General features: G+C 47.4%; 1 protein-coding gene across 1 annotated transcript; it reads left to right on the top strand.

Moving 5' to 3' along the window:
• The first annotated feature begins 54845 nt into the window (after positions 1 to 54845).
• On the top strand, positions 54846 to 117038 carry PLAAT1 (phospholipase A and acyltransferase 1). The gene is made up of 4 exons (XM_075340492.1): positions 54846 to 55217; positions 96178 to 96316; positions 101612 to 101880; positions 110785 to 117038. Exons 2-4 carry the CDS (start codon positions 96178 to 96180, stop codon positions 110884 to 110886), a joined length of 510 nt encoding a protein of 169 aa, XP_075196607.1. The 5' UTR covers positions 54846 to 55217; the 3' UTR covers positions 110887 to 117038.
• The last annotated feature ends 4858 nt before the right edge of the window (positions 117039 to 121896 follow it).

A 121896-nucleotide genomic window follows, 5' to 3' on the forward strand; every position in this document is an offset into this window, starting at 1 on the left:
CTGTAAATTTTCATTCCCAAAACTAACATCTGCTTCAAATTAGATCTGCTCATTAGTCTGTATCTAAAAAGGAGTGATCACATCTTGGAGAGCTCTTGCACCAAGAGAACTAACTTGAATTATGGCTCCAACATGAGAGATGTCAATTGAAACAGAGGAGAGGATTATCAAACTCTTAAAAGAGGGTAAATCATAACGCAATGTTGCAAAAGATGTTGGTTGGTTGTTCACAGTCAGCTGTGTCTAAAATCTGGACCAAATACAAACAAAATGGGAAGATTGTTAAAGCCAAACACACTGGTAGACAAAGGAAGACATCAAAGCATCAAGACAGGAAACTTAAAGCAATATGTCTCCAAAACAGGAAATGCACAACAAAACAAATGTTGAACGAATGGAAGGAAACTGGAGTCAATGTCTGTGACCGAACTGTAAGAAACTACCTAAAGGAAATGTGATTTAAATACAGAAAAGCTAAAAAATAAAAATATGACTGCCTGAAGAGAACATGTAAATTTCCACAGTCATTGATGATATGGGTCTGCATGTCAGGTAAAGGCACTAGGGAGATGGCAGACACTACATCTTCAATAAATGCCCAAGTTTACATTGAATTTTTGTACACTTTTTTACTTCATCAATTGAAAGGATGTTTGGGGATGATGAAATCATTTATCAAGATGATAATGCATCCTGCCATAGAGCAAAAACTGTGAACACATTTCTTGAAAGACAAATAAGGGCAATAATATGGCCTGCAAATAGTCTGGATCTCAATCCAATTGAAAATCTTTTGGTGGAAGTTGAAGAAAATGGTCCACGACAAAGCTCCAACCAATCAAAAAAAGTTGGAGCCAGATTGATGAAGAGTACTGTTTGTCACTCGTTAAGTCCATGCCTAAGAGACTGTTATTGAAGCCAGATGTGGTGCAACAAAATACTATTGATGAATTAGAGTGTTCTTTTGTTTGTTTGTTTTTCATCATTTATTGAATATGTAATGACAGTGATGCAGACCTGTGTGTGAGAGAAGCCCTTTAAATTGCCAATTGTACATGTCTGAGGTCTAGTAAGTGCTATTCTCCTGGGGCGCGTCTGCCTTCATTTGGGGGCAATTTTAGCACTGCATAGGGGATAAACTTAGCAGTACATAAGGAATAGCCATGTTTCCACCAAAAAGAAGACTTACCCCAAAAATAAGTCCTAGCGCATTTTTTTAGAGCAAAAAAGAAATTAAGACCCTGTCTGTTATGGAGGTGCTGTCTGATATAATATAGATGTTAAATATTCAGACAGCCAGGGTCCACCGTGCGGTGATATTAGACCGCTGCCAACAATAAACAGAATTAAAGTAATCTCCGTAAGTTCACAGAGATACGTAAATTAGAATATATGCTAAATAAGGTAGAACGCTATTAAATTTATAGCGACTACCAGACACGTGGGTATAAGAGGAGTGAACCTCTGTTACGTCACAGAGGATACCTATGTGTAATAGGAGAAGGACTCCGTTAAAAGTCACGAAGGTCCTATCAGTACCGCCTCTGTTTCCTTACAGAGGTAAACAGTGTAAGGGGTACTTTGCACACTACGACATCGCAGGTGCGATGTCAGTGGGGTCAAATTGAAAGTGACGCACATCTGGCATCGCAGGCGACATCATAGTGTGTAAAGTCTAGATGATACGAATAACGAGCGCAAAAGCATCGTAATCGTATCATCGGTGTAGTGTCAGCATAATCCATAATTACGCTGACGCGATGGTCCGATGTTGTTCCTCGTTCCTGCGGCAGCACACATCGCTGTGTGTGAAGCCACAGGAGCGAGGAACATCCCCTTACCTGCATCACCGCGGCTCCCGTAGTATATGCGGAAGGGAGAAGGTGGACGGGATGTTTACATCCTGCTCATCTCCGCCCTTCTGCTCCTATTGGCCGCCTGCCGTGTGACATCGCAGTGACGCCGTACGACCCGACCCCTTAATAAGGAGGCGGATCGCCGGCCAGAGCGACGTCCCAGGACAGGTGAGTCCATGTGAAGCTGCCGTAGCGATAATGTTCGCTACGGCAGCTATCACAAGGATATTGCAGCTGCTACGGGGTGGGGACTATCGCGCTCGGCATCGCAGCATGGGCTTGCGATGTCGCAGCGTGCAAAGTACCCCTAAGTATAAAGTACTGTATGTTGTAAAGACACACACAGTACAATGATGAATAACAGCAGCACTAACCGTACTAGCTGTTATCCTGGCTCAGTGATAACCACACTGACCTGCATGTGCCAGGTGCTAACGACTGAGCGCTGAGCAGTGTGCTCCAGGGTCTTTTATTAACTAAGAACCACCCACAAGATGGTGACATCCAGGGCAAGACCGAACCTGGACCAATAAGATGAGAGAGCGTCATCACTGACGTCACCGCAACCAATCAGACGCCAGCGCGTCATCGGTGACGTTACCCGCGGCAATTAGGTAATGCCCCGTCAGACGCTGAGGACCATGTGATTCCCGCATCATCTGTGACGTCACTCGCAGCCAATGGACAACTGCCACGTGGCAGACATGCTCAGAATGGATTAAACCACACTTAGTTCAAAACTGCGTTACTTTACTTAACGCATGCACAGTTGGTTGCCCTGTTCTCTGGACTTAGTCCAAAAACAACACAGAATTCGACCCAAAGACTGAGAAACAGACCGACGAGTGGAACACCGTGAGAGGGAAGCAGATGGAGAGGAATCCGGCCGAGGCAAGGCAGGATTTTGGCCCGTAACACTGTCTTATTTTCAGGGAAACACAGTTTGTGTTTAACCCCTGCTAGACCTGGCGTATAGCTCTTTCCTTACCACTAGGGTTGTAATCATAACAGATACACTTGTGTCGTATTTTGTGCTTTGTTGCCTTTGGTATCATCCTTTTTTTGTTCACTACACTATTCAACAGCCTTAAATTCTTAAATTCATTTTTTATCCATATTAAAATAAACCTATATATATATATATATTGCTCTTATCTCATCTCTTGTGACTGTGTAATGAGCTTTGGGCAGGGATTGCCATGTCAACCCATGACAGAAGAGGAAGAACATATGACATTCTTACAGAGTTCCCAGCAAGACTGGGTGGGGGACACTGTGCCACAGTTAGGCGAGAATTACAGGTCACCCTGCTTGCGCAAACGGACCCAAAAGGGTGTTACACATAACTTCTTATTGTTGTAATTTTATGTTTGGCCCCAGGGTATATAAGCAATTACTGTTTTATTAAATGAATGATGTCCTGTCAAGCTCCATGGCCTTTGTGAGGGACAAGACAAGACATCCCTAGGGTATTTTTTCTAACAATAAATAACTGAGATTTGCTGCTTCTTCAAATCTACTTATCTTTGTGTAAATTATGTTTTACTCTCCTATACTGCCTAGGTCATACATCTAGGAACCAACTTTGCACTTCAGAAGTGTTTATATCAATGTAAATACTTATGCCCCAAAAATGACGAAAATATTCTAAGGGTGATACCTTTAATGGCTAACCAGAAAACTAATATTTGCAAGTGTTTAAACAAATAGTTGGCTTATGATAAGTATTACAAAGTAATTTACTGCATGATTGTTACAGGGACTGTAATTTAGGGGTGCTTCACACATAGCGAGATCGCTGCCGAGATCGCTGCTGAGTCACGTTTTTTGTGACGCAGCAGTGACCTCATTAGCGATCTCGCTGTGTGTGACACTGAGCAGCGATCTGGCCCCTGCTGCGAGATCGCTGCTCGTTACACACAGCCCTGGTTCGTTTTCTTCAAAGGCGCTCTCCCGCTGTGACACACAGACCGCTGTGTGTGACAGCGAGAGAGCGGCGAAATGAAGTGAGCAGGGAGCAGGAGCCGGCATCTGGCAGCTGCGGTAAGCTGTAACCAGGGTAAACATCGGGTAACCAAGGTGGTTACCCGATATTTACCTTAGTTACTAGCCTCCGCAGCTCTCACGCTGCCTGTGCTGCCGGCTCCGGCTCTCTGCACATGTAGCTGCATTACACATCGGGTTAATTAACCCGATGTGTACTGTAGCTAGGAGAGCAAGGAGCCAGCGCTAAGCAGTGTGCGCGGCTCCCTGCTCTCTGCACATGTAGCTGCATGACACATCGGGTTAATTAACCCGATGTGTACTGTAGCTAGGAGAGCAAAGCTAAGCGGTGTGCGCTGGTAACTAATGTAAACATCGGGTAACCATACCCGATGTTTACCTTAGTTACCAGTGTCCGCAGCTTCCAGACGCCGGCTCCGTGCAAGCGCAGCGTCGCTTGCACGTCGCTGCTGGCTGGGGGCTGGTCACTGGTCGCTGGTGAGATTTGCCTGTTTGACAGCTCCCCAGCGACCATGTAGCGATGCAGCAGCGATCCTGACCAGGTCAGATCGCTGGTCGGATCGCTGCTGCATCGCTAAAGTGTGAAGGTACCCTTACTCTGCTTAGCAAATCCGAGTGGCTGTTTTGTTTTTCACCCTTTATCCCATGCAATTAGATCTGGTCTTCACTACAAAGGCCCCTGGGTTTCATTCATAGAGCAGCTGCTAGCCAGTGGAGGGAGTTGGCAGGGAAAGTAAAAAAAAGCTTTAAAATACTGTAAATCCAGAGAAACTAATTCAATAACAAAATCAAGAAGGGACATAGACAATAGAATATTTGTGGTCAAAACCAAAGTCGCTAGAACCCAAGACAGAATTGCTAGGTGCAGAAGGTGTTAAAGCAGTCAAAGATCAATTTCAAATATTTCTCCAAGGATCAAGCGCAGCAGAACAGTGGTTATAGGGAACCTAACCGCTAGCAAAATTCTTCCCTATCCACGGCACCAGGTATCAGACATTGGCTGTATGATTTCAGCCAAGTATGTTTGACTCTGAGACACTAGGCATTTGAGAGAAAAACAAATCTTACGATCCTTCAGTGATCAAGCTGCACTGGAGAAAGTCAGACAAGTGGGTCCCCAGCAGCTCCTCTCTGTCCACTATATACTGTATGCAGGTAGAGATCTGTCACTCTAGGGGAGTGGGCAGGAGGAAGTTGCTAAGAACCTGCCTCACCTGACTAGTCTTGTATGCGGATTAGACCAAGGCGGCTTTTAAAGAATGTGTTTCTCTGAAATGCCCAGTGCTTCAGAGTCAAACATACCTGGCTGAAATGATACAGCCAGTGCCTCATACATTCTGTACCAGGCAGAATGTATAAGCAGCTGGGCAGCAAAGTCACCACTCAGCTTTGCTATCATGTCTCCTCCTTGTTCTCACAAAGTTAGAGACAGTCAGTGCTTGATGGATCATGGAAAAAGTTTTTCAATATTTGTTTGCTGGATCTTCATCCATTTTTCCTTTGAAAAGTCTTCCAGTTCTGTGGAATTCCTGGGTCATCTTGCATACATTGCTCTTTTGAGGTCTAGCCACAGATTTTCAATGATGTTCAGATCAGGGGACTGTGAGAGCCATTGTAAAACCTTCAGCTTGCTCCTTTTGAGGTAGTCAATTGTGGATTTTGATGTGTGTTTAGGATCATTATCCATTTGTAGAAGCCAGATGGTGTTATGTTTGCATCAAGAATTTGTTGAAACTTCATTGAATCTATTCTTCTCTCTACCCATGAAATGTTCTCCATGCCATTGGCTGCAACACAACCCCAAAGCATAACTGATCTACCCCCATGCTTAATGGTTGGCAATATGTTATTTTTATGAAATTGTGTGCCCTTTTTCCTCTACACATTTCCTCTACCTTTTAATTATTACGGCCAAAAAGGTCTATTTTAACTTCATCGGTATACATGCCTTGTTTCTAAAATCAGGCTTGTTTAGAAGTACTTTTGCACACTTCTTAGGCTGAATATTATAGTGAGGACACAGGAGAGGTTTTCTTCTGACGACTCTTCCATGAAAGACATCTTCGTGCAGGTTTCTCTGAACAGTAGAACATTGCACCACAACACCAGAGTCTGCTAAATCTTCCTAAAGGTCTTTTAATAACAATAATGTCACGCTGTACAAAGGGCTTGTAAGACGTAGTACAGCGTATTCCCCACTAGGAGTAGTGAAGGAGAGACTAAGTCACACTGTAACAGAAAGGCAGCTGAAGTACAGCAGAGAAACTTCAGCATGCAGTTAACAGGCGAACCACAAGGGGGCAATAGAGTAGTCAAACAGTCAGGGTCTTGGCAGTAGAGTCAAGTCATTGCAAGCGGAGTATCAGAAGTTAGAAAACAGGACTGAGTCAGAAGCCGGGAGATCAGGTATGCAGAGGGAAACACAAACAACAGACAGAAACGGGAAGTCAGGGACCAGGACAGGCAGACAAAAGGGGGAGGGTACAAGTCAGAACACAGTAGCAGGGAGGCAGGACAGATCGGGAACACTCACCAGAGCCAGTATACATGCTGCAAGGCAAAAATATCACTGGCACTGAACCATAGGTAGAGAGGCAAGATATAGTGTCCTGGGATCCAGAGCGAGGCAAGGGAAGTTATCCCCATGAAATGACCAGGCCAGAGCTGGGAGTAACCACAGCAGGGAAATGCCAGCCTGGATCATGAAAAATAATAATAATATTTTTGATTTATATAGCGCCAACATATTCCGCAGTGCTTTACAATTCAGAGGGGATCTGTTCAGACAATATCAGAGATTAAAGAATAACAAAACTCAACACAGATAAAGAGAAGTGAGGGTCCTGCTCACAAACTTACAGTCTATGAGGAAATAGGGAAGGCACAAAAGGTAAATTTGGGGTTGGGCTTGTCATATATGGTTCAGCCATCAAAATAATAGTGGATTCAAATCCAGCTACATGAACCAGTCACCAGCCAGAATTTATACAAGTACAGATACAAAGTGTAAAAAAGTACATGAAAAGGTATGCAACCAGAAGATACAGGGGACAATAATTGGAAGGAAATTTCGTGAAGGGCAGATTGGAATACTTAGATGAGTGAGGTGAGGGGACAGGTTAGTCTAGAGAAATGTGTTTTTAGGGCCTGCTTAAAAGTGTAGAAGTTGGGAATTAATCAAATTCTAGAACTGTGGAGAGCTTTGTGGGTGAGAGTGATACGTTTATATTGAACTCTGTAGCAGATGGGCAACCAGTGCAATGACTGGTACAAAGTAGAGGTGTAACGCCCCCACGCCTATAGCAGCTGAGCTGCTCGGATCTGGACCCACTGTGTGGCTTGAGGGATCCTCCAGACCCGGGGGTCACGCGGACATGCCAAATGAAAAGGGGGACGTAGTTGTATGGGCTTGGTCGTATTCAGTTCGTGACGCCACCCATGGTGTGTAGTGAAGTGGGACACCACCACTGCTGGTGCGGGATACCCGGGAAAGGTGTGATGGCAGCTGGATGTTAACCCCTCTATGGGTAGGGATTGTTGCCCCGGGACCCGATGGCTTGGTGCAAGGGATGGCGATGGCAGGGGCCTGTGCGTCCGGACGTACCAGGGGATGTTTGGTTATTCACAGTTGAATAAATCACACGAGTCTTTTGGTAAACCAAGGTGCTGGTGGCCAGCCGCCGTGGCCGGTTGTACTCTGGTCCCCCACCCGGGCTGGTGGTCACCGTCTTTTCCCTCTGCACTGTTTTTGCTTGTGTTGGACTTCCCGGTATGGAACACGGGAGTCCGCTCCCGGCTTGTTGTATACCTGAGGAGCCGTGCCCGCTGACGCTGACCCGTGGGATCTACCGGGCCCTGGCGGTTGCCCTATCCCTCTCTGTGGGTGGTTTTCTGCTTTTGGGACTTTGGTTGGGACAGGACCTAAAATCCTGCCCTCAATTGGTTAATTAGCTAGGTCGTTAGTTCCGGTCCTGGCTTCAGGGTCCAAGTACCCCTTCTGTGCATGGTTTCTGGGTCGGTTCTCCGGTGTCGGTACCGGCGGGCTCCAGTCCTGTCCCGGTCCACCTTGGATCTCCGGCTGCCATCTTCCCGTCGCCTGTTGCGGGGACCACCGTCTGCTACCTAGCCAAGGCACCAGGACTCCAGCCCTGGCGCCGTTTAGCTGGGGCTACACCTAGCCTCAGCCTCTACTCCTCTCAACTTGAACTCTAGACTTTGTCTGCTCAACTACAACTACTGTTTTTCCCGCCCCGGGCTGTCTAGACCCCCTAGGTGGGCGTTTCCTAATGGCCTGGTCTCGCCCACTGGTGTGCCTGTCTTGCCCTGGGGGGTGGCTGGGGTTTCAGGTCGGCTGTATGTAACCTTGGTGAGGGAAGGTGTTATGCGGGGGCCTATGTGTGACTACCTGTGCGATGCCAGGGCGTCACATTCCCCCTTAGTTTAATACAGACCGTACGCGGGCTGTCCGACCACCAACATTTATTTTTAACTGCAACTGAAAAGAAAAAACAGGGATAACAAGGATAATAACATTTGTACAATTGTCTTTTTCTTCCCTTACGGGAGGCACTTTTCTTAAACATTACACAACTAAACCGGGATGGGACAGACCAGGCCACTTCTCACCGCACCTCCACCCAAAACAACCTGCCCCCTGGTACCATCGCTAAGCACTGGTGCGCACCCCTTTGCCCAAGTCCAGGACAGGTCTGGGTGATGCCCTCACGGGCTGGGTAAAAAGTTCATTACCCGGCAGTCTTTTGTCATGGGCCTCAAGTCCGGGGACCCCTTGCCTGGAGGGTAGTCACCAGTCTCAATGGTGATTAGGCCTTGGCCTACTCTACCGCAGGCCCTTTCTCCAATCAGCCTCTCCAGAGACTACAGCGGGATGAGAAGGGTGGTCAGGGATTATTTACAAGGCCAAATAGTTTTTGGGTTGGCCTGCCAGTTCACGGCCTTGGTCCATTTTTAAAACTGTAAAAACTTGCATTAAAACATCTGGAACTTTACGGTGAACGGTCCTAACGGGGACTTGCACAACTGGGGTAGCTGGGGTTCCGCTACCTATTTATCTTCTTCTTGGGATGGTGGAGAGGGGTGGATGTGCAGCTGGGCACCCATCTTCACCCACTTCCTCACGTTGAGGGCGAACCACCCCCTCTCTCTGCAGTGCCGGGTGTACGAGACCATTTCTCCGGGTTCCAGGTCTCGATCTGGGTGGCCAACAGGCAGATGAGGGCCCACATCTCTCCAGGAGACAAAGATTTCGGCCTCCAGGCCCGGCTCGTATATAAAGCCCCAACCTCTTTGGGCATTGAAGTGCCGGACCTGGCCTTGGTATGTTGGGCCCCGCACCCGGAAGGTGACGTTCCAGAGGTGGTCTTTCTCGGTGTATGTCCAGGATAACACTTCCGCCTTCCTCTTCTCCCAAGCAGCAATCTCTTTCTTTAACTGGTGCCACTGCCGCTCCCAATACGGGGTACCGGTTTCGTACTCCACTTCTCCTTTCGCAGGGGCGGGGCCCAGCCGGATACCCTCTGTGCCAGCTATGACCGGCGTCACTTGCGATGGAGGGCTCCGCTGTGTCACGGCCCACTCTGCTGCCCCGTAAGTGCATCCCAGCTGCGCCTCAGCTGGGACCGGGAACTGGGGAGCGGTCAGCGTCTCTGCCGATGCTGACTTCCGGTCGGGTGCCGCCTCTGCTGCGGCCGGGCGGATTGCCGGGGTCGTCGTCGTTGAGTGCACTGCCTTCTCTGTGACCGGGGGCGACATCATCAGGGCTGCGGCCTGGCTCGGGACCGGAGGGGGCTTCTTCCGGACTTTAGTCTGGTGTGGAGCTGATGTGGGTGCCGGGGCGACGGCGTGCTTGCGAACTGAGGATTCTGCTGGCGGGTCCTCACAGGCGGATGGAACGGGGACCGCTGCCGTTGCTTGTAGCAGCGGACCAAACGAGGTGTCGGCTACAGATACGGGCAGCAAGGGAGGCGGCGTGGCGGATGGGGCAGACCGAGCTCCTCAGCCTTGTGGGCCGGTCCCGGTGGGACATAGGGGCGTGGGTTGCTTACCCGTTCCTCTGAGGTCGCCTCCACTTCACGGGCCCGGACGGCTGCAGCCAGCTCCCTCATCTCAGCCGTCGGTCTCTTTAGCAGGAAATTGGCCTGGGCCTGGATTCTGCGGCACATGCGGTCTGTCGCGGCTTCCAACCAGTCGGCTGTTCCGGCACGGGTTCCTCCACAATTGGATTGCCAGATTGATCAGCCATCCTTCTCCGTTGGTATCCAGGAACAAAAGAGTAGCAGAATCCTGGTGTCTCTGCGCTTTATCTTCTCGGATCACATGCTGCAGACTCTTTGCCCGCCCCCCCCTTGGTCTTTTGCAAGCACTCCCTCGTGCGGCTGGTTAGTTTCGTTTTCGGCCTCAGGGTGCTTCAGTTTCGCGCCCTTTTTCGGGGGAGAAGACGCTGGGCTGTTGTTTTTCGCATCTAAAAATGGTGGCAAAATGGCGACTTGTCAAAATTTTGCAACGGATCACCGCTGACTGTCCAAATCAAGGCGCACTTCCACCAGGTAGGTGGATGGGTTACAATCCTGTTCGTGATGCCAGTTTTGTGGGTGTGGTGCCGCCCCCACGCCTGTAGCAGCCGCTGCTCGGATCCGGACCCGCTGTGTGGCTCGAAGGATCCTCCGGACCCGGGGGTCACATGGACACACCAAATGAAAAGGGGGGTTTAGTTGTACGGGCTTGGTCGTATTCAGTTCGTGACGCCACCCGCGGTGTGTAGTGAAGTGGGACACCACCGCTGCTGGTGCGGGATACCCGTGGAAGGTGTGATGGCAGCTGGATGTTAACCCCTTCGTGGGTAGGGATGGTTGCCCCGGGACACGATGGCTTGGTGCAAGGGATGGCGATGGCAGGGGCCTGTGCGCCCGGACGTACCAGGGGATGTTTGGTTATTCACAGTTGAATAAATCACACAAGTCTTTTGGTAAACCAAGATGCTGGTGGCAAGCCGCCGCGGCCGGTTGTACTCTGGTCCCCCACCCGGGCTGGTGGTCACCGTCTTTTCCCTCTTCACTGTTTTTGCTTGTGTTGGACTTCCCGGTATGGAACACGGGAGTCCGCTCCCGGCTTGTTGTATACCTGAGGAGCCGTGCCCGCTGACGCTGACCCGTGGGATCTACCGGGCCCTGGCGGTTGCCCTATCCCTCTCTGTGGGTGGTTGTCTGCTTTTGGGACTTTGGTTGGGACAGGACCTAAAATCCTGCCCTCAATTGATTAATTAGCTAGGCCGTTGGTTCCGGTCCTGGCTTCAGGGTCCAAGTACCCCCTTTGTGCAAGGTTTCTGGGTCGGTTATCCGATGTCGGTACCGGCGGGCTCCAATCCTGTCCCGGTCCACCTCGGATCTCCGGCTGCCATCTTCCCATCGCCTGCTGATGGGGACCACCGTCTGCCACCTAGCCAAGGCACCAGAGCTCCGACCCTGGTGCCGTTCAAGTTGAGCACACCTACACCTAGCCCCAGCCTTCACTCCTCTCAACTTGAGCTCTAGACTTCATCTGCTCAACTACAACAACTTTTTTTCCCGCCATAGGCTGTCTAGACCCCTAGGTGGGCGTTTCCTAACCGCCTGGTCCCGCCCACTGGTGGGCCTATCTTGCCTCGAGGGAGGTGGCTAGGGTTTCAGGTCGGCTGTATGTAACCTAGGTGAGGGAAGGTGTTATGCGGGGGCCTATGTGTGACTACCTGCAATGGCAGGACGTCACAGAGGCATCAGTGAAGCTGTTGGAGAGGAAAATGATCCTGGCTGCAGCATTAAGAATGCATTGGAGAGTGGAGAGCTTAGTAAGAAGGAGAAAGATTAGTAGAGAATTACAGTAATCCAGGCGAGAATGAATAAGAGCGACAGTAAAGGGGGCTTTACACGGTAGCGATATCGCTAGCAATTTGTAGCTATAGCGAGCGTGTAAGTACCCGCCCCCGTCGCGCATGCGATTGTTTGTGATTGCTGCCGTAGCAAACATTATCGCTACGGCAGCGTCACACATACTTACCTGGTCGGCGGCGGCGCTGTCATTAAGGAATAACGTTTGGAACTCCATTCTATGTCTGAACTGGGTGCAAAAAACCTAAAAAACATCACTATGGGGAGATAAGGTATGCACACCAGTGACTATGGAAGGGGAATACATGGAATAGCAGAAACTGCTGTGTGAATACTGACATGAAAAATTCAATAGCTATTTGTAAGAATGAAATGTGAAAAATGGAACCTGCATTACTGCCATGAATATATGAATAAAGAGAAATTTAGCTACTGAATTGATCAATGCAGAAGAGCCCCAACACTACGCCAAAGTATTTCTCTACGTTGGGGTCCCTAGCTTGTGTGTGTCCTCTCATGCAGTTAAAAAACTTACCGTGTATGGGACGCTGAGACCCAGGCTATATATGCGTATAATGTGGATTGGCAAAAGGTGTGTATGGGGAGGGTTCACAAACGAAAAACTACTAACATTAAGGAATAACGTTTGGAACTCCATTCTATGTCTGAACTGGGTGCAAAAAACCTAAAAAACATCACTATGGGGAGATAAGGTATGCACACCAGTGACTATGGAAGGGGAATACATGGAATAGCAGAAACTGCTGTGTGAATACTGACATGAAAAATTCAATAGCTATTTGTAAGAATGAAATGTGAAAAATGGAACCTGCATTACTGCCATGAATATATGAATAAAGAGAAATTTAGCTACTGAATTGATCAATGCAGAAGAGCCCCAACACTACGCCAAAGTATTTCTCTACGTTGGGGTCCCTAGCTTGTGTGTGTCCTCTCATGCAGTTAAAAAACTTACCGTGTATGGGACGCTGAGACCCAGGCTATATATGCGTATAATGTGGATTGGCAATAGGTGTGTATGGGGAGGGTTCACAAACGAAAAACTACTAACATTAAGGAATAACGTTTGGAACTCCATTCTATGTCTGAACTGGGTGCAAAAAACCTAAAAAACATCACTATGGGGAGATAAGGTATGCACACCAGTGACTATGGAAGGGGAATACATGGAATAGCAGAAACTGCTGTGTGAATACTGACATGAAAAATTCAATAGCTATTTGTAAGAATGAAATGTGAAAAATGGAACCTGCATTACTGCCATGAATATATGAATAAAGAGAAATTTAGCTACTGAATTGATCAATGCAGAAGAGCCCCAACACTACGCCAAAGTATTTCTCTACGTTGGGGTCCCTAGCTTGTGTGTGTCCTCTCATGCAGTTAAAAAACTTACCGTGTATGGGACGCTGAGACCCAGGCTATATATGCGTATAATGTGGATTGGCAATAGGTGTGTATGGGGAGGGTTCACAAACGAAAAACTACTAACATTAAGGAATAACGTTTGGAACTCCATTCTATGTCTGAACTGGGTGCAAAAAACCTAAAAAACATCACTATGGGGAGATAAGGTATGCACACCAGTGACTATGGAAGGGGAATACATGGAATAGCAGAAACTGCTGTGTGAATACTGACATGAAAAATTCAATAGCTATTTGTAAGAATGAAATGTGAAAAATGGAACCTGCATTACTGCCATGAATATATGAATAAAGAGAAATTTAGCTACTGAATTGATCAATGCAGAAGAGCCCCAACACTACGCCAAAGTATTTCTCTACGTTGGGGTCCCTAGCTTGTGTGTGTCCTCTCATGCAGTTAAAAAACTTACCGTGTATGGGACGCTGAGACCCAGGCTATATATGCGTATAATGTGGATTGGCAATAGGTGTGTATGGGGAGGGTTCACAAACGAAAAACTACTAACATTAAGGAATAACGTTTGGAACTCCATTCTATGTCTGAACTGGGTGCAAAAAACCTAAAAAACATCACTATGGGGAGATAAGGTATGCACACCAGTGACTATGGAAGGGGAATACATGGAATAGCAGAAACTGCTGTGTGAATACTGACATGAAAAATTCAATAGCTATTTGTAAGAATGAAATGTGAAAAATGGAACCTGCATTACTGCCATGAATATATGAATAAAGAGAAATTTAGCTACTGAATTGATCAATGCAGAAGAGCCCCAACACTACGCCAAAGTATTTCTCTACGTTGGGGTCCCTAGCTTGTGTGTGTCCTCTCATGCAGTTAAAAAACTTACCGTGTATGGGACGCTGAGACCCAGGCTATATATGCGTATAATGTGGATTGGCAATAGGTGTGTATGGGGAGGGTTCACAAACGAAAAACTACTAACATTAAGGAATAACGTTTGGAACTCCATTCTATGTCTGAACTGGGTGCAAAAAACCTAAAAAACATCACTATGGGGAGATAAGGTATGCACACCAGTGACTATGGAAGGGGAATACATGGAATAGCAGAAACTGCTGTGTGAATACTGACATGAAAAATTCAATAGCTATTTGTAAGAATGAAATGTGAAAAATGGAACCTGCATTACTGCCATGAATATATGAATAAAGAGAAATTTAGCTACTGAATTGATCAATGCAGAAGAGCCCCAACACTACGCCAAAGTATTACTCTACGGCGGCGCTGTGACTGCCGAACAATCCCTCCTTCAAGGGGGAGGGACGTTCGGCATCACAGCGACGTCACTGCAACGTCACTAAGCGGCCGGCCAATCAAAGCGGAGGGGCGGAGATAAGCAGGATGTAACATCCCGCCCACCTCCTTCCTTCCTCATTGTGGCCGGCGGCAGGTAAGTAGACGTTCCTCGCTCCTGCGGTGTCACACTTAGCGATGTGTGCTGCCGCATGAGCGATGAACCACTTGGATAAAAAACCCTTACCGATTTTTGAGTTTGGAACGACCTCTCCATGGTGAACGATTTTCACCATTTTTGAGGTCGCTTAAGGTAGCTGGTCAGTGTCACACGCTGCGATATCGTTAATGACACCTGATGTGTGTCACTAACAGCTTGACCCCGACAACAAAACATTAACGATATCGTAGCGTGTAAAGCCCCCTTAAGAGTTTTGCAGAGTCAGCGGCAAGAAAAGGTTAAATCCTAGAAAGGTTTTTGAGGTGAAGGTGACATGTGCAAGCGAGTGAATGAATGTAGGGAGTGAAGGAGAGATCGGAATCAAATATAACCCTAAAGGCCCTGTCACACACAGAGATAAATCTTTGGCAGATCTGTGGTTGCAGTGAAATCATGGACACAGATCTGCCACAGATCTGCCACAGATCTGCCACAGATCTGCCACAGATCTGCCACAGATCTGCCACAGATTTATCTCTGTGTGTGACAGGGACTTAAGACAGCGGGCGTGCTGCTGGGGAGTAATGGTAGAACCAGTCTTTTGCATTTACATGGGGGTCCTGATTGTCCTCTCTAGCAATCCTATGAGCTGACCTCACAGAAATTTTGCTTGGTCTTCCAGACCTTATCTTGACCTCCTCTGTTCCAGTTAGCTGCCATTTCTTAATTACATTTCGAACTGAGGAAAGGGAAACTTCAATATGTGACCCCCTGGACTAGCCAGGTAGTCACATACATACCAACACACACACCCCCACCCTAGGCAGTTACACCAGCCAGACAAAAACCATTGTTGCCTCCCTCCAGGGTCTGATGTCCACACCAGGTGGGGCGGAGCCAGATGGTTGGCCCCACCCACCGAGAAGTTCACAGTCCTGGAGGCGGGAAAAAGTGCCAGTTTAGTTTTGGAGGTGAAAGTGAGAGGTCACGAACTGCAAGTGTCTGGGTTGGAGCCCGAACACTGACAGCAAGGTTGGCAGATGGTGGTGGCCATCTGCAGGAGTGGGTGGAACTCCGCAGAGCCGTAAGGACCGGAGTCGGGCGTCGGCCCGCCGGTTCTGGACCGGGGAACTGAGTGAAGCTAAGCACACAGGCAGGGCCATCAGACCCCGACCAGGCTTGGAGCCACCGTCAATAGTCAAATCCGAGTGTGACAGGAACCCCAGGGGTTTCCTAAAAACCAAGTCCCGATTGAAGGGAACCGTCCACCCAGAGAGGATATACAGCCACCGCCACCGGCTAGAGATCCAAGGGCCAGCGCCTGCGGGCAAAATGGGCACCTATACGCCGGGGAGCGGACTACCGGTGGGCAACCACAGGAGTCAAGAACATTCTCAAAGGTGCAGGGAAAGACAGCCACCATCAGCCGTCAGGGGAGAGCACAACAACAGCACTGCAGCCGGCTGCGGGACCTGTCCATCCGGCCGTTTTGGTTTACTTACAACTCTGTCAGTGATTGTTTGAGTGAGTACACCAGTGCCATCCGACACCGCGCCGCACAGTCCCTGCACCCCAGCCATCCGGCCTCCCCGTTACACCATCGGGCCCCGGGATCAGCAACCCCCCTAACCACGGAGGGGACAACATCTCAGCTGCACCCTACCATCTCTCCCGGGATCCCCGTTACCAGCAGCGGTGGTGCCATTATCACCATCACCCGTGGGTGGCGTCATGAACAATCTCCCTAAACACACCATCCCCATTTCACTCATGGGTGAGGAGCGCTGCTCGAGTGCCCGGGTCCGGCCCACCGCTCGAGCCACCGAGCAGCAGCAGCAGAAGCCCCGGACCCGAGCGTGGCGAGCACGTCCCCTCCGCCCGCGACAACTTGGCGTCACGAACAGGATCGAGCCGATCTACTTACCAGTAGAAGTGCGCCCTGCAGTCTCCGCTGGCGGCGTCCGGCCGAAAAATTGAAAGCGCCGCCATCTTTGGCGCAAAGATTTCCCGCTCGAGCGTCTTCCCCGAGCAGGGTAGGCGCGAAAGTGAAGCCCCGCTCCCAACAAGCGGAAGTGCTAGAAAGAACCAAGGGGGGACGGGAAAAAGATGTCTGCGCCCGACGGAGCCGTTGCTGGTGGCGATCGCAGCCGCAGCAGCACCCGTAGATGGAAACGGGGTCGCCCGTGCTCCGGCCGTACGAGCGGGGGAAGCAGCGGGCCTAGCGGTCGCCCAGGTAATGCCGTTCTCCCTGCACTGGTGCCCGGTGCTACATGGCTGCCGCAGTACGATGGGAAGCCTGATGCTTTGCAGGTGTTCCGGAAAAAGATTAGTCCGGTCCTCGATTTATATCCCTTGACTGACAGGCAGCGGGCAGCGGTAGTGCTAGGGCAGCTAACCGGCGCGGCTGGGCAGGAGACGGAGACCTGGACCGACGCGGACCGGGCCTCAGTGACTACCATTTTTGAGAAACGCCAAATCGCTTTTGAGACCCGCACGGAAGCGGAATTGTGGATGCAGTTCTATCAGTGTCAACAGCGGCCTCTGGATAATATAAAAGACCATGCCCTGCGTTTGCAAACAGCCCTCCGTACGCTGAAGCGGCTGGACACTATTAATGATGCGGACAGCAATAGGATGCTAGTGGAACAATTCCTGCAAGGGCTGGGGCCTGCGGAAGACCGCAAGCAGCAACGGCTATGGGCCCTAGAACACCCCAATCTGGACTTTGCATTGTTGAATGAGCGGGCAATCAAGGCCCTGCAGGCCCCAACGCCAGACGCTCCTGAGGTGGCCCCATGGCTGGCTGAAACCACTCCCATTACGGTGGCACCTCCTCTCCCGGCTCTACCGGCCCCTGCAGCGCCTGTCGGGATGATGGAGGAGCTAGCTGCCCAGGTCCACCGTATGGATGGAGACTTAGCCAAGATCCTCGCCGCACTCCAGCTTCCGACGAGAGTCAAGCCCCCAGGGAGGATCCAGCTCGCCGACAGCCCGGAGGACGTCCCCTGGATGCAGCGGAGAAGGACCAATGACTCACGGTATGGGCCTCCTATTTGTTACAGGTGCAGCAAGCCTGGCCACTACTCTAGGCAGTGCCCGTTAAACGAGCAACCCCTGGGGCCAAGGGCCAATCCTCAGGAGTAGACACCAACGGCCCCCCAATTGGCAAGACCGGTACGTCGGAGCTCGCCTCATCATCCCCCTGGCAGTGGATGGCATCCCACTCATGGCCCTCTTGGACACAGGATCACAGGTAACCACTATCCCATATACACTGTACCAGCAGTATTGGGGTACTGACGAACTTGCCCCCTCTGATGATAGCCTGACCCTTGTCACAGCCAATGGACTCCCGCTAACCCAGGTGGGATACAAGCAAGTGACCCTGACTGTGGGACATGCGGAGTTAAAGAATCAAGGGATGATTGTGGTAATGAATGAACCCAGTGATCATACCCCAAAAGTAATCTTAGGGACCAATGTGATGGAGCATTGTATGAGTGAGGTGCTGAATCTGTTGCAGCAGTTGGTCGCCACAGCAGGAGGAGGACGACAGAGGGCTGTGCAGCGTGAGATCCGGGCCCTTATGTATCGGCAGCAAGTGAACTCAACTGGTGGAGAGATTGGTGGAGTAAGGGTGATGGATTTGGCCCCCTTGCTAGTGCCACCCCGAAGTGAGATGATGATTTGGTGCAGGGCAGAAGTAGGCCCCCAGGGGCGTGACTACCCGGCGATGGTGGAGCCCACGCCTTCCGAACACTGGCCCACGGTGATGGCGGCCAGAGGGGTCGTTGACGTCAAAAAGGGGAGAGTGCCTGTGAGAGTGCTAAATTGTGGGGAGGAAGAAGTTAGGCTCCCCTGTTACGCTACCCTTGCCAAGCTGCTCACCCTAGACCCTCACACCATTCACGAAGCCGTTCCTCCTACCTCAGCATCCCCTTCCAGTAATCATACACCCCCTGAACAGTTAGAGGAGTGGTGCCAGGAATTACATGTAGGCACTGACGCCACACCCACGCATCACAAAGAGGGGGTATACAGGGTGGTGCAAGAGTATGAACAGGTTTTCAGCAAGCACCCATTAGATTTCGGGAGGATTAAGGGGGTTCAACACCATATACCTACAGGTGTACATCCACCCATTAAAGAAAGATGTAGGCCCATCCCGCCGGCACATTATCAATGCGCCAAAGACATGTTAAGGAACATGAAGGAGGCAGGGGTCATTCGGGATAGTTGTAGTCCCTGGGCAGCCCCACTGGTGCTGGTAAAGAAGAAGGATGGCACCATGCGAATGTGTGTGGATTACCGGAAGATCAACCAGATCACGCATAAAGATGCCTATCCTCTCCCTTGTATCGAAGAGTCGCTAGCTGCGCTGAGAACTGCTACCTTCTTCTCTACCCTTGACCTTACCAGCGGGTACTGGCAGGTGGCGGTCACACCAGAGGACCGCGAGAAGACTGCATTTGCCACTCCCATGGGACTCTGCGAGTTCAACAGCATGTTGTTTGGGCTGTGCAATGCCCCTGGAACCTTCCAACGGCTCATGGAGTGTTGCCTGGGACATCTCAATTTCGAAACTGTCCTGCTGTATCTAGACGATGTGATCATATACTCAAAGACGAACGAGGCACACCTGGAGCACCTGGCTGAAGTGTTTGCGTCCCTAGCCAAGTATGGGATGAAGATGAAGCCCTCCAAGTGCCACCCACTGAGGGTACAGTACCTCGGACACGTGGTGAGCGCAGAAGGTGTCGCCCCAGATCCCGAGAAGGTCATCAGATCCCGAGAAGATTATTGCTATCCAGGACTGGCCTAGACCAACCACAGTGAGAGAGGTGAGACAGTTCCTGGGCCTGGTGGGCTATTATTGCCGCTTCATCAAGGGGTATGCGAAGATGGCTGCACCTATGCAGGACATTTTCGTCGGACAGACCAAGGGTGGCAGGGTTCCTGGGCCCCCGTTTGTGTGGGAGGAGAAGCATGAAGAGTCCTTTCACCAGCTAAAGACGGCCTTGACAGGAGAAGTCCTGGCGTACCTCGACTACAGCCTCCCGTTCGTCCTCTACACCTACGCCAGCAATGTGGGCTTGGGAGCAGTTCTGTCCCAGGTCCAGGACGGGAAGGAAAAGGTGATCGCCTATGCCAGCAGAAAACTCCGGCCCACAGAAAGGAACCCCGAAAATTACAGCTCCTTCAAGCTTGAGTTTCTGGCCCTGGTGTGGGCAATCACCGAGAGGTTCCGACATTACCTCGCAGCGGCAAAATTCACAGCCTACACGGACAATAATCCGTTAACTCACCTGGATACGGCCAAACTGGGCGCTCTGGAACAGCGGTGGGTGGCCGGGCTATCTAATTATGACTTCACTATCAAATACAGAGTCGGCCGCAAGAACACCATCGCGGATGCGTTGTCTCGGATGCCCCACCTGCCGGATGGGGGGTCAGAAGACGATGACCTCGAAGAAATTGAGTTACCCGCGTTCCATCGGCCACCGGTCGAAAAATTCCATGTCAAACAACAACAGGCGAATCTGGACCCGCTACCCAGCCAGGGGTGGCGAGAAGCCCAAGACCAAGTGCCTGCCGTCCAGTTGGTCAAGACCATGATTGAGCAAGGCTCCTTCGGAATGGATCCGGCAGCGCCTCCTGAGGCCCAGCGGCTGTGGAAGGAAAGAGCACGCTTGTACCTGCACGAGGGGAAGCTGTATCGAGGGCTGATCAACCCGAAGACTCATGAAAAGGTTCGTCAGCTGGTGGTCCCCCAGGCCAGCATGCCCAAAGTTCTCCGGGCATATCATGACGGCGCTGGGCATTTTGGCGGGAAGAAGCTGGAGATGTTGTTGAGGGAGCGGTTCTATTAGAGTGGGATGCGAGAATCTGTGGAGGCTTGGTGCCGAGAGTGCAGCCCCTGTGTGCTGAGAAGAAAGGATGAAGTCAGCCAAAGAGCCCCTCTACAGCCGATCATCACCCACCAACCGCTGGAGTTGGTTGCCTTGGACCACATCAAGCTTACACCCAGCCGGAATGGGTATACCTATGCCTTGACCATCGTGGACCACTACTCCAGGTTCATGGTGGTTGTCCCAGTCAAGGATTTGACCGGCCGTACCGCAGTCAGGGCATTCCAGGCCTACTTCTGTCGACCGCACGGATACCCAGAGAGGGTGCTCACGGACAAGGGTTCAGCCTTTGAAGCGGAGGTGTGTCAAGAGTTCTGCCAATTGTACGGTTGTAAGAAGATCAGGACCACGCTATACCATGCCCAAACTAATGGGATGTGTGAAAAGATGAACCATCTGGTCCTAGACCTCCTCAAAGTGATACCGTTGGAAGAACGGAACCTGTGGCCAGACAAGCTGCCCGACCTGGTCGACATGTACAACAACATCCCCAGTAGTTCTACCAAATGCACCCCGGCGTATCTGATGAGAGCCCGACCGGGCCGGCTGCCGGTGGACCTAGAAATGGTCTTGGAAGCTCCTGAGGCCCTTCCTTTGACTGCTGGCTGGGATACTCGGTGGCAAATCTAATACCGACAAGTCCAGAAGTATGTGGAGAAGAATCCTGGTCAGAGCCGAGAGAAACAAGCGCAATGCTTCAATAAGCAAGCGTCAGCCGTCCCCTTTGGGCCGGGAGATGTCGTGCTGAAATGGAATAGAAGGACCCATAAGCTGGATGACCAATGGGAAAGGACCCCATATGTCATACAGCCCACTGAGTGGGAGAACGAGAAGGCTTATGTGATCAGTCGCGACCAGGGGAAGACTGCCACTACGGTTTCCCGGGACCATCTAAAAAAGTGTCCTCACCCCTTGAGCGTGACAAACAAAGTTCCGGTTCTTACGCCGAGCGGAAAAGAGGAGAAGAAGGTGATCCACACAGTGATGGGTGATTTTCCAGCAGACTGGCCTATGCAAAACGGTGCGGTGATTGTTCCGGTGATAATGTTCCCACAACACGTGGAAGAAATGGAGACGGAAACGCCCGCCAGTGAACCGCTCGAACAAGCGCCCAGGGATGCCCCTATATCCTCTCCCCTTGGGTCTCCACTTGCTATACCTGCCGTAAGGGAAGAGGAACTGACTGTTTCCTCTGTCCCCTTGCCCTCCACTGATGACATTGGGCCCAGAAGGTCCACACGCCCCAACCTAGGTCGACCCCCACTTAGGTACAGGGAAACTACCATTTAGGGGTACCGTATGTTAAACGTGTAAATAGCTGAATGAATGAATCCGAATCAACCAAAGTTTTCACCTGATTGTCGACAGTGATTACCCGGACAAGTTGTCCCCGGAGGGACCCTATGTGTTTACCGCCCACATGAGAAACTGCTCATGGACATGGCCGAGAACTTGCAGGCCTCCCACGAACTTGTGGGTTTGTAAATAGTTTGGTGGGCTGGTTTCTCTCCGTGCCGCCTCCGGAGAGGCAGATTGGAGGAAGGGCCTGCAGCAGAGGAGGCTGGGGCCCGGCCACCACCAGGACCGGTGGCCATCCTCCGGGGGTCAGGGGTCCCCCTGGACGTGGGGTCCCCTGAAGTGACAGCCGGGTGCAAGACACTGTACCCGTTCCCGCTCGGGTAACCTGGACCAGGACTGGGGGTAAAGGGGTGCTGCCTGTTTCTTAGGGGCAGCATCAAGAATCAGGTTATTTGGGTGGGAGAGTGGATGACCGTGAACCCGTCCGTTTAATAAAAATGTTTGAAACGTTAAAAGTAATGCACCTCCCGTAAGGGAAGACTTGAAAATATGCGTATGTTGAATGTTTTAATATGTTAATTTATCTTTTTACAGTTTTGAAAAATAAAACCGGTGATGGACGGGCAGCCCGCGGACGGTCTGCATTTTACCAAGGGGGAGTGTGACGCCCTGGACTAGCCAGGTAGTCACATACATACCAACACACACACACCCACCCTAGGCAGTTACACCAGCCTGACAAAAACCCTTGTTGCCTCCCTCCAGGGTCTGATGTCCACACCAGGTGGGACGGAGCCAGGCGGTTTGCCCCACCCACAGAGGAGTTCACAGGCCTGGAGGTGGGAAAAAGTGTCAGTTTAGTTTTGGAGGTGAAAGTGAGAGGTCACGAACTGCAAGTGTCTGGGTTGGAGCCCGGACACTGACAGCAAGGTTGGCAGACGGTGGTGGCCGTCTGCAGGAGTTGGTGGAACTCCGCAGAGCCGTAAGGATCGGGGTCGGGCGTCGGCCCGCCGGTACCGGACCGGGGAACGGAGTGAAGCTAAGCACACAGGCAGGGCCATCGGACCCCGACCAGGCTTGGAGCCGCTGTCAATAGTCAAATCCGAGTGTGACAGGAACCCCAGGGGTTTCCTAACAACCAAGTCCCGATTGAAGGAAACCGTCCACCCAGAGAGGATATACAGCCACCGCCATAGGCTAGAGATCCAAGGGCCAGTGCCTGCGGGCAAAACGGGCTCAGGAACCACAGGAGTCAAGAACATTCTCAAAGGTGCAGGGAAAGACAGCCACCATCAGCCGTCCGGGGAGAGCACAACAACAGCACTGCAGCCGGCTATGGGACCCGTCCATCCGGCCGTTTTGGTTTACCTACGAATCTGTCAGTGATTGTCTGAGTGAGTACACCAGTGCCGTCCGGCACCGCGCCGCGCAGTCCCTGCACCCCAGCCATCCGGCCTCCCCGTTACACCATCGGGCCCCGGGATCAGCAACCCCCCTACCCATGGAGGGGACAACATCTCAGCTGCACCCTACCATCTCTCCCGGGATCCCCGTTACCAGCAGCGGTGGTGCCATTATCACCACGACCCGTGGGTGGCGTCATGAACAGTCTCCCTAAACACACCATCCCCATTTCACTCACGGGTGAGGAGCGCTGCTTGAGTCCCCGGGTCCGGTCCACCGCTCGAGCCACCGAGCAGCAGAAGCCCCGGACCCGAGCTTGGCAAGCGCGTCCCCTCCGCCCGCGACAAATACGCGTTGCTATCTTCTTATAGTCTTCTCCTGTTTTGTGAGCCGCCACCATGTCTGTTCTTTTTTGGTACAAGGCTACAGGAGGCTGGGTTTGTACAAAGTTGTGAAATTTACATTACGTGGCCTTTCTTAACCATGATTGTGAACAAGCCATAACCCTAATAGGCTAATTAAAGTCTGAATCCTTGGTCAAAGTCTGATTACTCTAATGCTTAGTGTTATGAGATTTTATGCAACCTTATGTATTGTTGCTGTTTGGTGGGGTTGTAGATGGATAGGTAAGGGGCTTATATAAGACCCAGGCTCTTAGTATAACCAGTCTTCATACAGGAACCATGACATGAGCTCCTTTGTATTTAAAGGGGTTGTCCAGCCTTAGACTACAAGTCTGAAGTCACTCTATGTGTTTTTTTTTTGCGACTGCGCACCTCTAAATTCTCCCATCATGCTCACTCTACAATGTGAGGATTCTTTGGTGCTGGGGGCGGCGATCATTTGACTGCAAGTGTGCTATATGTATCCTCCTGACCAGAATCCGATCAGATAGGCGCAGCCTCATTCAATGCAATTGTGTTGAGGAAAGGCTAAATACAGTCTAGAAGGATTTTGGTTTGGAGTATATGTGCCGCCCCCGCGACAGCCGACGGGCTGCTCGGACCCGGATCCGCAGTGGCTCGAGGGGTCTCCAGATCCGAGGTGGCGTCGCGCGGCACATCTCTTTTGGTAACAAACACCCCGTCGACCAGGCCAGCTTCTGACAAGAAACCCCATTCCTTTTCAGGATCATAACTGTGTGCCATGCCTCTCCTTACTGGGCCTCGGGTACGGAACGTAAATTTCCTGAGGTAATCTCTCGCTGTGTGCGGGCCATTATCTCTTGCTGCCATTGCTCGGCCTGGGTCATTGTCGGTTTCAAAGGGTGTCGTGGTCGTTCCCAGCAGGAGGCGTCGGCGTCCGGCCTCAGCTCCCTGACTGGCTCTGGCTTTGAAGGCGCTGCTGCGGCCCCAACAGCCGTTGGGATGCCGCGCGGTAGTGGAACCGGTGAATCAGAAGTCTCCACTCCCGCCGATGGAAGTAGTGGACCCGGATTGCAGGGCCCGGGTGCTCCGCCTCTAAGGACGGACCCGGTGATGCGGCCAAGTCTGGTCTGTCCGGGCTCCGGACGACCGCTGCCGTGACCGGGATGGAAACGGACCTTGGAACTGCTGCTGGAGCTTCACAAAAACAAACTGCAGGTTCCACTGCCGGGATGGATAGTGGCAGCTCAGCGTCCGCCGAAGATGGGGCAGGTGACTGGGGAGTGGTTGCTACAAGCGGGGGTGGACCGGATCTCTTGGCCGCCATGGCCGGATTAATGTAATCAATAGGGATTGGGTAACTGCTTACCCTTTCTTCACGTGGGATTTCGATCTCATGGGCTCGCACCGCCACTGCCAGACATCTCTTCCCTCCAGTGGTTTAGTATGAACGGGAACTGCGTCCGCATTCTCCTGCACATCTGCTCGGTCTCTTCTTTGATCCAGGTCGCGGTCCTGGGAACAGCACATTCCGCTTTGCCATCTTACCTCTGCTTTGTCCAGGAACAGTATTGCAGAGTCCTGGCATCCCTGCTTCTCTTCCGTTTTTTCTACATTCGGGCACGCCCCCTCGGTTTTCTTCCAGCACTCTTTCGTGCGCTGTGGCCCTCTGGGAACTTCCAGTTCCTGTTTTAGGCTGAAGACAAAGGGTGGGGCTTTGGCTTCGCGCCCTTTTCCAAAAAGATGGCGTTTTTGGCGCGAAAACAGCGGAAAAATGGCGGGCATCACGGAAAAAGGGATTTTGGATCGCGACTTTCACTTTTCAAGGCTCACGTCACCCTGGTTAGTGGGTCCTGGTCGCATCCTGTTTGTGACGCAAAGTTTTCCTATAAGGTGTGCCACCCCCGCTACAGTCGACGGGCTGCTCGGACCCGGATCCGCAGTGGTTTGAGGGGTCTCCAGATCCGAGGCGGCGTCACGCGGCACCCTCGGAAATAAAAGGGGGGATTTGTTGGTGGTTTTGGGATAATGTTTGTGATGCCACCCACAATGTGTGGTAACGTGAGGGACCACCGCTGCCGGTTTGGGGAAGTCCAGGGACGCTGGTGTGTGGCAGCTTAAGTTGTTAACCCCTCCATGGGCAGGGGAGTGGTGTCCCGGGGTCCGGTGATGAATGGCATGGGGAATCCGTCGGGTGCAAGGGGGTAACGTGTACTCACATAGTCCAAAGTCACTGATGCTGACACCAGGTAAACCAAACTCTTGAGCACTCTGTGGTCCTTGGACGGGCATGCTGGGTCCGTGTCCTCTTGGTGTTGCCTGTTGACCTGAAGCCTTGTCCCTTGGCACTGTGTGTCCTACGTGTGGATCCCTTACACTTGAAGCGTTTTGGGTCCCGCTCACCTGCATGGCTAGCAGGGTGAGCTTGCTCTCAGGGTTCACGCTTGGGATTTTCTGGATGATTGTGGGAAGTCCTATTCTCCTCGTTGCGCTAGTACCCCGATTCTGGAGTGGGTGGGGAATGGTTCCCGAAGATTCCGTTCCCGTCGGGTTAATTACTGGGCTGCGCGAAGCTACTTCCCAGCCTAGGGTCCGCGTACCCTGGTCCCTGCCCGGTTGTAGCACAAGGCAGCCTGCCTGCTCTCTGTAGCAGCACCGTGCTCCCTGCCACTACCCCCTGTGACCGGGGTTCCAGCTCCTTCTGGCCAAGCCAACGTCTGGCACCTGGGATGGGTACAAGTGCCCAGCTCCACAGCATGACCTGGACTGTCACCGCTATCTCTCCTTCAACCTCCACTCTCCAACTCTACAACTCCACGACTGCACTGACACTTCTGCCCTCCTTCTCCCAGCCCTCCATCTGGGTGGCCCTATTCCCCTCAGGCTGCCCAATGGGTGTTTGGTGGGTGTGGTACAGAGTGTTCCTCAGGATTTGTGTACACCGGTTGGTAGCAACACCAAAGTGACAGGACCCATAACCAAGGAGGAACGGGTACCATGCAGAACGGCATATTGCACGGCACCCTTGTGACGACCTGATAGGCCAGGGCGTCATATATACATATCACATACTTGCGCTTACATGACCACTGCTCCTGGAAACAGAGAATCTTCTCAGCGCACAGTGCATGTGATGTGAGGATTCACAAGTCCCTAGTCACATAGAGTGACTGCAGACTGCATTTTAAGATCAGACACCCCTTTAATAATTTCATAAGAAGCTTATTATTTGTATAACATTATTAAAGGGGTTTTCTTGGCTTGTAATAAAAGTCTGCAGTCACTCTTTGTGTCACTGTATGTAACTGCTGACTGTCGAATCATGACAGGGTATGATGCACCTGCTGTCATGAGACCCCAATGTCATCGCATGCATGCTCTTTTCAGGTATATAATTTGGCTTCTCTCAATAGAATAGAAATGAGAAAAGCCGAAGGAGTCTAATTGACACATGACCACAACTGTCATACCTGTGGACACATGACTACACTGTAACTTTACTGTAATCTGTTATGTGTTCTTCTACAATATGGTCTACTATACGGTCACCACATGGTGGCAATACTAGTATTAATGGTTGCATAAACATTTTAAGCATAATCATCATGGTTCTTCTATACCTATTAGGCCCATTTCACACATCCGTTTTTTGACATCACATTTTGAAAAAAATGGATTCAGTGCTGGATCCGTTTTTTTCTCATTAACTTGTATTAGCGACGGATTGCGACGGATGGCCTCACGTTTCATCCGTTGTTCAACGGATCCGTTGAAAAATGGTTGTCCGTCGGACGGAGACAAAGTCCACAATAACGCTTTTTTTGTACATCGCAAAAACGGGCAGCGATGGATCCGTCGCTGTCCGTCGTTTGGTAGAATGGAAGCCTATGGGCGCAGGATCCATCGTAAACTGTCAAATGACGGATTTCGGCGACGGATCCATTTTTTTTGTAACTGAGCATGCACAGATGTGTAAATTCACTGCTGGTCAGAAAAAGTCTCTCTCTCGCTCTGTCTCTCTCTCTTCTCTCCTCTCTTCTATCTTCTCTCTTCTCTCGTCCAAGATGGGGTGATATTGGTTTTCAATAGCAAATAACCTTTGGCATGAAAACAGTGTTACGACGGATTTGTTTTTATACAGTGATCCGTCGCATCAGTTTTACCACAATCTGCGATGGATCCATCGCATCAGTCACAAAATGGATTGTGACTGACTGGAAAAAACTGATGTGTGAAAGGGGCCTTAAGCGGACTTTACACGCTACGATTTTGCTACAGCGATCTCGTTGGGGATCACGGATTTTGTGACGCACATCCGGCCACTGTAGCGATCTCGTAGTGTGCGATCTCGTAGTTGCAAAAACGTACAAAATCGCTCCTCGTTGACATGGGGGTCTGCTCCCAATTATCGATACTTTCGCTTTCCCGTTGTTGTTCCTCGTTCCTGCGGCAGTGCACATCGCTGTGTGTGACCCCCGTAGGAACGAGGAACATCTCCTACCTGCCGCCGGCCATAATGCGGAAGGAAGGAGGTGGGCGGGATGTTCGTCCCGCTCATCTCCGCCCCTCCGCTTTCATTGGGCGGCTGCTCAGTGAAGTCGCTGTGACGCCGAGCGGAGCGCCCCCTTAGAAAGGAGGCGGTACACCGGTCACAGCGACGTCGCTATGCAGGTAAGTATATGTGACGCGGGTGCGCGATTTTGTGCGCGATGGGCAGAGATATGCCCGTTTCGCACAAACAATGGGGGCAGGTCACATGCCAGCGATATCGGGACAAATATCGAAGCGTGTAAAGCCGCCCTTAGGCTGCCTCACTATAGTTCTTACCACGATTACATGGTTAGGGGCAATGTTAGCTACGCCTCTGTAGTGAATAAATCTTACCATACCTTTATAGAACAAAACATACCTTTCAAAAAACTATTTGGATCTGCTATCTTATTTTTTGTTTGACATTTTTAGATACAGGGAGGGGACGATGATTGAAAGCACCAGTCTAACTTTGAAAGAAAAATAATGGAGTGGTGCTTTAAAGAGGACCAACCACCAGGATTTTGATATATGAACTAAAGGCAGTGCTATACTGGCACTAGGATGCCAAGAGATGAAGATTTGGTGCAAACATTTCTGCAACCAAATCTACAAGATGGGCACATACCCTAAAGGGGGCTTCACACGCAGTGATATCGCTAGCGATATCGCTGGTGAAAGCACCCGCCCCCGTCGTTTGTGCATCACAGGCAAATCGCTGCCCGTGGTGCACAAAATCGTTAGGAGCCGTCACACGGACTTACCTGCCTAGCGACATCGCTGTTGCTGGTGAACCGCCTCCTTTCTAAGGGGGACGGTTTGTGCGGCGTCATAGCGGCGTCACTAAGCGGCCGCCCAATAGAAGCAGAGGGGCGGAGATGAGTGGCCGTAACATCCCACCCACCTCCTTCCTTACTCATTGCCAGCGGCCGCAGATAAGCTGCAGTTCGTCATTCCCGAGGTGTCACACATAGGGATGTGTGCTGCCTCGGGAACGACGAACAACCTGCGTCCTCAACAATCAACGATTTTTTGAAAACGAACGACGTGTCAACGATGGACAATTTGGTGAGTATTTTCCATCATTAACGGGCATTCGCTGGTGTCAAACACAACGATGTCGCTAACGATGCCGGATGTGCATCACGGAATCCGTGACCCCGGCGATATATCGTTAGATACGTCGTTGCGTGTAACGGGGCCTTAAGGCTACTTTCACACTTGCATTAGTTGCAATCTGCCACTTTGGAAAACAGTGCAATCTGTTAACGGCTTGTGCTGTTTCCCATAGACTTGTATGGATGACGGATGGCAACTAATGTGTCTGCATTGCATCCGTCGCATGACGGATCAGTCTTGGAATGACTGACTGTCGGGTGGCAGGAACGCAGCATGTAGCATTTTTTGAGCAGCAGAATCCCTTTTTCACTGTGCATGCTCAGCTCTTATGTTTAATAATTTAAATCAATGTTTCTCTCTCTCTCGGCGGCCGAATGATCAGCTGATCGCCCGGCGGCCGGCTTTTGAGTGCGATCAGCTGATCGCTCAGCTTTTGAGAGCGATCAACTGATTGCCCGGCAGCCGGCTTTTGAGTGCGATCAGCTGATCGCCCGGCTTTTGTGAACGATTAGCTGATCACCCGGCGGCCGGCTTTTGAGCGCCATCAGCTGATCACCCGGCGGCTGGCCGCCGGGTGATCAGCTGATCGTTCACAATAGCCTGCCGCTGGTAAAACAGTAAAAAAGAAAAAACAACAGATTTTGATTCTGTTTTGCAGCATCTGTCACATCAGTTGTGCCACTATCTGCAATGCATCCATTGAATCAGTCACGCAACTGATTGTGATGGATGCCTCACAATGCAAGTGTGAAAGTAGCCTTATAAAGTAACCTACGGTCAGATCTGAAGAGATCCTGAAAGTGTTCATTGTGGAGGGCTATCAGTTCAATGTTAGAGGGGACAGGCTTAAAGTATTAGGGCTGCTTCTCACTTGCGAGTTTCTCCAAATCGGACTGAGAAAAAAATTCGCAGCATGCTGCTTTTTTGCAAGTTTCTACTGCGAGTCTCTCCAATGCAAGTCTCTGGGAGCGTGTAAAAAATCGGATGTCACGGGACGGCACTCACACCATCCTAGTGACATCCGATTTTCTAAATACATTTCTCGCATGTTTCCTAAAACACTGGAAACTAGTGATGTCTCACAATGTCTGTCAATCACTATTCTCTGTCAGTCGGTCTCTCCCTCTCGGTCTCTATTCTTTCTCTGTCGGTCGGTCTGTCGGTCGGTCACTATCTCTGTCCCTCACTCTCTGTCCATGTTGGTCTATCCCTCTCCCCCCTCTCTCATACTCACCGATCCCCGATCACCAGCGCGGCGCGGCACGGCATTCAAACTGCTCCGGCGGCTTCTCCTCTTTTGAAAAAGCCGGCCGCTCATTATTCAATCTCGTATTCCCTGCTTTACCCACCCACCGGCACCTATGATTGGTTGCAGTCAGACACGCCCCCACGCTGAGTGACAGCTGTCTCACTGCAACCAATCACAGCCGCCGGTGGGCGTGTCTATGCTGTGCAGTAAAATAAATAAATAATTATAAAAACCGGCGTGCGGTCCCCCCAATTTTAATACCAGCCAGATAAAGCCATATGGCTGAAGGCTGGAATACTCAGGATGGGGAGCTCCATTTTATGGGGAGCCCCCCAGCCTAACAATATCAGCCAGCAGCCGCCCAGAATTGCCGCATACATTATATGCGACAGTTCTGGGACTGTACCCGGCTCTTCCCGATTTGCCCTGGTGCGTTGGCAATCGGGGTAATAAGGAGTTAATGGCAGCCCATAGCTGCCACTAAATCCTAGATTAATCATTGCAGGCGTCTATGAGACACCCCCAATGATTAACCTGTAAATTAAATTTAATAAACACACACAGTGAAAAAATCCTTTATTTGAAATAATAAACAATAACAAAGACCCTCGTTCACCACTTTATTAAGTACGCAAAAAACCCATCCTTGTCCGACGTAATCCACGGAGGTCCCGCGTCGCTTCCAGCTCTGCTACATGAAGGTGACAGGAGCTGCAGAAGACACTGCCGCTCCTGTCAGCTCCACGCAGCAACTGAGGTGAGTATCGCGATCAGCTGATGATGTCAGTCAGGTTACTCGTGTCCACCGCTGGATCCTCCAACAGTGACAGCAAGTCGCCCGAGTGACAGCGATGAAGTCACAGGTGAGTTGCGGTCACGGGGGGTGGACTCCAGCAGGCCGCGGGTCACCTGAGTGACAGCAGCGCTAATCGCGCTGCTCAATTCAGTCACTCAGGGGATTAGCGGTCACCGGTGAGTCCTGCACGGGTGACCGCCAATCAGTACGCGACACACAGACAGAGCCGCGGGATGACAATGAAGTCGGGTCAAGTTCACCCGAGTTCATTCTGATCGTGCAGCTTTGTCTGTGTCTGCTGTCATCTGCAATTCAGCTCTGCTTCATGGCTGTCTGTGGCTGCTGTCAGCGGCCATGTAGCAGAGCTGAATGGCAGATGACAGCTGCTGAGAAAAAAAAGGATCACACACGGATCACACACACATTGCACATGCACTGCAATCATGAGAAAAATCTCAGGATCGCAGTGCAGTTGCATTGCATTCTGACCTAACGTGAACTAAAATCAGCTGAGTTTTTTTTAGCCAACTCGGACCGATTTTACTCGCATAGATGTGTTTCCAGCCTTAAAGTACATTGATGAGGGTGAGGTAATAATTTAATTGAAATTTTATATACTGTATATAAAAAGAAAAAAAGGATTACTTTTTGTTAAAAAGTACATAGAGCAATAGCTTCAAGTGAGATTACTGTCAGGTTGGAATATGTGAATGCTTAATGCATAATCACATGGACTGAGGACGGAAAGAAAATTATTTTAATCATTGGAGAATAGAGTGCTGAGTGAAAAAAAATAAAAAAAAAGTGATAGTGGCACTTTTGTATTTCCCTAGGGGTCATAGCTCATAACAAGAAAGCAATGTTTTAAAGGGAACCTGTCAGATGCAATATGCACCCAGAACCACGAGCAGTTCTGGGTGCATATTGCTAATCCCTGCCTAACCGTCTCTGTATATGTGACGCCCTGGCCTATCAGGTCGTCACAGGGTATTGTGCAATCTACCCTTCTGCACAGTATCCACTCCTCCTTGGTTATGGATCCTGGTCCTTTGGTGTTGCTAACAGCTTAGCCAGTCAAAATCCTAGGAACACTTTACACCAAACCCACCAGATACACCATTGAGGGGCCTGAAAGGAATAGGGCCGCCCATATGGGGGGGTTGGTAGGGAAAAGTGAAAAAGTGACCAAAGAAGTGAAACAGGAGTGAAAGGAGTAGGAGGTGGAAAGTGACTGTCTGGGGGAGAGAGGTCACTGGTCCGGAGCAGGGCTCCTGGAGTTTACTAGGTGGCAGACAAACCCTGGGCCTGGTAGGAGCTGAAACCCCAGTCGCAGGGGATCGCGTCAAGGGGCACGGTCTGTCGAGGAGGGCAGCCGGCGGCCTTGAGCCATCACCGGGCAGGGGCCAGTTCACGACGGGGTCAAGCACACTGAGCCGAAATCCACTATCGGATGCGATGGCGGCGAAAAGGTGAGTGAGATCATCCTGTGACGCTGCGTATACATTAGCATGTTAGCACACCCACAGGGACGTACTAACATGCTAATGGGGGCGACTGGGGGGGGATACTAATGCCCAGGGGACTAGTCCCCGCGCTCATTAGCATATGGTAAAAGATCTTTGGATATACTTTTTCTAAAGATCTGTTTATCTATGCTTGTGACTGCTAGCCACTGCTCGTCGTGCTGGGTGCATATTGGACCTAACAGGTTCCCTTTAAGTCTATGCGGTATGATAGAAAACTATGATGACTATGTGACGGACAGTCAGGGAACACCCCCCATGACTGACCTACTTTCACACCTGAGGTCACAAACTGAACCAGCCAACCGAATTTGCATGGGTTTGCTAATCTCTACACATGACGTCATAAATTAACATGACACCATTCTCTACGGCTTCCCTTCTCGCTCTACTAAATCATAATTTATAGAATCTTCTGTCCTCAGCACAGCTCAGCCCGTTTAACCCCTTATGTTTAAAAAACAAAACACTGCACACAAACTTCCCTTTTTTCTCTACCTAGCATGGAAAAGGAATAATAAATAAATAATAAATTAAAACTTTTCACTTATCACCTCATCATTTCACATTTCATTATGCCACATATATCCCCTTCTCATAGCTCACTGTATTCAACCTACGTACCTGAGCCTCCTCACCGTCCATTCTTTTCACATAAATCACCAGTTGTGATCCCCAAAAATATTTTTTTCATTTTTTCTTTATCTACTTTTTCTATTTTTTTTTTTTACCTTTTTCATTCTATCTGTTTGAACACATCTCCGTACACAACAGTAATTTTGAATAAATGTTCTTTTTTCTGTATGTTATACTTGGGCGTATTGCAGATAGGAGGCATCATGCAGAAATAGCAATTCTTAGTGTGATCCATTGGCAAAAGGCATAGATTGCCTCTTTCCGTGCAACCATTGGCTAACAGGTAATACACATCTATTGCAGCATACTGTATGTGTGGAGCCCAACTCTTGTCCTAACAGCAGAATCACACTGACATTTGACTCGCATAAGCTCAATGTGAGAAAATCTCACATTGCATTCGCCCCATGTAAGACAATGCTGCAGCTCACATCTGCGAGATTTTCAGTAGCCCTATTTGGACTGAGGGGAAAAATCGAAGTATGCCGTGATATTCTGCAAAAGCCGTGTCACACGCATCCATACAAGTCTATGGGTGCAAGGGAAACATCAGACGGCACTCATCCGAGTTCAGTGCGGTATACGCACAGGATGACAATGAAGCAGACTCCTTACTAACCTCCCAGAAACAACTCCCTACTACCATACTGCGGTTAAAGCTAAATCGAAGTTTTATCCTACAGCAAGCCAGGGTCACTTTATAAAAACCTTCTGTGATCTAGTACTGGCAGGCCTGAAAATAGCGGTCAATCGAAAAAAATCTTTTAAGCACAATTTGTCACACACAGAAAAGAAAGCCCAAAATAATCTTAAAACTAATAGCGATATAGTAATACGAGCAGCAGATAAGGGTGGTGGAATAGTTATCCAAAACAGGACGGACTACATCAAAGAAGCCCTTAGAATTCTATCGGACCCTTTATACTATGAAGTTGTCAGCAAAGATAAATATGATCAAGCTTTTGTAACTTATAAAACTCTAATTCAAGGTGCAGTTGATGCTAATATGCTGAGCTCAGCTGAAAAAAGGTTCCTCCAAGTGAATAACTCACCATTACCCTTCTTTTACCATCTCCCGAAAATTCATAAAAATTTGCGTAACCCCCCTGGGAGGCCTATCATATCCGGCATTAACTCCCTTTCAGCGAACCTAGCCCACTATGTGGACTTATTAATGCAACCACATGTTATGAATCTCAAAAGCCATCTTAGAGACTCAGCCCATCTGATACAATTTCTAAATAAAATCGCATGGAACAAGTCCTATATCTTTGTGACAATTGATATAGCATCTTTATACTCAAATATTCGCCATCATTTGGGCCTGCTAGCTTTTTCGTTCTTCCTAGAGGACGATAACAGGTTTCCTCTCCCCCAGAAAAACTTTCTTCTAGAAAGTATGCATTTCATTCTTCATAATAATTTTTTTACCTTCTCTGAAAAATTGTATCATCAGCGTATCGGTACAGCTATGGGCTCTAAAGCCGCATGCTCCTACGCTAATTTGTTTATGGGGCTATTTGAAATGCTATTTATTGATAACGGCTTGCATGAGGGTGGTATCATTTTATACAAAAGGTTTATTGATGACCTGTTTATAATTTGGGATAGTGACCGCTCAGACATCAGAACTTTCCTAGATGAACTGAATGAGAATGACTGGGGTCTGGTCTTCACGGCGACTATATGTGATAAAGAGATTAATTTCTTGGACGTAACCATTTTTCATGATAACAATAAAGTTCTCACCAAAACTTTCTTCAAGAAAGTAGATGCTAACGGTTATATACACTTTGTAAGCGAGCCTTATGTTAAATGGCTATATAACATCCCTCTTAATCAGTACAAAAGAATCAGGAGAAATTGTTCATGTGACACTGACTTTAGAGATCAAGTAGGTATTTTGAGGGGATCTTTTTCAGAGAAAAAATACCCTGAGTCTTTAGTCCGGAAAGCCTACTAGGAGACGGTCAAACTCAAACAGTCTGATCTTATCAAAGGGAGGAAAGATCCTCCGGATCCAACACAGACAGTCAAGGGTAAGACGCCAAATGACACTAAGGATGAGTTTGCATTAAATTTTATTACTACTTTCAGCAGGGATAATATAACCATAAGAGATACCCTTTCTAAGCATTGGGTTATTTTGCAAAAGGATCCCATACTCAGTTCGATCTTGCCTTCGGCTCTTCGGCTCCTGGTGTCACCTTCAGACGAGCACCTACCATTAAAACCATTGTGGCCCCGAGTAGACTCAGAACAGCAACACTGAGCCAAAATAAGAAAACTCCAGCTATGGGGGGAGCATACAGATGTGGGTCAAAAAAATGCTTGTGTTGTAAAAGCATTCATCACGGGAGGACCATTTTTAGTTCTCCAGGTTCTTCTAAAAATTTCCAAAAAAGGGATCATTTGACGTGTCAGTCCGATCATGTGGTTTATCTGGTGGACTGCATATGCGGGAAGCAGTATGTGGGTAGGACCAGTGAGGAGCTTCATAATAGATTGAACTCCCATCGTTATAACATCAAAACTGGCTTCCTACAACATGGGCTGTCCAAACATTGTATGTTAGCACATAATAAAAATCCAGATTTTAAAATTACGCCCATAAAGCAAGTTCCCCCCAATACCAACAATAGGGCAGAAACCCTCAGTAGAAAGGAAACCTATTGGATCCATAGACTGAACACCCTAAAACCTTTTGGCCTTAATGAGATTACTGATTTATTTTATTAATTTCCGAAAATGTGGTTTTTATGGTATTTTCAAGAATCCTAATAATTGCTCCTCAGGTTTTTATTAATAATTACTCCTCAGGTTTTTTAGTATATTATCTTGACTTTTAGAACCTTAATTATATTATTATTATGTTATATTTATTCACTGTTTTTATTTTTTTCCGCAAATTCAGATTTAAATGTTGCTATAAATGCCTTTTTTGATAATCCTATTTTTCGTGCATACCGGTAGCATACCGGAAAAATGTATTCTGTTTTAATCTTTATGCATACCATATTTATTTTCTGGTGTTGCATCCTTGGTTCTATCCAATTGTATTATTGTGGTTTTATGGTTATGTTTTATTGCTTATATCACTATGTGTTCCAAGCAATATACTGGTCTTCAGTTTTAAACCACCCCCCTTTCCCCTGTTTCAGTGCAAAGATCAGCCTACTGTCTGCTTATCTTATCTTTTTTCGGCACACCAGCCTTCAGGAAAGATTTTGTTCCAGCATCATGTTAGAGCATAAATCTAAATGAACCAATTTTTGTCCTTCAAAGCACGGTCAGGCATGTTCCCGCTTCACTTTTCCCGGAATGACTTATTCGTGGTTGTTTATTATGTTGTACACCTTTTTCCACGGCATGATTGCATACAAACCCCCCCCTTTTTTTGTGTTAAAGTTGGTTGCTGACAGCTTAACGCACGCCCGCGCATTACAGTAGGTTCCCACGCTTTTGAACCCTCTTGACCCCATGTGAGGAGCTTGCTACCTTCCATATGAAGCGCACCTGCACTTTGCACTTTTTTCCCACGGCTTTGAACTTACTTCACCTCTCTCAGTAAGGGAATCTGTCTCTATCCTCACGCATGCGCACAGCACTTTCCCCCTGTTTCTCTTTGTTTGAGCTTAAAGATCCGTTTCTAATAGTGTTTTTAGTGCTATACTCCCACCACTTTTCTTGTTCAAATGCACTTTTCACATATGCATCCAATTTGAATTGTTTAACCACTAAAGTCTAACAATCAATAATTAATAGTAATGATAATATATATTTTCTTCTGCTTGAAAAAATATAATATATGCTCTGTTTTTCTATATCATTACACGCTGTGAATCTTCTGGTGTTTGTCAGTTACACTAGGGTGCTAATGATCCTATTGCAGCTGACCATGAGGCACTATTAAATCCTTCTGATAGTGTAATGGTTGTGAGATAGCCTGTCAACCTCACGGCCCCCCAACTTCGGGTTTGTGGCAAACATATGTATCAGAAGTATATATCTTTATATACTGATTTTTCTTTTTCTTTTTGTATCCCAAATTGATTTTTCTAATTTTATGTTTTCACTTATGATGAACGTTTTTTTTCAAACCAATTGTATAAATATGTACTATATGTAATATTGTCAAATGGGTACTATGACGCGGCTTTATTCCACGTGGCTATGAGTCACTGCTCTGTAGCACATGTTGAGCTGATGTCGTTGTGACGGGGTGTATAGCAGAGCAAGGAGAGACAACAGGCCGAGGATGATCCAACAGGTTTACTAACAGGAATACAGGAGCAGCACACGACAAGTCCAAATAAAACAGATTCGGGGGCACCTCCCGATAATCTAAAGTGCCAGATCACGACGTAATAGTCCTTTTCAGAGTCCCAGAAATCCCACACAATCCACTGGACGGCGAAATCTGTCAGCAGAATCAGATCTTGCTCCCTTCCTCTTCAAAGCTCAGCTCCCAACTGCACTTAGAAACAGGAGTGTATTGTCTGAGCTCGTGGGCCCGCCCCTCAAGGGTAGGGGTCTATGCAATGGTTGGGCCCACTAGAAGATTCTAGAAGATTGGCTCCGAGATGTCTACAGGTTTGTGTAGTTGGCGTTATCCACTGCTTACGAAACAATGGGAAGTTCCCCTGGCTGTGTGGACAAGAGATAATTGCATTATGGGCCCAGAGACACAGGAGATGGGGGGAAGGTATGGTTACTTACATCCCAAGACATTTCAAAGTGTTCAGTAAGTACAACCAAAGGAAAGTTACATCACATCCTGACATATTATTACAGCAAATACAGTGAGAAGGTAAAATACATCACATGGCATCTTATACAAAAAATATGGGATGGAGAAAAGCACATATATCATGACAGTCATAGCCAGGGATTTCCTCTCTCTCTCTCTCTCTCTCTTTTTGTCTGTACACCTCTTTATAAAAGGCTCTTCCTTTGTTTCTGTAAAGTTCCCATCCCTGAAGAAGGAGACAGTTGGGGTCTCCGAAACGCGTAGGAATGAAATAAAAGAAATTGTTTGTTCAACATTGATGTTCGTGGTCTTCAAGCGTGGCGAAAAAAACCTGTTTTTCCTCCAGTTCCCTTTTAATGAAGCAGATAGGGAGATTATTCCCTCCCTCTCCTACGCAGCTGTGATCTGATCTCATGACACTCAGCTAGCGCTCGCAGAAGAGCCTGAGCCGAGGGTCATTAGCAAATCGCATCTGATGCTCTTGCATCAGAAGCGATATTTAAGTATGACTCTGCCCTAATATTCTATTCTGCAGCCAAAATACAGGTCGTAGGCTTCCCTTATCATGGTAGACCAGTTTCGCACCTGTGATGCAAAAGTGAATTATCTGCATATGTAGCAAAACTTATTCAGTTTGTTAATGTAAGAACGAGGCATATGTAATAAACCATATAGAAACATGTGAATATACTAAGAAACTAAGCTAGTAAATCCTAAAACTGTATACCTTACACCGAGAGAATTAATAAAAGTTGGTAATGCAACTGTAATTAGGATTATGTCATTGAAGCTGAGTTGGCATTTTTTGATTGGTCAACCTAAGATGATAGAATGCTTAAGGCTCAATAGACTAAATGCATGATGTAATAGACTAGCTCCTAATAATATAATAACATGTCAATTAGAGTAAAATGGTGCTCAAACCCAATTAATTAAAACTGAATTTTATTTAGAATATATAATAACAATATTAAAATTATTAAAAAAAGCAATAAGTCCATATATCAGGATGGTTTCACCACAGAACAATTATGATGACATTTCCCTTATGAAGAGGTGAAACGCGTGTTGGGACTTGGAAGGTTTCACATTGCAGCTTTGATGGTGTTACAGAGAGACTGGCAGATTAGGATAAAGGTGGTGAATATCCCAATCACCAGTCGGGGTCCACCGTGCTCCAAGATGGGCTGATGACCAATGATGGGGTGCCAGGTCACAGAAGTGGGCCTCCGCGAGCCAGACCGGAGTGGCCACATCATCAGAACACCTGACACTATCCAGCCTATCAGGGCCTGCCACCTCAAGGACATGCCCAGTGAAGTCCTTACCGGACTTAGTGTCTGATGTACTAAGTGCCTGAGCATGCTCAGTAGCCTGAATGACCGACTTAGTCTCAGAAATAAGACTAACAGGCTGAGCATGCTCAGTAGGCACAACACAGGACACCGCATGGAGTCCAAGCACCTGAGCAAAAAGACTTTTCGCATTAAGTTTGTGAGCATGCTCAGTAGCCTGGACTGAGGGCTTAGCAACAGGAATGGAACTTACGGTCTGAGCATGCTCACTAGCCAAAACCCTGGAAACAGGCTCTGGCTGGGGCAAATCGACACGCGCATGCGCCCTAGTCGCTTCTCCACACTTACACTGTGTGCAGAATTATTAGGCAAATTAGTATTTTGATCTAATGATAATTTGTATACATGTTGTCTTACTCCAAGCTGTATAGGCTTGAGAGCCAACTACCAATTAAGTAATCAGGTGATGTTCATCTCTGTAATGAGGAGGGGTGTGGTGTAATGACATCAATACCCTATATAAGGGGTGCATACTTATTAGGCAACTTCCTTTCCTTTGGTAAAATGGGTCAGACGAGAGATTTGACGGGCTCTGAAAAGTCCAAAATTGTGAAATGTCTTGCAGAGGGATGAAGCAGTCTTGAAATTGCCAAACTTTTGAAGCATGATCACCGAACAATCAAGCGTTTCATGGCAAATAGCCAACAGGGTCGCAAGAAGCGTGTTGGGCAAAAAAGGCGCAAAATAACTGCCCATGAATTGAGGAAAATCTAGCGTGAAGCTGACAAAATGCCTTTTGCCACCAGTTTGGCCATATTTCAGAGCTGCAACGTTAATGGAGTATCAAAAAGCACAAGATGTCCCATACTCAGGGACATGGCCAAGGTAAAGAAGCCTGAAAAACGACCACCTTTGAACAAGAAACATAAGATAAAATGTCAAGACTGGGCCAAGAAATATCTTAAGACTGATTTTTCAAAGGTTTTATGGACTGATGAAATGAGAGTGACTCTTGATAGGCCAGATGGATGGGTTAGAGGCTGGATCAGTAAAGGGCATAGAGCTCCACTCCGACTCAGACGCCATCAAGGTAGAAGTGGGGTACTGGTATGGGTTGGTATCATCAAAAATGAACTTGTGGAAACTTTTCGTGTTGAGGATGGAGTGAAGCTCAACTCCCAGACCTACTGCCAGTTTCTGGAAGACAACTTCTTCAAGCAGTGGTACAGGAAGAAGTCGATATCATTCAAGAAAAACATGATTTTCATGCAGGACAATGCTCCATCACATGCATCCAACTACTCCACAGTGTGGCTGGCCAGTAAAGGTCTAAAAGATGAAAAAATAATGACATGGCCCCCTTGTTCACCTGATCCTGATCTGAACCCCATAGAGAACCTGTGGTCCCTCATAAAATGTGAGATCTACAGGGAAGGAAAACAGTACACTTCTCGGAACAGTGTCTGGGAGGCTGTGGTGGCTGCTGCACGCAATGTTGATTGTAAACAGATCAAGCAACTGACAGAATCTATGGATGGTAGGCTGTTGAGTGTCATCATAAAGAAAGGTGGCTATATTGGTCACTAATTTTTGGGGGTTTTGTTTTTGCATATCAGAAATATTTATTTTTAAATTTTGTGCAGTTATATTGGTTTACCTGGTGAAAATAAACAAGTGAGATGGGAATATATTTGGTTTTTATTAAGTTGCCTAATAATTCTGCACAGTAATAGTTACCTGCTGTAACGTCCGGGTGGTGGAACCACTGGACCGTACACCGGTTTCTCTTGAGGAGGCATCCAGGCAGGTCACCCCGCCAGAGGGTCTGGGTGCATGGCAGCCGTAGCACTAATGGAAGCCGGACAGTTCGTAGGGGAGCAGGAAATGTGGACGGCGTTCTGGACGGTGGTCCGGGTGACGAGGCTCAGAGTCCGAGGCCAGGTGGTAAGGTCAGGTGGGATCCGGAACTTGCAGAGCAATGGAACGGGTCACCAAACGGAGCCAGGGACTGGAGACTGGCGGAGCTGCAGAGATGGTGGAACATCCGCCGAAGTCACCGTCAGGTTACGGGAATGAGCGTGGTTCGGAGCGGCTGGCGTGGCAGGACAGGCTCTACGAGACAGGACAGGGTTAATGCAGGCAAAAGCACAAGGCAAAGCAATAGGGGACCTGAACACTAGCTTGCTAAACACGTAGAACAGGCCCCGCCCACCTGGAATAAGAATCCTCTTATACCCTGTACCTGCAAGCCAATATCCTGTTTCTGGGTGCTGGCCCTTTAAGAAAGGGTGAATGACCGCGCGCGCCCTAACGCGCATGCGCGAGGCCTGAGTGCCGGATACCAGGGAAGGAAGCGGCGCTGAGGAAGCAGGAGTGCCGGGCAGGGTGTCCAGTGAAGCCGAGGGACGCCTGGAGCGGGACCGCCTGGAGGATCCTGGTGAGGAAGAGGGAGCAGGAGAACCGGGAGCGGGAGTGGTGAGCGGAGCGTGCCGTCGGGAACCGGGGAGAGCAGCACTGGGACCGGGGAGCAGTGCACGGGGACCGGGGAGCAGTGCACGGGGACCGAGGAGCGCAGCACGGGGACCGGGGAGCGTGACAGTACCCCCTCCCCCACGCCCCCCTCCCCGCAACCGGGACAGGAAGGCACGAATCAGAGGAGTGCCAACATTCTCCCGGGGCTCCCAGGACCTATCCTCGGGACCATACCCCGCCCAGTCCACCAGGAAATACTGTCGACCTCGTACGGTCTTCATGGCCACGATATCCCTTACCGCATAGATGTCATCGTCAGCGATGGGAGGAGGAGCAGTACCGGTATCAGCGGAGAAGGGACCAAGGACAACAGGCTTGAGCAGGGAGACGTGGAAGGAGTTGGGTATCCGCATCGTGGCCGGGAGCTGCAGCTTGTAGGAGACTGCATTGATCTTGCTGATGACTTTAAACGGCCCGATGTAACGAGGACCCAACTTGTACGATGGCAACTTCAATCGGACATACTTGGATGCAAGCCAGACCAGATCACCAGGGGAGAAACACGGGGGATCCAGGCGCCTCTTGTCCGCATGTCTCTTCATCCGCAAAGAAGCATGCTCAAGGGAAGTCTTGACAGAGCTCCATATGGCTGAGAAGTCCTGGACCAGAGCATCTGCTGCGGGGACATCAGAAGCCGAGGATACTGGCAATGGAACAGAAGGTTGAAGTCCGTAAACGACTCGGAATGGAGAGCTGGAGGTGGACTCGCTGATGTGATGGTTGTGGGAGAACTCAGCCCAAGGAAGAAGCGTGGACCAGTCATCGTGATGGGCATTAACGTAGTGGCGCAGGAAGGAGGTCAGGATTTGATTGACCCGCTCCACTTGCCCATTCGACTGAGGATGGTAGGCCGATGAAAAGTCCAGAGATACTCCCAGATGTTTGCAGAGGGCCCTCCAGAAGCGCGAGGTAAACTGAGTTCCTCTGTCGGACACAATGTGTGTGGGAAAGCCATGCAATCGGAATATATGTTGGATGAAGGAGTCAGCTAGCTCCTGGGCAGAAGGCAGCCCGGCCATGGGAATGAAGTGAGCCATTTTTGAGAAACGGTCCACCACAACCCATATGACAGTGTGTCCGGAGGATAAGGGTAAGTCCGTAATGAAGTCCATTGCGATATGTTGCCACGGAACAGAAGGAATGGGCAGAGGCAGGAGACGTCCATATGGTAGGTGCTTTGGTGTCTTGTTCCGGGCACAGGACGGACAGGCTGAAACGAAGGATGTGACGTCTGTACGGAGGGACGGCCACCAGTAGTGACGGACAATCGTACTCCAAGTCTTCTTCTGACCAGCATGGCCGGCGATCTTCGAGGCATGGCCCCAGTGCAGGACTCTCTGTCTGTCAGTATCTGAGACAGGTTTTCCCAGGGGGTATCTGAGTTAAAGCGACAGGATTCACCGGAATGATTTTGCTGGGGTTGATGATGGGCTGGAACATCTCCTCCTCCAACTCCACGGGCACGAAGGACCTGGACAAAGCGTCTGCCCGCACGTTCTTGTCCGCAGGCCAAAAATGGAGTTGGAAATCAAATCGAGCAAAAAACAAGGACCAGCGGGCTTGTCGCGGGTTCAGTCTTTGGGCTGACCGCAGGTACTCCAGATTCTTGTGGTCCGTGTATATGATTACAGGGTATACTGCTCCCTCCAAGAGGTAGCGCCATTCCTCCAAGGCAAGCTTCACGGCCAGTAGCTCCCGATCCCCGATGGTGTAGTTGCGTTCGGGTGCCGAGAAGCTCTTGGAGAAGAATCCACAAGTGACCATCTTGCCGGAGGGGGAGTTCTGCATCAACACAGCCCCGGCTCCTGAGGAAGAGGCATCCACCTCCAAGGTGAACTGTCGGTTCAATTCAGGGCGATGGAGAACCGGGGAAGAAGCAAACGCCTGTTTCAAGGAGCAGAACGCGGCATCGGCCGCCGGGGACCAGTCCTTAGGATTAGCTCCTTTCTTAGTCAAGGCAGAGAGAGGTGCAGTCAAGGCAGAGAAATGCGGGATGAATTGCCGATAATAGTTCGCAAAGCCGACAAAGCGTTGGATAGCCTTCAGTCCGGAGGGAGGAGGCCAGTTGATGATGGCAGACACTTTCTCAGGATCCATCTGCAGGCCAGTGTCCGAGATAACATAACCCAGGAAGGGAAGGGACGACTTCTCAAAAATGCATTTCTCGTACTTTGCGTATAGACGGTTTTCTCTAAGCCTCTGGAGAACTAGCTGCACGTTTTCTCTGTGGGTCTGTAGATCCGGAGAGAAGACCAGGATGTCATCAAGATATACCACGACACAGACATAGAGGAGGTCCCTGAACACGTCGTTCACCAGTTCTTGGAAGACTGCCGGAGCATTACACAGACCAAAGGGCATGACACAATACTCGTAGTGCCCATCCCGAGTGTTGAATGCGGTTTTCCATTCGTCTCCAGAGCGAATGCGAACTAGGTTATAAGCCCCGCGGAGGTCCAACTTGGTGAATACACGGGCTCCTCGGAGCCGATCGAATAGTTCGGGGATAAGCGGCAGAGGGTATTTGTTCTTTACGGTGATCTGGTTTAAACCCCGGTAGTCGATGCAAGGGCGCAGATCACTTTCCTTCTTCTTGACGAAGAAAAACCCCGCTCCGGCAGGGGATGAGGACCTCTGAATGAACCCCTTTGCCAGGCTCTCGGTGATATAGGCAGACATGGCCCGTGTTTCAGCAGGGGACAAGGGGTATATTCTTCCTCTAGGAGGCGTGGTTCCTGGCAGTAAATCGATGGCGCAGTCGTAGGGACGATGAGGCGGTAGCACCTCTGACTCCTTTTTATCGAAAACGTCCGAGAAGGACCAGTAGGCAGAAGGCAGTCCTGGTAGAGACTCTGGAACCGGAGAGCGTCGAACGGGCTGGATGGTTTTCAGACATCTCTCGTGGCACGAGGAGCCCCATCGGGTGATTTCACCTGTACTCCAGCTGACCGACGGTTCGTGTGTCCGTAACCATGGGAGTCCCAGCAGGATCTGATGAGACATACGCGGGAGGACGTAGAAGGTGATCTTCTCGGTGTGCAAAGCACCAATCCGTACTTCCACAGGCTTGGTGATCAGTGAGACGGTGTCAGAGAGGGGTCTCCCATCTACAGAGGCGATCACCAGTGGTTTCTCTAGTGGGAGGACCGGCACCTGGTACTTATCCACCGTGGCCTGCTGGATGAAGTTGCCTGCTGCTCCGGAATCAAGATACGCCTCTGCCGTGAACCGGGTCTCTTCTGTAGTGACTTGAATAGTCCAGGTAACGGAGTCTGAGAGTGTCCCAGCACCTAGGGTAGCCTCTCCTACCAAGCCTAGGCTTTGGAGTTTCCCGGCTTCTCGGGACAAGAGCGTAGCAGGTGGGAACCATCACCGCAGTAGAAGCAGAGACCCTTTGCTAGTCGTTCTGCTCTACGTTGCTCAGACTGCCTCAGGCGGTCAATCTCCATGGGTTCGTAGGTAGACGCGTCAGGAGACGCCGACTGAGGAGCGGTGGACTTCTGTGGTGGGGAGGAGTGCCGTATTGGACGCCTCTCGCGGGACACCTCTTTGGATCGTTCCTGAAAGCGAAGATCCACACGAGTCGCCAGAGCAATCAGGGCATCCAGGGTAGAAGGCACGTCACGACCAGCCAGCTCATCCTTAATGCGAGCCGAGAGTCTTTCCCAGAAGGCGGCAGTTAGGGCCTCGTTGTTCCACCCGAGTTCCGAGGCCAAGGTGCGGAAACGAATAGCATATTGGCCCACCGTCAGAGTCCCTTGACGTAGCCGGAGGAGGGATGAAGCAGAGGCGGCGGTGCGTCCGGGCTCGTCAAAGGTGTTACGGAAAGCCTGCAAGAAGTCCTGGATATCAGTGGTCACCGGATCCTCCTTCTCCCACAAGGGGTTCATCCAGGCCAGTGCCTCTCCCTCTAGATGGGACATCATGAACGCGACCTTGGCTTGGTCGGAGGCGAAAAGGTGCGGCAGCAGCTTGAAATGGAGAGAGCATTGGTTTATAAATCCCCTGCAGGTCTTGGGATCTCCAGCGTACCGGGGTGGTGAGGCCAAACGAAGCTTGGAAGCATCCGAGGAGGCTGCCACGGGGGCTGCGGACGTGGATTGTGCAGTGGAACCCCGAGATGTCACAGGCGTGGCCGCTGCTTGTAGCGCGTTCAGACGGGCATCCACAGAAGTCATGAAGTTCAGCATGCGGGTCTGGGTCTCGCGCTGTCGTGTGAGTTCCTGCTGCAGGGCCGTTAGTGCTTCGGCGGGATCCATGGCCTGTTCTAGCTGTAACGTCCGGGTGGTGGAACCTCTGGACCGTACACCGGTTTCTCTTGAGGAGGCAGCCAGGCAGGTCACCCCGCCAGAGGGTCTGGGTGCACGGCAGCCGTAGCACTAATGGAAGCCGGACAGTTCGTAGGGGAGCAGGAAAGGTGGACGGCGTTCTGGACGGTGGTCCGGGTGACGAGGCTCAGAGTCCGAGGCCAGGTGGTAAGGTCAGGCGGGATCCGGAACTTGCAGAGCAATGGAACGGGTCACCAAACGGAGCCAGGGACTGGAGACTGGCGGAGCTGCAGAGATGGTGGAACATCCGCCGAAGTCACCGTCAGGTTACGGGAATGAGCGTGGTTCGGTGCGGTTGGCGTGGCAGGACAGGCTCTACGAGACAGGACAGGGTTAATGCAGGCAAAAGCACAAGGCAAAGCAATAGGGGACCTGAACACTAGCTTGCTGAACACGTAGAACAGGCCCAGCCCACCTGGAATAAGAATCCTCTTATACCCTGTACCTGCAAGCCAATATCCTGTTTCTGGGTGCTGGCCCTTTAAGAAAGGGTGAATGACCGCGCGCGCGCCCTAACGCGCATGCGCGAGGCCTGAGTGCCGGATACCAGGGAAGGAAGCGGCGCTGAGGAAGCAGGAGTGCCGGGCAGGGTGTCCAGTGAAGCCGAGGGACGCCTGGAGCGGGACCGCCTGGAGGATCCTGGTGAGGAAGAGGGAGCAGGAGAACCGGGAGCGGGAGTGGTGAGCGGAGCGCGCCGTCGGGAACCGGGGAGAGCAGCACTGGGACCGGGGAGCAGTGCACGGGGACCGGGGAGCGTGACACCTGCATAAACTGATATCCTCCTACGATAGCCAAATCTAAAAAAAAAAACACTCCACCTTCCAATAATATTGAATATTGATATTTATGAGTCTTTTGGGTTGATTGAGAACATAGTTATTGATCAATAATAAAAAAAATCCTCTAAAATACAATTTGCCAAATAATTCTGCACACGGTGTAGACGTGGAGGAAGAAGCAGCCAACTGGACGATCCGAGGCACAGCCTAAAATGGCGGCCATCACTTAGGCATAACAGGGACCTCAGCAGGCTTGTTTGCGGCTACGGCGCCGCCGATTTGTAACAGATGGGTCAGTATTATCATTAATGGTTGCCATTTAGCACTGTGGGGTTATATTGAAGGATATTGATACTGTTTATGCATCCTTACCTGGTTGAGGGCAGCCTAATGTATTAGGACTTATATAATTTATTAGCACTGGCATTCATTTTTAATTACCCTCTATGCATTGTGAGGATTGTGTATTAAATCCATAATAGACAGTCACTTTGTTGGTGCATTTATCCTTCATCCCTCATGTTACTTTTGTTAATTTTGCCATCATTTTATATATGAATGTTATTACATCATAATTATGCAATGGTGAAACCATCCTGATATATGGACTTGCTTTTAATATTGTTATTATATATTTAATATAAAAAAGCTGAGTGTATGTATATATGTATGTATGTATGTATGTATGTATCTGTGTATGTCTGCTAAAGGGATTTTGCGCAGACACTCCATTTGACTCAGGGAACGTCATAGACTATGTTTTGGGGGGAAATTTTAACCCCGTGCTTTACAGTTATTCGCCAAAAAACCTGCCTCCATTGAAGTCAATGGAACTGGGAGCCACAGTGCAGCCAGAACTTCAGAAGAATGCACAGAAACGCCCTTAAATGTAATGTTGGCATGTCACAATGCAGCCAGGGAAAGAGACAGACAGACACAGAGACAGACACAGAGACAGGGAAAGAGACAGGGAAAGAGACAGGGAAATAGACAGACAAACAGAGAAAGAGACAGACAGGGAAAGAGACAGACAGGGAAAGAGACAGACATGGAATGAGACAGACAAAGAGACAGAAAGAGACAGACAGGGAAACATACAGACAGACAGAGACAGGTAGAGGCAGACAGACAAAGACACAGACAGACACAGATAGACACAGACAAAGAGACAGACAGGGAAAGAGACAGACAGACACAGAGAGAGAGAGGGAGACAGACAGACAGTGAAAAACATAGAGAGACAGATAGACAGATAAAAAAAAGAGATACAGAGAGACAGACAGGGAAAGTGACAGACAGAGAGAGATAGACTTACAGAGAGAGAGAGAAGGAAAGGGAGAAAAACAGAGACTAGGAGAGAAGCAGACAGACAGTTACTATCCCGCGTAACGCCGTTTACTACAACTAGTCTAATATATAAAGCTGAGTCTATGTGTGTATATGTGTGTGTGCGTGTGTTTGTGTGTGTGTGTGTATGTATGTCTGCTAAAAGAATCCGCACCGTTGCATTTACAATCACGAAATTTTGCACAGACACCCCATGCGACTCAGGGAACGTCATAGACTATGGTTTGATGGGAAAATTTACAGTTACTCTCCAAAAAACCTTCCTCCATTAAAGTCAAAGGAGCTGCGAGCTACAGGTTATTAATAGCAGCTGTGAGTTGCTGCTATAGGAACAAAATAAATTGTTAATATAAGAAGCTTATGTGTGAGGTAATAAGATGTCGGTGGGAAGACGGATAGAGAGAGACAGAAAGAGACAGACATCCATAGACACAGACAGAGTAAGAGGCAGACAGGGAAAGAGACAGAGAGAGAGACAGACAGTCAAAGAGATAGACACAGAGAGACAGGGAAAGAGACAGGGAAAGAGACAGACAGAGACAGACAGACAGTGATAAAGACAGAGAGAGAAAGACAGAGTCAAAGAGACAGAGGCAGACAGAGGCAGACAGAGACAGACAAAGACAGACAGACAGGGAAAAAGGTCTTCCTTGCAAATCACAGACACACTGGTAGGGCTACTGTGTCTATGGGTGAGGAGATTTTATTTCTATTTGGAGGGCAATTAATAGGTTCACTTTGCTTTATTATGGCCGGGATAAGGAGCAATATAACAGCTAAAAATGTGAAATAACTTTCCCTATTTCCATTACCCTCTATTCAGTGATAAACTTTTGCACTCCCCAGATACGGTACCTCCCTATATTTTACACCTTGTGTCTGCCTCTTGTGGGATTGGATTGGGATTTTGCTTCCCCCTCTCCCCCCACAAAAATTATTTTTATAAACATCTAGTAGTACCTTGTTTTTAATATGTGTGCTTTTTCTATAATGACTATTTATGATATAACTATTGATTAATAAATAAAATATATACTGTTATCTCTGGCAATTGAATCTCCGTTGTTTTCTTTTTGGTTTCATATATTGATTATGGAATGAAAAATGAAGGAAAGCGATCCAGCTGAGTGACCAGGTGATTTATTCAGTGCAATACAGACATGGCATGGTTGTGGTTAACGCGTTTCTGGCTTAACGCCCTTAATTATAACCATTCACAATCATTTTGGTTATGATTAAGGGCGTTAAGCCAGAAACGCATTAACCACGACCATGCCATGTCTGTATTGCACTGAATAAATCACTGGTCACTCAGCTGGATCGCTTTCCTTCATTACTCAATGCTGCGGCCGGGGCAGGGCCGGATCCGAGTCTGAGGTGCGGTGAGGTCAGACGTGGGTGAGCTGGATTCCTTTACTTGATTATGGAGTGGTGTTATGATTAACTAGAAGGTGGCCCGATTCGAACGCATTGGGTATTCTAGAATTTATTGTGTAGTTAATGTATGATTTTTGTTTTATATATATATATATATATATATATATATATATATATATAAAAGTGTTTGTGTAGGGCGCTGTAAATGTTCTGAGTTTTGTCTAGGTGTGGGGGTGTGTGAGAGCGGTGTTGTTTGTGTGTTGCGCTGTGTGTTGCGTTGTTTGTGGAGCGCTGTGTGTCTGCAGCATTGTGTGTGTGTGGTGCTGTGTGTGATGTGCAGTTTGTGTGGGTGGGTGTCTGTGTATTTTGGGGGTAGGTATGTTTTGTACAGTGAGAGAGGAGTATAATAGGAGGAGTAGTCCTGAGGAGAGAGGAGTATAATAGGAGGAGTAGTCCTGGGGGGAGAGGAGTATAATAGGAGGAGTAGTCCTAGGGGGAGAGGAGTATAATAGGAGGAGTAGTCCTGGGGGGAGAGGAGTATAATAGGAGGAGTAGTCCTGGGGGGTGAGGAGTATAATAGGAGGAGTAGTCCTGGGGAGAGAGGAGGATAATAGGAGGAGTAGTCCTGGGAGGAGAGGAGTTTAATAGGAGGAGTAGTCCTGGAGGTGAGGAGTATAATAGGAGGAGTAGTCCTGGGGGGAGAGGAGGATAATAGGAGGAGTAGTCCTGGAGGTGAGGAGTATAATAGGAGGAGTAGTCCTGGGGGGAGAGGAGTGTAATAGAAGAAGTAGTCCTGGTGGGAGAGGAGTATAATAGGAGGAGTAGTCCTGGGGGGATGGGAGTATAATACAAGGAGTAGTCCTGGGGGAGAGGAGGATAATAGGAGGAGGAGTCCTGGGGAGAGAGGAGGATAGTAAGAGGAGTAGTCCTGGGGGGAGAGGAGTATAATAAAAGGAGTTTTTAATTGCAATGAGATGACACACAGTTAGGGTCATAGAGCTAGGGACCCCAATATAGAGATATACCTTGACGAGGTTTTGGGGCTCAGTTACATTGATCAATGCGATTGCTAAATATCTCCTTTTTCCTAATATTCATGGCAGGTATGCATTTTATTATTCACACTTTCAAGTTAGCAAGTGGCATTTTTCATTGTATGCTTCAATGTTTTTCGGTATGCTTATAGCATTATACTATTATCTAACTTTGATGTGCAGCCTTATCCTTATGTACTACAGTTAGGTCCAGAAATATTTGGACAGTGACACAATTTTCGCGAGTTGGGCTCTGCATGCCACCACATTGGATTTGAAATGAAACCTCTACAACAGAATTCAAGTGCAGATTGTAACGTTTAATTTGAAGGTTTGAACAAAAATATCTGATAGAAATTGTAGGAATTGTACACATTTCTTAACAAACACTCCACATTTTAGGAGGTCAAAAGTAATTGGACAAATAAACCAAACCCAAAAAAAAATTTTTAGCTTCAATATTTTGTTGCGAATCCTTTGGAGGCAATCACTGCCTTAAGTCTGGAACCCATGGACATCACCAAACGCTGAGTTTCATCCTTCTTAATGCTTTGCCAGGCCTTTACAGCCGCAGCCTTCAGGTCTTGCTTGTTTGTGGGTCTTTCCGTCTTAAGTCTGGATTTGAGCAAGTGAAATGCATGCTCAATTGGGTTAAGATCTGGTGATTGACTTGGCCATTGCAGAGTGTTCCACTTTTTTGCACTCATGAACTCCTGGGTAGCTTTGGCTGTATGCTTGGGGTCATTGTCCATCTGTACTATGAAGCGCCGTCCGATCAACTTTGCGGCATTTGGCTGAATCTGGGCTGAAAGTATATCCCGGTACACTTCAGAATTCATCCGGCTACTCTTGTCTGCTGTTATGTCATCAATAAACACAAGTGACCCAGTGCCATTGAAAGCCATGCATGCCCATGCCATCACGTTGCCTCCACCATGTTTTACAGAGGATGTGGTGTGCCTTGGATCATGTGCCGTTCCCTTTCTTCTCCAAACTTTTTTCTTCCCATCATTCCGGTACAGGTTGATCTTGGTCTCATCTGTCCATAGAATACTTTTCCAGAACTGAGCTGGCTTCATGAGGTGTTTTTCAGCAAATTTAACTCTGGCCTGTCTATTTTTGGAATTGATGAATGGTTTGCATCTAGATGTGAACCCTTTGTATTTACTTTCATGGAGTCTTCTCTTTACTGTTGACTTAGAGACAGATACACCTACTTCACTGAGAGTGTTCTGGACTTCAGTTGATGTTGTGAACGGGTTCTTCTTCACCAAAGAAAGTATGCGGCGATCATCCACCACTGTTGTCATCCGTGGATGCCCAGGCCTTTTTGAGTTCCCAAGCTCACCAGTCAATTCCTTTTTTCTCAGAATGTACCCGACTGTTGATTTTGCTACTCCAAGCATGTCTGCTATCTCTCTGATGGATTTTTTCTTTTTTTTCAGCCTCAGGATGTTCTGCTTCACCTCAATTGAGAGTTCCTTAGACCGCATGTTGTCTGGTCACAGCAACAGCTTCCAAATGCAAAACCACACACCTGTAATCAACCCCAGACCTTTTAACTACTTCATTGATTACAGGTTAACAAGGGAGACACCTTCAGAGTTAATTGCAGCCCTTAGAGTCCCTTGTCCAATTACTTTTGGTCCCTTGAAAAAGAGGAGGCTATGCATTACAGAGCTATGATTCCTAAACCCTTTCTCCGATTTGGATGTGAAAACTCTCATATTGCAGCTGGGAGTGTGCACTTTCAGCCCATATTATATATATAATTGTATTTCTGAACATGTTTTTGTAAACAGCTAAAATAACAAAACTTGTGTCACTGTCCAAATATTTCTGGACCTAACTGTATGTATTTTTTTGGCTTGCACTTATAATATATATTAGTGCTCACTTCAGCTATCCTATTTAGTATTATGAAGTTTTTTTCTGAATGTGAACACAGCTCCGCCCCTTTCGGCCATGTCTTTTCCATCTCCTATAAAAGAAAGTCCTTGGTTACCCCTCTCCACACATAGCAGTTTTTAATTGCAATGAGATGACACACAGTTAGGGTCATAGAGCTAGGGACCCCAATATAGAGATATACCTATACAGACCCGGAAAGAGACAGACGTGAAAAGAAACAGACGGCGAAAGAGACAGACCTGGAATAAGACAGACCTAGAACTAGACAGCTGGGGAAAAGAGACAGACCTGGAAAAGAGACAGACTGGGAAAGAGATGGATGGGAAAGGAAACAGGCAGGTAAAGAGACTGACAGACAGACACAGAGAGAGACAGACAGACACAGATATAGGGAAAGACAGACAAAGATAGAGAGACAGACAGAGAGATTGATATAGAGACAGACAGAGAGATAAACACGGACAGGCAGACAGACATGGATAGAGACAGACACACAGACAGACATAGACAGACAGGGAAAGAGACAGATAGAGACAGACACACAGAGACAGACAGGTATAGAGACAGACAGAGAGACAGACAGAGACAAACACAAAGAGACAGACACACAGAGACTGACATACAGAGACAGACACACAGAGACAGACAGACAAAGACAGAGACAGACAGAGAGATAGAGACAAACAGACAGAGACTGGGAGAGAGACAGAGAGACAGTTAATATCCCGAGCAACACCCGGGTACTACAGCTAGTTCTAAATAAAATTCAGTTTTAATTAATTGGGTTTGAGCACCATTTAATCTCTAATTGAGATGTTGTTATATTGTAAATTGTGAGTTACCCTGTACTAAATAGTTAGATCTAGCATAGTCACTAGTATATAGATAGCTGCTAACAATGCAATAGTGATGATGAAATAATAAAGACAATTTTTTATGTCTGCATAAAAAGTGTCATAAGTAATTACAAACTTATCTGAATCTTAAATATTAAAGCCAACCTGCAAATTTAAGCATCATATTCCTCTTCAGTACCACAAAATTAGTTTAGTTCAACTGTTTTTGTCTTTCAACCAATTTGGCTGTAGAACAGTGTAATCAAAACTCCAGAATGGCATTTTTTCGGCTGCCGCAAGAACCCCCCAAAAATGTAATATCTGGATATGAAAACATTGTATCTACCAAAAAATTATATCAATAAAAACATCAGCTCGGGGCATAAGAAACAAGCCCTCACACACTTCCATATTCTGAAAAATGTAAAACATTTCAGCCCTCGGAAAATGGTGTCATTAGCAACATTCTTTTTTTTTTTTTTTTTAAACAAGTTTCTGCATTTTCTTTCACCACGTAAATAAAACAAAAACTATGCAAGTTTGGTATCTCCATAATCATATTAACCAAGTTAATTATATTTCCAGATCATTTTTATCGTAAGATAAATGCTCTAAATAAAAAAACAAACCAAAAACAATTGCAGAATTTAGCTCTTCTTTTACTATTTTGTCACATTTGCATTTTTTTCCTGTTTTCTAGTATATTGCATGATAAAATTGATGGTGTCTTTCAAAACTACAACTCGTGCCACAAAAAATTAAGTCCTCAAATGGCTATATTGATGAAAAAATGAAAATGTTTTGGTTCTTGGACTAAAGAGAGGAAAAAATGAAAATGAAAACAAAAACACGTCCTTAAGGGGTTGACGTTTTAGGCAAAATACCATCTCAAGGTTGATGGATGTTTTACTATGATAAGGATTAGAATCATAAATATTTATGTTCATTAATTAATGATTGTTTCCTTTGATCAATAGTGCATCAATTATTCAGGAAAAATAAGGCGTGTGCCCCCTTTACATGTTTCGATTAGCTATTCAGCTCCTGTCATGGAGATGTGTGATGTCATTGTTTTTACTAGAGGGAAAGTTCAATGCTTTTTGTGTATTGAAATGTTTGGACACATTATGAACGCCATGACTAGGAGGCATTCATCAGCTCAATGCGTGTAAGCATTCTCTATATGTCTTTGTGCTGGGCTACAAAAAGGATACTGAAGCTCTTCTCCTCAGTAGCTGTATTATGTTTGCAGCCATTGACAGCGGTCCGTGCACTCAGAGAGAAGCCCTGCTATATGCATTACATGCCAAACAATCAACAGGGGGGTGAGCTGACTTTCTGTTTTTATATGTGCCCCACCTCATATGACTGGGGGCCGCGCTATATCCAGAAGCAGCTCTTTTGCCTGGATGTATAAGCATCCCTGCCTTCTGATTGGCTGTTGGGCAGCAATTAATTTGCACAACAATTCCTGCTGCTGCGCATGACAAGGAGGTGGTGTAGCCATAAGGTGGGAGCAAGCACCTGTCTCTCAGGAGAGCGCAGCTCCTGTACATGGACCACAGGGATGACATGCTCGCCACACACCGGTAAGTAACATTACGTCTCCTGCCTAGAATGTTTGATGATGATGATGATGATGATAATGATGTAGAAAAGAATGACTGTGAGCTGCTGAGGAGCAACAAATGCAAAAGAGGCTACGGAACCTATATGACAGTTTCTAGTTCCTCCGGGCTAGCAGAAGTATAGCTTAGAAAGGGACAACTGGGACATATGCCATAGGTGCTGCTGAGTGCCAAGGTGAGTGCAATAAGAACTCTCTTGGCTTAGGTTGGATACCTTAGATACAGGGATATGGAAGTAAATAGGGATGATCGAGTACCTCAAATATTCGGCTTTGCGAATATTTCCCGAATAGGTCGCCGCTATTCGACTATTCGCAAATTTTTGATGCACAATGTAAGTCTATGAGAAATCCGAATAACAACTATTCGGAACTATTTGGGCTTCCCATAAACTTACATTATGCATCGAATATTCAAATAGCGGCGACCTATTTGGAAAATATCCGCAAAGCCGAATATTTGAGGTATTCAATCATCCCTAGAAGTAAACTGAACCTTCAAAGGGGGTGAAATAAATTAAACCTGAAACTTATTAGTTTTTGATAACAATATATCTAGTTGTTCTTTTTTTCAGCTATTTCTTCAGTTACATTTGTTTCTGTGAAACCTGGAATAAGGATTGGCCTTAGTTTTCCTTCAGTCCTGAATGGTATATTTGCCATATTATCATACAAATTCTAGAACAGAATGACGTATCTCTACATAAGGATGCAGCTTTGCCGTTCAGAACCCCGGGAATGTTGAGTGACATCACTGTGGGTACTGTGGTGACAATCATATGGGTTTTCACCCAGCCTTTCCAAAGACAGATGTAAAATAAATAGAGATGAGCAGACCCAAACTGTAATGTTTGGCTTCATACCAAATACGGACTTTAAAAAACTCAGTGTCTGAGTTCAGAGTTCCGGGGTGCTCTTCCTGTGCTAACCACTTGATCGAGCATCGGTATGCTCGAGTTCACTCGGTGCTCAGCACAGTGCGAGTCACTTGCAGTCTCCAAACTGCCCAATCAGTGACTTCCAATGGGATTTGGGCTCCCGGATCAAATTCAGGTCAAGTCTAAGGTGGGCTTTACATGTTGCGACATCGCTAGCAGTTGCTAGCGATGTCCAGTGCGATAGCACCCGCCCCCGTCGCATATGCGATATGTGATGATTGCTGCAGTAGCAAACATTATCGCTACAGCAGCTTCACATGCACATACCTGGTCGGCCACGTCGCTGTGACCGCAGAACAATCCCTCCTTCAAGGGGGAAGTGCGTTCTGCGTCACAGCGACGTCACCACGACATCACTAATCGGACAGCCAATAGAAGCGGCGGGGCGGAGATGAGCGGGACATAACATCGTGCCCACCTTCTCCGTTCCGCATTGCCGGCGGGATGCAGGTAAGGAGATGTTTGTCGCTCCTGCGGGTTTACACACAGCGATGTGTGGAGCTGCAGGAACGACAAACAACATTGTACCTGCGGTCGAACCGACATTATGGAAATGAACGACGTTACACAGATCAGCGATATTGTACGCTTCTGTGCTCGTTCATTGCCGCTACCGGCGCCGGATGTGCGTCACTAACGACGTGACCCCAATGATATATCGGTAGCGATGTCACAACGTGTAAAGTCCCCCCTCAGTCCCAACTTGAACTTTATCTAAAGTTCGGCTGAACCCACAAACCCAAACTTCTACCAGTCCGCTCATCTCTAAAAATAAATTAAGCACTCATCACTTTATTGTTATTTAACTTTCGAAATGATAAATGATCTGACGTCATGTGTGAAAGGCCCTATGTCTGTATATCTGAGTGATAGTCATGATGGAATAATGGTGACAGGAGGACAATAAGATCAGGGTCAGATGACCGTATAACAAGGACGACGATCACATCAAAATGCCTGGACTGGCTGGCACCTCTCCTGACCCGAGTGTGGACTCCTTTCTTTGATTGACAGCTCTTATTTCATAGGGCCAGAGAAGGTCAGAGATAAATGCAAAACAATCAGGTTGGAAGGTGCACTTAAATGTTTGGCCCCATCATGATGCACCGAGCATCTGTACTTGGTTTGAACATTCATTCTGTGCAGACATAGACCCTTTAAACTGGGCATTTAAAGGGGTTCTCAGCTCAAATATGAAATGAACCAGAGGAAAGAGCCTGGATGGTAAAACAATGAAATAAGGAATACTCAGCCCAAAACTCCACTCTCCACCCCAGCACTTCCACTCCAGTGCTCTTTGCTGGACCAGAGGTGATGACCTGAAGGATCATCAGTGACCTGACTGCTGCAGCTGCTGATTGGATAGGGCTTAATGAGATAATAATATATTCAGAGGTATGTAGGTATAAGGAACGGACAAGACAGACGCTAATACTGTGTGTATTACATTGTAAATCCAATTTAAAAAAAAAATAAATCCTATTTTTAAAGGTGATTATACAGAAGGGGTTGTTCCCTACATGAGAATACACCTCATATAGTGCGTATTATCTAGTACAAATGTAGAATTTCTGTTATGTTCGCCTTCAGTACTCACTATTCACTATGCTCTAACTGTTAACCCTGTTTCCATGGGAATGATTTGCTTCAATTGTTTAGGTCTGTGTTAATGCACAGAGAATGTTCAAGTTGACAGGTACATGGATCTGTTATTCTGTGACTTTATCATGGAAAAGCCACAGCTGGCCTATAAGATTCCAGAACCTGCTATATGTTGTCCTCATTTACTTTTTCTTTCGTGTTCATTCTCTAGAAAATGCTATATAAATTTAGGGATTATCTAGAACCTGACAGGGAAAGCTCACGTCGTGGTGTAATTGGCTGCTTTTGGGTCCCAATGACAAATCTTTAACAAGGTCTCCAATAGGGATGAGCTGACCAGGACTGTACAAGTCTAGATCCGTGCGGTTTCAAAGGTGCCCGGGTGCCAGACCTGGGATTCCAGCTTTTTTATCTGGATCCGGCACTCGAGAAATTATAAAAAAAAAAGAAAGAAAAATAAAGAGAATAAGAATGAAGCGCTTCATATTTACCATGGCTCCGTTACTACTGTAAACTGCTCTCCTTCACTTCCTGTGCTGTTCATCATTGCTCATCGCATATGCACTGCTTTCCCTGCTTTCCTCGCTCACCAGCTGTCCTGGCATCTGTGATTGGTTGCAGTAAGATGCGCCACCAGCCTGTGCGACAGCATCTGTCTGCAACCAGTCATCGCTCATCGTGGCTCCGGTTTCTGATCCCCATAGACTTATATGGGTAACCAGTAGAGATTAGATGAAATCCAGTTCTGATCCGGAATCCGGTACCCATATAAGTTTATGGGGATCAGAAACTAAAGATTATAAATGTTGATAGAAAAGATAGGGAGATAGGAGCGCATATGGTATACTCACCGAGGATTCGTCATGGTGGCAATCTGTTTTCCAGGTTGCATATTCACTTCTGAAGCAGCTACATAACTTTCATTGAATATGTACTTCTTTCCCCAACCACCAGCGCCTGTAATTGGTTGCAGTCAGCAGCGCCTCCACACGGAATGTCAGCGTGTCTGCGTGTCAGCTGACTGCTTCCATTTACTGGCGCTATTCTAGTCTATATCGTAGGCCAGGATCAAACTGGCGTATGGCATCTGCTGCGAGAGCATCGGATGCGATATGCTAATGACACTCAGCTCAGGCTCTGCAGCAAGTGTGGTATGAGTATCATTTGACTGTGAATCAATTCTGCGATCGGAGCACAGCTGTGGAGCAGAGGGAGGGATTAATCCCCCATCTCCTCCATTGTCAGCCTGTGTGCATATCGTACTGCACTGATGTCATCCGAGTGCAGTCCGATGTTTCTCTTTCATCCATAAACTTGTATGGGTGCGAGTGATAGGAAACTTGCAGACAATTGGAGCTTGCTGCAATTTTTTTTCTCAATCTGAAAATGGGAGATGCAGCATTGTCATACATGGAGCCGTCAGTGTGACTCTACCTGCACAGTAAAAATTAATAAAAAAACGAAATTGGCGCAGGGTCCCCCCATGTTATTATACCCAGCAACAGATAAAGCCCACGGCTACAGGCTGCAGCCCTAGCATTGTGCTTATCTTGGCTGTGTATCAAAATGAGAGGAACCGCATGTGGCTTTTTTTTAATTTATATAAATGATTTAAAATACCACCAATACCACCACCATTGGTCTTCCCCAATGTTGCTACCCAGCCAAGAAAAAGCCCAACAGCTAGGGGCTGGTATTCTCAGACTGGGAAGAGCCATGGTTGTTGGCTGCCCACCGAGCATAAAAATAGCAACCTGCAGCTGCCCAGGATTGTCACATCCATTAGATGTGACAAGCCTGGCCCTTTACCTGGCTCTTCCTGCTGTCCTGTTGCAGTGGTAATTCGGATAATAAGGGGTTAATAACATCCCACAGCTGGTACCAAGCCCTAGATTAGTGATGGCAGATGTCTGAGACCCCCCCATCACTAATCTGTAAGTGAAATACAAAAAACCCCCTCTTTCACCACTTTATTAACCCCCTAAACTCCTCTGCATGTCCGACGTAATCCACATGAGGTCCCACGGCGATTCCAGTTCTGTTACATTTCAGTCACAGCAAGCGGTCATAGAGCATAACTGCCCTCTGTAAGTGCAGACAGAGAATGAATGAGCCACGATGAGCGATTACTGGTTAGGCTAAGTTCACATTTCCGTTGATTTGTATCAGTCACATGCGTCGCTTGACGCATGTGACTGATGCGCTGTTCAACGCTGTACAACGGATGACAAAGAACAGAATTCTTTGTCGGATTCCGTTGTGTGCGGGGGGCGGAGTTCTGGGGCGGAGCTGAGCGGGGGGCGGGGCCAGGCGCTGAGGATGTAAGTGGAAGTGCTGCGGTCTGCATGGCTGGGGACAGGTGAGTGTATGTGTGAGTGAGTGAGTGTGTGTATGTGCATGTATGTATGTATGTATGTATGTATGTATGTATGTATGTATGTATGTGTGTGCACATGCAAAGTGCGGGAGGGGGCGGAGCCGAGCGGGGGGCGGGGCCAGGCGCTGAGGATGTCAGTAGAAGTGCTGCGGTCTGCATGGCTGGGGACAGGTGAGTGTATGTGTGAGTGAGTGTGTGTATGTGCATGTATGTATGTATGTATGTGTGTGTGTGCACATGCAAAGTGCGGGAGGGGGCGGAGCCGAGCAGGGGGCGGGGCCAGACGAGGGTGTCAGTGCATGGCTGGGGACAGGTGTGTGTGTGTGTGTGTGTACATACATGTGCGGAGTGCGGGAGGGGGCGGGGCCGAGCGGGGAAGTGTCGGCCTCCCTGCACACGTAACCAGCCTAAATATCGGGTAACAGCAAAGCACCCGATATTTACCTTGGTTACCCGATATTTACCTTGGTTACGGGCCTACACCGCTTAGCGCTGGCTCCTTGCACCGTAACCAGGGTAAATATCGGGTAACCAACCAAAGCTGGTGACGTGTGCAGGGAGCCAGAGAGCATGCACAGCGAAATCCGACGGATCTCGCTGCTCAAAAAACGTTACATGCTGCGTTCCTCCCGCCCGGCGGTCAGTCGTTCCACGACTGATCAGTCGGGCGGAGGGTGCAACGCAGCATCATCAGTCACAATCCGCTGCTCATACAAGTCTATGGGAGCAGCGGAATCCGCTAAACGGATTCCGCTGTTTACAAGAGCAGCGGATTGTGACTGATAGATTTTAGCGGAAATGTGAACTTAGCCTTACAGGCAGACACTGTTACACAGGCTGGGGTCACGTCTGAAAGCAACCAATAACAGATTCCAGGATGGCCCGTGGGTGTAGAAAGCAGAGAGAGCAGTGCATATGCAATGAACAATGATAAACAGCATAGGAAGCGAAGGAAAGACTGCAGAAGCCACGACGGAGCCTTGGTAAGTATGAAGCGCTTGCTTCATTCTTATTTTCTTTATTTTTCCATCTTTATTTTTTAATTTCTCGAGTGACGGATCCAGATCAAACAGCCGTAATTCCAGGCCCATGCCCGGCACCTGGGTACCTTTGAAACTGTGCAGATCCAGAACTTTTACAGCTCATTACTAACAACAGGGACCCACTAGTCCCGTTTTTTTGCAAGTCCGCTCATCTGTAGTCTCCAACTATCAAAGGTCTTTAAAGGGAACCTGTCAGGCGATTCATGCTGCCCAAACCATTGCCAGCATGAACCACATCCTGGCTTCAGGATCGTAGAATGCTATATTATTTTCTGAAATGCTTTGGTGTTTCAGAGAAAGTATACTTTGAAGATCATCAGACAGCTGTTCCTAGCACCTCTGCAGGGGATTTGTTGCGGGCGGGGGCCCGTCCTCCGTCCCGGGGGCTGCTTGGGGGATCACGCTCGGGTCCAGTACCTTCTCCTTGGTGGCTCGAGTGGGGCCGGACCTGGGGCACGAGCTGCGCTCCTCGCCCACGAGTGAAAATGGGGATTGGATTTTGGATAAAGTTCTGATTGTCCGTGATGCCACCCGTGAGTTGCGGTAATTAGGTGGTGGCACCGCCGCTGCCTTTGGGGACCGTGCCCGGGACTGATGGTGTGGGGCAGCAAGGTGTGATCCCCTCCACAGGTAGGGGAGTTGTAGTCCCGGGGCACAATTGGGAGTTGTGGTGGTGGCAGGGATTGCAGAGAATAGTACACTCACAGTTCGGTTATCGTGGTGCTGGATGAAGCTGGATTGATGTGGAGGGTCAGGAATGCAGATGGAAGAAATACTCAGAGTCTTTTGTAAACCAAATTGCTGGTAACTGGTGCCCACAGATGCTGTGAGGATGGGTCCCACACCCGTGTGTGTAAATCAGGTGTTGTTCTCCTGCCTGCGGTCTGTGTCTGTGTCTGCTCCGTGCACAGGTCCGGAGAGGGTCCCGACAGCTGGCACCAGGGGGCCACTACCCTCTCCCGGTCCACTTCAGGGCCCACAAGCTGCTGGCCTATTCCTCAGGCCCTTATTGCCACTCTCCTAGCTCCCCACTGGAGCTGCGTCCAGACTTCTCTCCTCCTGCAGACTGACTGAAAACTAAACTCTGCTCTGCTCTTTCTAAGCTCCTCCCGCCCCTCCCTTTTCCTGGGGAGGGGGTGAGTCGGACCTGATTGGATGGTGTGTTTCTGTGTGGGAAACTCCCCAAGGGAGTGTGAGATCTGCACCAAAAACATAGATGCAGACCTCTGTGACACCCTGGTTTTGCCAGGGCGGCACAGATTGACATGACTATTCCTCTTGTGTAGATAGGGAGAGACCTGTCAATTACCCTGAACAGCACTCAATTTTAAAAATACATTTTCTCGGAAACGCCAGAGCGTTTCAGAGAATGATATACCTGGCTGAAATCATGCAGTCAAGCTGTAATTTATCCTCTCCATGGTTTGGGCAGCATGAATCAGCTGGCAGGTTCTCATTAATAGGATAGGCCTTCTCAAAAGGCTCAAAGGGTCCTTTTGTGCCTCCCTATGTTCAAAGAACCAGGAAAATGTTCAATCGCCACACGTACTATAGTTTCTACTCTGTGTACAAACAAGTAGTTTTCAATAATCCAGATATAATACTGTTAGGAGATGTACATGTCGTGGGCGGGGGGGGCGTCGCCGCTGCGCTCTCGCTGGCGCTCAGGTCCGGCGCTGCTGCAGCCTGCTGCTCGCTGCTCGGTGGCTCGAGCGGTGGGCCGGATCCGGGGACTCGAGTGGCGCTCCTCGCCCGTGAGTGAAAGGGGGTAGTTTTTGGGATTGGGGGAGTCGGTTTGTGACGCCACCCATGGTTTGTGGTGAGGTTGGGACACCACCGCTGCTCTGGACGGGGATCCCGGGAGCGATGACAGGGAGCAGCCGAGATGTTTCTCTCCCCTCCATGGGTAGGTGGGTGTTTTGGGTGGTCCCGGGGCCCGGTGAGGGTAACTGGATAGTGGATGGCCGGGTTTGGTGAGGTGCAAGGTCGTGGGGGCAGCGCGGTGCCAGACGGCACTGTGGTACTCACTCAGCCAGTAACGTACACGGAGTCTCTGGTAAAACAAACAGCTGGATGGACGGGTTCCACAGACGGCTGCGGTGATCACTCCCGGTGAGTTGGCAGTGACTGCCTTTCCCTGCACCTGTAGTGTGTTTTCGGCCCCGATGGCTTCACACCGGTAACCCGCTCCCCAGCGTGGATAGATGCCGAAGGAGCCCCTTTTGCCCGCAGGCTCTGGCCCTGGGAACTGTAGCCTTGGCGGTGACTGTATTTCCCTTCACGGTTGAGCGGTTGCCTTCAATCGGGTCTTTGCTGCCGGGAAACCCCGGAGGTTCCCGTCGCTAACGGATTCGACCGGTTTTACAGCGACTCCAAGCCTGGTCGGGGTCTGTAGGCCCTGCCGAATGGTGCTGGCTTCTCTTCGCTCCCCGGTTCGGTACCGGCGGGCCACCACCCGTCCCCGGTCCTACGGTTCCGCGTCGATAGGCCTCTCCTGCAGATGGTCACCACCGTCCGCCAACCTTGCTGTATGTGCCCGGGCCACGTACCCGGTCACGGTCAGACTGCTCCTCCACTACTACTTTCTTACTCCTTCACTTTCACTTTCCTTAACTCATCTCTCTTCCTTTACCGCCTCCAGGACTGTGAACTCCTCAGTGGGTGGGGCCAACCGCCTGGCTCCACCCCACCTGGTGTGGATATCAGCCCCTGGAAGGAGGCAACAAGGATTTGTGTGTGACTGATGTGCCTAACCGGGGTGTGGGGTGTGTTGTTGCAGTACCTGTGACGTCCTGGCTTGTCCAGGGCGCCACATACATGGTGCTCCGTTCCCCCCTGAAAACAACAAAATTATTGTTATGATATATAGTGTTTAATGTGATATGGGAATTGTGATGTGTTGAGATACCTTGTAATACTTGCACTGTCCTGTGAAGAATCTGAGTTCTGCCAAGCAACAGACAGTAAGGCGGGCTTTGCACACTACGACATCGCAGGTGCGATGTCGGTGGGGTCAAATTGAAAATGACGTACTTCCGGCATCGCATGCGACATCGTAGTGTGTAAAGGCTTGATGATATGATTAACGAGCGCAAAAGCGTCGTAATCGTATCATCGGTGCAGCGTCGGCGTAATCCATGATTACGCTGACGCGACAGTCCGATGTTGTTCCTTGTTCCTGCGGCAGCACACATCGCTGTGTGTGAAGCCACAGGAGCGAGGAACATCTCCTACCGGCGTCACTGCGGCTTCCGTAGGATATGCGGAAGTAAGGAGGTGGGCGGGATGTTTACATCCTGCTCATCTCCGCCCCTCCGCTCCTATTGTCCGCCTGCCGTGTGACGTCGCAGTGACGCCATACAACCCGCCCCCTTAATAAGGAGGTGGGTCGCCGGCCAGAGCGACGGTCGCAGGACAGGTGAGTCCATGTGAAGCTGCCGTAGCGATAATGTTCGCTACGGCAGCTATCACAAGGATATCGCAGTTGCGATGGGGCGGGCACTATCGCGCTCGGCATCGCAGCATCGGCTTGCGATGTCGTAGTGTGCAAAGTGCCCCTAAGGGCGGCTTTGCACGTTGCGACATTGCACGTGCGATGTCGATGGGGTCAAATCGAAAGTGACGCACATCCGGCGTCACAGTCGATATTGCAACGTGCAAATCCTTTTTGATACGATGAACGAGTGCAAAAGCGTCGTTATCGTATCATCGCTGCAGCCTCCGACATTTCCATAATGCCGGTGCAGCGACAGGTGCGATGTTGTTCCTCGCTCCTGCGGTAGCGCACATCGCTGTGTATGAAGCTGCAGGAGCGAGGAACTTCACCTTACCTGCCGCCGGCTGCAATGAGAAGGATGGAGGTGGGCGGGATGTTTACATCCTGCTCATCTCCGCCCCTCCACTTCAATTGGCCGCCTGCCGTGTGACGTCGCTGTGACGCCGCACGACCCGCCCCCTTAGGAAGGAGGCGGATCGCCGGCCAGAGGGACGTCGCACGGCAGGTATGTGCGTGTGAAACTGCCGTAGCGATAATAATCGCTACGGCAGCTTTCACTAGATATTGCACGTGCGACGGGGGCGGGACTATCGCTGCAGCATCGGTAACACATTGTTACCGATGTTGCAGCGTGCAAAGCCCGCCTAAGGGTAAGAAACAGATAAAAATTGGAACTAGCCAATAATGGGAGGAATCAAGGTCTATTGACAGAGATAGTTTCCTTCTAGAAGATAAGATGGAGACCACCATGTGACTAGAGTGGACCTGGGGTTTGGTTTGTCAGCAGGGCCGCATGCAATGGATGTCCCAAGTAAGAGAGTGGGAACCACGGTAGCAAGCTTGAGAGAGAGAGGAGACTGAGACACAGAGAGTTCTGCCAGAGATGGGTCTTTAAATAGGACTTTAACCAGTATGGCCTCTAGTAGCTTATATCTCCTTAAAGGTTAACGGGCCAACTCGGATGATGCGACTAGTCTGGCTATATTCGTATTATCTCTGTGAGAGGACAGGATGACTTTTACTATGGACTATTGTGCTGGGTGGTGGTGAAAGACTCCGTACCATGGAAGAGACTGTTTGAAAATGCTCTGAGAAGATATGTCTATCTATCTGCTATCCTGTGTACATTATTATTGTAAAAGACTGTATTTTAAGAACTGGTAGTCTCCTTCAGTGACTAACATCTGATCCTGGCCAAGGTCAATTGCAGGGTGAGGCCTGCACAGGCCTACCATCCCAATGATACAAGTAGACACACCTCTGGAGACACGAGGGTCAGTGGGTGCTCTCGTCCACTGGCCTGGTTGTCTTTATACAGACTTTACGGACTGGGAATCATCTAACTGAATGCTCACATTCCTTCTCTGTGGGCAAAACACTACTCAGATAACACATGAACCATACATTGGTAAGACTTTATTGATTAACTAACAGGCAAAAACATATTGTACATTGCCAGCAAGAACACAAGATGGTACAAGGAACAGAGTATCACCCTTCCGCTGGCCCTCCAAGGATTATGAATTTGGGGCTTCCAGCCCAACTATTTCAGTCCAGCAGCACCCCGTTTTTGGCAATCACCCATTGAGAAGAGATAGCGGTAAGCTTAGGCAGCAGTTCTGCATCCTTCAAGCCCGCTTTACACACTACAATGTATCTTACGATGTGTCGGCGGGGTCACGTCGTAAGTGACGCACATCCGGCATCGTAAGGTACATTGTAGTGTGTGACATCTCCGTGCGATTGCGAATGAACGGTAAAACATTCATCGCACGCACGTCGTTTATTCCTCATGGATTGAACGTCAGGTTGTTCATCGTACCCGGGGTAGCAAACATCGCAGTGTGTGACACCCCGGGAACGATGAACAGATCTTACCTACGTCCTGCGGCTCCCGGCCAGCAATGCGGAAGGAAGGAGGTGGGCGGGATGTTTACATCCCACTCATTTCCGCCCCTCCACTTCTATTGGCCGGCTGCCGTGTGACGTCGATGTGACGCCGAACGTCCCTCCCACTCCAGAAAGTAAGCACAACTATCGTGATCGCATAACTCAAAGAAAAATTATCTAGTTGAAAAGAATGAATGACAAGTTGCAGAGCTTCAATTGTAATTGTGCTTTAGGCAAAGGTCGCACTGGCATCCAAAGAGAGAGCATTAGAAGCGATATACTAATGACACTCTGCTATTACCGTGAGCCGAGTGTCATCTACTGTGATCCGATCCTCTTGCATGTGAGAATTGGATCACAGGTGCGAAGGAGAGTTTACCTCTCCATCTTGTCCATTGCCTGTCTCTTCGTATATCGGACTGCACTCAGATGACATTCAAGTACATTCTTATGTTTCACACTCAACTATAGACTTGTATGGGTGTATGTGAGCCAAAATATGCTACGAAACGCAGCATGCTGCCATCTTTTGTTCATGCCGGATCAGCTTGAGAGAAAAATTGCTGATCTGCACTGCCCCATAGTATAACACTGGGCCGAGTGCTATTCGATAAAACATCGGACAGCACTTAGCTATGTTATACACGAGCTATACGCCAATATGAATGCACCCTTAAAGCATCACTCCAAGGTTGTTGTTTTTTTCACTGCTGGAGTGGTGATTTTAATCGAAGTTCCCTGTCCCTGGTCTTAGTCACCCTCCTATACCCTCCGATGGTATCTGGAAGTTTGTGACCTGCTAGATCACTCTTGTGTTTCATGGAGAGAGCCAGAGGTCTCTCTTAAATTCAAGTCTATGAGAGCCTCGTTCTGAACTCATTCTGGCTCCCATAGACTTGCATTGAGAGATTGTTATGTAATTTCTGACTTCCAGCTAGTCAGAAGTTGCAGACAAAAGATGTCAACACAGCACCAATGACACAGAAAAAAGGTGAAAACCCCAAGGGGTGAGTATAAGACCAGGGACAGAAAACTTAGATTAGAAGCATCACTGTGAAAAAAAACACTGAAGTGGTACTTTAGGTAACTTTTTCAGAAAAAAAAAATGTTCCGTGTAGGTGGAGCACCCCACGGGGTCTGGGGAGTACTCGTCACCGGGCCGGTGAAGTTGAGGGGATGTCACAGATGACCCCGAGGTGTCCACAGAAAGGGGAATAAGGATGATGATGGTGGAGTGATGTTTGTCTCGTGACGCCACCTGTGGTACGTGGCCAGGGATTAGCCCCTGCTGCTGTCGCTGTCATCCGGGGTGGATGGTTATAGCAGCAATGATGGTTCTGCTCCCCACAGGTGGAGCGGGCCCCAGGGAGGATGATGAAGGGAGTAGTGACGGCTGGCGCTGAAGTGCGGGGCACAGGCACTGACAAGGACACGCAGACACAATCTCTGCAGATTTCAGGTTTCTTTACTCACAGTTCCAGTTCGCCCGGGAGATACCAGTCACCGCCGTGATGGGCCTCAGTCAATCCCGGATCCGTTGGAGGTTAGACCCGGTACAGTGAACTGTGGGCCCTTCCTCCTTGCACCTTTAGAGATGGATCCCTGTGGCCTGAAGCTACTTGGGAACCTCTGTTCTTGAAAAGGTAACTCCTGTCCCGTATGCAGGTGCCGCGGGTTCGTGGTGGGGCCTGACTTAGATCATGACTCCGGACTCTATGTAGCACTGTGCTCCGGGAACTGTGGTGGCCAGAGGGACACACAATCCCCCTGGCCTGCAGATTCTGGTGATATAACTTGAAGTCTGTTCCACCCTAGGATTCTGCACCCTGCACTGCGCCGGTCCCAAGGGAGCAATGAAACTCTCCCCTCGGCGACTGTATTGACTCCTGCGTCCCACCAAAGCCACTGGTAAAACCCGACTGCTCCCTTCCTCTCCTGCTGGAGAACTCCTTAACTGTTGCGTTGCTCCTCACTATCCCTGGTGACTGCTCCTCCCCCGGTTCCCTGTCACTAGTGGGTGGCAGCCCCCCATGTTTGGTGTCTGCCTTAAGACCCGACCCTAGCCTGGCCTCCATTGGGGAGGGCAACCTATTTGTGTGTTTGAGTTTGTGTGTTGTGGAACCGGTACTGATGTCCCAGGATGAGTACCACATCTTAAGTGAGGTGCAGTACCCTGTTGCGATTGAAGACTCAGGGGCGCCACATAGGTACATAAGAAATAACTCCATTTTGTTCCATTATTCTCATTTCTCACCAGTTTTCCTTTTGCATCTTCTATCTGTAATTTGAAATTCACTGGTAGCTGCTAGCAGGGAACTGGTGCAATCTCTGCCATAAACAAGATATCACAGATACTTCCTAAATCAGGAATAGATACCCAAAGTAGTTTTAACTTGTTATAGCGGCTTAGGGCAGCAAGATCACTCTTTTGCTCTGATTTTGAGTAAAATGAATGCTCAGTCATGAAAACATGTCACCTGTTTTTATACATGAACCCAATCATTTTGCATCAGCTGGAGAGTCATAATTTTCAGACCACTAATGTAAATGTATACAGAGTAGTCATAAACAGCCATACCTAATACCAGACATACATAATTCATGTGTACGCCGTGGGAAAATAAGTTCATGCAAGGTATTTACACTCCTTTAAGTCAGAAGAATATGCAACGTGTGCAGCCTTCTTGAAGAATGGCAAACAGGACACATATCTGTGTACAAAATTGATTATAGTCTAGGTCACTAGAAACATATTTTTCTGTTTATTAGACTCGACAAGCATTTTAACTTTCCATTCTTGGAAGCCAGTGATTCTTCCAGGAGCTTTAAAGTAAAATTCTAGATCTGCTGAAATCATGCTGAGAGTTGTACTTCAGATGACTTAGCCCTGCTGAGGATAGTGTTAGTACATGGAACATGGCGTTCTGCTCAACATCGACCTTGGTTAGAAAAATGTAACAAACTAAAATGCAGTCATAGATTTAGCTTGCGAGATGTTGTTTTTTTTTTTTTAAAGTGAACCTTGCATAAGGGATGTCCAGCTCAACCAATACAGGACCCTATATGAAATAAAAACAGTGTCCATAGGCTTCAGTCGCCACAGGGTACTGCATCTCACCAGAGGTGCGGTACTCATCCTGGGTAAGGAGGAGGTCGGTACCGGTTCACAACATCCACAACCACACATAAGCCAGTTGCCCACTCACCGGAACGGGGTTAGGGTAGGGTCATTTAGGATTGTCACCATATCGTCTGGGGCCTCCCACCCACTAACTCTAGAGATCCAGTGGGTGGGGCGACTGACCTGGGCAGAGAGGATCCACACTTACACAAGACAGTTTTAGAGACCACTGGGAACTAAGTGAGACACAGGAGAACACGGTCGCTGAGAGGAGAGCTCATAGCTCCCTCAGGATCGGTGCACATTTAAGGGTGCGGAGCCCTAGGCTGGTGGGCACTTCACGGCCTACCAGTAGAATCCATCGGGCAGAGGATTTCAAGTCTTCTGGCCCACAACAGTGCCTGGGGCAAAGCAGCATATAGAGCCAGGAGCCGTGACCATAGGGCGGCTCATAAACGGATTTGCACTGCCTGCTAGATGGGACAGGGAACATAACCACCCCAAGGACAGAGGTCCCTGTGTAGCTTTAAGTTACAGGGACTCACACAATAGAGCGCAGGGAGAAAGGACTCACGAAGTATCCCTCCAGTACCGGACTCCAAACTATCCAGGATCGTTTAGAGCCCATCACAGCGAAGTCTGGCAGTCCAATGACAGGAGCAACTCAGTGAGTAAGCACCTTGAACCTCAACCGCTGTGTCGTCTGATTCTTCCCGCACCCCGCGCCTTCCACACTGGGGTGGACAAATATTCTCAACATCCTCCCTAGGGCCTAGCTCTGCCTGTGGAGAGCTGCAACATCCAAGCTGCATTATCATCCGCCCCAGCAGAGAGAGACCTTGCGCAGTGGCGGATTCCCTCCTTGCCGCATACCACAGGTGGCGTCATGAAAGACAACTACTCCCTTCATCGCCGTCACCACCATCCCCATCATTTTGGTTGACACTGTGACAACCCAACCCCCCCAAACCAGCCCAGTGACGAGTAATTCCCCAAGACCCCACGGGCGCGTCACATACATTGATGCTGTTCAAGCCTTTCTTATTTCATCACAGTGGATGTCCGCTCTAACGGAATATTGATGAGCTGCAGGTGTAGCTGACAAGCGGCAGCCTGTACGTAACACAAAGTCACATCACCACTAGGAATAACGGCACTGAAATAATTTCTAAGCAGGAGAAGAGTATACATTGATTTTATTTTAATTAGGGTCATATATTGATTAAGATCGGAGGGTCCAGTAGTGGAGAACTCTTTTAACCATAAAACATCCTGATAACAATTATTGATGTGTGTTTTCTAGGCGCAAAAAAAGAAAAAAATATCTGGCTGAATCTTTAATGAATCCCCCAACTTGTTACCTTTATCATTATTTTTTTAGCTTCCCTTCAGCTCCTCTTTGTGGACTGTTATTGTTTACATCCTGACCTACATGTCAGCTTAGATCTGGACCTCAAGACTTGTCCCAAAAGGCATAGCTGTATCTGTCCAACAGCTTGCTCACTCCCACACTCAGTGACTACCCACTGCATCTACAAACACCATTCTATATAGCAGAGGTGCCCAATCTTTCTTACCTTGAGCGTCACATTCAGCTTTGAAACAGGGTCATGAGCTATATCTAGCTCTTATCATCCTCACAGTAGTGGTGTGACGCCCTGGCAAAACCAGGTAGTCACAGTTAGGCCCCCGCATTACACTGTTCCCTCATTAGGAAACACACAGCCAACCAGAAAACCCTAGTCACCCCCCTTAGGGAAAGATAGACACACCAGCGGGCATGACCAGGCGATTGGAACACGCCCACCCAGGGGTCCAGACAGCCCAGGGGTGGGAAAACAGGTGAGTTGAGTTAGAAGTTTAGTTTGGAGAGGAGTGTGGACTGGAGCTAAGTGTATCTCTAGCAGAAAGTTCAAGTTGAACGGTACCAGGGTAGGAGCTCTGGTGCCACTGGTTAGGAGGCAGCCGGTGGTCTCCATCAGCAGGAGACGGGAAGACGGCTCGGCAGAACCGAGCTAGACCAGGACAGGGTTGTTTCCCGCCGGTACCGACACGGGGAACCGACCCGGAAACCATAGCACAAAGGGGGGTACTCGGACCCTGACGCCAGAAACCAGAAACAAGCGGACTGGTTAATTAACCGATTGAGGCCAGGACTAGAGGTCCTGTCCCACCCAAAGTCCCTCATAGAAGACAACAGCGCACCAGGGATGAGGTCACCGCCAGGGCCCATAGATCGCATGGGACAGCGTCTGCAGGCACGGCTTCTTAGGCAATATCCAGCCGGGAGCGGACTCCTGAGTTTCACACTAGGAAAGTCCACCTTACTCAAAGCAGTGCAAAGGGGCATTGTAAAGGGGTTAATCATTTAATCTTCTGCGCTTTCTGGGATTTTGTTCCAGTGGACTATCAGTATGCACTCTTACAAAAGAGTCAATCACTGATAGGACCGCCCACTGGACTAACAATCTCAGAAAGAGCAGAAGATTAAAAGGGTGGTTCACCCATATTTTTTTATTTTCTTGATCGATATTATATTGAAAAACAATGTTTCTCTCAAATACCTTATGTTGGCAATAGTGCCTGTGAGAGGCGCTATTACAGACCATTGTTCCCTGCTCTGTGACCCCCAGGCTCCATGACCTCGGGGATCCCGCGACGTCACGTTAAGTTCCGGATCACGTCACATCCCTGCGGCCGGCCCCAGTCTTCCTGACTCACTGAGCTGTGGGCGGTGTTTCACTGCTTGTCACAGCCCAGTGTGTCTCCTGCTTGCAGCACTTTGCTATGAGGGAGGAGGGAGGAGGAAGCAGATGGGCTGTGACAAGCGGTGAAACACCGCCCACAGCCCATCACTCACGGACAATGTGGCCGGCCGCGTTGTCAGGAACATGACGTGACGTCACCGGGTCCCCGAGGTCACGGAGCCTGGGGGTCACGGAGCGGGGAACAGCGGTCCGCAATAGCGCCTCTCACAGGCACTATTGCCAACATAAGGTATTTGAGAGAAACATTGTTTCTCAATATAATATCGATCTAGAGAACAAAAAATATGGGTGATCCACCCCTTTCAATGAGTAAAACACGTTATACAAAAACCTTTCTCATAAATTCATATACCATATCAGTGTACTCATCTCCCCATGCTCTGTAACATGATGCCATTTACTTGGTGAGCGACAATTTCCTTTAAAAAGGTTTAGCAAGAACTGCATTTCTACAGGACTAAAATGTAAAAACAAGCATCAGCGCAACCAGTAAAATAAGTCTAGTTTAATATTTTAAGAAACATTTTAATTTACTCTACTTTACTTTAAAAGCATATGAAAAGCAGCAGAAGAAAAATATGAAATGCACATATAATCAAGTCCCTGGGCTCATCAAAGATTCGCAAGCGCAGCTACAGCCACCTTTACAAATGCTGATACGGCACTTGACGAATTGTTTTAGATCTGACACTATCCGCCAGGAATAATACAAACATTTCTAACAGAGCAAACCAGTATTGCCACCACGCTGTGCCAGATCCAAACACACTGTGACCTCTTAGAGATTAAAGCAAATGCTAGGACAAGTAAAACTTTGGAATGAGACCAGTGGCCTGGTATATTGTCTTTGGCCTAGAAAGACAAATATTTTAACAAATCTACCAATCTATCGGTAAAAAGAGTACTTGCATTTTAAAAGATGTGAGGAACGAGCCTTCTGTTTATATTCTCCCTTTTTTGTTTTGGACACACGTTATTAATCCTTGGCACATGGTATCCTATAGGGGAGCTAGATCATTTGGACATGTACAAAGTATAAGCACTCCACCACCATCTTTTTAATTAAAAAGGACAGATTAAATCCCATGTTCTCATTTATTGTTCATTCTATATTGATAAACAGAAATTACACATTTGTTTAATTGAACTTTTGTGATTTCAATTATTTTTTAAAAAAAGATAGGTGGGCACTACCTGCTGAAATAAAGGAGGATGTACCAAAGTACAGAAGCACATAATTATGGAGCACCCCATGGGGCCAGAGTCCTACTCGTCACCGGGCCAGTACAGGTCAGGGATGTCATGGGTGGCCCTGCCCGGCTTCGTGGCCCCAAGGTGTCCACAAAAGAAGGGGAAAGGGATGATGATGGGGGTAATTGTCTCGTGACGCCACCTGTGGTATGCGGCTATGAGGGGAGCTGCCGCTGCGGGATGTCTCTCTACCGGGGCTGTTGGTGTGACGCAGCAGAGTTGGTCCAGCTCTTCACAGGTAGAGCTTAGTCCCGGGAGGTTGATGATGTGTGTCTCGCCAATGGCGGGTGAGCACCGGTAGTAAAGGGATGACACAATGATGCAGTTCTAGTTCTTTACTCATATGGTGTCGCCCATGGGATGCCGATCTCCGCTGTCATGGGCTCCAGGCGATCCCGAATAGTTAAAGGGGCCAAAACCGGGGGCGTAGAAGTAACGTGAGCTCTTTCCTCCTTGCGCTGTTTTATGTATCCCCGTGTCCTAAAGCTCATCGGGAACTCCTCCGTTTTGTATTTAAAGTCTCAACCCATATAGCAGGCAATGTGAATCCCTTGTTGGAGCCAAACCCTGGTCCAGGCTCCTGGCTCTATGTGTTGCTGTGCCCCGGGCACTAATGGTGGGCAAAAGAACTTGAAATCCCCTTTCCTGGTGGATTCTAATGGTGAATCATAAAGAGTTCTCCACCGTAGGGCTCCGCATCCTGGCTGCGCTGACCCGAGGGAGCAGCGAAGCTCTCCCCTCAGCTGCCTTGTACTCCTCTCTACTCCACATTCTTTCCACATGTCTCCTCTCCAGAAGCTCCCTGGAGAGACTCCCCCTCAGTGTCGAGATGTTCCTTTTTCTATATGCGGAATCCCCACCCCTTGAACTGTCTGCGCTAGTGGACTGGGAATCCCATATTATTGATGGCTGTCCCCTGTGACCACCACAGAGTTTAGCTCACTGAGTGTAAAGTCTATTGTTGTTGGCACCGGTATTTGCTCCCCCCACTTAAGCACTGTATCTTAATGGAGGTGCAGTACCCTGTGACGCCTGAAGCCTCGGGGCGCCATAATTACAGTACACAATTGAATGGGCAATAAAGGAAAGAGAATGGTGTAATTGAGGGATATTTAAATATAGTGCATAAAAATACATTTTATTTGAGACCACAGTGAGCAAAAAAACACAAATACATATACAGATCACAATACTGACCTCTATTTTTACAGCAAATACAAGCAATGTATTACATATCAGAGTACCTAGTATAAATTAAATGTAAATACGTAAGTACACAAAGAAAAAGTAGTAATGACAGAAACATGTTTACCTCTAAAAGATTGTTTATTTTTAAAAACTAAATATAAGGATATTATTTTGATTGTTTTTATTATTGCCTCTATTTTTATTGGCACGACTTGACTTTCAATTTCTGGTTAGTGTTTGTCAGCTTGATTAGATGCCGGATTACCACATTAAATATATAAATATATATATATATGTATATATATATATATATATATATATATATATATATATATATACTAGAAGGTGGCCCGATTCTACGCATCGGGTATTCTAGAATTTACGTATTGTGTAGTTAATGTATGATTTTTGTTATATATATATATATATATATATATATAGATGTTGTTGTCTGTAGTTAGCAAGTGTTTGTGTAGGGGCTGTACATGTTCTGGGTGTTGTCTGGGTGTGGCGGGGGTGAGAGCGGTGTTGTTTGTGTGTTGCGTTGTGTGTCGTTATTTGTGGAGCGCTGTGTGTCTGTATCGTTGTGTGTGTGTGTTGCGCGGTTTGTGTGGGTGTGGGGTGGGTGTGTGTGTTTTGGGGGAAGTATGTTTTGTGCAATGTGTGTGTTGCGCGGTATGTGCGTATATTTGTGTGTGCCGCGGTGTTTGTGTGTTGGGTGTTGTGTGTGTGCATCGTTGTGTGTGTGGGTGTCTGTGTAGGGCAGTGTTTGTGGTTCCCAGTGTGTGTGTGGTGTGTTGTGCAGTGCGTGTGTGGCAGTGTGTGTGTGTGTGTTTTGGGGGGAGGTGTGCACCCCCCATCGTGCTCCATCCCCCATGTTGAGCAACCCCCATCATGCTCCATCTCCACTCCCCATTGTGCTCCATCCCCCATGCTGCGCATTCCCCATCATGCTCCATCCCCCATGCTGCGCATTCCCCATCGTGCTCCATCCCCCATGCTGCGCATTCCCCATCGTGCTCCATCCCCCATGCTGCGCACTCCCAAACGTGCTCCATCCCCCATGCTGCGCACTCCCCATCGTGCTCCATCCCCCATGCTGCGCACTCCCCATCGTGCTCCATCCCCCATGCTGCGCACTCCCCATCGTGCTCCATCCCCTATGCTGCGCACTCCCCATCGTGCTCCATCCCCCATGCTGCGCACCCCCCATCGTGCTCCATCCCCCATGCTGCACACTCCCCATCGTGCTCCATCCCCCATGCTGTGCACTCCCCATCGTGCTCCATCCCCCATGCTGCGCACTCCCAAACATGCTTCATCCCCCATGCTGCGCACCCCCCATCGTGCTGCATCCCCCATGCTGCGCACTCCCCATCGTGCTCCATCCCCCATGCTGCGCACTCCCCATCGTGCTCCATCCCCCATGCTGCGCACTCCCAAACGTGCTCCATCTTCCATGCTGCACACCCCCCATCGTGCTCCATCCCCCATGCTGCGCACTCCCAAACGTGCTCCATCTCCCATGCTGCGCACTCCCCATCGTGCTCCATCCCCCATGCTGTGCACTCCCAAACGTGCTCCATCCCCCATGCTGCGCACTCCAAAACGTGCTCCATCCCCCATGCTGCGCACCCCCCATCGTGCTCCATCCCCCATGCTGCGCACTCCCCATCGTGCTCCATCCCCCATGCTGCGCACTCCCCATCGTGCTCCATCCCCCATGCTGCGCACTCCCAAACGTGCTCCATCCCCAATGCTGCGCACCCCCCATCGTGCTCCATCCCCCATGCTGCGCACTCCCAAACGTGCTCCATCTCCCATGCTGCGCACTCCCCATCGTGCTCCATCCCCCATGCTGCGCACTCCCAAACGTGCTCCATCTCCCATGCTGCGCACTCCCCATCGTGCTTCATCCCCCATGCTGCGCACTCCCCATCGTGCTCCATCCCCCATGCTGCGCACTCCCCATCGTGCTCCATCCCCCATGTTGCGCACTGCCCATCGTGCTCCATTACCCATGCTGCGCACTCCCAAACGTGCTCCATCCCCCATGCTGCGCACCCCCCATCGTGCTCCATCCCCCATGCTGCGCACTCCCCATCGTGCTCCATCCCCCATGCTGCGCACTCCCCATCGTGCTCCATCCCCCATGCTGCGTACTCCCAAACGTGCTCCATCTCCCATGCTGCGCACTCCCCATCGTGCTCCATTCCCATGCTGCGCACTCCCCATCGTGCTCCATCCCCCATGCTGCGCACTCCCCATCGTGCTCCATCCCCCATGCTACGCACTCCCCATCGTGCTCCATCCCCCATGCTGCGCACTCCCAAACGTGCTCCATCCTTCATGCTGCGCACCCCCCATCGTGCTCCATCCCCCATGCTGCGCACTCCCCATCGTGCTCCATCCCCCATGCTGCGCACTCCCCATCGTGCTCCATCCCCCATTCTGCGCACTCCCAAACGTGCTCCATCTCCCATGCTGCGCACTCCCCATCGTGCTCCATCCCCCATGCTGCGCACTCCCCATCGTGCTCAATTCCCATGCTGCGCACCCCCCATCGTGCTCCATCCCCCATGCTGTGCACTCCCCATCGCGCTCCATCCCCCATGCTGCGCACTCACATCGTGCTCCATCCCCCATGCTGCGCACTCCCCATCGTGCTCCATCCCCATGCTGCGCACCCCCCATCGTGCTCCATCCCCCATGCTGCGCACTGCCCATCGTGCTCCATCCCCCATGCTGCGCACTCCCAAACGTGCTCCATCCCGCATGCTGCGCACCCCCCATCGTGCTCCATCCCCCATGCTGCGCACTCCCCATCGTGCTCCATCCCCCATGCTGCGCACTCCCCATCGTGCTCAATTCCCATGCTGCGCACCCCCCATCGTGCTCCATCCCCCATGCTGCGCACTCCCCATCGCGCTCCATCCCCCATGCTGCGCACTCACATCGTGCTCCATCCCCCATGCTGCGCACTCCCCATCATGCTCCATCCCCAGGCTGCGCACCCACCATCGTGCTCCATCCCCCATGCTGCGCACTGCCCATCGTGCTCCATCCCCCATGCTGCGCACTCCCAAACGTGCTCCATCCCCCATGCTGCGCACCCCCCATCGTGCTCCATCCCCCATGCTGCGCACTCCCCATCGTGCTCCATCCCCCATGCTGCGCACTGCCCATCGTGCTCCATCCCCCATGCTGCGCACTCCCAAACGTGCTCCATCCCCCATGCTGCGCACCCCCTATCGTGCTCCATCCCCCATGCTGCGCACTCCCCATCGTGCTCCATCCCCCATGCTGCACACTCCCCATCGTGCTCCATCCCCGATGCTGCGCACTCCCAAACGTGCTCCATCTCCCATGCTGCGCACTCCCCATCGTGCTCCATCCCCCATGCTGCGCACTCCCCATCGTGCTCCATCCCCATGCTGCGCACCCCCCATCGTGCTCCATCCCCCATGCTGCGCACTCCCAAACGTGCTCCATCTCCCATGCTGCGCACTTCTTATCGTGCTCCATCCCCCATGCTGCGCACTCCCCATCGTGCTCCACAGTCACACATCAGACATTAAACACGCACACATCTTATCGCATACACTCACACACACACCCCACTTCTCCCTGTGCCCACCGGTGGGTGGTCCCAGCAGCTGTGCTGCACGCCGTGCTCCTCTGCCGACACTCACAGATCCGATCGCATACACTTACACACATCCGATCGCATACACACACACTCACACACATCCGATCGCATACACTCACACACACACTCACACACATCCGATCGCATACACTCACACACACACTCTCACACACATCCGATCGCATACACTCACTCACACACATCCGATCGCATACACTCACACACATTCGATCGCATACACTCACACACACACACTCACACACATCCGATCGCATACACTCACACACACACACTGACAATATCGCACATACGCGCTGACACAATCACAACATCCGGAGATACCACATGTTTCCGGCCATGTGATCCTCCGGCAGGTCCTGGAAGATCACTGCACAGTATCGCCGCCGAGAAGCAAGCGATATCACGGGATGTTGTGAGTATGTGGATGCGATCTGATGTGTGTGTGAGGTGTGTGTGAGAGTGAGTGTGATCTGATGTATGTGTGTGTGTCTCTGTTCTTATGTGTGTGTATGTGTGTGTGTGTGTGTTCCGCCGCTGCAGGACGTGGATGCGATGTGATGGGTGTGTGTGAGAGTGAGTGTGATCTGATGTATGTGTGTGTGTGTCTGTTCTTATGTGTGTGTATGTGTGTGTGTGTGTTCCGCCGCTGCAGGACATGGATGCGATCTGATGGGTGTGTGTGAGAGTGAGTGTGATCTGATGTGTGTGTGTGTGTGTGTCTGTTCTTATGTGTGTGCGTGTGTGTGTGTTCCGCCGCTGCAGGACCTTGATGCGCTCACGTCGAGGCGGGGAGCCATTCCGTGGGGGGGGGCGGAGCCTGGGCGAGCGGCCAATCCGTGCGGGGGGGTGCGGAGCCGAGGCGAGGAGAGCGGCCAATCCGTGCGGGGGGAAGAGCCGAGGCGAGCGGCCAATCCGTGCGGGGGGGCGGGGCCATGGCAAATCCGTGCAGCTGAGTGGCCAATCCGTGCGGGGGGCGGGGCCATGGCGATCCCAGCGGCCAATCCGCTGTTTGTCACCGTAAGGACATGGCCAATCCGTGCGGGGGGGCGGACCCGAGGCGAGGCAAGCAGCCAATCCGTGCAGGGGGAGGAGCCGAGGCGAGCGGCCAATCCGTGCGGGGGGCGGGGCCATGGCGAGGCCAGCGGCCAATCCGCTGTTTGTCACCGTAAGGACATGTCCCGGGACACAATTTTGGAGCAAGACAGACAGACAGACAGACAGACAGAATAAGGCAATTATATATATATATATATATATATATATATATATATATATATTATATATATGTATAGTAAGAGGTGGTTATTCTCTGAGGTGTAAGGAAGCTAGCCCCATAAAGTACTGAGAGGATTAATAGAATTAACACAAGGGTCAGGTTTACGAGCAGAGAGATTGGTGGGATTGGCTGCTTACGGTACATATCCCCAACCCGGAGCGTGGTGTAGTGGGGATAAGAAAGTTCAAGTATAGTCATTAGCCGTCTGTGTGTGGAGGTAAAAGGTCCTCCTTTATAAAGCCTTCATGTTTGGACTTGTGTGCTAAACTAACATTGTGCCTTTGTGAATCCTTTTTCCTACAAAGACAAGAGCGTTTATTTTTTTCTGTTTTGTGGCTCGCTTTATGAAGTCTTAAAAAAAGCAGCCTGCACGTCTTGTGTAAAGTTGCCTGCCATGCCTACCTCAACGCCAATGAGTGAGCCATATCACTACAGATGGAGCAGAAGTGCAGGCACTAATCCTGAGGTGCATGTGTGACTACATGTCATGGGTAAAAGCGGCTGCAGGACTGAAAACAGACACATGAAGGATGTAATCAAGCAGATGGTACAGGACAACCTCCAGGAGCAGCAAGCTCAGCAGGAAACAAACTGTTGATGCAACAGTTCAAGCTGCACAATCAACAGATGCAGCAGCAAGAATGAAAGCAGCAGATGACATTTCTGACTGAGACTCTCTGCCCAAGGAAACTGTAACACCTACGAGTAGTGTTGGGCAACTAGTGAAGTATTCTGATTCAGATTATTCATCTAGAATGCTTCATACTATTGTAATCATCATGAATAATGAATATAATGCAAGTCAAGGAGAAAACTAGAATAATTTTTGGGTGGACCTTCCGAGGATGTCTGGTGGGGCTGGAAAAGTGCTGAAATTGGATAAGAATAGCATGGGAAGGATGCATGGATGCATCTTTGAAACACAGGTCGCTTCTGGGAACAATGTCGTCAGAGTACTACGCTACTATTATGTGCAGTCCCCCGATTATTTGTGATAACCAGAGCAGGTAATGTAGACAGCTGTGGGTTTCAACCCCCAGCTGTAGCTTTATCTTGACTGGTTATCAAAAATAGAGACTTCCCATGATGGTTTTTTTTAATAATTTAAATAAAAAATTAAAAAAACGACAATGGCTCCTGCTCATTTTTGATAACCAATGCATAAAGCAGACAGCTGGAGACTAAAGGCTGCTTTACACGCAGCGACATCGCTAGCAATGTCGCTGGTGAAAGCACCCGTCCTTCTCGGTTGTGCATCACGGGAAAATTGCTGCCCGTGGCACACAATATCGCTCAGACCCGTCACAAATACTTACCTGCCTAGCGACATTATTGTGGACGGCGAACTGCCTCCTTTCTAAGGGGGCGGTTCATTCGGCGTCACAGCGGCATCAGTAAGCGGCTGCCCAATAGAAGTGGAGGGGCGGAGATGAACGGGCCAAACATCCCGTCCACCTCCTTCCTTCCTGATTACGGGCGGCCGCAGGTACGGCGATGTTCCTTGTTCCTCTGGTGTCACACATAGTGATGTGTGCTGCCGCACGAACGACGAACAACCTGCGTCCTGCAACAGCAACAACATTTGGGATTAGAACGACGTGTCAACGTTCAACGATTACGTGAGTAATTTTGATCGTTAACGGTCGTTCGTGCGTTTCACACGCAACGACTTTGCTAACGAGGCCGGATGTGCGGCACGAATTTCGTGACCCCAACGACATCTTGTTAGCGATGTCGTTGTGTGTAAAGCCCCCTTTATACTTGTAGTCTGGGAAGGTCCATGGTTATTGTGCCCTCCCTAGCCTAAAAATAGCAGCCTGCATTCCTTAAATGCGCCAATTGTGGCGCTTTACCAGGCTCATCCTTATTGCCCTAGTGCAGTACCTATCAGGGTAATTTATGGGATTGGTGTCAGCTGTGATTTGTCTTGGTGCCGAAACCCAATGGAGAATGGCATTTCTGCAATGACTACAGGAAGCTGAATGAGGTTTCCAAGTTCTACATATATCCTATGCCCAGTGTCATTGAGAGACTAGGGCAGCCTGCTACATCACCACCTTGGACCTCACAAAAGTCTACTGGCAGCTTCCTGTTTCCAAAAATGTCAAGGAGAAAACAGCCTTTCCAATTCTACATGGGTGTTTCCAGTATGTTTGAATTCTATTTGGACTGCAAGGAGCTCTAGCAACCTTCCAGAGAGCCTGGTACTGAATCCTAGCTCCAGAATAAGAAATACGCAGCAGCCTACTTGGATAATATTGTGATCTTCAGCCAGGATTAGGGAAGCCATCTGGGCAAGATCCAGGTGATTTTGATAAATTAAAGGGAACCTATCAGGTCCAATATGCACCTAGAACCACGAGCGGTTCTGGGTATATATTGCTAATCCTTGTTTAACTGTCTCTGTATACAGTAGCATAGATAAAGGAATCTTTAGAAAAAGTATTTTTAAAGATCTTTTACCATATGCTAATGAGCGAGGGCACTAGCCCCCTGGGCGTTAGTTCCCTGTCCAGTCGCCCCCATTAGCAAGTTAGTACATCCCTGTGGGCGTGCTAACATGCTAATGAATACGCAGCATCACAGGATGATCTCACTCATCTCTCTGCCGCCATCGCATCCGACGGGAGATTTCGGCTCAGTGCACATGACCCAGGAGTTTGGGTCATGCGCACTACTTCAGTTGGAAGCCAGGACACGTATACTCGGCTTCATAGTGCGCATGACCCAAACTCCGGGATCATGCACACTGAGCTGAAATCCAGTGTCAGGCGGCAATGGCAGAGGAGAGGTGAGTGAGATCATCCTGTGACGCTGCGTATTCATTAGCATGTAAGCACGTCCACAGGGACGTACTAACATGCTAATGGCGCTGGCTGGCCGGGGAACTAATGCCCAGAGGACTAGCGCCCTTGCTCATTAGCATACAGTAAAAGATCTTTAGAAATACTTTTTCTAAAGATCTCTTTATCTATACTAGTGTATACAGGGATGATTATGCAGGGATTAGCAATATACACCCAGAACTGCTCGTAGTTCTGAGTGCATATTGGACCTGACAGGTTCCCTTTAAGGAAGATGTGGTTTTTCATCAAACTAAAGAAATGTACTGTTAGGATGGAAGAAGCCAGATACTTGGGCTATATCTTGGGTACGTGAATAAAGTGGATGCCATCCAGAACTGGACACAACCATTTTGGAAAAACAAGTTAGAGCGTTCTTGGGTATCGTGGGCTATTACCATCGCTTCATCCCAAACTTCGCCATCGCAGTCACACCCATGACCAACCTTCTTAAGTGGCACCAGACTTCAGTAAGTAATTTGTGGTTCAAGCCAATGCATTAGAGGTCGGGTTAGGGGCTGTCTTTTGCAAGAAGTGAACGATGAAGAATACCCAATATTCTGCCTGAGTAGAAAACTTCTTCCTGCGAGAATAATTACTCCATTCTGGAGAAGGAGTGTTTAGCCATCAAATGGTCATTGGACACTTTAAGATACTACCTATTAGGCATGAAACTTAAATTAGTTTCAGACCATGCTACACTAAGATGGATGAGGGAAAAGAAAAGGAATCATGCATGTGTGATCAAATGGTTTCTGGCACTTCGGGACTTTAACTCCGATATAGAGCATAGGCCATGGGAACTACATGGAAATGTGGACATGCTGTCTAACAGTCCACTGTTTGGTGAAAAGTGACAAGCCTCCCAACTTTGGGAAGAAGGGAGGTATGTAAAAAGGCCACAGAACACCACATGGAGGGGAGATATGTATCACAGAGGGGATTATCCTCTCGATGGAAGCCTAGAAGCTAGCTCCAGCATGCACAGTACTGAGAGGGTTAATAGGGCTGACAAGGGCCACTTTTACAAGCAGCCAGAGAGATAGGTGCTCTCATATCCTCCCCACTACAGGGTGTGTTATGGTGGAGATAAGAAAGTCCAGGTGTAGTCATGAGTTGTTTGTGTGTGGAGGTAAGAGGTCCTCCTTTGTGAAGTCTCCATATGTGCTGAACTAAAGCCTGCTTTACACACTTCAATAGATCTTTCAATCCGTCGTCGGGGTCAAGTTGTAAGTGACGCACATCCGGCATCGTTCGTGACGTATTTGCGTGTGAAACCTACGTGCGATCGATATTGAACGAAAATACGGTGATCGCATACACGTCGTTTATTCCTCATACATTGGACGTTTGGTAGTACGAAACTAGTCAATTGTAACGTGTGACATCCATCATACGATTTTGATGTCTGAGGCTATGTGCGCAGGTGTGCGCTCTGCACCGCAGCTTAAAAAAGGTCTGTTTCAGAGCGGAGCTGAAAAGCTGCGTTCTGAAGCGCCTCACAATGTCTGTCATGCACTAATCTCTGTCAGTCGGTCACTATCTCTGTCCCTCTCTCTCTGTCCATGTCAGTCTATCCCTCTTACCCCCTCTCTCATATACTCACCGATCCCCGATCCCCGGCGCTGCACGGCATTCACACTGCTCCGGCGGCTTTTACTGTTTTGAAAAAGCCGGCCACCCATTAAACAATCTCGTATTCCCTGCTTACCCCGCCTACCGGCGCGTATGATTGGTTACAGTGAGACACGCCCCCCACGCTGAGTGACAGGTGTCACACTGCACCCAATCACAGCAGCCGGTGGGCGTGTCTATACTGTGTAGTGAAATAAATAATTAAATAATTAAAAAAAATGGCGTGCGGTCCCCCCCAATTTTAAAACCAGCCAGATAAAGCCATACGGCTGAAGGCTGGTATTCTCAGGATGGGGAGCTCCACATTACGGGGAGCCCCCCAGCCTAACAATATCAGCCAACAGCCGCCCAGAATTGCCGCATGCATTAGATGCGACAGTTCTGGGACTGTACCCGGCTCTTCCCGATTTGCCCTGGTGCGTTGGCAAATCGGGGTAATAAGGAGTTATTGGCAGCCCATAGCTGCCAATAAGTCCTAGATTAATCATGTTAAGCGTCTATGAGACACCCTCCATGATTAATCTGTAAATTACAGTAAATAAACACACACACCCGAAAAAAATCATTTATTAGGAATAAAAAACACAAACATATACCCTGGTTAACCACTTTAATCAGCCCCAAAAAGCCCTCCATGTCCGGCGTAATCCAGGATGCTCCAGCGTCGCTTCCAGCGCTGCTGCATGGAGGTGACCGGAGCTGCAGAAGACACAGCCGCTCCGGTCACCTCCACGCAGCTAATGAAGACAGCCGTGCGATCAGCTGATCTGTCACTGAGGTTACCTGCTGTCACTGGATCCAGCGGTGGATGCAGCGGTGGCCGCGGGTAACCTCAGTGACAGCTCAGCTGATCGCGCTACTCACCTCAGTTGCTGACTGGAGCTGACCGGAGCGGCGGTGAGTAGCGCGATCAGCTGAGCTGTCACTGAGGTTACCCGCGGCCACCGCTGCATCCACCGCTGGATCCAGTGACAGCGGGTAACCTCAGTGACAGATCAGCTGATCGCGCGGCTGTCTTCATTAGCTGCGTGGAGGTGACCGGAGCGGCTGTGTCTTCTGCAGCTCCGGTCACCTATATGCAGCAGCGCTGGAAGCGACGCTGGAGCATCCTGGATTACGCCGGACATGGAGGGCTTTTTGGGGCTGATTAAAGTGGTGAACCAGGGTATATGTTTGTGTTTTTTATTCCTAATAAATGATTTTTTTCGTGTGTGTGTGTTTATTTACTGTAATTTACAGATTAATCATGGAGGGTGTCTCATAGACGCTTAACATGATTAATCTAGGACTTATTGGCAGCTATGGGCTGCCAATAACTCCTTATTACCCCGATTTGCCAACGCACCAGGGCAAATCGGGAAGAGCCGGGTACAGTCCCAGAACTGTCGCATCTAATGCATGCGGCAATTCTGGGCGGCTGTTGGCTGATATTGTTAGGCTGGGGGGCTCCCCATAACGTGGAGCTACCCATCCTGAGAATACCAGCCTTCAGCCGTATGGCTTTATCTGGCTGGTTTTAAAATTGGGGGGGGACCGCACGCCATTTTTTTTAATTATTTAATTATTTATTTCACTACACAGTATAGACACGCCCACCGGCTGCTGTGATTGGGTTCAGTGTGACACCTGTCACTCAGCGTGGGGGGCGTGTCTCACTGTAACCAATCATACGCGCCGGTGGGCGGGGTAAGCAGGGAATACGAGATTGTTTAATGGGCGGCCGGCTTTTTCAAAACAGTGAAAGCCGCCGGAGCAGTGTGAATGCCGTGCAGCGCCGGGGATCGGGGATCGGTGAGTATATGAGAGAGGGCTGCTCAATTCAGTTACTCAGGAGTTTAGCGGTCACCGGTGAGTCCTTCACAGGTGACCGCTAATCAGGACGCGACACAGACAGAGCCGCAGCATGACAATGAAGTCGGGTGAGGTTCACCCGAGTTCATTCTGACAGTGCGGCTCTGTCTGTGTCTGCTGTCATCTGCCATTCACCGCTGCTACATGGCTGTCTGTGTCTGCTGTCAGCGGCCATGTAGCAGAGCTGAATGGCAGATGACATAGTAAAAACGCATCCCTACACATTACACACGCTTGGCAAGTCAATAAATAAAAAAAAAAAAAAAGGGTGCCCAATGCATACGTCACAGAACACATGATCTAAAGGATCGCACACAAAATTGATCAATTTAACATAGACTACTAACGCACGTGTGACAGCAAATGAACGACCTACATGCAATCTCATTAGATCGCATATGCGACCTGGACGTGTCACATCGCATACGAGATCGCACACCTAATTGTAAGGTGTAAAGCTGGCTTAACATTGTAACATTGTAACACCTTTGTTAGGACTGTGAAACCTGTTACCTGCAAAGAAAGGCCATTTGTTTTTTCTGTTTTGTGTCTCGCAGCCTGGACGTTTTGTATATATTTGCCCCCCCATGACCCGTTTTTTTTTTTTTTTGTAATTTGACTGTTTAGGTCCTGTCCATTCCTTAGGGATTGGCGTTGTTTTCAGTATATATACAGTGTGTATGTAGGTATATATAGATATACACATATATATATATATATATATATATATATATATATATATATATATAAAATATATATATATATATTTATCTATATACAGTGCCTACAAGTAGTATTCAACCCCCTGCAGATTTAGCAGGTTTGATAAGATGCAAATAAGTTAGAGCCTGCAAACTTCAAACAAGAGCAGGATTTATTAACAGATGCATAAATCTTACAAACCAACAAGTTATGTTGCTCAGTTAAATTTTAATAAATTTTCAACATAAAAGTGTGGATCAATTATTATTCAACCCCTAGGTTTAATATTTTGTGGAATAACCCTTGTTTGCAATTACAGCTAATAATCGTCTTTTATAAGACCTGATCAGGCCGGCACAGGTCTCTGGAGTTATCTTGGCCCACTCCTCCATGCAGATCTTCTCCAAGTTATCTAGGTTCTTTGGGTGTCTCATGTGGACTTTAATCTTGAGCTCCTTCCACAAGTTTTCAATTGGGTTAAGGTCAGGAGACTGACTAGGCCACTGCAACACCTTGATTTTTTCCCTCTTGAACCAGGCCTTGGTTTTCTTGGCTGTGTGCTTTGGGTCGTTGTCTTGTTGGAAGAGGAAATGACGACCCATCTTAAGATCCTTGATGGAGGAGCGGAGGTAATTGGCCAAAATCTCCAGGTAGGCCGTGCTATCCATCTTCCCATGGATGCGGACCAGATGGCCAGGCCCCTTGGCTGAGAAACAGCCCCACAGCATGATGCTGCCACCACCATGCTTGACTGTAGGGATGGTATTCTTGGGGTCGTATGCAATGCCATCCAGTCTCCAAACGTCATGTGTGTGGTTGGCACCAAAGATCTCGATCTTGGTCTCATCAGACCAGAGAACCTTGAACCAGTCTGTCTCAGAATCCTCCAAATGATCATGAGCAAACTGTAGACGAACCTTGACATGACGCTTTGAAAGTAAAGGTACCTTACGGGCTTGTCTGGAACGGAGACCATTGCGGTGGAGTGCGTTACTTATGGTATTGACTGAAACCAATGTCCCCACTGCCATGAGATCTTCCCGGAGCTCCTTCCTTGTTGTCCTTGGGTTAGCCTTGACTCTTCGGACAAGCCTGGCCTCGGCACGGGTGGAAACTTTCAAAGGCTGTCCAGGCCGTGGAAGGCTAACAGTAGTTCCATAAGCCTTCCACTTCCGGATGATGCTCCCAACAGTGGAGACAGGTAGGCCCAACTCCTTGGAAAGGGTTTTGTACCCCTTGCCAGCCTTGTGACCCTCCACGATCTTGTCTCTGATGACCTTGGAATGCTCCTTTGTCTTTCCCATGTTGACCAAGTATGAGTGCTGTTCACAAGTTTGGGGAGGGTCTTAATTAGTAAGAAAATGCTGGAAAAAGAGATAATTAATCCAAACATGTGAAGCTCATTGTTCTTTGTGCCTGAAATACTTCTTAATACTTTAGGGGAACCAAACAGAATTCTGGTGGATTGAGGGGTTGAATAATAAATGAACCTCTGAATAAACTTTTCACAATTTAAAAAAAAAAAAAAAAAAAAAAGAAATAACATTCTTTTTTGCTGCAGTGCATTTCACACTTCCAGGCTGATCTACAGTCCAAATGTCACAATGCCAAGTTAATTCCGAATGTGTAAACCTGCTAAATCTGCAGGGGGTTGAATACTACTTGTAGGCACTGTATACATATATATATATATATATATATATATATATATATAGATATCTATATATATATATATATATATATATATATATATATATATATATATATATATATATATATATATATATATATATATATATATATATATATATATATAAAAGATATATATTTTTATATATATATATATATATATATATACACAGTATATGTGTATTGTGATGTATTCATACTGTGTTGCATTCATACTCACATTTTTTTCACAACACACGCATTTTGTTTGGATTTTTTGTGCAATACGAATACAAAGTAACAAGTATTTGTGAAGTCTGAAGGAAATTATTCAAAGTTTTCTGATAAATCTTAAAAATGTGACATGCATTTAGATTCAGCCCCTTGTAATCTCATACACCTAAAGCCATGGTCACACAAGCTTAAGACATCCTTTGTGGAAATATCAGATGCGATATTCTGTTGACACTTGGCTCAAATACAGCTTCGAGTCTCAGCCGAGTGTCATTCTGTACCGCCCCGTTCTCGGTGTCAACCGAGCCGCTCGGATCCGGACTCGCCGGGTGGTGACTCGAGCATCTCCGGACCCGGGGGCCCCATGGTCCACTTCGATCTGAAAGGGGGGGCTGGCACTTTAGGGGGACGTAGGTGTACGGCCGGAGCCGTGTTTGAGTTTGTGACGCCACCCACGGGTTGTGGTGATGGTGGACACCACCACTGCGTTTACTGGGCACCCAGGGGAGATGTTGCACAGCAAAATGTTAACCCCTCCGTGGGCAGGGATGATTGCCTCGGGACCCGTTGGGTGTTGTGTGGTTGGGCGGTGCAGGGAGGTGCGCGGCCGGAGGTCACTGTTGTACTCACGAATAGTAACACACACAAGTCTCTGGTAAACCAAGTTGATGGTGGTCGGTGCCCACAGCCGGCTGCGTCGGGTTCCCCACCCGGTTGGTGGTCTCTGCCTTTTTCCTGCACCGTGTTATGTATCTGTGGACTGCCTGCGCTTCAGCGACGGGGTCCGCTCCCCAGCTTTGTGAATGTTGGGAGAGCCCTTTTGCCCGCAGACGCTGGCCCGTGGGATCTCTTAGCCTGTGCAGTGGCTTTCTATCCCCCTTGTTGGGCTGTTGTCTTCAGTCGGGACTTTGGGTGGGAAAGGACCTATAATCCAGATCGCAATCAGTTAATTAACTCGTTTCAGTGGCTTCTGGACCTCGTTTCAGGGTCTGAGTACCCCCCTTTGTGCTCCGGTTTCCGAGTTGGTTCCCCATGTCGGTACCGGCGGGCCACTACCCTGTCCTGGTCCACCACGGTTCCACCAAGCCATCTTCCCGGCTCCTGCAGGCTGAGGCCACCGCTTGCCTCCTAGCCAAAGGTACCCGGGCTCCAACCCTGGCACCTGTCAGACTGCCGCAGACCTGGGCACAGGCCTGCTTCCATTCACTTCACCTCCACTAAATGACTCCTCCAAACTTCTTCTCATGTTTTTCCGCCTCAGGCTCTCTGAACTCCTCGGTGGGCATGGCCAACTGCCTGGCTCTGCCCCTGGTGTGAACATCAAGCCCTGAGAGGGGTGACTAGGGTTTTACTGGTTGGCTGGTGACACCTTATTAGGGGACAGGTGTTGTGCGGGGTGCTATCTGTGACTACCTGGTTAGTCCAGGGAGTCACAATTCTACTGTGGTCTAATTCTCTCACATGTGAGTGTCGGATCAGAGGGGCAGAAACAATGGAGAGATTAATCTTTCCATCTTCTACAATACTTGGCATATATCGATACAATCTTGGTCTTAATGGAATATGATTTTTTTATCTCATTTCACTCTTCCAATTTATATGCTCATGTGCAAGAGGGTAAAGACCTGAGCTTCAAGCTCAGGCTTTGGCTCTGGACCCAGGTGACTTTCTCCACCAGACCACCCAGCCGTCAAACTCTGCCACCAGCTTTGTCCATCATACTCTGGCTTGCTCGCCATACCATGGCTGCTCCCATTGAGCACTCTGTGCGGCATCTCCTCTGCCATCCTGCAGCTCTGCACTCCCTCTGACCTCCACTCACAAAATGGTGCCGTACCACTCACCTCTCAGCATCCTGTGTCACAGTTCCACTTAGCATTGGGTGGGGTCTCTTTCTGCTCACCATCCTATTTCCTCCAGGTCTCTACCTGATCTCTGCTTTTACTTTACAACAGGAGACGTTCTCTCTCCACTTCGCCCTGTGGGGTAGGCACTGCTCACTGTGGGCTTACTCTTTAAGGTGCGCTACTTCCTCCTGTAGATGTAACTTTTGAGGGCTGACCAGATCTTCACACCCTTCCACTTCTCCACTGCCCACAATAGGCGGGTCCTTGTTTTTACACTACACCACTGTCCAATATTTGCATTCAGAGCTATCTTGGACCACATAGCATGTGCCATCTTCCATGTGTTTCAAACTTTCCTCGCATCATTACGACCTTCCAAAGGTGAGGCAAGACCCTATGGACTATTCCAAGTGTAGCTTGGCACAGTGTGTTAATCTTAGATGAGGTGTAGTCCTCTTAAGGGCTACATACTATTCCTTCTCTGAAAAAAGCAATATTACCTGCATTCAGTGTAGGGAAGGTGGTGGAGGAGACATAGTAAATAAACAGACGTGAAGTCCCCCCCTATTTTTGATAACCAGCAAAGGTAAAGCAGACAGCTGTGGACTGATATTATCAGGCTGGGAATGTCTATGGTTATTTGGCCCTTCCTAAACTAAACATAGCAGCCTGCAACTACCCAAGAAGTGGCACATCACATTAAATGCACATTATGGCAAACATTGATTAGCGTATATGCACACATTGTGTATTTGGATGCAGAAATTTCTCCACTATTTCGGCATTTCTTGGATGCCTTGTATCCTTTTTTTGCGGTTTTGGACACTGATGCATGCTATAGAGATAGAAGTACTTGATAGATAGATAGACATACATACATATAGACAGACAGATGTATAGACAGATATACAGATGCACAACCCCTCCTCCCCCCTGGTATTGTCACAGTAACTGATCACAGTCTCTGGTTATCTGAATTCCTCATGTCACCTTTCAGCAGAGTCCAAGGTCTTGCAGCTTTTGATGCAGGTAATCGAGGAATGCCATGGGAACCGCAGAAATAAGTTGGATTTTTAATAAATTGGTGAACAAGGGACAGTGTCTTGTCCCTTGTTCTTGCTTTTTATGTCTTTCACATTTGAATTTGTGGACTAAGTCGGAATCCTTGCACTACAGCGGACCTGTATGTGATTTTTTTTAACAAAATAGTGAAAAAAGGAAAGTGTAAGGAAGTGTTTTCTTTTTTAAATAAAGTATTTTTCTATCTATATTTTTTCTTTTTACTTACTAGATTAGTAGTGGGGGTCTCTGATAGATGCCTCTCCATTACTAACACCAGGGCTTGATGCCAGCAGACACTGCCCAGCTGACATGAACCACAATTACCATTATCCCCATTGCCACCACACCAGGCCAATTGGGAAGAGCCGAGGTGAAACACCAGAATTGTGATGTGCCACTTCTTGAGTGGCTGCGGGCTGGTATTTTTAGGATGGAAAGGGCCCAATAACCATGGACTTTAAAAGCTTGTTAAACCCACAGATGTCTGCTTTACCTTTGCTGGTTATCAAAAATAAGGGGGGTCCCCAAGTGATTTTTTTCATTGACGTATTTTAACATAAAAAAGCTGTCCAATAAGCTCTAAAAGGTGTAATTTTATTATATGTCGAGGGTTGTGAAATTATATGTCTATCTGTCTATTTGTTTATATACCTCTATCTATCTATCTATCTATCTATCTATCTATTTATCTATTTATCTATTTATATTTAATATCCATCTATATAGCAGTCATTGGTGTCCAAAAAGGCTAAAAAAAATACAAGTGAAAAAGGCATGCAAAAATGCATTGAAAATGTGTCATAAACGCTGCAAAAAGCACATTTATTCCACTGTGTTTTTCCTGTCAAGAGATTCCGAAATGGTGCAGAATTTTCTGCATCCGAATACTCAATGTGTGCACATACCCTAATACTCGGAAAATATTGTTCCCAGTTGCGACCTGAGTCAGAGATGCATCCAGGTGTCTTCCCAATGCTGTTCATATTCCATTTGAGTGCTGTCTGCATCTATTTCAGTGTTTTTCCTGCCTCCTTAGCCCTCTTGTTAGGGTCTTCTGGAAAAATGCTCATGTTTTACCTTGACTTCCATTACACTTTGTACTCGAATTGAGCCCGTCCAAGTGTCTGACCTGCTTGATTCGAGTACCGAGCACTCATCCATTTTTTGCTTTTGCTCACTCATCAATACTTATTGAAGGTTTCAGTAGCACAGAGCACCATTAGACACACCTTTTCCACTTTCACCATGTTTTCTTCCTCTTCTCACAGGTGTTGCTTGATTGAGCTCAACCCAACCTAGCACAATAGCATAGCTCAGTGATGGCTAACCTGTGGCACTCCAGCTGTTGCAAAACTACAATTCCCATCATGTCTTCACAGCCAAAGCTTTTGCTTTGAATGGCCAGGCATGATGGGAATTGCAGTTTTGCAACAGCTGGAGTGCCACAGGTTCGCCATCACTGGCATAGCTCATAAAATCCATTCAATCATGCCACGGTTCCATGTTCAATTATCCTGGTAGAGGAGTGAGCTTGCCAATATGGCCGAACTCAAGATTCAAGCTCTTTTACGCTTAGCACACTCCCACCTGTGACACTCACTTCGGCTCCCATTTACATTGTCTTGGCACATTACCTTTAATATTTGTAGTCTCCCTGGGGCCTTACTACTAAGCATACTTTCTTTTAACTCTACTTATTGGGTCACTCCATTCTTTGATCGGTTTCTTCCTACTTGCTTCCCTGGATTGTCAGTTCAACAGTACTTACACCTAGGTGCGCATATAGGCAAAGACCTGTCTGTTCAGGCCAGGGAAAAGCTGCCTAGGTTCCACCTCTTTGACTAGTCTACAACACATCTCAGTCTCCAGTCTACAACAGCATTTCAGAGTCAAACATACCTGGCTGAGGTAATACAGCCAATGCCTGATACATGCTGCCCATGGATTGGGCAGCATGTATCAGCTGACAAGTTCCTTTTAAAAAATGTTGTTCTTTGTAGCTCAATCTTGTCCAAATTTTGGACATTGATTAAAATCTTACTTTTCAAAAAGTAATAAAGGGCTCAATTGGAGTGATTCAGTTCATATACAGTGATCAATGCAGCATGAAATTAACCTGGCTGCAGTAGTGGAGACTGTAGTGGCAGTTGGTTCTTAGCATTAACAGATGTTCTGGTCCTAAAGCCTTTTCTACTGGCTCCACATCAGCTCCAACACTTTTAAATCCTGCAGATTGGCTTTCCTACCTTAGGCCCTGTGGCACTGGAAAATTGAATTTTTTTAAGAAAATTCCACAGGGTCTGAAAGATTACCGCACCCGCGGTAAAAAACCACGGCAAACCGCACCAGAAAACCGCATGCGGTTTTCCGCGGTTTGCTGCGGTTTTACCGCGGTATTGTTCGCGGTATTGCCGCGGGTTTTGCCGCGTGCGGGTTGGTGCATGTGTTTTATTGCATTCAATACAATAAAGCACATTGAAAAAAAAATAAAAAAAAAATAATTTCCTTCTGAGATAGATAGTAGATAGATAAATAAATAGACAAATAGATAGAAGAATATATAGAGGGACAGATAGAGGGATAGAGGGATAGATAGATAGATAGATAGATAGATAGATAAAGGACCGTTCGCTGCATTTCTCCCAAGCGGTAATGTGAGTTCATATTACCGGCCGTGGGAAATGCCCTGTGGTTACCTCTGCTGTCTCGCTGCGAGGCTGCATTAAGCTCTGTGTCAGTGTCAGTCACGGCTGGATGCAAGCAACGCAGGACGTGGATTATGCCGGAGCTGTGTGTTTTGGGAGAGGTTAATAAAAGGGTGAACGAGGAGGCTTATTTGTGTTTTATTTAAAATAAAGGATTTTTTGGTTTTTGTGTTTTTTTACTTTACTTACGGGTTGATCATGTCAGCTGTCACATAGACGCTGCCATGATCAAGCCTGGACTTAGTGGCGGCGATCCGCCGCCATTAACTCCTTATTACCCTGTCTGACACCGCATCATGGCAACAGGAAGAGCTGGGGACACTCCGGTACTGCCGCATAATGGATGCGACAGTCCCGGAGCAGCTGCGGCTGATATTCTCGGCTACGGGAGGAAGGGGGGCATTAACCCTGCCCTCACCCTCCCCAGCCTGAGAATACTGGGACGCCGCTGTGTGTTTACCTCGGCTGGAAGATAAAAATACGGCGGAGCCCACGTGTTTTTTTTCTATTTCCGTTTGCTTTCTATGTGTATTCTATATGTCTGTGTCTGTGTGTGAGTGCGATCTGTGTGTATTCTATGTCTGTGTCTGTGATGTGTGTGTTTACTCTCCGCTCCGCTTCCTCTTCCTGTCATAATGACATCACTTCCCTGCAAACCGCAGGCAGCGATGAACATTACCGCGGGTAAACCACGAAATACCGGAGGGAATAACGCAGGAAAATGCAATGAACCGCACAGAATTTGCTGCCTGCGTTATTCCCTGCGGGATTTCACGATTACATTGCAGTCAATGGAGTGAAATCCCGCAGCGATGTGTGGAAAGGAAGTGACATGCAATTGTTTTTGCTGCGGGAATCCCACAGCAAAACATGCAGCTGTCAAAATCCGCATAGTGCGCACAGCATTTTTTTTCCCATAGGTTTTGCTGGTGATTCACTGCAGAGATGTTATGAACATTTTCTGCAGCGAAACATGCAGCAAAACCGCAGGAAATCCGCGGCAAAAACCGGCAAGTGCGCACAGGGCCTTTCAGACAATATCGATGGCATGCCCTGCACACTATCAGTGATAATGGGGTAAGCATATGTCATGCTGTACAAAGAGCTGGTAAGACGTAGTATTCCCCACAAGATGGCAGCAGAGTAGAGAAGGAGAGAAAAAGTAACACTGTAACAGAAAGGCAGCTGAAGTACAGCAGAGTAACTATAACAAGCACCAGGAGACCAGATATAGTGTCTTCTAAAACCAGAACAAGGCTGATGGGAGTTAACACCTGACTTGACCAGGCCGGGTCTGGGAAACTCTGAAGAGGAGAATACTGATCCTGGATCATAACAGTATACCTTATCTATCTACATTTTACTATATTCTTATGCGTATTGTATCACAGCCAAACTTTCAGTTGTTAAGAATTTCTAATAAAAGGTCGCTTTAGAGGTTAATGTTTTATTGTTGAAAATTTCGGCACAATAACCATGAACTTGAGGGAATTTCTTATGTCTATAATTTGACTAGTTGACTTTGTGGTCACTAAAAATATTTGAGTGTGAGAATCTATGGAAGAATATGCATATAATGATATACATGCAACTGGTACAAAGACGTTGGAGAATATTGAAGCATAGATTTGTGATATCGTAATTGTCTATTATAAACACTCATTATATACCCATTCTGCTCTCTTGGATAGTGAGAATAAACATGTTACCGATTCCGAATTGTAATAGGAATTGGTTGTAATTCCTGTTTTTCAGATGGCCTCAAGTGACAGAAACAATGAGGAGGTTCCCAAAGATCTCCAGCCTGGGGACCTGATTGAAATATTTCGCCCAGCATACCAGCACTGGGCACTGTATCTTGGTGATGGCTATGTCATCAATGTTGCACCAATGGGTATGTATATGGATGATCATTTTTTGTTTTCTGTTCCAAGAATAAACTTATGTGATAAATGCAGAAAGCTTTTTCCAATTAAATACTTTTTGTTACGTTTCTATCTTTCAGTCCTTATTTATGGGCATGCTAGAAAATAACATTACGGTCAAACCAGTGTTTCATTGAACCTCTGTTATGATCCAGTGGATAAAAATGTATCTTTGGTTATCATGTGATTTGGCTTAAAGTCATCAATAGTGGTCTAAAAAGTAGCCGAACATATCAATCTTCCAACCTATACAGCTGCCACAGTCATATTTAAAGTTTCTTGCTATAATTTAGTGGGCATATGAGGTATAAAATGATAAACGTCATTGCTCGAAAGTACTGGTGAATTGTCATACAGAAATAATTAGGTACCATATGATGAGCTATCGGATAGGAGGTAGGCCCATGCAGAGTTCTTGTACTGTATCCTTCTTCTTTTAGTGTCTGCCCTAAGTCTGTTGATTCCGTAGTCAACACATCTTGTCCTTTGATCATTCCTGGTCATTTCTGGTACAGAACATGTTGATGCATACCATTCAGCAGACTATAGATTATCCTTGCCACCTTAAAGTTATTTTCTGCTATGTAATCTTCGTTATTTGATGCTTATCTCTGATTATTCAGTAGATCAGTGTATATATTGGGTGAATGCATGGTGTTGATAAAGTTCTTCTCAGTTGGATTAATTTTATAGGCATTTATTCTAGCATCTTTCTTGTGTAATGGGGTGAAAATAATCCTGCTATGGTTTATTAAAATTAGCTCTGGAGTATTAGAAATGTACCAATTCAAGTTTCAACAATGCATCTGCTACATCATAAAGCTGAACCTTCTTCACAGTTTTAATCTAATTTCTAATCTCTATTGTACCAGTTCTGGAATTTTATTGGATTTGGTGTAGTATTTAAAGGTTGATTTACTTCGTAAGACTATTGTGAACGAACCTCTAAGCAGGCTGCTTACCCTTGGGTAAAATTCAGCAAAATTCTTTCTAATTCTTTGGGTGGAATGATAAAAAAAAATAATCGTTATCAGAAGATCATCATTCTCTGTACACAGGACACTTGCTGACAAGAATAATGGCAGTTTAACACCTATTGCACAGTATTTCTGTATATACAGACTATTAAATGGCCCGTAAATATTCACTGATCGGTGGTAATTTAACGCTGATAAGTTAGGTGATGTAGATGCATCTTAAAGAGAAACTGTCAGCAGGATTTAGAACTGTAAAGCAAAGCCATGGCCATAATGGCTCTGTGGCACTGTGTTGCTGATTAAATGGATACCTGCAGTGAAGGAACCAGTGTAGTTGTTGAATAATCTTCCTTTACATTTTTCATCTGCTTCCTCTGTTTCTGCTACAGGTAACTAATTATTCAGTGATCTTCCTCCTTTTTGAAATTCTGCGCCACTGCCACCATCATTGTAGTGGATGGCGCATGTGCAGTGTGATTCTGTAGGCGGTCTGAAGGTCTTCAGTAAAATGTCTCCTGAAGTGGCGCATGAGAAAATACACAATTCCTATATGGTTGGTTTGAGTTCAAAATGTGTAAACGGGAAAACCTCAAATTCCAATTAAAATGACTTATTTTATTAATATATTATTAAAAGTAATCAAAACACCCTAGTGATGTCACACACATAGGGTCACATGAGGGGAGGAGCTGAAATATATGGGGTCCCTAAAGTTTCCCTAAGGGGACCTTGCTCCTACCTGCCAACGGAGGGTTTGACACCGTAACTGTTTTGGGCGCCCCCGTTCCACGTCGGCTGACCCTCACTAAACCCTAACTCACAAGTGAATTAAAAAATTAATTACACTCCTGATGGCCACACAAAGGTACTCATACATGCAAAAATGGGTAACTTTCAATCCCAGTATGTGGAATTACATGCTGCTTACAAAGATGGAAGACAGCTACACAAGGCAGGATAGGGGAATCCAACCCCAAATTAATATATACACTTATTGCATCAGATGGTTATTAACTTCCTTGTTCTGACATATTGTGGCCATCAAACATGGAACACTTCAACACAATTGTAATCTATCTCAATAGACACTGCATTGCCCTAGTCTGGGCAGGTGCATGCAAACCAGTGCAGTGTCCAAAGATAATCAGATAAACACTGCTGAAGCATATAAAGGTGAACAAAGTGCACCCAGAGGAAAGAAAATGTTTACTTCCCTTTAGAATATGCTTCACATCGCCTCGACGCGTTTCCCCTTCAGGATACAAGGATCATCAGGAGGCTGAAGTATCATAAACAGAAGATGTGGATAAAGATGTAATCCATGGCTGTGCGCCATTAAATGGATACCTGCAGTGAAGGAACCAGTGTAGTTGTTGAATAATCTTCCTTTACATTTTTCATCTGCTTCCTCTGTTTCTGCTACAGGTAACTAATTATTCAGTGATCTTCCTCCTTTTTGAAATTCTGCGCCACTGCCACCATCATTGTAGTGGATGGCGCATGTGCAGTGTGATTCTGTAGGCGGTCTGAAGGTCTTCAGTAAAATGTCTCCTGAAGTGGCGCATGGGCAGAACAAGATTTCCTCTTAATAAAGAGGTCAGTAAGCTGAAATTTTCGAACTGAGCATGGGCCACCCCCCCGTGCCGTTTTATTGAAGACCATCTGTAGAATCACACTGCACACTGTCTTCCATAAAATGGTGCCAGAGGCGGCGCATGCGCAAATTGAGATTGCAGCTTAATGGAAATGTAATTGAGCTGAAATCTTGATCTACGCATGCGCCGCCTCTGGCTCCTGTAGACCAGCTGTAGAATCAGACTGTGCTTACACCGGCCACTGCAATGATGGTGGCATCAGCATGGAGGAGTAATTAGTGACCTGTAAAAGAAACAGATGAGGCAGGCGGAGGGGTGGAGAAGAAGAAAACCCTACCCCCCAAGTCCTACCAATACACAGAAGACGTCATCAGATGAAAGCTTTAGAGGATGTTTATTCAGCAACAAAAGATTGGACTCCTTCACTTCCGGTATCCATTTAATAAGCATCACTGCACCATTATGACTATGTCTTTTCTTTATAGTACTAAATCCTTCTGACAGGTTCTCTTTAAAGAGAATTTGACATCTGATCAAAAGTGTCAATTTTTTAGCTCCTAATTTACTTTTGCTGATCCCCTGATTATCCCATTGTATTTAAAATCTGCCATACACTTCTAGAGATATTGGCCTTTTTATTTAGGGCTGATTTTCATGGTCTTTACCAAGGGGACTCGCCAACAGATATTCCTGTCCTAAAATAAGAGTACACACTGAGCACTTTTGTTCTGGTGACAAGTCCAATATCACATCTATGAAGTAAATATATCTAATCAGTAACTGAAGGAATGCAGCTGCAACCAATGGGCCTTTTGATTACTTTTCATCCAATACATAAAAGAATTACAAACCATCCACATCATAAGAAAGAGAGTTGGCCCCTTGCATTATGAGTGGGAGACAAGTCTATGAATAAACTATAGTCCCTTTTTCATGTCAAATCATGGTAGTCAATAAGTATTTTCTTCTAGAGGGAAAGAACTGATTCAAGAGCCATATATGTTCCAAAATTCTAATATCTTATTTTTCTTAGCATGTATGCTAAACTTGAAAATTAAAATTTTAGTTATCATAAATCTCCATTCTTTTATCTCAGATGAAGAAATAACTATTCGCCATCTGGCAATCACCAGTGTTACTAAAAACATTTTAAGCCATAACCTTATTTATATTCTTTGGTGCCTGTATTCTTTTCATGTTCCTCAGGGCCAAGTGTTAGAGAACACGCCAGGTATCCCAGGCATTTGGAATTTAACATTGATATGTCAACAGAATAGGGGATTCCCAGCCAGTCTCCCATGCGGTACCTACCCAGCCTCAAACAGCGTAGCAGCTGCGATCTAACAATGGCAGGCACATTCAGCTTAGAATGGCTCTTGAAATGTTAACGGAACCAGGGATTCCCAGCCAGTCCCCCATGCGGGTACAAACCCAGCCTAAAACTGCATAGCAAGAAGGCCTGCGGAGACACCATCACATGTTTCTCAACGCTGGCAAGAAACTAGCCAGGTCTTTCACCGGGAAGGAACAACCACGGGAAGGGCAAAGTAAAAGACTATGTGAGCAAGGATGGTTGATCTTAGGGAGATCAACATCCACCACTGCGGAGACACCATCACGTGTTTCTCAACGCAGTGATTCTAGAGCAATGCCCCCTGGGAAATATTCAAATCAAGAAGGCCTGCGGAGACACCATCACATGTTTCTCAACGCTGGCAACGATGTGGATGGATACCATGTTTGGCATAGGTGGTCTCCTTGACTGGAGACTGCCCTTCCCGTGGTTGTTCCTTCCCGTTGAAAGACCTGGCTAGTTTCTTGCCAGCGTTGAGAAACATGTGATGGTGTCTCCGCAGGCCTTCTTGATTTGAATATTTCCCAGAGGGCATTGCTCTAGAATCACTGCGTTGAGAAACACGTGATGGTGTCTCCGCAGTGGTGGATGTTGATCTCCCTAAGGTCAACCATCCTTGCTCACATAGTCTTTTACTAGGCAATGTCCCACTAGCCAGATTCCTACTCCATACTGATGAGGGGCAAATACCCCGAAACGGCTGTCTGTGGATGGATACCATGTTTGGCATAGGTGGTCTCCTTGACTGGAGACTGCCCTTCCCGTGGTTGTTCCTTCCCGGTGAAAGACCTGGCTAGTTTCTTGCCAGCATTGAGAAACATGTGATGGTGTCTCCGCAGGCCTTCTTGATTTGAATATTTCCCAGGGGGCATTGCTCTAGAATCACTGCGTTGAGAAACACGTGATGGTGTCTCCGCAGTGGTGGATGTTGATCTCCCTAAGGTCAACCATCCTTGCTCACATAAAACTGCATAGCAGCTGTGATCTATTCTAAGCTGAATGTGCCTGTCCTCGTCAGATCGCAGCTAATACACAGTTTGAGGCCGGACAAGTATCGGCATGGTGGACTGTCTGGGAATCCCCGGTTTCGCTGACATTTCAACAGCCATTCTAAGCTGCCCTTGTTAGATTGCAGCTGCTCTACAGTTTGAAGCTTGGTGAGTACCGGCATGGGAGGCCGTCCGTTAACATTTTTAATGTGAGCCTGTTGTCTGTTGCTAGACCCCAGACAGCTTGTTTCTGTATATCTTTCTGTGGGGTAACAAATTGCAAATCAATTGTATCTTCAAATAGTTTTATGAATGCCATCTGAAACTTTGTTCAATCTTACATTGGCAGAAGAAAACACAGTTGCTTCATTTTCAAGCGCAAAGTCTGTCTTCAGCAGAAAGGCTCTTGTTAAGATGCAGCTCCTCAAAGATGTTGTGGGAGACGACACTTACAAAGTGAACAATAAGTATGACGATAAGTACACTCCACTGCCAGCAGAAGAAATCATCCAGCGGGCAGAGATTCTTATTGGACAGGAAATATCTTACGACCTTCTGGGAAATAACTGTGAACATTTTGTCACTCTGCTTCGTTATGGAGAAGGTGTATCTGATCAGGTAATATGTTGTCTCCCTGTTATAACATTATGCTTTTATGTTTAGAATTTGCCTTAATGGATTCTGTAAGAAATAATTAAATGTTATTAGAATTTATGAGTTAGGCCCCATAAAATATTACAGGTAAAATCAGACCCACATGTGACCTTAGTACACTCAGATATTGTAGCTTAATAAAAATATCCTGCTATTCTAAGTACTGTAGCTTTTCTTTTATATTTTTGCATCCTAATCCCGTAGTTGTGATTACTAGACCTCATTACTCAATAGTGCTGCTATAACAACTTCTGAGCCTTCAAAGAATGGACTGCACAAGACCTCTGACACCATCTAGCATTATAGAATAATTAAACTTTCATTATGTTTTGATTATGACATTTTCCAAATCACTTTATTAGTGGTTTTGTTTTCATTTTTGCAAAAAAAAAAAAAGCATTCAAGTGTTTACCAAACCCCAACTTTCCCCAACCTATTTGCTGGCCTTGAGAGTCCTGGAGAACTGATGCTGGCAGTGACATAGTCTGGACCTGTGACTTCCTCTGAGTTTCTGCTGGTGCTCTCATATAGACACAGGTGCTGAATAGAGATGAGCTGTGCCTGTGTTCCAGTTTGGGTGCTATTCATATGCTAACCACTTGATCAGGCATTGGGATGCTCAGGTATGCTCAGCACTGGGGCCCGTGAGATCTGCTTTCTGCCTCTGAAAGGCTCTAGCTGGGGTACAAACAAAATTTTCAGATGTGCATTAAAAAAGAAATACCCTGTCGTCCCTTTCCTGGAAATGTTCTGTGTATGGCTGGCTACATATGGGCAGACAGGCAAACTGCCCAATTATTGACTTCCATTATACTCATTACTCGAGTTCAGTCCGTTACCCCGTTCACTTATGTGGAGTTTGGGGTCCTGGATCAAGTTTAGGTCAAGTGTGGGTCGTGAAACAAACTTTTATCTAAAGTTGGGCTGAACAAAATTCCCAGAAAGAAAGGGCAACAATTTTTACCTGCCCAGGCCATAGGAACAAATGCACAAACCGGATGCAGCAAAATCCACTAATAAAGATGAAGACAACAAGTGCAGAAAACTGATGGAGCAACCACTCACAGACTACCAGTACATGGAGGGGGTGATTGCTTAGTATTAAAATTGCAGATAAATTGCTTGTATAGGGCGTCGTTCACACATGTAGGTGCACAGTATCTGGCTTACATCCTATTGATGACTCTCAAACTATTAGATTAGCCAGTCTGCCCAGCACTATATACGTGCACCACACAGGAATGGACACCCTAGTTTACAAGGCCTAAATTAATGGGCCTGGCTGCATCTTGTGTAAAGATATAAGTGCAAAAAATATATATATAATATATATATGAGGTATTAGTTGATATTTTGGCCAGAGTACAGAAGCCTACAACCCAACGTCAAGGGTCACCATGATTGTGGGTCCCTAACTAAACTGGCCTGGGCAAGTAAACATTGTTGTCCTTTGTTTCTGTGAAATTTTTTCAGAATTTTTTTGGGAAAATTTAAATCCTCTTTTAGTAGTTTAGTTTTTAAATTTAGTGTAGGGACTCACAAGCATGAGTATTCTTGACGTTGGGTTGTGGGCTTCCACATTCTATATTCCATATTCTAGCCAAAATAACAACTAATACTTCATATATATATTATATATATTTTTTTTTGCACTTATCATATCTTTACACAGGATGCAGCGAGGCCCATTAATGTAGGCCTTGTAATCTGGGGTTTCTGTACCTGTGTGGTGCACTTATATAGTGCTGGGCAGCCCACTTGGTCTAATAGTATGGGTGTTATCAATAAGTTGTAAGCCAGACACTGTGCAACTACATGTGTGAACAGCACCCTATACAAGCTATTTGTGTGCAATTTTAATACTAAGCAATCACCCTCTTCATGTACGGGTAGTATGTCAGTGGTCGCTCCATCAGTGTTTTGCACCTGTTGCCTCCATCTTTATTAGTGGGTTTCGCTGCATCCCGTTTGTGCATTTGTTCCTATGGCCTGGGTAGGTAAAACATTGTTACTTGTAAAGGAATCCAGCTCACCCACGTCTGACCTCACCGCACCTCAGACTCGGATCCGGCCCTGCCCCGGCCGCAGCAGTGAGAAATGAAGGAAAGCGATCCAGCTGAGTGACCAGGTGATTTATTCAGTGCAATACAGACATGGCATGGTCGTGGTTAACGCGTTTCTGGCTTGACGCCCTTAATCATAACCATAATGGTTATGATTAAGGGCGTCAAGCCAGAAACGCGTTAACCACAAACATTGCTACCCTATGATTTTGTGAATTTTTTTCTGAATTTTTTGGGGAAAATTTAATTCCTCTTTTTGTGGTTTAGTTTTTAAAGTTGGGCTGAGCCCAGTGAACCCGAACATACATGGGTCCACTCATGTGCTGAAGCTTTAACTGCAAATAACAGGACTCAGTATTCCCAAGGCAGGCAAATAGACTAAAGGCTACTTTACACACTGCGATATCGGTCCCGATATCGCTAGTGTGCGTACCCGCCCCCATCTGTTGCGCGACACGGGCATATCGCTGCCCGTGCCGCACAACATCGCCCAGAGCCGTCACACATACTTACCTGTCCGGCGACGTCGCTGTGACCGGCGAACCGCCTCCTTTCTAAGGGGGCGGTCCGTGCGGCGTCACAGCGACGTCACTGAACCGCCGCCCAATCGCAGCGGAGGGGCGGAGATGAGCGGGACGTAACATCCCGCCCACCTCCTTCCTTCCGCATAGCGGCCGGGAGGCAGGTAGGGAGACGTTCCTCGCTCCTGCGGCGTCACACGCAGCGATGTGTGATGCCGCAGGAACGAGGAACAACCTCGTTACTGCTGAAGTAACGATAATTGGGAATGGACCCCCGTGTCGCCGATTAGCGATTTTTCACTGTTTTGCAATGATGCAAAATCGCTAATCGATGTCACACGCAACGGCATCGCTAATGCGGCCGGATGTGTGTCACGAATTCCGTGACCCCAACGACTCCGCATTAGCGATGTCGTAGCGTGTAAAGCCCGCTTAAGGAAAGGCAGGGTTTGATAGCCACTTACGAATATTTTTTTTTCTTTACATAAATGAACCCCGTAATAAAGGGATTTACATAGTTTCATAACTTTACAAGTAGATGAAAATTATTTAAAAACAATAACATTTTGTAACTTTTGAGCAATTTGTGCTACAGTAATTCTGTAGTGGCTTTGAACCAAATGAGCTAGTCTTTTTTTATTATTTGGCTTGGACCCTTTCAACCTGCTGGTTATCCTTTCTTAGGGCTCATGTCCACGTAACTGCTGATTATTCTGCAGCGATTTGACATGTGCTCTTCAAATCGCTACAGAAACACTGCATAATGAATGCAGTATTATTGTTAAAAAAAATCAGTTTTGATGCTCTCGGGATGCTGCCCCCACCATAGACAGAGTGGGAGCTGCATCCAGAACGCACAAATAATTAACATGCTCATTTTATGAACACACGGATTTGAGTCAAAATTTTAGCACTCAAATTGCTGCGTTCATAAAAGCAACGTGCGCACGTATCATGCACAATCTTCATAGATTGTGCAGGGAACGCAGGACGCATGCATTTACACTGCATTGCTATACGCAGCATAAATGCATGCTATTACGCAACGTGCGCATGAGCCCTTACACTACTTTGGGAGGCACTAAGCACTGCATACCAAAAATTCATCTAGCCATCAAAGTCTGCCTCATGTCAAAATCGCTCAGATCCTTACATATGTCCATTTTTGCTTTCAACATCATAACTTTAGTGACTGTTTTTTTTGCTGTCAAACATATTGCATCATTTGACTGATGTGATTGGAGCCAGATAATATTATACAGCTCATGTGTTGATTGATATGATGTTATAGCTGATCAGTGTAGTCGTATACATGTAGAGCTGTTTTGATGACAGGTTTTCTTGAATGTTTACTTTTTTCACACTGAAGACTTACTGTACAATTGAATTGTTCACCTTCGAACACTCTTTATGACAGACTCTGTACAACCCCTGGCAAAAATTATGGACTCACCTGGCTCTGAGGATGTTTATTGTTTACTGTTGTTTAAAAAAAGAAGATCAAAGACATGGCACAGAAGTAAAGTCATTTCAAATGGCAACTTTCTGGCTTTAAGAAACACTAAAAAAATCATGAAAACATAATGTGCTAGTCAATAACGGTTAAGGCTGCTTTCACACTACGTTTTTTTAACATGCGTCCTGAACGTTTTTTTAACGCAAAAACGGATCCAGTGCCAATGCGTTTTCATTTCAATGCATTTGAAATGGACTTGCATCAACATGCGTACACATGCGTTTGCGTGTGTTATAGTGAGGATCCAGTGACTTGCAGTTTTTTAACATTTTTCAAAAACGCTACTTGTAGCGTTTTTGAGCTGCATCCAAATACTGCAAATTGCTGGATCCTGACTAAACAGCATGCAAACGCATGTGAATGGTGGTATGCCGATAAACAGGATCCTGTTTGGCCAGAAACCAGCCTGGCGTGATCACAGTCTCTCTCTCTCTTTTTCTCTCTCTCTCTCCCCTCTCTTCTCTCTCCTCTCTTCTCTCTCTCCCTCTGTCTCTCTCTCCTCTCTTCTCCCCTTCCCTCCTCTTTTTTCTCTCCTCTCCTCTCTTTCTCCCCTCTCCTCCCTCTCCTCTCTTCTCCTCTCTTCTCCTCTCTCATTCTCCCCTCTCACTCACTCTCCTCTCTTCTCTCTCCTCTCTCTTTCTCTCTCCCTCTCCCACTCCTCCCCTCTCCTCTCGCTCTCCCCTCTCCTCTCTGCTCTCTCCTCTCTTCTCCTCTCCTCTCTTCTCTCCTCTCTTCTCTTTTCTTCTCTCTCTCCTCTCTTTCCTCTCCTCTCTTCTCTCTCCTCTCTCCTCTCTCTCCTGTCTTTTTCCCCCAGCTGCGTCTGAATTTCCAGTCTGTCACGTTCAGTTCTCCTCACTCCCGATCACATGACTCCAATGCCCGCCCATAAACTTCAAGTGACAGGATCCTGTAAAATAACACATGCGTTTGCATGCGTTTTTCTTTGCAAAAACAGGATCCGCTTTTGCAGCAAAAAAAGTTTATGAGGCATGTTAAAAAAATGTAGTGTGAAAGCAGCCTAATTTTCAAGATCAAACAGGGGGAAAAATTGCAGAATCACTCAATACTGAGGTAAAAATTATGGAATCACCCTGTAAATTTTCATTCCCAAATTTAACACCTGCATCAAATAAGATCTGCTCGTTAGTCTGCATCTAAAAAGGAGTGATCACACCTTGGAGAGCTGTTGCACCAAATGGACTGACATGAATCATGGCTCCAACATGAGAGATGTCAATTGAAACAAAGGAGAGGATTATCAAACTCTTAAAAGAAAGGTAAATCATCACTCAATGTTGCAAAAGATGTTGCTTGTTCACAGTCAGCTGTGTCTAAAATTTGGACCAAATACAAACAACATGGGAAGGTTGTTGAAGGCAAACATACTGGTAGACCAAGGAAGACATCAAAGCGTCAAGACAGGAAACTTAAAGCAATATGTCTCCAAAACAGGAAATGCACAACAAAACAAATGAGGAACGAAAGGGAGGAAACTGGAGTCAATGTCTGAGATCGAACTGTAAGAAACTGCCTAAAGGAAATGGGATTTACATACAGAAAAACTAAACAATAAAAAGATGACTGCCTGAAGAAAACATAAATTTCCACAGTTATTTATGATATGGGGCTGTTAAGTCAGGTAAATACACTGGGGAGATGGTTATCATTACATCTTCAATAAATGCCCAAGTTTACATTGAAATTTTGGACACTTTTCTTATCCCATCAATTGAAAGGATGTTTGGGGATGATGAAATCATTTATCAAGATGATAATGCATCCTGCCATAGAGAAAAAACTGTGAAAACATTTATTGAAAGAAGACACATAAGGGCAATGACATGGCCTTCAAATAATCCGGATCTCAATCCAATTGAAAATCCTTGGTGGAAGTTGAAGAAAATGGTCCATGACAAGGCTGCAACCTGCAAAGCTAATCTGGCAACAGCAATCAGAGAAAGTTGGAGCCAGATTGATGAAGAGTACTGTTTGTCACTCGTTAAGTCCATGCCTCAGAGACTGCAAGCTGTTATAAAAGCCAGAAGTGGTGCAACAAAATATTAGTGATGTATTGGAGTGTTCTTTTGTTTGTTTGTTTTTCATAAATACATAATTCTTTCCTTAGAATTGAGTGATTCCATCATTTTTTGCCCCGTTTGGTCTTGAAAAGTAATCGTTACTGGCTAACACATTATGTTTTCATGATTTTTTTAGTGCTTCTTAAAGCCAGAAAGTTGCCATTTGAAATGACTTTAGTTTTGTGCCATGTCTGTGATCTGCTTTTTTAAAACAAAAAGTAAACAACTGAATGAACATCCTCAGAGCCAGGTGGGTCTATAATTTTTGCCAGGGGTTGTATATATTCCCCTCCCTTAGATTTTCTAAATTGAAAGCTATTTCCTCTAAGCAACACTGATCTTTGAAATCTGGTCACTGACCTGTCCTGCTGCAGCAATGAAATTACATATGTTGCAATGAAAAAATATGTTGCTACAAGTCACATATAGCCATATTCCAAATATTATTTTTCATGTTGTGTTGTTTAGATGTGTCCACTCTTTCTGCAGCTTTCGTGACACTCTAATTTAGCATAATTCTAATTTAGTGCATTATCAAGACATGCTAGTTTAGCACCCTATGGGGCAGGCGGTAACCTTCTTGACGCGGGGCCATCGACACATTGTCATGGGTGGGCTAGCTTGGCTCCATTGCCCCGAGGTTTACAGAAGATGGCAGGGAAGAGATGATGGGGGTAATAGTTAGGTGAATGTTGTGACGTCACCTGTGGTATGCGGCCAGGGAATCGCCCGCCGCTGCTGTTGCTGTCCTCCAGGACAGATGGTAGTAGCAGCTATGGATGGTATCGCTCCCCACAGGTGGAGCGGGCCCCGAGGAGGATGATGAGGTGAGTAGTAATGGTGGCGCAGAGCGACAGTACCTGTAATAAAGAGTCAGAGTCTATGGCTGCAGTTCCAGGTTGTTTAGTCACTTTTAGTGCTGTGCCGCTCACCCGGGTAATACCAGTCACTTGCTATGATGGGCTCCATTGAACCCGTTAGAGATTAGTCCGGTTTGGTGTTAAGTAGGTTTCCTCCTTGTAAAGCCTGTCTGTGGATCCCCTGGCTTGAAGCTACATGGGGACTCGGGTTTTCACAAGATGTTCTCTTGTCCCTATATGCAGGTGCCGCGGTTCCGATATGGGGTCCGACTTGATGCAAGACCCTGAATTATCTCTGACATTGTGCAGTCGGGTGCTCCGTGGTCAGGGAAGCTTGAAACTTTCCCCGTCCAGGCATGATCTTCCCTAGGGTCCTGCTGCCCTGTGTGGCATCGATTACGTGGGTAGCGGGATCACTCTCCCCACGGCAATTGTGTGAATTTCTCCTCCATCCCACCGGAGCACCTGTAAGATACGACTGCTATGTTCCTCTCCTGCTGGAGAACTCTCTAACTGTTGTGTTGGCTCCTGACTCCCCTGCTGGCTGTACCTCCCCATCCCAGGTCTTAAGCTAGGGGGACTGGGGCCCCTTTTGAGGGCATCCTGTAAATGCCACTCTGTAGGCAACCCTTTTATTACCTTACCCTAGCCCAGTCCCCAGTGGGAACAGAGCAACCTGGTGTGTATTTCAGTGTGTAAATGGTGAAACCGGGACTGACCTCCTCAGGATCCGGTTGTAGCATTACACTCAAAACTGGGTGCAATACTCTGTGGCGACTGAAGCCTCCAGGGCACCATACTTCCCCACAGCAAATGGTGGCACTCCCGGGGGCAGTGGTGAAAGACACTGTGTAAGTGAACACAGCACCAATCTCTGATGACGATCCATTTAAGTGTGATTATAGAACCTGTGGGGCAGCATTATATTCACTTCTCCCTTTTTTTTTCACTGCAATTGAATTGGGATGTCATCAGAGGGCAGTGGTGAAAGAAGCTGTGTAAGTGAACACAGTGCCTCTCCCTGATGACGATCCATTTCAGTTTGATGATAGAACCTGTGGGTCGGCACTGTGGTCACTTCTCCCTTCTTCTTTCACTACAATTGATTTGGGATGTAATCAGGGAGCAGTGGTGAAGGAAGCTGTGTAAGTGAACACTTCATGACTCCCTGATAACGATCCATTTGGCGTGATGATAGAACCTGTGGGGTGGTGCTGTGGTCACTTCTCCTTTCTTTTTTAACTGCATGGGATGTCAAAAGGGGTGGTGGCAAAATAAACTGTGGCAAGTGAGCACAGTGTCACCTCTTGAGTGTGTCCTTTTTCAGGGAGAATGACAAGCTGCAGGGAATTAGCTGAAGAACCATCTTCCTAATGATGTTCTGTTTGAGAATCCTCAGAGAATGCTGGAACTCAAACGGAACATCAAAGAAATTTAAGAAAACATATGTAAGAATCAGCTGTATAGGAAGATAAGTAAGGCATTTTTACATAAAGCAAATTCCAAAAGGGATTAGGACATTTTATATATTGGACAACCCCTTAAAGGACTTTAATAATATCTCACAAAATAAATTCAGTATCTCAACAACGTAGAAAAGCTGCAAACTAAATAACAACCACTGGGTGGCCACACATAGCCACTAATAACATACACATCTTGAGACGTCGATACTATATAAGTTTCACAAGATCATATTTTTTGTTTTTGTTTTCTTTAAAGCTGGTTGTCTTGTGACGAACATCCGGAACATTTTGAACCAAGAAGAACGGTATGAAAGAACAAATTTACACAGTCATATTCTTACATGCTCGTGTTTGTTTTTTTCAGGCCAACAGAGCTATCAGTGCCATCGGGTTTGTTACTGCAGCTGCTGGAGCTTTTTCACTTCTTGGCATATTTCAAAATAAATCAAGACAAGGACAATATTGACAAAGAATAAATAAACTGAAACACGAAATAAAGCACAATAAAAACATAGAACAATGATATTTAATTGATCAAGATTTTTTTAAGAACATCCGTTCAGCTTGGTACTTTTGTACAGTTGTGAAACACAACAAAACACTTATGCTTTTAATTTGATGTATGCATTATGGTTTACTTATTTATTTATTTATTTGCTTTTCCTAATATTTTACCATCTTGCTTTACCTTTGTGCTTTTATTTCCTTTCCAGTGGAGAGGTCATATGAATTATAATTATAAAATAATAATATATTTGTTCATTTATATAGAGCTATTAATTCCATGGCTCTTTACATACATCAGCAACACTATCCCCGTTGGGGCTCACAATCTAAATTCCCTATCTGTATGTCTTTGGAGTGTGGGGGGAAACCAGAGAACCCAGAGGAAAACCACAAAAACACATGGAGAACCCATCCAGCCAAACAGGAATTATCTAAATGTTAATGCTACCAAGGAAATTAAAATTTGCAAAAACATGCAGCACCGGCTCCAATCAATGGCTGAATATTATAATTATTTATACCATAGTATGTTTTCACAACTAATAATAACATAATTGTGGGGGGCTCTGTAATGGCAGTGCCTCTCACCAATCGTCATCCCGAAGGATGTCAATAATATTTTCACCTTTAATCCACCTTCGATAATACTTATAGAAGAAAGAAACAGCATCATTTTGATACTAATTGAATTATTTTCCAAAATGTCAGTTTCTTTGGAGAGGAAGAAAGTTATTTACAGCACAGTGACTACCAATAGTTATTAAAAGGAAAAAGTAGAGATGAGCGAACCCGAACTATAAACCAGTATCCAAGTGTGCAATACCAGCTGCTTTACGTTTGCTGACCAGTCGGTCGATCATCACTGTGCTCGAGTAGGCTTGCTGCTCAGCCCAGTGTGAGTCGCTTGCAGTGTATGTGTGCCTCACACTGGGGGTAACAACAACATTATCGGATGTAGTGGGCCCCAAAAAAAACCTTATCCTCCCTCCCACGGAAGTGTTCTGTTTATGGATGGCTGTATGTGGGCAGAGAGCCAAACTGCCCAATCAGACACTTCCAATGGATTCAGGTCAAGACTGGGTCAAACACAGAACTCTAGCTAAAGTCTGGCTGAACCTGGTTAACCCGACGTTCAACAGGTCTGGTCATCTCTAGAAATGAGGACAATCTCATTTTTACCACTCTCTTAAAGAGGTTATCTGAGATTGGGATTTTTTAACTTTGGACTAATAACTTAATGGCAGGTAGTTACTAAGTACCTACCCGTTCTGTCCTGATGCATCTTCCCCAGCTCGGCAGCGATTCTGTCTCCATCTAACCTCACGTCAACAAAGAGGCTCCTTTTCATCCAGATAGCTCTGTTGATAGAGTGTCACTGCCAAAATCATGCTAATTAACAGCCTGCTCCGCGCAGGCAGGGGGAGCCAGTTGTCAATCAGCATGACATCAGCAGTGAGCCCCTTCGACAGAGCTGAACAGAACAGAAGCTCTGTTGATGCTCTATTGATGTTAGGTCACCGTAAGCAGAAGTATCACTGGCAGTAGGGATCCATGACCACTCTGATCTGGAAGAGATTGTCGCAGGGCAGAAAAGGCAGATAGTTAGCAAATACCTGTCAATAAGTTCTTAGCCTCATTGCAAAAAAAACACAAAACAAACTTCTGGATAATCCCTTTAATGTTCAATAGACAACTTGGATATCCAGTATTATGTTTCATATGGCCACATTGGAGCATAACTAATCGGTGCGGTGGTTGCAATCGCAGAAAGCAGACAGCCACCGTGAAGAGCGTCTCTATTTTGTGTTCACCTCTTCCATTAATAAGGTGGAGCACCTATTGCTTTCAACAAGTGTGAACAAGCCCTTTCCTCTAGCAGTAACTTCTAATCATCATGGCTTCCAGACTACCTCAGAATCAGACATCTTCTTTAAAGGTCAAAACACTTTACGTGAGGATGTATATTTTTACAAATAACACAGTCAACGTGGACAAGATTGCAATGTTACAGAGAGATTGTACACAATGCTAAGAATGTGAGACAAATATTCAGTGCTGAGAGTGTGGGAAAATTCCAGATTAATGGTCTCTTGTGTTCATTTCTGATCATAAACTCTTGAGATTTACTCATTTCCATCATTCCAATTTTCATTTTTTTGTGTTTTTGTTTTGTTTCTTCTCATTTTACGAAGGGTCATAAACTCATAACGTTTTTATTCTTCAATCTACATAGGTGTATGAGGGCTTGGGTTTTTTGCAGAACAATTTGTAGTTTTGAATGGCACCATTGATGTTCCAATGTACTGGAAAACGGAAAAAAAAGTCCAATTGTGGTGAAATTGTTAAAAAAAAAACAAAACCCAATTCCGCAATTGTTTATGGGGGTTTTATATTTCTGCCATTCATTGTGTGATAAAACATGACCTGGCAACATGAATCTCCAGGTCATTGTGATTACAAAAATACCAAACTGGGATATTTCAATTTTAGTTGTAAAAATTATATGGAAATTTGTAAAAAAAAATTGTGTGTATCAGAATGTTACAAGACCCGTAACATTTTCATTTTCCAATCAATGGAGCTGTATAAGGATTTATTTTAGTACCATGAGCTGATGGGTTTTTTATATAATTTCGAGATAGATACATTGTGATTTCTTCTTATTGCATTTTTTTTGCAGTATTACGGTCACCCCCCAAAAAATGCAGTTCTGGTGTTTTCATTGTTTTCTTCACTATATTGTTTACTGATTGAGTTAATTCATTTTATATTTTGATAGACAAAACTAATACAGATGTAAAAATACCAAGTTTGTGCACTTTTTTTTTTCTTTTTTTTAAATTAAGGAACAGGTTGGTGATTTAAATTTTTAGATATATTCTTTATATTTTTTAAATCCTAACTTTTTATTGCTTTTTAGTCCCCTTAGAACATTTAAAACTGTGATCATCTAACTGCTTTGTATTAGATTCTGCAATATCATAGTATTGTACGGTATAATAAAAATTGCTGTCTCCTATGAACAGGGTGCATGGAGCTCCTGTTATGCATAATGTAAAATCCGCTGTCCGAGACTGAGAGAGGCATTTAAAAAAGTTAAAGGGGTTGTCCGATCTAAAATGTTAAGTCTGCAGTCACTACATGTGACTGCAGACTTATGAATCCTCCTAGCGCACACACTGTGCACTGAGAGGATTCGCCAGTTTTTGAGACAGGTAACGGCTGTCACATGACCGCAATTGTGTGATATACATGTTTACAGCCAGAACCCAACTAATGGGAGTAGCCTCACTCAATACAAATGTATGGAATGTGCGCCTCCAACTAGTAGGTGCAGCCACCTAGTGGTGATGGCCTTGCTCAATACACTCGTATTGAGCAAGGCCATGCCCACTAGTCGGGTTCTTGCCAGGAACCTGATTATCACACAATTATGGTCACATGACCACCATTGCCTGCTCAGAAACTAGTGAATCCTAACAGCGGACAGTGTGTGCTGGGGAAGATTCACAAGTCATCAGTCACAGAGTTACTGCAGACTTAACATTTTATACGGAACAACGCCTTTAACAGCAGCGGGCAGAGCACAGCAGCACTTGCTGATGTTAAGGGCAGATGATGGCTGAATAAAACATCCTTCATCTGCTTGCAATAATGTGAGCTCAAGGACCTGAAATATGATATTATTATGGTACATTATTTGTCAGGAAAGGGTTACAAGTGGTTGTAGTGTGGAGAAGAGTGGCTTATTTTCTGACAGAACAAAAAAATGTTACCCCAACAATGCCCAAGATTCATTCAGGGCCAGCCCTTCCGGTATGTGCCATTTGCCACAGGACAGAAAACCTTGTTCTTCAATTATGAAGGTGGAACCATGTGAGCACTACAAATAAGAGGGCAGCAGGACCTTTAGTGACATTACAGTTCATAATAAGGATCTACCACTGGCCCCAGTGTAAAAGTATAATATAAAAGTGTTTCAGAGATTACAAAAAAAATGTACACAACCATGTAATACCAAAAGAACAAACGCCTAATAAATCTGATGCAGCCGCAAAACCAATGATCCAGTGCTTTACCAGGTTGGTTATTTGTTTACCTTACTGACGCAAACACTACCCAATCACTAGCCTGTTTGTGCATAATGTATGTGACACGCGCGCACCGGGGCCGTGGGGTTACTCGTTACTGGACCGGGGTTTTGTTTCTGTGATGCTGCTGTGGGAAAGTCAGGTTCTGTGACCCCGGCGGTGTCATTTAGTAGATAGGAAGGGGATGATGAAAGTTTATTTGTGACGCTACCTGTGGTATGCGGCACGTTAAGTGCCACCGCTGCAGGATGGAGACCTCTGAGGTGGATGGTGACGCAGCTAGCTGAGATGGTGCAGCTCTCCACAGGTAGAGCTGAGCCCCAGGGCAGATGAGGGTAGTAGCAGGCGATTGCATGGGTTGCAGGGCCAGAGGCATAGGTGAATAATGGAGTGACACCGGTATGCAGTCTCAAGATTTTTACTCACTGTAGCAGGTTCCAAGGTAATTCGACATTAGTGACCACCTTTAGAGTGCTGAGTTCCACTGTGAAGGGCTCCAGCCGATCCCAGGTACTTCAGAGGTTGAGTCCGGTGCACCTTTCTTTTATGTACTTCCCTGGTCATCTTCCAGCACTTGCTTCTCCCTCCTGCTTTGCACCCTCACACACAGAGCCCTGAGCCGGTGTCCATGGACCCTTTTGGTGGCCTGTAGCTCTATCCCTTGGTCCTTTGGGGTCACCTTCCAGCGAATTTGTGTGTTGATGTGGCCTTGGTGCTTGCAGTCACTTTAGCCTCTGGTTTTACTAGCGGAGTACGTAGGTTCTTCTCCTCTAGCCTAGGGACCAGTCCCCAATTTGCAGCCAAGTCCTTCCACTCAAAGGTTGTATGTGGAACAAGACCACGGGAGTATGTCGCACTTCCCGTGGTCTCTAGGACCCCTTTTGTCTTGTGCCCGAGCCGAGATGTACCAGCTCCAGGCTACGGGTCTTCACTCCTCCACTGATTTTTCCTCTTTTCTTTTCTTTCTCCACACTCCACTACTGTGTGTCCTCACTCCTAAGACTCCACCCCCAGCCTAGCTTCGGGTTTAACACGCCCTTGCCATGTCTTATGAGGTGTTGCTGAGTGAGAGTGCTGTGTTTTGTGTGAACCGGTGGATGACCTCCTACATACCCAGGATGGAATACCAAACCTCTGGATGAGGTGCAGTACCTCTGTGGTGACTGAAGCCTCAGGGGCGCCACATATCCAATAGGTATGGTGTTTGTCTATAGTGTATACCATGTGTGTTATGCACACAGTTTTCATGTAGTTTATGCTGTGTACAGATAAAAAAAACACATACAAGACTCCATATCAATAACTCTCTAATATGATATATAAACATTCAAAAAAGTACAAGAAATGACCCAGAGAGTTAAAGTCATAAACTTGGATTCCTATAAATAACCAGTGATATCCAATATTAGCCCATATAACTAGGTATTTAATACAAGTAAGGGTACAAAATGGCCAAATAAACATTTGCATCTGCAAAAATGCATTTTATTACAAAAGAAAAGCCATTCCCAAAGATTTATGTGGGTATACATCCCCATGTCTACTATATCCCTTTTATAACCTCATATCTAATAGCCAACCTTTTTTCATATTGAAAAAGTGCAGAGTAATAAAGTGTAGATTTAAAAATTCTGTTCTGTCATTAAGTTAGATTATATCATATAACTATTTTTCCAATTAACCCCTGTTCTACTTGAAGCTGGAATATCCTATAAGAAAAGCTCCTCTTTATTATTTCCATTCAATTCAATATATATTACATACCCTGGTAGTTGCAATACGACCTGGTTTATATTTATTTTTTATGTTAGTGACTGACAATTCTAATTTTTCAAAACTAATTTGCAAACAACTCTTTTTCCACCCTAACTTGTTTCACCAGTTCAGTGGTTTCCTAAGGCGTTCATAAGACAATGAACCCCTGCTGATGCCAAAGAGCAGGAGAAATGTGTTGTGGGTCGACTGTTGGCGACTGGTGAGTATTAAGCAAGCCGAATAGTCATTCCCTGATACAATTGAAAGCCCTGTTAACATTTATATATATATATATATATATATATATATATATATAGGTTAAAAGACTGTTTGGTGGACTTCCTTGTGTTATGCTGCCACCTGCTGTCAAAACAGAGAACAGCGGGCAAAAGTCCTGCTGCTCAAGTGACTTGATTCAGTCTGGAACAGGAGGAGGAGGAGTCTACATGTGGCTGTTTTGCAGAGAGGAGTGTGCTGGAGTGGGCTGTAAGATAGAAGGCCTGAGTCTGCCCTGTTTTTCCGAGGTCCAAGTACCTTAGAGTGTTGCGTGGTGTCCCCCCCAAGACACAGATCCAAAGAGGCTGGATGTGGAGCGAGGAGCCAGACAGCACGTGCAAATTACAGAATTACAGATCCAAAGAGGCTGGATGTGGAGCAAGGAGCCAGGCAGCACGTGCAAGTTACAGACCCGGGACAAAGACTGAACTTTAGAGGTGTCTGCCGGCGGAATACGGGCCCCAAAGGTGACGAGGTACCCCACGCTGAAATCTGCAGTTAAGTGTGCACACTACATTTAGTTAGGGACAGATAGGAAAAGACTCTGCACTGTGTTATACAAGTAAGATAACAAGGACCCTGCGTTTTGTTGTTTAACAAGGATTTCTGCGTTTTGCTTTTGGGAGTACAATCTGAGGCTTCCTACCCTTGACAAGTGATTCAAAGTAGTTGTATGTATATTGCATTTCCTTTTCATTTGCTTTTCCTCCACCTGTGTTGTGCAATACATTATTAAATTTGCATTGATTAACCCCCGTGGTTCCGTGCAGTCCTTGCGTATCCCAATACCTGCAGGTTATTACATTTGGCGTAGTCGGCAGGATACGCAGGCTGGTACGGAACAATGGACGGACAGGGTGGTGTCGCTGATGGAGGTGTTCTAATACAACCTGATGGGGGAATACCAGCAAGGCAACTGTCCCTGGGGGCTATGCTGACCCATATACCAAAATTTACTGGCAACAATGTACCTCTCCATTACTGGGCGCAGAGAGTGAGGGGCATGTTGAGAGTAGGAGGAGTGACTGCAGAAAATCAAGGGGAGATACTGTTGATTGCCCTTGAAGGCCATGCTCAAGAGACTATTTTATTGCGCCCTGAGAGTGAACGAAAGACGTTAGAGCAGAGACGATCGAGACCCGCTGGAGACTACCAGTGTTAGAACTGTGGAAATCGGAACCATTTATTCCGACACTGTCCGGAGAGGAAGACGTCTCAAGAAAGACCGCCGTTAAACTAGTGCCTCCCTCCATGGATGGGCACATGGCGGGGAGACTAACTGAGCTTAGAAAAAAACAACGCCCTGAAGATATAGCAGCCTGCACGCTGACAATCACGGCCGAATTTGAAGGGAAAGAAGTAAGATGCCTGATGGATACTGGGTCCCAAGTGACCACCATGCCAGAACAGTTCTTCTACCAACATTTTAGACAAACTGTATCCATTGACAAAGGGGCACATATCAAACTGAGGGCTGTGATTACTGGAAGACGACAGTTGCTAACAGGCCTGCCCAAAAGGTCTTCCAACACCTTATCCGTGCCCGAGGACTGTGGAAGAATGGTGGGAGCCGCTACCCGGTGGGGAGGGTTCGAGTCCCAAGACAGACAACAATTACTCTACCTCCAAATTGTGAGACAGTCCTCACCTTGCCAGTCGGGGCCCACCGTACACTTGAGGGGATGGAGGTGTTGGTGGAGCCTTACCGTGGTGAAGAGAACGGAGACGAACTGTTGGTGGCTCGCACTTTAGCAACAGTAAGAAATGGAAGGGTCCCTTTCCGTTGCGTGAACACCGGTGAACAGGCCTACACCTTGACCTCGGGAGTTGTTCTGGCCCATGTCTACCTGGCGCCTGAAGAGGTGGCGGCCGCAGAATCGATTGAATTGCAGCCCATGGCAGGGGAAGCCTGGACTTGGGCTCTTTCTATGGAAAGAAAAGAGAAACCCACTGATCAATGGAACAGTCGCGTCATCTTAGGGCAGATGGGAGTGGACCTGAGCCCCTTCGATTCGGAGCAAGCCCATGCCATAGAGGACTTTATTTGGGAGAATCAAGCCACGTTCTCCCGTCACGCAGAAGATTTCGGCTGTACTGACAAGATTCAGCACGAAATACCCACAGGAGATGCCCCACCGATCAGGGAAAGGTACAGGCAAATACCCCCAAAGTACTACCAAGAGGTAAAAGAGCTTTTGGCGCAGATGCTGAAGAGCGGGGTGGTAAGAGAAAGTCAGAGTCCATGGGCTGCCCCAATCGTGCTGGTCAAGAAAAAGGATGGGTCTATCCGCTTCTGTGTTGACTACCGCAAGCTTAATGGATGCACGGTTCGTGATTCCTACCCTCTGCCCTGGATAGAGGAGTCCCTGTCGGCGTTGGGAAAGGCACGTTACTTCTCCTCCCTCAAACTGGCCAGCGGATATTGTCAGGTCCCTGTGGCAGAGAAAGACAAGGCCAAGACCGCATTTATTGTACCCATGGGACTCTTCGAGTTCAATCGCATGCCGTTTGGACTAAATAATGCCCCAGGAACTTTTCAGCGCCTCATGGAAAGTTGCCTTGGAGACATGAACTTCGAGGCCACATTGATTTACCTGGACGACATAGTAGTGTATTCTGCAACCTTTGAGAAACATCTAGAAAACCTGGGCCAAGTGTTTCAGCGGTTACGGGCCCATGGGCTTAAACTAAAACCAAAAAAATGCAGAATCTTTCAGGAAGAGATTGAATATCTCAGACACAAGGTGTCGGAAGCCGGCGTACAGCCCTCCGATGGGAAAGTGAGTACAATGGCCCACACCCAGCACAGTGCGGGAGGTTCGAGCTTTCCTGGGGCTAGCCGGATATTACCGTTGCTTTATCAAAGATTTTGCGAAGGAGGCAGAACCTTTGCACAAATTGCTCCGAGGGACTGCAAAAGGACTAAAAACACAGAAAATTTGCTGGGGACCAAGACAAGCAGAAGCCTTACACCAATTGAAAGAGGCCTTGGTTAGCGCCCCTGTGCTTGCCTATGCAGACTATAACCTCCCCTTTCGGTTGTATACAGATGCGAGCCTCTACGGCCTGGGTGCAGTACTGGCCCAGGTAGAGAATGGTACTGAACGGGTGATTGCATATGGAAGTCGGACGTTGCGAGAAGCCGAGCGCAATCCCGAGAATTACAGTTCCTTTCGGCTGGAGTTACTGGCACTAGTATGGGCAATAACCGAAAGGTTCTCGGAATATCTCACGGGAGCTCAAATTGAAGTCTATACGGATAATAACCCCCTGGCTCACATCTCCACCGCCAAACTGGGAGCAATGGAACAGAAGTGGCTGGCACGACTCTCCAGATACAATTATCATGTGCAGTACCGCTCTAAGCATGAAAATCAGAATGCGGATGCCCTTTCTCGTGTAACCACCGAAGCCCCAATGGGGGAGAGAGATGAACAGTTGGAGGAAGACGAAATTCCAGACTTCAGTAAATTCACCGCTCAAGTCTTAGAGGCTCGTATGCTGGAAATTACGTCGGGCACGACATCATGCCTGCTTGGCCAAACCAGAGAGGAATGGGTGAAAATTCAGTCATCTGACCCAGAACTGCTTCAAGTGAAAGAGTGGGTGATCCAGCAGCGCTAGCCTAGAAAGGAAATACGGGCCACGCTGTCGCACGTGGCCCTCCAGATTCTCAGCCAGTGGGATAAGCTGTCGGTGCAAGAAGGAATGCTGTATCGGAAGGTGCACCTAGCTACAGAGTTGGAAGTACGGTGGCAAGTAGTGATACCCCAGAAGATGGCAGTACCACTGGCCCGAGAGGCGCATGAGAAGGGAGCCCATTTCGGACCGGACAAGACTTACCAGTGGTTGCAAAGAATAGTATACTGTCCTCAGATGCTTCGGGCAGTAGAGAAGGTCTGTAAACTGTGCCGTTCCTGCGAGTTAAGTAAGGCTCTCCCACAGCAAGCACCAGTACAGACTATTGTAACCAAAGAGCCGTTGGAGGTACTCATGATCGATTATCTGAAGATTGGCCACTCCCACCGGGGCTATCAGTTCTGCCTTGTGATGACAGATCACTTCTCCAAATTTGCGGTGGTGATGCCCACCAGAGATCAGACAGCTGAATCAGCTGCTCGAGCCATCAGTGATGACTTTATCCGGGTGTACGGCTGCCCCAAAAGAATACATTCCGACCAAGGGGCTTGCTTTCAGGGCAGTGTCATGAGAGAGCTGCAAAGGATTTACGGAATGCAGAAGTCAAGGACTACGCCTTATCATCCACAGGGCAACAGAGCCTGCGAGAGATTTAACCGGACCCTCCTACAAATGCTACGCACGTTGGAGGATGATCGTAAGAATCACTGGCCCGGCTATCTCGCAGAACTCGTGTGGGCGTACAATAATCGTGTCCACTCTACCACTGGGTACACCCCATACGTACTACTGTTTGGAAGAGCCGGAAGAGGCATAGAAGAGCTCAACCTGGCTCCCCCCGAGATCAGTGAAGGTCAGAGCGTAGGTTCCTGGGTAGACTGTCACCGTCGGCGGCTGGAGACTATCCATCAAATTGTCACCAAGCGGTTGCAAGAAAAGACACACCCGCAGCGGAAACCTGTGTGTGAAGCCCCGTTCTTGCCAGGAGACCGAGTACTAGTTGCAGAGAAACACCCGAGACACAAGTTGAGTGAGCGCTGGAAAACAGGGCCGTACATTGTGATCAGAAGAATCTTTCCCTACGGATCAGTATACGAAGTGAGAGGTGAGCAAAGAGGTGACACCCTCATCCTGCATCGTAATATGCTGAGGCCCTGCTATTCAGAAGACAGGACCAGACAAAGTACCTCGGAGACGGTGCCCGTGCC

This window comes from Anomaloglossus baeobatrachus, chromosome 3, assembly GCF_048569485.1.
Source record: "Anomaloglossus baeobatrachus isolate aAnoBae1 chromosome 3, aAnoBae1.hap1, whole genome shotgun sequence".
Lineage (NCBI taxonomy): Eukaryota > Metazoa > Chordata > Amphibia > Anura > Aromobatidae > Anomaloglossus > Anomaloglossus baeobatrachus.

Excerpts from the sequence above, each read along its gene's own strand:
- PLAAT1 (XM_075340492.1), top strand. The coding sequence starts at position 96,178 with ATGGCCTCAAGTGACAGAAACAATGAGGAGGTTCCCAAAGATCTCCAG. Across the intron at positions 96,317-101,611 it reads CATCAATGTTGCACCAATGG|AAGAAAACACAGTTGCTTCA; the intron begins GTATGTATATGG and ends TTACATTGGCAG. Across the intron at positions 101,881-110,784 it reads GAGAAGGTGTATCTGATCAG|GCCAACAGAGCTATCAGTGC; the intron begins GTAATATGTTGT and ends TGTTTTTTTCAG.